The sequence below is a fragment of the Argiope bruennichi genome, chromosome 2 (assembly GCF_947563725.1).
Source record: "Argiope bruennichi chromosome 2, qqArgBrue1.1, whole genome shotgun sequence".
Classification (NCBI taxonomy): Eukaryota; Metazoa; Arthropoda; class Arachnida; order Araneae; family Araneidae; genus Argiope; species Argiope bruennichi.
In genome coordinates, this window is record NC_079152.1 from 96078549 (window position 1) to 96222727 (window position 144179).

At 28.2% G+C, this 144179-nt stretch overlaps 1 protein-coding gene across 1 annotated transcript; it reads right to left on the reverse strand.

Annotated features, from left to right (window-relative positions):
- Positions 1-38793: 38793 nt before the first annotated feature.
- On the reverse strand, positions 38794-103262 carry LOC129962096 (BMP and activin membrane-bound inhibitor homolog). Its single transcript, XM_056075818.1, has 3 exons — positions 103105-103262; positions 48048-48359; positions 38794-40622 (listed from the first exon to the last, which is right to left on the reverse strand). Exons 1-3 carry the CDS (start codon positions 103160-103162, stop codon positions 40186-40188), a joined length of 807 nt encoding a protein of 268 aa, XP_055931793.1. The 5' UTR covers positions 103163-103262; the 3' UTR covers positions 38794-40185.
- Positions 103263-144179: the final 40917 nt, after the last annotated feature.

Consider the following 144179-nt stretch of genomic DNA (forward strand, 5'->3'; position numbering starts at 1 on the left):
AAAAAACATATACTAAATATTGGGTTCTTTTTTTAAAAAAAATTACATCTTCGTCAATGTGTGTTAATATTACGAAACACCTTTTCTGATACATCATATTTTCATATATCTGCACCTTTTCTGATTCATCATATTTTAAGGGAGATACTTTCTGTTCGGTCCCTTCAATGTCTTCGTTACCGAATGTTCACCAAATGTTGAAACAAGAACATTTTCTTTTCAGGGTCAAAGTTGAACTTCAATTAACTCAATGTTTCTTCAGAAATGACAGAGAAAAAAAATGTATGAATCCAAAAGTGTTCATTTATTTTTGACAATGAGATATATATATTATCATTTATTGTTATTTTTTTAATGGTAACCTTCCTTCTTTATGCAAAAAAATATCATACGTAATAATAATTATTATTAATTAATTATTAAAATATTCAAAATTAGTGGAATAAACAAAAATCGTAGTGACGCAAATACAAATCACTATCAAGAATAGGATTAATATGTCTATGTTAATTTTCCTGGCGTTTACAAATATTTTATTTCTTTCGTTATATAGAAAAGTTTATTTCGATTATGAAAACTGCCATTTTCTGATTTAGAATTTGTAGTTTCGCTTCTTTGAACAAATAACTTTTGACACACTGTCAGCTTCTTAATGTCAGGCGAATACCGGAAAGATCACAGGCAGAGATAACCTGTCTTTTATGTCTGCTTTACTCTGCAATGGAGAAATGTTTTGATAAAACATAATACGTTTGTTCGTTTAAAAGGGATTATTTTGACAAAGATTTTGGAATTTTTTACTAATTCCCTTTAAAGAATTGTTTTGTAATATTATAAATGATTTTTTTTGTATCTATTATTTTTTAAATAAAACTAACATGTCATTTATGGTTAATGCCAGATATAAGAATACAATTTTGATGTTATTTTTCTGGCGATGGGTCTTAATTTTAAAATTCAAATATAGATATTATGAAATTTAATGTTTATATCTTTTATGCATTTCTAAATGCATTCTATATAAAGTGTATATATGAAGATCTATGTTATTTCTTTTCCAAGAATATTTTTTTAATACAAATTTATTCTTTTTTTTTCCATACTGTTGTTGTTTCTTATGGCACTTGCCATAGACAACCCCGCTATTATTTCTTCATATTGTGAAAAGTGTAAAAGGATTTAAATATAGTATAACTGTATAACTGTAAAGAAAAATGTAGTATAACTGTAAAGAAAAATGTAGTAATAGCAGAATTTTATAGATTCTACTTCTTTAGTTAGATTTTAAAATTTAAAAATTACTTGTTTTAAAAGGTTTAAATGTAATTGATTTATTGGAATGCTATTTTATTGGGAAATGGAAAAAAACTGAATGGAGGAAAACTCATTTTGATTCATATAGTAATTTCATCAAAATGTTAAGAACCTAAATTTCATATGCTATCAACATGAAATATGTGGGTGACAGATTGAAAGCATGCGTTTAAATTTATTTGTTTCAGAAGTTTAGATTTTGATTGTAACTATATTTTGATTTAAAATTATGCAATTTTTGGAGAACATTAAAATTAAATTCTAAATTGCTTAGTATTGATTTAAATAAATTAGAAATATTTTAAACAATAGAAAATTACTGAAACTTGCATCTATTTAAGCATTTTAATATCTTCAAAATAGTTAATCGGTATTAAAATAGTAAAATTTGCGATTTAAATTGATGTACTATCATACAACATGGCAATTAAATAATAATAACAATAAATAAAATAAGCACATAATAGGTATCTGAAATTCTTATAATACTGAATGTTTTGTAGTACTAGCTTACTTTTATAACGAAATTATTTGCTTGATTTTATATTACATTATTTTAATCGCTATCATTAGCAATTGTTGAAAATAAATAAATATAAGTAAATTTAAATCGAATCTTAGCAAATAAATTTGTTAGAAAATTATTGTACATCCATGTTTGTATTCATTTTTTAAATTTTTATTTTTATTTTCAATGGAATTTTAATAATAAATAAAATGCAATAAATAAGTATTGACCTTCACGATAAGAAAATACATCAGCAAGAGTGAATTGCTTCTGAATTAGCCTTATTTCTTTTGGAAAGGAAATAGATACGTTTGAGTGTAAATTAACGAAATGCCTCGAATTACTTCTCCGTCTTGATATTCGCTTTGAGTGTTTCAATTCGAGGGGGCCCGTGGGTCGTTTATGCTTGCCAGTCCGACCCTAAAACCTCCTCGAATGGCAAAGGCGAGGGTGTACCGGATCGCTTGATAGAGAAAAGTTGTTGGAAAAGAGGGGGACTCTCTCTCATGGCGAGGCTCCCCCAAGTCCAGACGATAAGTCTCGGACTGCGGACGCCAAGCCCTGGCACCAACGCCAGAGCAATATCGTGTGTGAGTGTATGTACATTCTTAGTTATCGTGGGTCAACTTTGTGACTTTATGCATTTTATTTAGATGGTAGTCGACCATAATAACAGAACGGGCGGTCAACGGGTGCTCCAGATTTTGGGGCGCCCGTTCGGATGCAAGGGCGGAGAAAAAATTTGGGGGGATGCGTAATGTTCAGATGAATTGCAAGTTAAATATTCCTGATTTGTCATCTATCTTGTAGAGTAGCCTTTCCTCTTCTTCTTCTTCTTCTTTTTTTTTTTTTTTTTTTTTTGACATTGAAATATTTTTGTTTGTGAATTTTTTCCCCTAACTTTCAGTGGGTCGTACTGTGTATTGTTTCAAGCTAGTGCTTATTTTTTATTATAATTCAGTTCGAGTGCATGTACAAATCGAAACAATATGAAATATACCAGGACGTAAATTATCTATTGAATCATTTATATTAATTTTAATGAAAGCTGATTGATTTGAAATTGTAAATATAGGCATACTTTTACTAATTAAAAATAATCTTTTTCATCTTGCAATATTGGATATTTATGTTTTAAAAAAATATAAGACTATCACTCATTAACCTGCATGTTTCACATACTAATTTGTAAAATGCTTATATACAATTTATATCCAAACTTAAATATAAATTTTTATTTTCATAACATTTTTAGTATTAAGAAAAAAAAAGAAAAAAAAAGACCCATTCTATAATATTTAGAGAAAGACATTCCACAGTTTTTTCACAGAGAATACAAGAAATTTTTTTATCGATTTAATCACTTTTAAAGTAATAGTTACATTATACTATAATAATAAACATGCATATTTTTTATGTTCTATGAATAATATAAGAGATGTTGATAATGTATATTACTCATAAAATATGATAAATAATGATAATGTATATTACTCATAAAATATGATAAATAATGATAATGTATATTACTCATAAAATATGATAAATAATGATAATGTATATTACTCATAAAATATGATAAATAATGATTATGATCAATAATATAATTTTCATATCTAATGGAACTTAGATTTTGTGAGAGTAGTTTCCTAATAATTTTCATGTTTCTCACAATTTCAAATGAAAAAATGCTGCAAACCAATATAAAGAAAAAGATATACAAACTTATTCTTTTTTGTAATGATATCTTAGATAAAATTTTTGAATGATAAAATAATCTTGGAAAATTTAAAAAAAACTGTGAAAACTGTAAAAAGTTTTAAAGGCTTTGTGAATTCTCAGAATTTAATTTTAAACAGTAGTCTAATATATACAACAGGTCATTGCCGAGACTTCCTGCTGTACCGCTCTAATTTTTTAAGGCACAAATATATCCATCGGAAGAAAATACATCGCCATACGTGAATGTAATAAGATAATGTGCAATGACATCGGTGTGTTAACCTCGAGAGTTGTTTTAGAGCGGATACTTTGTTTTATTAAAAGTAAGCTTGCCATTACAGCTGTACTTAAATGTCACTCTAATAGCAATATGTTTCTGATTGTAAAACAATACAGTGACGAGAGAGCGCAGATATCACTTGGTGGTAGGACTAAAAACGCTGGAAAGGCCGCGGTGACTTGGTGGTAAGGTCTCGGCTTGTGAACCGTGAGGTTTCAGGTTCGAGACCCGATTCCACGGAAGAACCGTCGTGTAAGGGTGTCTGGTCCGTCCTAAATCCGTCATGCCAAACTTCCTGCCACTGGTGTGGTGTGGAGAGGGGGGTGCCAGCTCAGGTGTCGTCTTCGTCATCTAACCGCGGTTTAAAATTACGAGGTCCGTCCCTAAATAGCCCTAGTGTTGCTTTCCAACAGGACGTTAATATAACTAAACTAAAAATGCTGGTGATGGAAAGTACAAATTCATGCTCCGATTTAGAAAAGATTTGAACCTTTAGTCCACAACATCGCTACATAATAATGCTTTATTCATCGATTTTCATATAATTTTTCTTTAAATTATCTCTTCAGTATCTTAAATATATTGCATAGATAAGCTGCACAAAAAAATTATGTTTAAAATTATCGGCACACGCATTGGTATATATTTAGCAACTAACAAAGTAAACGAACACTTTCGTCAAACTGCAATTGCCATACATATGATATCCTTTAATTTGTTGTGTTCGTGCATCAACAAAAATAAAATGCAGACAACGTACTATCAAACTAAATATTACATATAGATAATATTATCAAATTTACATCAACTTATTTACATTCAACATTCTAGCATCGTTTATAAACAGCAAGTTCCAAAAGTATCACTGTTGCCAATCTGAATTTTACAACTATTTACAAAATAAAATTTATAATTATTAAAATAATCGTTAGCTACTTTTAAATAAAATATTTATGATTTATGCCGCAACATATACTCCCCTACCAGTAACGAACGTTACGTTAGAAAGTAGGAAGTAAATATTTTAGTAGTAGCATAAAGGAGGAAAAAAAGTCAACATTTAAATTTTGAATCTCAATGGCGTCTTAATGATTCTACCAGTTCGAGATTGTCTTAAGGCTGGTTTAAGATCAGGTTGAGATACAGTTTCCTTGGTTTGAATCTTAGCTGGTTGGGACGCAGGTGTAATCTTCACACAAGTTGGAGTTGCAAGCTGCTCTTCAGGATTTTCTTGTGGTAGTAGATACGCTGGCTTTAATCTGTCTATAGTTACATTCACTTCTTTATTCTTTATCCTCAGAGTAAAATATTTTGGTGTACGGCTGATAACAAAATATGGACCTTCATAAGGGGGTTCGAGTGGCTTTCGTACTCTATCAATGCGAAGGAAAATGTGAGAAGTTGATTCTAAATCTTTGTGCACAAATATTTTTGGATGACTTTTTTGTTGAGTTTCTTTTGGTCTCATCAATTCCATAACATTTTGTAAATCATTTACAAATGTTCCTGGTGACATATGTGGTATATTTGCATCAAAGAATTCTCCAGGAAGTTTGATATTCTCTCCATACACCATTTCTGCTATTGTATAATTAGTATCGTCGTGGATCGCAGTTCGTAAACCCAAAAGTACTGTTGGTAACGTTTCATTCCAAGATACATTATTGTGGGCTTTTAAAGCAGCCTTTATCGATCTATGTAGTCTTTCTACCTTTCCGTTACACTGCGGGTGATAGGCTGTAGTATGTGAAAGCTTAATGCCGCAGATTCTTGACAGATTTTGAAATATCTCGGATGAAAATTGGGTTCCACGATCAGTAATAAGCTTCCAAGGTACTCCAAATCTTGCTATCCAGTTGTTATAAAAAGCTTTTGATATTGTTTCCGCAGAGATGTTTTCCAGCGGAATAGCTTCCATCCAATTCGTGTATCTATCTATACATGTTAGACAGTAGGTGTTACCATTTGAAGGTGGTAGTGGACCTACAATATCGATATGTATTTCTCGAAATCTTCCTGATGGTTTTTGAAATTCACCCAATACTGATTTTGTATGGCGGGTTATTTTAGACTTTTGGCATGGAATACACGACTTCACCCACTGCTGGACATCTTTCTTAATATTTGGCCATATAAATTTTGAAGAAATTAATTTTACTGTTGATTTAATTCCCGGATGGGACAATCCGTGAAATTGATGAAATATCTTCATGCGAAAATGTTTTGGTATATAAGGTCTAATATGCTGTGTTGAAGTATCACACCATAAATATTTTCCAGATGGAAGGGGATATTTTTTTAAATGACAAACTTGTAGATTTTTTACAGGTTCGAAATTCATCATCTTGTACTTGTTCCTTGGCAATTAGTTCATAATCTATTAAGGCGATTTCCTCAATTCTTGATAAAGTATCCGCTACCACGTTACTTTCTCCTGTAATGTATTTAATTTCTGTTGTGAATTCTGAAATATATTGAAGTTGTCTAATTTGGCGTGGAGATGCTTTATCGGATTTTTGCAAAAATGCGTAGATTAATGGCTTGTGGTCAGTATACACTGTGAATTTTCTTCCTTCTAGAATATGTTTGAAATATTTAATGGATAAATAAATTCCGAGAAGTTCCCGATCGTATGCAGTGTAATTTTGTTGTGCGTGGTTAAGCTTCTTGGAAAAAAATCCAATTGGTTTCCAACTACCATTTTCAAGTTGTTGTAGAACTGCACCCACTGCTGTATTGGAAGCATCTGTGCACAATGAAAGAGGTAATTCAGGATTTGGGTGAGATAGCACAGCAACATTTGCCAAATCTTTTTTACATTTTTCAAACTGCTCAATGGCTTCTTTGTTCCAAGTTATTTTCCGATTATCTTTTTTCTTTGCTCCTTTTAAGTATTCGTGTAAAATGGCTTGAGTACTAGCGGCGTTCTTCAAAAAACGACGGTAGAAATTAACCATTCCAAGGAAAGTCCGTAGTTGATGAATAGTTTCTGGCAGTTTAATATTGAGAATTGCTTTAACTTTTTCAGGAAGAGGTTTTAATCCTTCACTTGTAATTAAAAATCCTAAAAATTCCAGTTCTTTAACTCCAAAAATAGATTTAGAAATATTAAGTCTCAATCCATATTTTTGCAATCTATCAAAAACTAATTTTAAGTGTTTTACGTGTTCTTCTTCTGTAGTCGACGCAATTAAAACATCGTCTAAATATGGGAAAACAAAATTTAGTCCTCTAAATACCTCATTGATAAATCTTTGAAAGGTGGAAGGAGCATTATGCAAACCAAAACTCATTACATTAAATTCATACAAGCCGAAGGGTGTTATAATAGCAGTTTTTTTCTTATCAGCTTCATTAATCGGAATTTGGAAAAATGCTTTATGCAAATCAATTTTAGAAAATATTCGAGTATTCTTTAAAATGTGGTTGAAATCTTCTAATCGAGGTATAGGGTAACGATCTGGTATGGTTTGAGCGTTCAAACGTCGATAATCCCCACATGGTCGGAAGGAACCATCTTTCTTAGGCACCATGTGAAGAGGGCTGGACCATTGTGATTTAGATGGTCGAATAATATCATTTTCTAACATGTATTGAAATTCCTGTTTTGCTATATGTAATCGCTTGGAATCCAGTTGTCTAGCTTTGGAATAAGTAGGTTGTCCTTTTGTTGTGATAAAATGCTCAACATCATGTTCAAATTTAGATACTGTTAAATTAGGTTTAGTTAAATTTGGATATTGTTGTAACAAATTAGCATATTTAGAAGTTTTATCCAAAGTACTAATAACATCATCAACAGATATTGTTGTTACGTGGTGTCGAACGGACAGATTAGTTATTCCATCAATAAGTTGTTTGTTATGAATATCTATTAAAAGCTTAAATTTATTCAAAAAGTCAGCTCCTATTATTGCTTTATCAACTTTAGCTAATATAAAAGGAAATTTAAATTCTCTTCTAAGTCCTAAATTTAAGCTCAAAATTTTAATTCCATAAGTAGGAATTTCTGTTCCATTCGCCGCATATAGTTTAAAATCATCTGTTGTTTTATTTCGATGAGTTGCAGGAATAAGACTAACATCAGCTCCTGAATCCACTAAGAACCGCAGTCCTGTGTTTTTGTCCTTTACAAATAAACGAAACTTGCGGCTTTCATTAATATCAGCAACAGCGGTAGCCGCTAATCCTGTTGCATCTTGGAGTTTCCCGCCTTTTCGCTCCAAGCACATGGCGAGTAACATTTTTCAGGTCGGCAACGATCGCCAAATTTAAAATGATAAAAACAATATTTACCTTTCTGGTTAAATCGCTTAGTTGAACGACTGCGGCTTCGAGATATATTCCGGCGATGATTTATAAATTTGGATCTAGAACGGTCATTTATTTGCAGTGAATCAATTTTTTGTTCTAAAGCAGCTATTCTTGCAAATAAAGCATCAGTATAGTTAACATTTGGCGAAACAGCACAAACTTCCTTTTCCGATTTCATCTCATGAATTTTATCAGCCATCGTAGCCAGTTTGTCTAAACCTTCTTCACTTACAAGAAGAATATTTCGAATAAAATCAGGCATTTTATCCAGCCATAAAGATTTCAACACTTTTTCTGAAAAATCGTCCGCTCCTAAATTTTTCATCTTCTGCAAAAGCTGACTTGGCTTGTTATCGCCAAGGTCTATTCCAGTAACTATGCGCTGAATTCTCTTGTTTTCACTTTCTTTGAACATATTTAAAAGTCTTTCTTTCGCCAGGGCATATTTATTAGGCTTAGTGTCCTTAATAATATCCCATATATGCTCAACATATTTCGTTTCAAGCTGGGAAACCAAATAGTTGAATTTAGTTTCTTCAGTAGAAATTTTATTTATTCCAAACTGAGCTTCAACTTGATAAAACCAAATGTCTGGTTTTTCACACCAAAATGGTGGAATTTTTATGCTTACTTTATTTGCTTCGGCATCCATAACAGTAGTTGTTTCAGTCGTAGAATGTTCGCTATCCGTTGTCATCGTAAAACCAGGGTCACCAATTGTTGTGTTCGTGCATCAACAAAAATAAAATGCAGACAACGTACTATCAAACTAAATATTACATATAGATAATATTATCAAATTTACATCAACTTATTTACATTCAACATTCTAGCATCGTTTATAAACAGCAAGTTCCAAAAGTATCACTGTTGCCAATCTGAATTTTACAACTATTTACAAAATAAAATTTATAATTATTAAAATAATCGTTAGCTACTTTTAAATAAAATATTTATGATTTATGCCGCAACAAATTATTGAAAATTTGACATACTTTTATTTGATGATTGAATAGCTGCCCTTCCCCATTTGTAATTTCTCTGAAGGGCTTGCTTCCATTCTGTTTTCATCAAGGAATAATCTTCCTGAGTTTTGAGATACTGGTGTTTTTAGACTGGCCGGGCTCATATAATTAGTTGCAAGGCTAGTTCAAAACTTATAGGCAAATCATTATATCATTCTTTGGGAGCACCTATACTGAGTTCTATTCTCAAATATGATCTTAGAAAATAAAAGAAATGATAAAAAAAAAAAATATATCAAAAAGTTTTAATTGCGTCATAACTTTGTGAGGTTCATAATAAACAAGCATCATACAGATTGCAATAGATACTATATAATGTCTGAAAATAAAATTCATGAAAATGTTCTCTCCCTTAATTCTTTGCTTATTGTTACAGAAGTTTTCCCATATTCATCCGTTACGATGAAAAATCCAAAAGTTCCATTAAAAGATAACGGCATTTTATTAGACACGATTGCACGAACTCACAATAGCAAAACGCAGAGAAAGTGTATAAAAAATAGAACTTGCAATACACAGCAGCATACAACCAGCAAATCTGTAATAAACTACAGTAACAGCATTAAGCCTCCGGGATGGCCTATGAAGAGTGTGACTTCACATTACCATCAATTGATTCACTTGTCAGTTTCTTATAGCTGCCATAAGAGGGCAAAGAAGCTTCTAGAAAGATATCGTAACTTCGCTCCTAATCGATTTATTTACAAAATTCCAGCAATTTCGGAAAACACTCGTGTTTTGTCGCCAAATAGTCCCCAAGGTTGGAAATCACTGACTCGTTATCCATTCAATATCCATCAGAGCTATTAGTAAAACTATCCGCCTTAGGAGAAACTTCATTGCTCCGAAAAGCAATATAAAATATTTCTACTTATATTAACATATAATATCATTTTTATTATAGCTTGGTCGCATATAGGGATTGCAATACCGGTATACTGGGATACCGAATACCGGTATTTTGAACCATTTCTACAATTTTGTAATACCGGTATTCACAAGTTTAAATACCGGTTTTTCGGTATTTACTAGAATTTTTTAAATTGTCTCCACTATATGTTTAGGTATCGCGAACATAACAATATAGTATACGTTTTTGTTTTTATGTCTCCCTAACGGGCGAAATTAATTAGCTAATTAATGGCTTAATTAATTGCTTAAATTTAAATTAGCGAAACATGGATTATCCCTGAAAGAAAATATTGTATCCATAACGACTGATGGAGCAACAATTATGAAAAAAGTTGGAAAGTAGATTGGTGCAAATCAGCAGTTGTGCTATTGACATGGAATTCAATGAGGAGTAATAGATATATTATACCAAAAATATAAAGAACAGAAGAATCCAAATACTGTGGATATAGACACTTCGGATTCCAACTTTGAAAAGAGTAAGAGTGAGAGTGATATTGACAAAGAAGATAATGACAATGTAATTGTTGAAGAAGATATTGCTAATGAGGATGAAATATTAATCCATCAAGAATTGCTTCCTATAATTTATAAAGTTCGAAAAATTGTTAAGATATTTAAACGTTCCCCTATAAAAAGGAAGTATTACTAAAATATATACTAACTGAAAATAAAACAGAATATATGTTAATATTAGATTCTAAAACACGTTGGAACAGTTTACTTCTAATGATGGAACGATTTCTGAAACTGAGAAATCCAAACCAAAAAGCAATACTCGACTTAAACCTGTAAATTAATTTTTCAGATGGTGAAATCGACTTTAGATCTAGAACTAATTAGTTCTAATTCCAATAAAACTGACTATTGAGGCATTATGTCGGAGAGATTCTAATTTATTAACAGCTAATGCAACAATAAATTTCATGTTGCAGTCAATGAAAGAACAGCACACATTAGTATCTGAAGAATTATATATTAGAATTATATGTCTTATGATATTTACATAATTCTAATGATTTTAAAAATGAAAATGAAAAGAAGAAAAGAAAAGAACCAATATTCAAATCTTATTAAATTAGTTAAGTTAAAGTTTCTTAAAATTTTTTCCCCACAAACCTATCCACATACAAAATTCGGTTCAATTATCGAAGATTATGATGTCACTACTGTCGATAGTGAGAAGGAATTGTCTCTTGAACAAAAATTAGAATGAGCGACAAATAAAAAAAATTCAACGAACCAAAATACAATACATACAGAAATTAGCTATATCCAAAAAAATCCGACTAGAAATCGATTTATTTGAAGATGAGGGATTTAGAGGTAAATACTTGGAAAAAGTATATCGCGTATTGCTAACAGTACTACCAACTAGCGTAGATGCGAAAGAGCGTTTTCGACAGCTGGTAATTTTTACACAAAATTACTTTTCAGGCGTAATGACAGTACAATTGATGCATTATGTTTTTTTAGATCACATTTCAAAAATTTGTAATAGTACCACAAACTGAATAGTTATATTTACACTTTTTTTTGTGATTTAAATAAATAAGTTGTAATTTTACTTTTTTGTGATTCTTTATATACTGTTATAATTTATAAGTTACAAATTATTTTTTGTGATATTTACCCTTTTAATAAAACTGGCAAATAAAACTAAGAAAACACCTGTGTCTCCTTTCTTTTCCTAAAATTTCTAATACCGGTATTAAAACCGGTATCCCGGTATTAAGATTTAAAAAATACCGAATACCGGTATTGAAATTTTGGTCCGGTATTGCAATCCCTAGTCGCATAGTACAAATAAATGGAATTGCATCGTATAGCAATTTACCTCTGATCTAGCATTTGGCGTTTTAATTTTATCGTTTTCTTAGACATATTAAATATACTGATACACAGTAAAGAGAAAGGCATATTTAATCTAAAATTAAACGCACATATTCATTTTGCTGATAACTCAACATTTAAAATTACATCCAACCATCTTATTACCTTTCTGATACATCTATACAGACGAAAAAAACAGAAATTTCATTCAAGTTTTGATAGAAATTTTCAATATGGATGTTAAAACATCATACAGAATTTAATTCTTTGAACTCCTTGTGTTTTTAACTGATCAAATTCACAAAGGAACAAATGGATAATATTCCAAAAATGCTTTTTTTTTTCAGGTTTAGAAAGACCTAAATATCTAGCGATTCATCTTTTGTGGAAATATTATTTGTTGACAAAAATACATACTGTTTCAGAATTCACAGCGATTCTCGAGGACAGAAATATTACAAATTTGTACTGTTTTCATTTTGCGGTTTATATTTTTGATAAATTCTAATTTATTTTCTATGATAAAACGGATGCCAAATAGATATTATTACATAAATGCATTTTTTTTTTCGGACTCAGAAAGGTCTGAAAAATCTAATGATTCCTCTGTGAGGAAATACTATTTGTTGACAATAATACATTCTATTTCAGAATTCACGAGTATTCAAGAGGGCAAAAATATCTCAAATTTGTACTATTTTCATTGTACAATTTATCTTTCTGGTAAAACAGAATTTATTTTCTTTGAGATAGCATGGAATTTGTGTTGATTTTGAAAAGAAAAACACATAGAATAAAATCATGAGAGTTAAGCAAAATCATAAGATTCTGCCACAAACAACATATAAATTATGTTTTATTAATGTGCTGAACAGCACATATTTTACATGATAATATTTATAGACTGGCATGCTTTCACTAAATTTCGAGATATAATATTGCACACTGCACATAGAATGTCGTGCTGTGCAGAGCAGAATGCTGGATCTATAACTAACAAATCCGGCACATAATTACTTCTTGGATAATAGACATATAAAAAAATGTTTCATAAAATTTTAGTGAGATTTTTAATTAATATAAAATTTATCGAGATTTTAAAATTTTGCTTAAATAATTTCGAGCACATAGTTATACAAATCCATACTTGCACTAATTTAAAAATTTAAAAAGCAGCTATTGTGTAATATTATTTTACTATCCATTTCTTTTATAAATTTTCAATATTAATTTTAAATATAATTCGTAACAATTTGTTTTACGGTTATACAGAGATTTAAAAAAATTTAATGCTTTAAGAAAGGTTTCACTTACTTTTGCCAAAATTAATGCTGTGGTAAAAAAAAAAAAAAAAAAAAAAAAGTTAGTCAATAATTTTAAAGCAGAATATTCTATTTTGCTTTTGTTAACATGTTAATGGTTTGAGATTAGCATTTCTTCTATAAACTCTTTGTTTATAGAACTTGTTTCAACCATATTGCAACAGTTGATGCAATTAAATCAAATGAAAATAATATGCATTACTTAAATCTTAAATACAATGAAACCATAATATAAGGGATAAGTAGTTCGAAATTTGAAAGAAGGATTTTTTAAAATCAAAATTGTTCCTTGCTTTTATTTATTTTTTAATAGGAACTCTAGATGATAAATTAGATTTACTTCATAATACACGAAGTGTAGAAAAAAAGCATTATAATGATCAAAAAATTCGATCTCGATATTCTGACGAACTTTTAAATCTCGGATGAAGTTTACGTTTACCTGAATCCAGAAAAGGCAATTTTGGAATTTTGTCTGTCTGTGAACTCAAAAACACTTCGTGTTAAATTGATGGAAATCAGGACATGGTTATTGCATTAAATTTGCAGATTTCTATAAAATTTTGAAAGAAATTCATTCACAGGAAATTTATGTGTCTGTCTGATCAACATGATAAGTACATGATAAATCAACATGATAAGTACAAAATAAAAAAAAAACTAGAAAGATTAAAATTTAATGCACAGTTTCCTCATCTAATTTGTACATAGATGAACATCAAATGTTAAACCAAATCCGTCAAAATGTTGCCTGCCTGTCAGTATAAACATTTTATGCATTTAAGCGCGGTAAGTAAAACAACGTGAGACTTGGAGAATTTTGCTCCAAATTTTGATTTTAATCCGTGTGCAAAAGTGCTTACAAAATGCCTACTCCGTTTTCCTTCATCCTTCTTCGAAGTACAAAACGCTCATATGCGAGACTTTAAAAATAAAAATTTAAACTCTCATGACTTCCGCGCTCTTGCTCAAGCTCTACTTTCTTATAAGCAGGAACAAGAGATAACGCTTTCTTTTTAGGAAATGCGAGAGAAAATTTCAAGGAGGGGCATTCCTGCAATCTTCAATCAAAATTCTGAGAGTTCAAACCAAAAAGTGGAAGTGTTGATCAGTATTTGAGACCTTTATAACATGATGTGGCGATTATGTTACAAAATTTTGCAGTGTTTTCCAGATCTAAATTAAGCATTTGTTCAAAATTGATAATATGTCCCAAGTGCATAGTGGGCCGATGTCTGATTTCTAAATGCCTGGAGGTGCATGCACCCAGAGTTCAAATCGAAAAAATTGTTCAAATGATTGGAAAAATTATATTTTATGTAGCTTGTATGAATAAATGAATTTCTGGAAAAGTTACAAATTCGAACTTTTATAAGATCCTACGATGTTATCAGTTATATTTAGTTTTAAAAAATGATGACTATTTTATGATTAAAAATTGAGCGACTAAATATTGTGACAAATTTATTTTAAGAAATTATTTGAAAATGAATTCAAATAATTTATTATAATTCCAGTTTGTAAACCTATTAATTGTAAGCAATAAATTTATAATTCAAATTTGTCAACGATCCCTTAAGGACTAAAATTGAGCGACTAAATAAAGGTCATATACAAATTTACTTTAAGGATCTATTTGAAAATTAATACGTGGTGTATAGTTTCAATTTGTAAACGATCCCTTAAAGGATCTTTATGACTAAAATTGGGCTACTAAATAAAGGTCATAAATAAATTTATGTGAAGGAACTATTTGAACAGTGTATAACAGTGCATAATTTAAATTTGTAAATGATCTCTTAAAGGAATCGTTTACGTTTCTCGAGCCACAAAAGTTTTCCTACAACATTCATCTAACATTTTTCAAAACTTTATAAGTAAACCAGTTTTAATAGCAGAAGAAAGGATTTTTTTTTTGTTTAAAATGTAACAATGTTAAAATAGATTTTACTAAAGATGACTGAAAATAAAACAGATTTCATAACTTTTGAGAAATACATTTATTGATTCATTCAATATAAAATATAATTCTTCTCTTCATTCAATGCCTTTTACCAATTGGAATTATACAAAAATATATAACTGTTTAGAAATTAGCTATTAGGCTGAAATAAGAGTGGACATTCTGTACTTATAAATTTCAACAAACATTGTAGTGGTATAACACGTTGTAAAATCTATAAAATATGTATTTCATTTCTTTCAAAAAGGTATATTAAATATGAAGTATTTTGTCATAATTACGTTGTTAAAGTCTTGAGAAACATGTAAAGTGGATTATCAATAATTAAGTAAATTGGAATTGCTATGATCTACATGATATATTTTAAATTTTATTGTATATTTAATATTTCCTTGGATATGATAATGATTATGTCTGAATTTCTTGATTTTATCGTTTTCAATGCCTTATGTTTATAAATTTTATTTTTGTATAGTTTTTAAGTTTTGATCACAAAATACTGATGAAAACACTTTTTTCCTTTTTAAAACGTAAAAAAGTGCATATTTCTTTCAAAAAATTTTGCATTTTTATAAATTGTCATTCCTTAATTTTTTACTCCTTAACTTACAATTCATTAGCACAAATATTTTTAATCTTATAACCGAATTTTTGCTAAATTCCTGATTAATCGTACAGAATCACAATGAATTTAATTAATTAAAAGTTACAAGTAAACAATTAATTAAATTCTTGGTATGTCAAGATTGGCGATTTTCATCAAGAATACTCATAGATACTTTAAATTTTAAAACAATAACATAAAAGCAAGATTGTGCAAAATCACTCACAAAATTTCGTCTGTATAAACACGAAATCGGTTAGGGTAAGTAAAGCCCTATAAAAAAAGTTATTTAAAGTGCAATAAATGCATTAAATTATTTTCAAAATCAAACGATAAATTTTTATAATGATGTCACCACTTAGAATTCATTTAGGTTCATCTAATTTGAATTCAATTACATACTAATTTCGAAATCAAAATTAAAAATAGTTTCTTGTTCTGAAAATTTTTTAATTAATTTTTCATGCAATTTTATAACCAATTAAACAATTTAAATATAGACAGTTCGCATTTTACACAGACTTTATAGTTACACATTTTGATCATTGTATGCTATTTATAATAAATGAGATAGAATAACTTGTCGAAAATTAATACTTATTTTTTGAATGCAGCAAAAGCGTGTTTCACCAAAGAACTTTTTTATAATATTTAATGGGACTCATAAGATTGTTTGTTGACCTAACACTAAAACGCCTTTCATCACAGGCCAATCACCTCTTTTATTCAGATTTTATGAAAGTTTTTCGAGAAGAAAATTTGAAAGAATTTCTTTGAAACGCAGCACATCACTTGAAGCTAATTTCCAAAGTAAATATTAGCTTTTTACATAATGGGAATTGTAGAGATCATAAAAATAAAGTTTAAACTATTCCAATGAATTTCTATTTTTCTTTCATTTTTATGAAGCTTTATAAAGCAAGGTTTAAAAGTTTCCTAGCAGACGATATTTCACTAAGAAGGAATTGAAGATGAGAAAATGTCTAAAAGGGATAAATTATTTCTTTCTCATTGGGTTGTATAAACCAATGGTTTTTTTGAAAAAAATTGGGAACAAGATATATATATATATCATAAACTTTTCAACTTTCAAATCCATAATATTCCGTTTAGCCCCTTAAGCGAAATTTCATTTGAGGCTTTCAACATGAAATGTTTTTGTTTGAAGTGAGTAAAACTAGCATAAAAATGTAGGTCAACAGAAAACATGTAAAAAAGAATGCGGATAAGTAGGCCGTGGAATATTTAAATTCATGAGAGAAAGGACCTATTTTATTTTCTAAACGTAGTGTAAATCTTTAATCCAAATTTTTAATAAAAACAAAAAAATATATCTGAAAATTGTTCGTTCTTTACTTTTTAATTACTTCAGGAATTTAAAATCTCTTGTGCATTCGGAAACAATTTCCATGACTTTTTTCGTCAGAACAACTTTAAGAACCCAAAAGTTGTGAAATATATAAAAATATGAACAATTTTTGTATATAATTTCGATACAAAGCTTCAATTTAAAATGATAATTTAGCAAATATTTTAACAAAAAACCACATGATTTTGGTTTATTTTAAAATATCAAATAAAAACACAACAAAAAAAGGTTCACATTCCACCTTTAAAGATAAATATATAAAAAAGCATTTAAAAGAACAAAAACCCTCAAAATTTTGGAACTTTTTAAAGCTAATCCTTTTTGCATAATGTTGCCAGTAAGTCTTTCCGCTTCCTCATTTTGTATTTAATTAATATGTTACTAATCATTGAATTTTGGTCCAAATACATTCAATAAATTTCAAAGCAAGGAGATGAAAATGAAGAATAGATTGAATTTGTATCCCTGGCAATAATTATAAAATAATTAATATGAAGATGGAATTACACGTCATATGTGTAGTCTACATGTATAACTGAAGTGAATTCATTTGCTATAGCCATCTCATTGAAATAATTTTATTTATTAAATTCAGAATTGAGAATTTAAAAAGTTTTCTCAAAGGTGCTGCATCATAGAGCACTTTTTTTTCAATTCTTCAGCAAATAAATTTTGCGTTTCTTGTTTCGGTAACCATGTCTATCTCTTTTTCCTTAAAAGAAATTTTGCTTTTTTTTTAAGCAAAAAAATATTTAGATAATTTTGCTGTTTTGTTTTTACAATGCTTAAAGTATTAGGCGAGAAATTAAATTAGTAATATAGGTATTGTGAAAGATCATAGAAAACGTTTCCTTGCATTTATTTTTCAAAAAATATCATGTTTCATATTTATTTAATTTTATACAAACACATGAAGAAAATTAAATTTGTATATATTTAATTTGTAATAATAGTAAACTTATTTTTTAATTTGAGCTTATGTCATTATGATGGTAACTCGTTGATAAAAGCTCATTTTTTTTTTCCATTAACGTGTAACGTGCTCGTGTGGCTTAAATTTTATTTTTATTTTGCGCGAATTAAATTGTTGAAAAATATAATTAAATTATTCTTTAAAATTCATTAAAATAGAAATTTAATCTGTTCGTTAAAACATTAGCATCATTGAAAAGATAATTTTTTAAACATCAATAAGATGTAAAAATCAATTTTATGCTGTAATATTTTTGAAAGTTATAACGGAAAAACGCCGAAATTTAACTCAATTTTTAATTAATTAAAATTCCAATTAAAAATTGTAAAAAATCGCTCCAAGATGCAAGATTTTCGTCCTCTAAGGTATAGGTATGCCAAATTTGATAGCTGTATGTTAAACGGTCTGGCCTGTAGAGCGCCAACACACACACACACACACTCATTTAGCTTTATTAAAAGTAGAGATTACGGAATGGCAACAATGAAATGTAAACATATCGATGTACTAAAATTTCAGTAGACCGCTTTATTCAGTGTTTTTACTGCTGCGCTTAATTCACTAATTAAATAAAATTATTATATTATAAATGCTGCTAGTCGTATCAAAAACTTCATTCAGTCAGAAGATGTAAAAGAAATTAAGAATTAAATTTTAATCGGAAATTTTAACTATCGAGAGTTAAAATAGATTTAACCATCACTATGAATAACTCGCTATGACTTACCAAGTGGAAATAGATGACTTCCAAAACTATTAATTTCCCAAAAAGGTTTTTGCTTTATCTTAAAACTAAATAAAATATCTCTTGAAAAATGAATCATATTGATTCCATTTTTATACAGTTTTTCTTCTCTGCTTTTAATAAATTCTTGAAGTTTAATTTACAATGTTAGGATGTTTTTAATGTTAGATTCGGTTGGTTTAGTTTTGCTTGGAGAAAGCTTTTTAAGAGCAGTGCTAACTTCAGTTACTTTTTTAATGTTTTGAAATTCAAACTTATTAAAATATTCAATCGCATGCCTTTTCTAATGTTAAAATTAAGATAATAAAATTACTTAATCATTAATTCCGAAATAGGATTTTAATTTCAGCTTATATTACGCAATATATACACTTTTAATATGTGCCCATAATAATTTGTTGCAGAATTATTAAATTAAAGTCCTATTTTCAAAGTCCTATTATTATACCAATCAAATAAACTTGAAATTTTAAAAATGCATTCGATATAATATACGTTTAATAACCTAAAAAATCAACGATCTCTGCGAGCCAGGTGGTCACCAAAGGCGGCGCCCAGTTGTAGTTAAATACCTCCAATTAATGGATGGTCGTTTAAATGCTTATGAACAATTTCCCAAATGGATTGAAATTTATGAATTTAATTCATTCATTTCAAAGGCGCGAATAGATTACCTTCAATAACATTAATAAATTTCGATTTCGTTAAGACCAAAACAAATTCTGAGATCTAACACAAATGTGAATAATCATCACAAAAACGCCCGAAGCCAAAATGAGAAATTCTTTTATAGCTGACTTAATCTGATTTCGTTCGAAACTTTCTTTTTAAGGATTAGAACGCCAGGCTCCTTAAGTGTTTGTCAGCTGTGACAAACTTTCAAGACAAACTCCTAAATGATCTAGCCGAATGCAATAAGAAGAATGAGTAAAGAGCAATACAGGAATGGAGAGTAGGATTCGCTGTAGCAATCGCTAGAGCAAACGACTGTAACAGCCCGTACCAGATCACTGAATGTAAACAGCAAGTATAAGTTACGCTCTGAGAACATGTTTCTTTTGCCATTGGATTAGGTTTTACTTTCAGAAAGAACGGGGATATTTGAAAACTTGTTCCGTCGGTGAATGTGCGAGAGGCAGTATCTTGAGAAACATACATTTTATTTGGCTCTGCATAATTTTCCTTTTAGTGGATTTTTGAGTTTTTGAGTGCCGTGAAAGGAAACGTGTAGTATATAATAAAATTCTATATTTTTTATGTGTATTTTTCAGTGGCCCCTTTGAATAGAGTGTCAGGGGCTGATATTTATTTGTGGAATTAGGATCTGTGAAAGATGTTTAAATATGTTTTGTGTTAAGTTTTGTTGATAATAATGATAATGTGCTAGAAATTAAGAATGTTAACTTTTTTTTCTAATAATCAAACCGTGATACATTTCTTTACTACAAATAACTTTTTACTTTTTCATATACGAAGTGTACAAAGAAAAAATATTGTTATAATCAAAATCCATTTCGACTTACCTCCGTTTTTCAGAACTTGACATATTTTTGTAATTAAGTCTTTCAGTCTGTGAATATATTTGACTCAAAAATAATATGGCAGACAAAATGTGGAAAATGGTCAATACACCAAATTTGAGAATTACTACTGAAAGTTTTGTTTTTTTATATATAAAAAACCCAGGAAGTATTTCTACCTGACTGTCTTACAGCTGAACAAGATAACTATAAAACGTAAGAACCGATACAGTTAAAATTTGATGAACACATTAAAAATCTAAAAGGCAGATCCGCACAAAATTTCAAACCAAATATATTAAAGAGAAGACCGTTGGTCATCATCCACAATTTGCCATATATGCAATTCCCACATCTCAAAAATTTAAAACCAAAAAAAATAATAATAATATTTGATATGTAATCATGTAATTAAAATTGCAGTTCTTTTTCAAATTTCAATTTCAATCAGTGAAAAAAAATATCTAAAATGGTTATCCGATTTTTAGTATTCTGCAAAGCACACGATTCTCATGCCCGGTATTATAAAAACAAAAATTTAATAATGAAGGAAATATTATGATGTAATATATACAACATATGCTGAAATTCTTCCTTCTTTTAGACACTAATATCTACTATATCTGATAGATTAAAAGATGTGATGAAATTTGAATTAGTTAATGGAATTGTTATTATTTGTATTCTATCATTAGTAAATAATCATGACATAGTTATAATAAATAAACATAAATTTCTTAGATACACATAAATAATAATAGATAAACAAATGATTTTCCGAATCAAGAGAGTAATGATGAATAGTAGAACTAAATCACTTATAAATTACTGTTTCATATTTTCTCATCATCGTTAATTTATCTGTTTATAAAAATCATTTATTCTAAGAAAAATATCTCATTTTCAAGGAAATCCTAGATCTTGCGCGAGCAATTTTATTAAGGTTTCCGAAAAGGTACGGTGGAGAATTTTCAAAAAAAAAAAAAAAATCAATGTTCATACGATATTTTTTATTAATATAAGGATAAAATGATGAATAAAGGTACATATATTATACATACATAACATAAAGGTACATATTATATTATTTAAATATATATATATATATATATATAGCTTTTGGAGAAAAAAAATATTTTGATGTATATTTTAGCATTTATTTGCAAACTAGGATTGTTCTAGGAAATAAAATTAAATTTTTCATTTTTCTACGAAACATCACGTGTATAACATATCTTATAGTATATCTATGATCTAAGAATTATATTCAAAAATAAAAATTTTACGTGTAATATATGAAATTTTGGAATTTCTTCCAACAATATTTACAATATTAAACAATCATAAAACCGTTTTTAGAGCTTTCAACATCAAATCCATAGTTCATTACAATTTTCATAACATAACGAGGCATTAATTATAAATTTCATTAAGATAGCTTGATTATTTTTGAGATATGACGATGCTCGTGCATGAGAATTATGAAAAAACTCATTCTTCAGAAAATTCATTTGAAGTTTTTAAATGGTTATAAATGAGCCTCACTTACATGTTGTATAATTTGGAAAGTACAAATAACTTGGCATGTACAAATTTGCTATAACTTAGTTTCTCATTGAAGTAGAGACAAAATGAAGACATCACTAAAAACAGAAAATTACCCCCCCCCTTTTTTTTGAAACTACAAAAATAAAGAAATAAATAAATAAAAATAGGAATTTTTCATCCAATTTCACGTTTTTAACCTAGTCGGATACCTTAAGCTTTCGTAACCTTAGCACTCCAATTTTCGTTTGGAGTCTTTGAGGCTAGAAGGCACTATAATTCATATGATATCTAATAAAAGAGCTTTCAAAGATATACATTCAGAATTTGTAGTGAGCAATTCATTCATTTACAAAATGATCTTTTCTTATTTCAATTTATATACTTTTTGCAGAATTTTTGATTATAAATATTTGAAAGATAAATTAAAATCAGTTATAACCAGAAATATACAGCATGTATTTACATATAAGAATAATAATTGTTCAAAAAGAGATAAACTCGGTAATAAAATAAATTACTTAAGATTATGCTCAACACATACATTCAAAGTTATGTTTATTAGATTATTAGATTATAACAAATTCTTTGGAAAACAATTTCTTATTATTACTCTAAATGTCCTGAATTTCGTTCTAATATTTATTATTATTTCAATTCATATAATAACACGACGACGGTTTTGTCTTTAAGTGAGTACATATATTGACTTACATATAGATTTAAATATCAAACATTTATAGTTCAGTGTGCTAGCTGGATATGCCATTGTACACAAAAAAGGAGTTCTTTTTAAGCGGTCTCATTTGTATAGAATATATTATTTTTAAGCGGTCTCATTTGTATAATATATTATTTTTAAGCGGTCTCATTTGTATAGAATATATTATTTTTAAGCGGTCTCATTTGTATAGAATATATTATTTTTAAGCGGTCTCATTTGTATAGAATATATTATTTTTAAGCGGTCTCATTTGTATAATATATTATTTTTAAGCGGTCTCATTTGTATAGAATATATTATTTTTAAGCGGTCTCATTTGTATAGAATATATTATTTTTAAGCGGTCTCATTTGTATAGAATATATTATTTTTAAGCGGTCTCATTTGTATAATATATTATTTTTAAGCGGTCTCATTTGTATAGAATATATTATTTTTAAGCGGTCTCATTTGTATAGAATATATTATTTTTAAGCGGTCTCATTTGTATAGAATATATTATTTTTAAGCGGTCTCATTTGTATAATATATTATTTTTAAGCGGTCTCATTTGTATAGAATATATTATTTTTAAGCTAGATACAGCAATTATGTTTCTTCTTTAATTCTTTCATATCGAATGCTTATTTTTTCTGCAAAAAATAATTTCGTTCTTCTTTCTGAATTAAAAATTAAATTTAAAAAAATTACTCTCGATAAACTGGAATGCAGACATAGATTCTTTATCATCTAAGTTTATATTTTCAAATTCCTTTCAATCTTAGCCAAAACACAAACAGAATGAAACGTAGTATATTGAAGCGACCATCAATAATGACTGTATTGATTTCCCATAGTTCAACTTTCATTGGGAAATAAATATCTAACATGATCCATATTTCAGCATTTAAGTAAATAAATATAATCAAATACATTCAAAAGAGCTGAAACACTCGAAGCCGATCATCTAAACTTGGTCATTTTTACTTACTACCGTTTTTTTTAATTATTATTTAATGAGTTTAATTTAAATTATTAAACTTTAATCCAGTCGCATTTAAATACTTTCAAAATAAGAGCAGGAAGTAGGCGTAGAATTATTTATTTGTTTGAATTAGGAAATGCAAATCATTTTAAAAATAGCCGGAGCTAAGGATTAAAAATTACTTTTCAACCTCTAACTTTTAAGCAATTGCAGCTGTCGAAAAACATTTATTACTAAAATGATTCGTCTTATGAGACGTTAATTCGCCTAGTTTGGTTTATTTTTCCAATTTCAGTCTAAAAAGAGTTATGTGGAAATGAAAATTTCCACCCCCCCCCCTTGAGTTAGATGGCTGATCTATGAACTTGCACAACATATCCGAACAACATATATTAAGAAGGTTAAAATAGAATAAAAATACCTCAAATAATCTTGTTAACAAGATAACACGGACTTTTGTGTCGTTTAATGACGATCTTAATCGATAAAGGCTTTGAGATGGTTTTCATCAGCCTGAAGTGGACAGCTAGATCATTACTCCTTCTTGAGTGAAAAATCGCTAGATCGAAATTTTGCAAACCGACTTCGGCATAACCTTTCTTTCAAGATTTCATTTCCATATATGGCACATAAGTTCTTGTATACTTGCATACGTTCCTGCCTTTTCGGATATAATACGTTTGGTTTGTTTGGTTTGGTTATATTAAGTTGGAAAGCACCACTATTGCTATTTTGGTACGGACCTCGTAATTTTGAACCGCAGTCAGATGACGAGGACGACACCTGAGCTGGCACCCCCCTCTCCACACCACACCACATCAGCGGAAGGACGTTTGGTCATGACGGATTTAACGTGCAACAGACCCCCGTACACGACGGTTCATCGGTGGAATCGGGTCACGAACCTGAAACCTAGCGGTTCCGAAGCCGAGATCTTACCACCAGGCCACCGCGGCCCAATATAATACGATAAAATATATCTGAAATGCATATTTTGTTCTCTAATTTTTAAATTGGTGTGAAAATGAAACTAAATAACTAATCTATGTAGTTTTCTTGCTAATTAAAGATGGAAGTCCAAGCAACAAATTACCAGTATAGATAGGAGCTTTGAACATATTGACAAAACGAAAGAACATTGTTTACCAAATCTGTAATCATTTTTTTTCCAGATCAGTATTTAAAACCATCATCAATCTAACACATTATTTCTTTTAAAGTTTTGCAAATTTTAATATTTATGAGAAACATAGGGAAACTGATATGCTTCTCTTCGCACAGGAAGGAAAACTTACTTCTTTTTAGCTACTTACTGCTTAATATTATCTGCTGTTTAACGCAGTACTGATATTCTGCTGCTGTAAACGTGCAGTAACAGAACGCATTCCCTCCTGCTCTATTGCCTGCTAAAATAAAAAATGAGCAGGGATTACTGGAGCTAGTTGGCACCAGAAGTAAATTGTCACTCGGCTAAAAGCGCTGTTAAAAACCACTAAATGGCCGCAGAAGTGGAAATAGAGTGAACAGGAAGTATGACTACAGAAGTTTTAGTGAGTTTTATATGAATCTGCAAATACTAGAGGTCAAATTGTTATTTTTTGCTTGAAAAGTAATTATTTACCACTCACTTGGTTTTCTTCTAGAGTATACAATATTAGTATTGAAGTTTATTGCGCGATGCATTTCGTATTTAGAAGTTCATGAGAATATGTCTTTTAATTACTTTAATATTTCTAAAAAAAAGTGGAATCAAATTAAAAATGGCATGACGAAGCATGTTGGCACCAGGCCGGGCAGAACAGGTTGGCCTTGTGTTTTGAATGATGTCGATGACTAATATTTTTTTTTTCAGAGTCATAGTTAGAAACAGGAAAAGTACGACAATTCGAGCTTCGACTCTCGGGGCCATTTTTGAAGCAGTTAAGGGATATTTCATAAAGAATTGTCGCATTCAAAGGCTGTTTAAAGTATGGGATACCTCTGCTTTCCGTAAAAAGCTACTGCCTAAAAGCTTCAAAAGCCGGGAGTGCCTATCAGCTACCATCCAACACAAAACGTTTTCAGCTGTCAGGAGGAAGCATATCTCGCAGAATATGTAAAACGAAATTCTGATGTTTATTTTGGTCTCAGTTCGAAAGAAGTACGCAAATTTAGTTACCAGTTTGTTCTTTCATTAAAACGGAAGGTGCCTGATTCATGGAAGGGAAATCAATAAGTAAGCACTGACTGGTTCAGCTTATTTTTAAAAAGGAACTCTTCCTTTTCCATTAGATTGGTTTGGTTTGGTTTAGTTATATTAACGTTTGGTTTAGTTAACTTTGAACCACGGTCAGATGACGAGGATGACACCTGAGCTGGCACCCCCCTCTCCACTCCACACCACACCACATCAGCGGGAGGACGTTTGATCATGACGGATTTAACGTGCAGCAGACCCCCTTACACGACGGTTCGGTGGAATCGGGTCTCGAACCTGACACCCTCCGGTTCCGAAGCCGAGACCTTACCACCAGGTCACCGCGGCCCCCTTTTCCATTAGAAAGTCTGAAGCAACTAATCTCAGTAGGGTTACCTCATTTAATAAAATAAACTTTTCTGTATTTTTCTAACACAGTGTTACAACAAATGCAGTTTCGGACTTGCTGACTTAGGGAATATGGATAAGACATATTCCATATTTTATGGCCACTACTCTTCTCCTGGCTACCACCAAGATCAATATAACAACCGACTTTGCAGCTGCTGGGATAAGTCCACTGAACGCAAACATATTTCTCAATTCAGAATTTCTTCAAAATTACGCAAAAAACCATCCTTAACCCTTTCTAGGGCAGTGGGAAGTATGCTTCCCACCAAATTTATCAATCTTTGTATGGAATTATATAGGTTGGCATAAGTTCTGACAAATTTTTTTAGTAAGTCAGAAACTTAGATGCTTCAGTTCTTTATCTCAGACAAAATGATGTGCCTTGATTTGTTACTTAATTATTAATTAACCAAATTAATTAATGAATCAAATTAAATTTATCTAATAAGCGAAATGAATCCCTTTTCTTATTCTAATTCCAAGCCTAAAAATATTTTAACATAATATGACTAGAAAAAAATGGCCCTTTAAAGGGTTAAGACACATCTAATGTATCTCAGCGAATCTTCGTTTTTGAATTACATTTGATGTAATCTGATGTCTACTGACCCCGACAAAACTTCCGCAGCAGAGTATGAAAGAAATAGCACTCAACTGCTACAGGTGTTATCATCTCCAGATCCTAAAGTTTTGATCCCACACTCAGTTTCACCATTGGAAGAACTTATCAAAGGCTGGCACAAGACGAGGAATAAGAAAAGGACAAAGGAAGAGGCAGGTTGCTATTCTGACATATATTAGTGAAACTGTTAATTGACGATAAAAAAATTTCAAAATTTTCGTGGCAAAAATTTGGAACTAAAAGAGCCCCCAAGAATGGAAGGTGAGTTTCCCCAAGAAAAGTTCTAAAATAAAGAATGCATTTATTTTTCCCAATAATGCTGAAATAGCAATTGTCTCAAGGGCCCGATTTAAAAATGTTTCTACCACTGACTTTAAACATTGGGACAACAAATATATAAAAATACTTTTGCAATTAGAAGACGATCTCAGTTCGTTGTATCTTGATTAAATGTTCCTAAATTCGCAAATGAAAGTGCAATTTTTAGTTAAATTCTATTATTTAAACTTTAGCTCATTAAAAAATACTAGTTAAAACATTTTTTTAAATTTTCTTTTTAGATAAATACCTACAACATAATTAAGAAAAATGCAAATATATAATGCCAACCTGCCCCGAGTTTAGTGCCAACGTATCCCGGCTCCGGGGCATGTTGACACAAATGGAGTTAGCTCATTCAACTCGACATTGCTCGCTTACTTTTTAACCAAATTGTTATTAATTCCATTTTATTCTTGCCAAAGGATGTTGGAATAAATATCAGCTATTTAATCATTAGCAAAAAAAATAATAAAAATTCGTAATCAAAATGGGTGTCAACCTGGCCCGGCCTATTGAATAGGATTTATCTGACCGAAGGACTGCATAAAATTTAGTCTTTATAATCAGTTTCAAAAGTACATTTATAGATTGAAATAAAATAAAATATTAACTGTCACGTTTAAATAATCTCGAATGTGAAACTGAAAACGGAATTTTATGATGAATCAGCGAATCTTTTTAGTGAATAATTCTTTGAGAATATTCTATTGAATTTTAAAAAGATATTATGTGAGACATATAAGACTTCATTGCTAAGGTATTAAATTTTCAGTAGTCATATTTTTTAAACATATATTTGATTTCATTATGCAGAGTGTTTTAAAACTCATAGGCAAAAATTTAAGGGTTGATAGAAAACATCTAAACAAGCAATTTTCACCATACAATGCATGGGCGAAGAGCAAGCGGTGAACCGCTAAATGGCGCTGTGATAGAAAGCATAAACCATTTGAAAAGTCTCGTCTACGAAAGCCCTATCGTCTCCGAAAGGGACCTAGTTGCCAGGATTTCTGTTGCTGCCTGTGCCGTCCGAGAAATGCCGGATGTGTGTGAAAAAGTGCGCCCCTCACTGCGTCGCAGGTGTAACGCCTGCATTACAGCAGGTAGTTTCTGTAATTTTGACATACTTGTCAATGAAATTATTCAGTACCTTCTCTATCCGTTTGGTGCTTCTTTCTTTCATGTGACAGTAACGGATACATCATAGTGGTCCGCTGCTTGCTCTCCGCCCAGGCATTGTATGGTGAAAATTGTTTGTTTAGATGTTTCCTATCACTCCTTAAATTTTTGCCTGTGAGTTTTGAAACACCCTGTATACCTTTATATTTACTGTTTTATCACTTTTGCTTAAATTTCATGAGAGATAATAGATAATTAGGGATATGCATAGAACAATGAACATAATTTCTCGAAGTTTCTATAATAGTATGATTTATATGACTGTCAAAATTTGAAGCTTTAAAATATGTTGCCGAAGAAACTATTAAGAGGTAACATTGCATAAGATATTTAACTGAAAATTGTGGCAAACACTAATCTTGATGAATTAGTTGATCGCCAAAGGGGGATAAAAATAATAAAATGCCAACTCCATATATATTTATGCATTTTAAATTATATTTTCACGATATTTTTTACTGGACAACTGCAGTTCTGTAAAATTTAGGATACTAGAAAGTGTTATTCAGAAAATTTAATATTAAATTTCATTAAAATTAAAAAAAACAATAGCAACTATTTAGTTAAAATGTTTTTGTTTACACCAAGTCATAAAATTAATTATTCCTTTGTTAATTAATAATTAAGTTAATCAAAATTTTAGGTATATCAAATTGTGCAGTGTGATATTAAAGTGAATAATTGTCATTACACCATCCTCTCCAAAGCTACAATGCACAAGCTGCTAATACCTGCTAGCTTACTTTCGTATAACTATAGAACTGTTTCTTGCTTAAATCAATTGGAAAGTCAATACATTTGCGTTAAATTAGAAAAATAGTAATAGAAAAATTTTTTTAGAAGAATAGTATCTTGAAAAAATAATGAAGTTAGAATAACATTACTACATTTTATTTTAAAATACCTTAATCTGTTTTAATCGCTGTTATTAACCAGATCATTTCGAAAATACTATAAAATAATTTATTTAACATAAAAGTCAATAAAAAAAGAGTTCAATTGAAAAATAAAATGAAATATGTTACATCCAAATAGTTTTCATAATTATTTTTACTGAACAATAGAGCAAAAATTCTGAAAAAAAAAATGACTTTGATTTCGATTAACATTCTTCTCAAACCAAAAGTTATTAACATTTCATTGTGGAATTCTTATAATTCAAAAAGAAAATTTAACTTAATTAAAATTTATGATATTACATACTAAAATTTACACTAAAACAGATTTGAGTCAAACATATGAAAACATTTGAATTCTGAATAATTTATTGATTCCACGTTATTAATTGGGAGTTATCGGAAACCGAAGTTCCTAGAATAAGTTTTTATCCATGACAACGAGCTTAATGAAATAGAATTGTTAGAAGTTTTACTAAATGGAAACCGGCATCACTGAAATTCACCATTTCCCTAATATTATTTTGCCATAGTTTAAATTTGGTAAGATCTGAGGCATAGTTTTGAACTCTGAATGCAAAGTTTGACTGCATAGACACACAAATAGGGATTGTAATACCAATATACCGGGATACCAAATACCGGTATTTTGAGCCATTTGTACAATTTTGTAATACTGGTATTCAGAAGTTTAAATACCGTTTTTTCGGTATTTTCTAGAAATTTTTAAAATTGTCTCCACTATATGTTCAGGGATCGCCAAAAGAGCAAAATAATATACGGTTTTGTTTTTATGCCTCCCTAACGGGTGGAATTAATTAGCTAATTAATGGCTTAATTCATTGCTTAAATCTGAATTAACTAAACATGGATTATCCCTGAAAGAAGACATTGTATCCATAACGACTAATGGAGCAACAGTTATGAAACAAGTTGGCAACAGTCATGAAACAAGTTGGCAACAGTTATGAAACAAGTTAGCAACAGTTATGAGACAAGTTGGCGCAAATCAGCATGCTCATGGAATTCATTACGAGTAATAGATGTATTATACCAAAAAAAATAAAGAACAGAAGAATCCAAATACTATGGTTATAGAAACTTCGGATTCCAACTTTGAAGAGAGTAAGAGTGAGAGTGATATTGACAATGAAGAAAATGACAATGTAATCGTTGAAGAAGATATTGCTAATGAGGATGAAATATTTACCTATCAAGAATTGCTTCCTATAATTTATAAAGTTCGGAAAATTGTTAAGATATTTAAACGTTCCCCTATAAAAATGACATATTAATAAAATATATACTAACTGAAAATAAAACAGAATATATGTTAATATTAGATTCTAAAATACGTAGGAACAGTTTATTCCTAATGATGGAACGATTTTTGAAACTGAGAAATCCAATCCAAAATGTAATAATCGACTTAAACCTGTAAATTAATTTTTCAGATAATGAATTCGACGACTTAATATCCAGAACTGTATCAGCTCTACTTCCAATAAAACTGACTATTGAGGCATTATGTCAGATCGATTTTAATTTATTAACAGCTATGGCAACAATAAATTTCATGTTGCAGTCACTGAAAGAACAGCACACATCACTATCTGAAGAATTATGTATTACATTGAAAAATCGCACAGAAGAACGGCATACCGAAATAGAAAATGTCTTATGGTATTTTCATAATTTTAATGATTTTAAAAATGAAAATGAAAAAGAAGAAAAGAAAATAAACAATTCAAATCTGATTAAGTTTATAGTATATTTTCTTAAAATTTTTTACCCGCACACCTATCTACATTCAGAAAAATTCGGCACAGTTTTCGAAGATTATAATGACACTAATGTCGACAGTGAAAAGGAATTGCCCCTTGAACAAAAATTAGAATTAGCGATAAATAAGAAATTTTCAACAAACCAGAATACAATACAGAAATCAGCTTTATCCAAAACCATCTGACGAGAAATCGATTTATTTGAGGATGAGGGATTTAGAGGTAAATTGCTAACAGTACCACCAACTAGCGTAGATGCCGAAAGAGCGTTTTCGACAGCTGGTCATTTTCGCACAAAATTACTTTTCAGGCTTATTGACAGTACAATTGATGCATTATTTTTTTTAAGATCACATTTTAAAAAATTGTAATTGTACCACAGACTGAATAGTGATGTTTACCCTTTTTTGTGATTTAAATAAATAAGATTTCCTTTACTCTTTTGTGATTCTTTATATACTACTATAATTTATAAGTCACAAATAATTTTTTTGTGATATTTATACTCTCTAATAAAACTGGCAAATAAAAGCAAAGAAACACCTGTGTTTCCTTTCTTTTTCTAAAATTTCTAATACCGGTATTAAAACCGGTATCCCGGTATTCAGATCTAAAAGATACCGAATACCGGTATTGAAATTTTAGTCCGATATTGCAATTCCTACTCATAAAGATGTATCGATTCGCATAGTAGTAAATCCTCATTAATGTATTATGTTGATTAAATGCACACATGTAAATTCTACATTGACTTAACCAAATGTTTGATTTTATCAGAATAATTTCCAGACTTATCTATACCGTGCATTTTATCTAGAAAATTTAAATATGATATGACAAGCATTTATTTTTCTCCTTATTTTGTTACCAATAAAGTTGAAATGAACGCAATCAATGGAAATTAATGCAAGTGGAATGAAATAAAAATACAATTTGTTTTTAAAAATAAACTTTTATTTTTATAATACGTTTATAAATATAGAAATATATAGATGAATACGTTTATAAATATAGAAATATATAGATGAATACGTTTATAAATATAGTTATAAATATATCATCTTATATAAAACATCTGTGGTACGGAGCAATATTATGAATTTTTGAAATGATCAGATAATACACTTTACAATAATATTTAATATTTAATAAATGTAAGAGATTTTATTTCTTGTGGTATTTAGCATAGCATACTTTCTGCAAGGTATTGGTCCCCCCCCCCCCAACACACACATTTTTACATTATTACTTTTAACCCCATATGTTTCTACAGAATATTACATTACATTTAAATATAAAAATAAATGCTTTTTTAATTTTTTTAAATATAAATTATTTTTAATTTATAATTCATTATTATAAGCAATATGGAATCTCATAGAGGCGCCATCTTTATAAAATAAAAATTGGATTAAAATAGTCCGTTAATTAACAATTTAAGTTTTGAAAAATACAACGATCCGAAAAAAAATAAAAATAGTGAATTCATATTCATATCTCTAGGAGTTTTATACATTTTGCTAAAATACTCGTGAAATTTGTTAGACTCATACAAATATATTTAAAATACATATGATAATTTTTAATAGTTTTGAAATGAAAGTTTCAATATATTTTAAAGACAAAATTTCAGTCAGAAAGGGAATGCATTGCCTACAATGTTCCCTTGACATAGGACCCTGAGATTATATCACAAAAACAAATAAAGTGAATGAACAGAAATTCTGACAGTCATTCTGAATATCACTATCCTGTCGACTTTCAGAATTGTAAAAATTAATATTGACGTTTTTTTTTTTTTTAATCTTTTTTCGGGCATGAGAATATCGATATATCGATGTCTTTTGATATAACGACAGAAGTAAAACAGAAAGAAAAACATCTTTACCAACGACAACCTGCTCATTATTCTTTTCCTGTGTCTGTATTGTAATAATGACAATACGTACCTCAACTTTTTTATTATTGTATGCACGTTATAACAGGCAGCTAGCTGGTTGCAAAATGAAACGCTAATAACATGAATGGACTTGAAGCTTCATCATCGTTGGGCTTCGTTCATCAAAAAGAATAAATTTCATTTCTATAATGATTCTAATGCTTAAGATCTATGCGAGTGTTGTTTACACCACCGGAGGTTTCTTGTCTCCTAGATATATTACTGCATAAATGAATGCACTAACAATAACAGCAAAATACAGATTGCTTATGCTATCAACTAAGAGTACTGGAGTTGTGCTCAAAATATCATAAAACGCTTCTTTATTTCTATTTTCTCATAATGCTGCTACTCTTGAAAAAATGGATTCTGTTGCGAGCGTGAATGAGTTCTAACTGGCAAACTCCTGTAAATTGTTAGGTGAATAGCAATGCACATTATTATTCTCTAAAAAAACAACATTGTGCTAAAATAGCCGTGACATCTCTTTTACGCTTGAAAAATAAATATTTTATAGTATTAGTTATGATTTTTTTAAAAGACTTTTACGCATTCTTATTAGCAGATGTCGATATCATCTTCGGCAAATAAGTACAATATCAGTAAAAGTAGATCTTGTATATCATTAAAAGCGACCATGCACATGCGTCGGATGCTGCTTTACTGTTGCAAGCGTGAATAAGTTCTAACTGGCAAACTCCTGTAAATTGTTAGGTGAATAGCAATGCACATTATTATTCTCTAAAAAAACAACATTGTGCTAAAATAGCCGTGACATCTCTTTTACGCTTGAAAAATAAATATTTTATAGTATTAGTTATGATTTTTTTAAAAGACTTTTACGCATTCTTATTAGCAGATGTCGATATCATCTTCGGCAAATAAGTACAATATCAGTAAAAGTAGATCTTGTATATCATTAAAAGCGACCATGCACATGCGTCGGATGCTGCTTTACTGTTGCAAGCGTGAATAAGTTCTAACTGGCAAACTCCTGTAAATTGTTAGGTGAATAGCAATGCACATTATTATTCTCTAGAAAAACAACATTGTGCTAAAATAGCCGTGACATCTCTTTTACGCTTGAAAAATAAATATTTTATAGTATTAGTTATGATTTTTTTAAAAGACTTTTACGCATTCTTATTAGCAGATGTCGATATCATCTTCGGCAAATAAGTACAATATCAGTAAAAGTAGATCTTGTATATCATTAAAAGCGACCATGCACATGCGCCGGATGCTAGACATTTACGTCACACGTATTCTTCATGATGGAGAATCCTTTCGATGTTGTTCCTAATCTATCTTTATGTTCTTAGTTAACCGTTTATTGTAATGTCACAACGCATGTGTGTGTGTTACTGTATAAATAAATGATCTCGATATATTGTAATATTCGCTGCGTAAATCTCCAATAAATGTCCACATTTTTTTTTTTTTAATTTAAGATCATAATTTTTGAAGTATCGCTGATAATATAAAACATAAATTAGTCTGGTATCACAAATATTTAAATAAATAGAATTTATTTAAATATCCGAGTTTGTAATTTATTCATTTATTCAAGTTTCATAATTCAATTAAATTTTTATTTGAGGAATTTAATTTTTTTTTTCTAAAATTGTAGAAACAACATAATATTTTATCCGCAGTTTTTTTGTATATATTATTGCAGATGAACTATGCAATATATAGCTTATAATTTAATGCATTAAAGTGGTAAATAATTCAACCCATTTTATGATCAATATTTTCAAAAAAATCATAAGAATATTTGACAAAAGTTTTAAAAATATATAAATATTTTCTTCTATTTACCTAATTGCAATGGACTATTAACTTGAAAGACAAAAATCACTTAACATGTATAAATATCTCAAGTGCTCTTCTCATTCTTGGATGGTTTAAAGTAAAATTAAAGTTCTCGATTATGGTGTGTGCTTTAGTAAGAAGGTTTAGTAAATTCATTGACCGAAAGATCAAACGATTGAATAATTAAAGGAAGGTATTTTACATCGTTCACTGTTAGTGCTAATTTTTTTTTAATCAGGAATATAAGTATAAGTTGTTTAATAAAATTTCAAAATCATTATTTTAACAACTATTTAAATACAACTTTTGACATCTGTTTTCATGGTTGTTATTTTATTTTACTCCGTATTTTAAAATATAGATTATTAATAAAATTAATATTCTTTTTAAAAAATGAACATTTGTTTTTATACAAAAAAAAAAAAAATCGTTATTTCAAATTTTTTTTTTCCTTGCTCGTCTTAAATCTTTAATTCATTATCATAAATATCATGAAATTTAAAACTCAATTTTATCTCAAATTCGCCATCAATTGACAACGCTAATACAGAATCAAAATTTTTAAATGAAACGATTATCTGGTAATTAATTTTCTGAAAATACTATTAAAATCATTAAGGCCTCGGTGGCCTGCTGGTAAGGTCTCAAGGAAGAAACCGGAAGCATTCCTGTTCGAAACCTGATTCCACCCAAGAACCCTCATGTAAGCGAGCCGGGGGCACGCTACATCCAATGGGGCCAAACATCCTCCCGTTGGTGTGGTGTTAGAAGTTTGGAGAGAGGTGCCAGCTCAGTTGTCATCCTCTTCACCTGACTGTGGTTCAAGATTACAGCCCAAAAAAACTCTAATTTTGTTTTGAAACGAGGTGTTAATATATTAAACTTTGAACTTGTCGAGATCGTACAATTGAGAAAACTTTCGTCACATCAGTTAGTTATGAAATATTGATAGCAAAAACTTATTTTTATTACATATGATATTAAATCATAGTGTTAAAAAACCATTTTTAATATTTTAATTGAGGTCGCAATTGTTAATACCTCCTTCATATGAATTAAAAGCTCAAATTACCCAATAAAACTATTAATAATTATTTTAGCATCAATTGCGCTATGTAACCATCCCAACAATTTTTCTAAACACAACAGTTGTGTATTTATTCGAAATTTCACAAAATAAATCAAAGCTTTTCAACCTCTTTACTACATACTTCATTACCGTGTTCAAGAAATCCAATTTTCCTTTGCTTCAAGCAGTTTTTACATACTGAAGAACTTCCACAGCTTACCGTCTTCCAAAAACCTTATTATTTTTGAGTGCTTGTATGCGATTGGGAGGATTAAAACAGCCCAAAATTAATTTTTTTCTTGACCAAAAGAAGTGCTTCTTGTGAAGAGTGCAGAGGTTTTTAAGATACATAATTACATTAATTAACTTTTTCCCCTCCCAAAATCCTCTTAAAGCCAAACGTGCGATTCAAGAAGTACTAAAGCCTATACTTCAAAAGATGCTGAGATAATAATTTTTCGCTTTTATCTTGGAGCAGCTGTTCATGTTATAAAGTAATTTCCTTGTTAGGGAACCATGCTGCATGTGTTTTTCAGCTCGTGCTTTGCAAAGTTTTGAATAGGTTATGAAACATGCATTGTCTTCCTTATCATTGTTAAGGATTACGGTTTTTGATGCTGCAGTTCGATTTTTTTTTTAAATTTTTAAGCGGTAAATCAGTAAAAGTATGAAACCTGAGTAGAAAGACATAATTTTTAAATTCCATTTCTATATTAACAATTCTAAATTAGCATTATTGAAATTTCGCAATTATTTAATTTTGCAGTTAACACTCATCAAATTATCCGCGATTAATATATAAGCAGAAAATGTAACTGGCAGAATGTATGGTTAGTTTTTGGAATTCATCACATTTCTAAGTGATTGATTAAGATTCCAAATTAGGAATTTTGACCAGTTAACTGTTTTGACCTCTTCGGAAAATGTGTATCTAAGTTAACAGAAACACACAAACACACACACACACACGCACGCACACACACACACACACACACACGTGTGTGTGTGTGTGTATATAATTAAACAATTAATATATAAATATAATTGCTGTCATTGAATAAACTCATCATAACGCAAAATGCTGCACTTTTTCCCATGATGAGTATACTCGTCAAAAGCAACCTTATGTATATGTGTTAATATAACCTTATGTAATGTGTTAATATAACCTTATGTATATATGTTAATATCAATAAGTGTGAGATATGTAGAAAGTAATAAAAAATGCAGTTTTCAGACTTTTGAAAATTGATTTTTTTAGCTAAAATTCTATATTTGTTTTATCAAAAAGTTTTTCTAAAGAAAGCAAAAAACAACATGTGTAAATTATTTATATTGCACAATAAACTATACACTATTATGAATTACTCGTTATTATTTCTGGTTAATCTGGTTCTCCTTATTACTTAATGTTAATCATGCCATAAACTTTCATCAACAAACGAAATGTTCATCATCAGAGGCGTTAATGTTAATCATACAAAAATATTAAAAAATGCATATATATTCTTAAAAAAATCAGTTGTTATGTTACAATAAATGATTAATCTCATATGGGATTTGAGGTTATGGCATCCTAGTATCGCAACTGAATTTTAATAAGTGAATCGTGTGACAGGCTACCTGTTTGAGTATCGAAATATCGTGGGGAATTTTCTTGAGTATCTAAAGATCGTGGCTTTCAATTTCTTTTCTTGCGATATATCACTTTTGTCAATTTTTCAGAGAGTTTAGTTGATAGCTTTTTGTGAAATTCCAGCAAGGTTGCAAGACTCAAATCTTTTTGGATGTCTTTGTTCCTAAAAAATCACGACATGTTACTGACTTGCCTAATCGTATGAAGGGAATGGTATCTTTAATGTTTTCTGAAGATATGCAGTAATCTGTAAATTATTTGTCTATAAAACTGCTGAAATTTATAAATAGATTCAATTTTTTAAACAATTTTTCTTTCACTTCCTTATATACTCGAATTTTGAAATTATGTATAATTGTTGGTTTCCGATGACATTAGAATATTTTATTAATCTTTGCAAGACCTTAGTAATCAATTACTATATAAATTTAGTTGAAAATCGATGTCATGTGGTATCATCTAGAAATTAATTTTAAAAATCCTGAATTTTAGATTACATAATATTTCTAACTATGAATTGGGAAACTTATTAATGTAGTAAGTAGTAAATAAAAAAGTAGAAAATTAGAAAATTGTAAAAATCAAAAGGTGAACATAATTTTATTGAAGTTATAAAGAATAGTTAGCACTAGTGTAAAAAATGTTTTAAATCGAAAATCAAGTAATATTTTAACTAAATAAAAACTTAATTTTATCAAAAAAAGGAATGCATTTTTATTAAAAGTTAAAAATATTATAAATGTGACCAAAACTTTAAATTTATTAGAGTATTTCTATCAGAATCTTTGACTTTAATTTTTTTTTGTCATTTGAATTAAAATTAGATGAATTAAAGTAAGAAATTAAGAAATATTACAAAAATGATACAATTTATTCTAAGAATAGGAATAATATTGATACGATCTAAAAAGTTTACAAGCCTATTTAATGTTATGTGTATAGATTATATTCAAATCTTCGCATATTGAATATATCTCACATGAAAATATCGTTGCAAATTTAAGATAAACAAATATGTGTTTATATGGTATCAATCTTTGTTGGCCAGTTGAATCTAATATTAAGGAATCTTAAAACACTTTTGAACTTAGGAAATTCTAAAACTATAAAATCTCGGAATTGAATTTTTTGACGAATGCAATACATTTTGTCTGCTTCGTGTATCGAAAAGTTAAAAAAAAAAAAAAAAAAAAAAAAAAAAAAAAAAGAAGAGTCCACTCATTCCAATCAGAAAGATTTAATAAATTAAAAATTATATATATACATCATATACTATTTACATGTGCTCTTATCTTTAAAATTTATATAATACAGTTTATATACAATAAAAGTGTTTCATTTTTAGACAATTCACATTCAATAGAATAACATATTTGGAAACTGAGTTTTTAAAAGAAATCGAAAAATATATAATGATGTTAGTTAATTAGATAATTAGTTCTTTGATTATAGATATAAAATTAATAAACTGACACTTCATAGATTACTCATGTAAGTAAAATCATAGAATAAATCAATAATCAAAGTTTGAAACTGGTCTTGGACTAAAACTCAGTGATTTCTTTCTATTAGTAAACAAATCAACTTTTTTGTAGAATAATTGAGAAATTTTCTTTTCTTCGAATAATAATATGGAATACACAAATCGATTTAAAAAAAAAATCTATAACTATGCACTAAACAATATGAATTGAATATGAATTGTGCTTACTCATTTAATGAAATAAACTCACTGATCACCTAACTATGTAATTAATGGCACTTAAACTGTGGTTATGAAATGTGCGTTGGGGATAGTTATGAAATGAAACACTGCTATGAAATTTTGTTTTTGGATATGCTTAAGAAGCATTTTAAACAAAGAAGCTAAAAAAATCTTTAAGCAGGGGAAAAAACCACATTAAATAAACACGAGAAAGCATGAAACATAGCAAACGATAATCATGCTTCATCTTAGGAGAAAAATTATTTTGCAAATTTTTTAGATGCATCAATTTTTATATCTAAAATAAAACAATATTTCCCATTAGCTCGAACACAAGAAAACATGAAGCACAGCAAACGATAATCATGCTTCATCTTGATAGAAAAATTATTTTGTAAATTTTTTTAGATACATCAATATTTGTATCGAAAATAAAACAATATTTCCCATGAGCTGTTGCTGTTTAATGGGTAGCGCTCACAACAGGTTATTAAAGTATTTAAGTTTAAGCGAAAAATTACTGAAAATATAATTATCAATTAAATAATTCAGGTTTAACAAACTGTATTTTTCTTAAATAACGAAGAGATTAATTTTGATTATACTGTTTATTTAAAAAGTTTTAATAGAATTTGGTTGTATTAAAAGGCAAAAGAAAAAGAAATGTATAAAAATTTACTAAATGAAATCCGATTTATTTATTCTTATATAAGAACCCTATGAATTTTATGAATTGTACCGACTTTAAAATTATAGATTTCAATTGTTACTTGCTTACAAAACATTTTTATCAGAAATTGAATTTGAAAGTTCGAGAATGGCTGTTATCCAAAACAGTTAAACCATTTTTGGAACACAAGTTTAGTGCAACTTTGCGAGACAGGCCGTTTGTGATAATAGTACCAAAAGCAGTCATTGTTATCTTCATGAAAATAAGAAATTCTCAAATAACAATCATATGCTTAAAATAATTTGTTTCTACTGATACTGTCAAGTCATGTGTCATTTGAGCTTCGAGTTGGATAAACAACTTGAATATAAGGCTGCGAACACTGACTTAAAGATTCAACTTCAGAATCACAATCACAATGAGCATGTGCAGAATGTGCGTAAGGCACCATATGGTGCTTCAGACAGTTTTGCTCGTGCTGATGTTCCAAGGCGCCATACTGTTCTACATAGAACCGGTTGCTCCTCTTCAACACTATGGCAGCGATGATTCCAATGATAATCAAACTAATAATACCCAAAACCAGAACTGAAATATATATAGGACTGATGATGTGTGGTAAAGATGATCTGGTTTTAGTTTTAATTAGGGTTCCTGATAGAGAGGGTGAATTTTCAAGTGAAAGCATTTGATTCGAAGATGAAGTAACGGCATTGGTTGATTGATCTCGTTGTCTGTAGTTGCTGGCTTCGATTTGTTTCCCTGTAAGAAAAAAGAAAGCTAACTGTTACAATAATGGTCTAGCAAATATAAGAAATCACGTCAACATAAAAAATAGAGATTTGAGCCAGAAACATTGTTCAAATTGGCTAGTTCAAAATACTTCACAATGTTCAAATTGGTTAGTTCGAAATGCTGTACATTTTAAAAATTACCTAGTTTGAAGTAGTATAGCATCATAATGTCTCTATGCTAATTTCTCAATCTTTAATTAATTTTCAAAATTTTCTTTTACTTATATAGAAGCGATAAATTGCAAAGAAAGCTAATTGTTACAATAATGATCTAGCAAATATAAGAAATTACATGAACATATAAAACAGAGATTTCAACTAGAAACATTGTTCAAATTAGTTAGTTCGAAATATTCCACTTTGTTCAAATTAGCTAGTCTGAAACAATACAGCATCATAATGTCTCTATGCTGACTTCTCAATTTTTAATTAATTTTCAAAATTTGCTCTTAATTATATAGAAGCGATAAATTGCAAAGAAAGTTAACTGTTACAGTAATGGTCAAACAAATACAAGAAATTACATTACCATAAAAAATAGAGATTTGAACCAGAAACATTGCTCAAATTGGTATGTGGGAAATATTGCACATTGTACAAATTAGCTAGTTCGAAATAGTGTAGCATCATAAAGTTTCTATGTTTATATCTTTAATTAATTTACAAAATTTCTATAGAAGTGATAAAATGCAACCACACAAATATAATTTTAGTATCGTTACAATGAAGGATACAAATCCAGCAGTCATAAATAAAAAAAAGAAAAAAGAAAAGTTGTAAAATTTATTTAAAATATTTTGAAAAATATCAAAGTTACGAAAAAAAACCTATATTTAAATAAACTTGGTGTCTGCCTTTGTTTATAGCTTTGAATTTTAAAGAGGAGCAAAATTTCAGTTTTGTACAGTTTTTGATATGTTCTGAATTTATTGAGAAAAAGGGTTAAAATTACAATAAATTTGTAAAAACTTTTCATTATTGAGCACTTATTGCTCCTTAAGTAACTACGTATCAAATTTGGAAGCTCAAAGTCTATTTGTCTGCTAATTACAGACATTATGCCAGCTTAATCATGTCAATATGTAGTGGTTCTAATCTCATTTGATATGCCATATTTATCAAATACATGCGGCAATATTTTATTTTAAATAGCAAATGTAGCATCATCTGTTGGTCAAAGCGACCTGAAGCACCAAAGTTGCAATTGAAATAGAATGACTAAGTTGACTACTTGGAGGTCAGAGAGGACTCATGTTTGTGTTTTGTTCAAAGAAAATCTATCATAATTAGAAATGCACAAGGTTAACTAATTTTTACATTGTGTTAGTTAGGTGAACATCCAGATAACCATAACTTAGTTCTTTCGATTCTTATTCTTTAGTCGAACCCGAATTAGGCCACGTTTAAGAAAAATGGGAACACAAAAATTCACAAGCTTATTTTAGTTTAAATAAATTTTTTATGTGGCAATTAAAAAAAAAACACCGTATTTTTTATTTTACACCACATTTTTTCTTACATTGCATAAAATTGGTAATGATAAATCTCCCTTAATTAATATAACTGCCAAATTAGGTTTAAAGAGTGTAAAAAACTGTGTTAGCCAGTTAATAAATATTTTTAACATTTTGAATTAATATTATGATCTAATCATTATATTATCATGAGGTTTGAACATTTCATCATACCATCATCGAATATTTCTTTCGTACCTGAAGAAGAAAAAAACTGCATTTATGAAACTGCAAATGGTAATTTGAAAAGAAGATATTATTTCATTTTTAAAAAATGTCATTTTTTTTCGCCATGTTGATTTAACGAGTTCGTGTATCACAGACATTACATTAGAAAAACGAAAAGTCATTAACTATTCAAATTTTACTCAACACTTAAGGCCTTTTACGAATAAGCAAAATATTAGCATTCAATATGAATAGTTTCAAATGTTATTCAATTTCAAATACAAATTTAACTTCATATTTAATTAAAATTCATATTTAACGGAAGCAGAATTTAAATATTTACTTTACATCACTGGATGGAAATTTTATTCTTTTCAGTGGTAGTACGCCTAGCTCTTAACATTTTTATATTCAGTTTTGTATTTTCTTGTTTAAGCATTCACTTTTATCAATGAATGATACATATCTCTTCTTTTAATATAGATTTAAGTAAAATGAATATTTCATCAAACTGAATTCTATTTGAATCGACTCAGAATAGGAAAGAAGTGTTTACTTACATAGCTAAATATCCATCCACTTGGCAAAGATACTTATAACTTCTGAATTAGCTTTACTTTAATTTAAATCAAATTTTACAGGTAAAATATGTAATATTTAGAGAATTATAATCCATGTTCTTGTTTTAAAAGTATCATTAATCTCCTATGTATATGTACTAAAATATTATTATTTTTATATAGTATTTTATATATTATTTTTATAATAGTAAATATAAAATATACAGGGTGTTTATAAAGTACCGGGCCCATTTTGATGTTTAATAACTCATAAAATAATAAAGATAGATTAAAATTAATAACATAAATGGTTAAATAGACTCAAAAAGTTTCATGACCCTTGTCAATGAACTTCCACGTGTGCCCTCTTCGTCACACGGAGAATATCAAGTCGATAGTCAATTTCACGCCAGGTAGCGACAAGCATGTCGGCATCCACAGGGCCATTTGCGCACATTATGGCGATTAACAATGCCAGAAACATGAAAGGATGCTTCATCGGAGAACATTATGCTCTTCAGAAAATCAGCAGCATCTTCTATCCTCCTTAGCATATCTGTTGCAAAGGCCATCCTCCTAGGCCTATCGTTCGGTTCCAAAACTTGAACAATTTGAACTTTGTATGCATGTAGTCTTAATTTTTTCTTAATAACCTTGTACACCGTCGAGATTGGCATATCCAATTCTGTTGCCGCTGATCTCACAGATATTCTAGGATTGTGTAAAAATGTCTCTCTGACACGCTCAACATCAAAATCACTTGTGCAAGGACGTCTGGAACGTTTCTTATCTTCGATACTTCCAATTTCTAGAAAATTCTTTTTCCACCGTAAGATGCTGTTTTTGGATGGAGGATCTTTTTGGTAAATTCTTCTGAAATTTCTCTGTGCTTGCACTATCGATTTCATTTCTATGAACCACCATAAAATCTGTGCTTTCTCTTGTGGTGTACGCATTCTCCTTAATATCCACTCGAATAAAACATCACATACAAAAGTACTACATAGAACAAACACATCAAAAGTAAACATAACATTGCAATAGTTACCAAAAACAAAAGAGAGAAAAATGCAATTAATAAGCATACAATATTTAGAAAAGTACAGATATTTAGACTGGAAAATGAAATTATCTGAAAATAACCACACGTGCAGACGATATTTACAAAAGTAAAAATATTCAAACCTGAAAAAGAAAATATATGAGTTATTCCATCAATAAATGTCATAAGTTTGTTTATATCTTTATTATTTTACGAGTTATTAAACATCAACATGGGTCCGGGACTTTATAAACACCCTGTATATTTACTATTATTGTAAACCCATTTCTGTGTGTGCAGTTTAATCGTTCTACTTATTTTAATAGATCACTCTCATTTTAGTCACCATCGTATTCATATTTAAATCTTTCAGAGTTGCAAATTATCATATTATATACATTTCCCTTATTTTCATCTTTTTACTTTCTAAAATTGAACTAGATTTTATTGTTTAATCAGACAGTGCTGGAAATTTTTTAATGACTCATTTTTAGTGGGAAAATAAAATTTGCTGACTTTGTACAGTTTTAATGATTTCATTAATTTATTATTATTAATGAATGAATTTATTAATTATTAAAATGTCTGTATTAGTTTAATGCATATACATTTGTCTTAGGCATTGTAGAATCAAATATAACCCATAAGTCATAAAATTTTTACACTTATTCTCTTTACTTATGATTATTTTTTTCAAAAGTACTTTGTAAAAAATAATTTCAATCTTTTGAATTAGAGAAGTGGATATATCTCTCTCGAAAATATTTATCTTTTAATTTTATATTTAAAAAATCAGCTAGTTTTAAGAAATGATAAATAACGAAAATGATTCTTTTTTTTTATTGTGGGAAATTACGATGGTTTTTCTCTCAAATTGCTTCACTACAGAAACAGAAAAATTATGTACGGAATAAAACTAATTGTCTTTATGATCGAAAAAAAATAATAACTACTACATACACAACTATTACAGTCCCTATGTCTCTTCTCAATTTTCAAGGCTGGCTTTAAGCGGTAAACAGGTATGTGGATTCTTCAGGTGCCAAATTTATCGGATTAGAGAATAAATTTTTACCAAATGCCTTAAAAAAACGTTCAACAACAGTCAACGAACCGAAAGCTGAAATAGACGGGATTTGAAATTTAAGTGTTAAGCAAGTATGTGGCCTCTTCATGCGTCAGAGTTATTGGATTAAAAAATTATAAACGTTTACTAAATGCATTAAAAAATGTTTAACGACAGTCGGCGAAACGAAATGACAACTGAAATAGACGAAATTTGAGAATAATGTAAATGAAAGATTTTTTCCTCTATAAATATTATACCTGGTTTAAATTATTACTTGTAGAAGAAATTATCGCTTTTCATTACAGAAAAAAAATATTTTGTTTTATAAAGTATGTATTATTTTAAGCCCATTTTGCATTATAAGTGCATATATTTGCGAAATTTTCCTAGTCATAATAGCCAAAGCGCAGATTGCAAGCTAGTTTTTTTACGCACACGAACAAAACATTAGAGCATATAGCCACAGCTCATATTCACGTTGTTAACAATAATTATTGCAAAGTAAGATCAAATTCTTAGTTAATTCCATGTTATGTAATGATATCAGAAGGTTTACAAAAAAAAAAATATTTTTTTTTTATTGTCTAGACATTTTTTTGCACAGTTAAGTTACTTTCAAAACTATTTATAACAATAAAACATTCCATCGTTCAAGTAAAAATTAGCCGACGAAATAATTGAACTAAATAAACCAAAAACAAAAATATCAGAACAAGGGAATTATACCATTATCCATCATCAGCCAGAATTATACCATCATTATCAACAAGATTTATTGGCCATCATTTTCTAATACTCATTGAAACAAGTTCATCACGGAATGCTGGTAAACGTAAAATAAAGTGTTTGTTTCAATCATTTTCATTATATTCAATGTATAGCTTCACTGAATTAAATAAAATTATAAGCTCTTTGTGTTTGCCATTTTATTTTTTATCATTTTAAAATATTTCGATCTTTACGCACTAATTTTTTCATATGACGCAATTTTCCACTTCTCTGAATTATGAATTATGTTATCAAATTGAAAATGTTTTATGATATAATAATACGCAGCCTTATAACTTCAAACTAGTAAGTTAAATTAAAGGAGTTCTGTATTAAATCACATTCAAATTACCAATACATGTGAATAAAGGGTCAAAAGTACAGTGAACGTAATTTTCTTCCAATATCATAAACACAAAAATTAAATAAATAATGAATATCATATAACTTAAAAATCTTTAAAAAAAAAAAACCTATATTTTTTAATATAAATGGACTCTAAAATTATTACTGCTCAAAATTATATAAAAATATATTCAGCAATGGTTTAATGGTCATAAGTGTCACAGTATAAAATTTTACACGAAGTCAACGACGAAAGTTTTATATATGCTCCCCAAAAATGTAGTAGAAAAATGTAGAAAAAAGCCGTTATCCTTTTATCATCCGGATTCTTGTTACAAGCTGATGTCTGAGTTTTTGGATTTTCAATTCTATATATATCACGCATTCCCATAATCGTTAAAATATACCTTCTACTTTATCAGGATAAATTAAAAAAAAAAAAAACTTTTTTTTTCTGGATATAAACCTTGTTAAGAAGAATTCTAAGAAAAGGAATTCTAAAATTCCAAATTCTTAAAACATTCCAAAATTTTAAGAAAGGGAAGAAAATACAAAGCAATGGTGGTTGTTTTGGTTTCCTAGAAGGAAAAAACAAGACCCCCCCCTCCTCCCAATTATTTATCAAAATATAAATAATTCCAGACTTATACAATTTCTGTCTGATTCAGTCTCTTTAGAAGAGATAGCTCGTCGATATTACGATAATAATCTACTGCAAATTTTTGGAAGCATTATTTGATTCTTTAGTTGAACTTTTAGTAATTTAAAACATACATTGTTGATATTTATGATTTTTTTTTTTTTGCTATTTTACTTTATTAACTCAATGTCATTTTGCCAATTAAAACCCATGCTCACAATATTAGTTATTCTTTGTTACAATAAGATTTGATTTTGATGAATTTATTTTTGTGACAATAATATTTTATATAACTGACAACCTAAATAAAGATAACAATAATTTATGTTATTTTTTTATTTTAAACATTTAATAAATGACTTTTTAATTATATTCCAGGAATTTTATTAATTTTATTGCTATTTTCCGAGAAACTTCTTTTTTTGGTAAGAAGCGGCTAACTGAAACAAAAATTTGTTTCAAGAGTGAAAACCGACCCTAGCAATCATGTAAGAACAGTTTCGGATTTTCTGCAATGAAAATAGACTAATAAATCAATAAAATGTTTAAAGGAATAAAAATGGACTAAAGAAAAATAATCATTGGGATCGTTTTAACACACAAATTTATGTATGGTGCATAAATTATTTACAAAATTTTTTCACTATAACTTGATGTCACTGAAGAAGTTCTTTATCCATTACGGTAAACACAGTTAAAGATATCTTACAAATTATTAAAAATATTCACTTGAATATCCTTTTTAATTCTTTATAGAGTGGTTTTTCTCTGTCAAGTTGCATTTATCGAGAAATGTAAGAATATCTTACTCAAATCTATGTATCAGTTAGATTAAAATGTGGCTTTGGTTGTCAATACTGAAAAGCTCCAAACTGCCGTTCAATAAAACTACGGCGGGGACTCGAGACGCCTAGTTGTCATTGCGAAGCACCCTTTCATTAGTATGATTCGTTGATACTCTCAGATGTGTTTGTGGGAAATAGGGGTTTACTGAGAGCTCTCAAAGAATATCTTAGAATACTTTTACTTCATGGTCATGAATTAAGCGAGGAATTCTTTTGTATATAATGCCTTAAAAATGCTGCTGTCTTTAAGGTTTCCGAGGAGTTAGGAATTTTTTTCATCTTTGAAAGAAAAATTTGAACTTTCCAGAATTCCGAAATATTCTAAAGTACTTAAACCCGAATGATCAAAGGAATGAGATATCTATCCAACAATCGATTAAAGATACCCTCATTACCCATGATTCAAACCAAATTCGAAGGAAAAACATAATTTCTAACATACCTTCTTCTGCAAGTACAGAAGTTTCATTATCTTTTACACTTTCTGTAAACCAAGGAGGGGCTGTTGGTATAACATCTCGGTTGCAAAGATGACTGTTGCAGCAAAGGAGGAGAGGCCAAGGTCCCTTCGCTACAGCCGGCCTTCGGTTTTCACAAAGTAGAGGGGTTTTACTTTTGATGCACCCTCTGACGACCGGATGACTACCATCGTGTCGGTCCAAATATTGACTGAAACACATGCTAGTCGTGTTGCAGTGCTTCATGTTGTGCTCGATGCAGTGCGTGGTGGTACACTCACACATGATACTATTTCCTGCAAATATAAAAAAAAAAATAGTAAAAATTAAATATACATCTTCTTGAAATTTGTATCCAATTTATCACTAAACTTTAATTTTTAATTAATTGACGAATATTGTTTATGATATTCATCGTATTTCAGTTTTTTTTATTGTATTGTTTCAGAATTTAAATCTTTATAATTTTTCACTTTGACTTCCATATTTCTGATAAAAGAAATGTTTCTTTTAAATATAGTGATAGCAGCATGCTTTATAAAGTTCTAATATTTTTATTTTTCTACCTTCTAATTTTTAATATATTTTATAGTTTGTCATCATAATTATGATGGAATGTTTTAATTTGCTTTTATTAAATTCACTACTAAATGGTACCACTAGCATGAAATCAAAATTAAATTAAAATTAAGCAATTAATTGGTGATCAAGCTTTAAAAATAATAATATTTTAATACTTAGAGATCGTATAATCGTATTGAATTTTGAAATTCTGGCTCATCAGAAAGATAACGAAAAATATTATAAAATAACGTGTTTGAAAACATGAAAAAAAATGACAAATAAATGATGTCAAAAAAAAGTATTTTCATATGTAAATATTAAGCTGTATTTCAATATTGGTTCGGAATTTTTGTAAATTTAGATTATATTAAAAATTTGTACGAGATACAAAGAAAGTTTAAAATGACAAACCCTCCAAGTGAAATGCCAATTCAGGTATAAAAATATCATTATTTCGAGAAATCCGCCATCAGATAACAAATAATTAAACAATCGAATATGATAAATTCTAGAGATTGAATAATGATACGAAAACAAAAATGTTTCGTTAGTACATTCATAATTTTTGTTCTCAAAAATTTCATGGTGATTTGAAATTTCAAATAAAATATGGCAGCAATCATTACATTTGATGGATTTCTACAGGCAAATATGTTTATTTTTCATTATTTCTTCCCAATTTATAATACAATTTCCTGGATAAGAGAAAATTCTGCACAAAATTATATTAGATTCATAAATATGATATTATTTAGAAAAATGTGAAGTTTTTTTTTCATTTAGTAATTTTTTATATTTTTAAGAGAGATGCTAAGGAATTCGGTAATAATTTATTGGTAATAAAATTTCTTGTATTGTATCGGATATTTTATTGATACAAATTAAGAATTCTGAGCAGAAATTAATTTTCTTTCTCTTTTTCTTTTGAATTCTTTGAATATAGGATATGAAAATTTCTCTTTTTAAAAAATAAGCCCAGTCTTTTTATCTAAACAGTTACTGATTTGCTATTCTTATTTAATATTAGGGAAAAAAAAGAAAAATTGTATTCGTCGAAATATTTAATTATATTATTTTACTCTAATCCTAAAAAAATCATTAGAAAGTAAGTCGATTTCGACGCTATTTAGATAAATAAATGAAAAGGAAATTATGTATATAAAAAAGTTCATTAGCATGTGCTTGTATATAGCGCAGACTTATTCATTTCATATATGACAGCGAACATAACCCGCAGAAAAAAACCATAAAAAAGGAAAAAAGAGAAAAAAATACTCGCTTTGAAGACATTTCTTTTGGGAAAAAAAATTCTTATTGGGAACACTTCAGGCGTTAGAAAAAATTCAAGAGAAAAAAAAAACCGTTACAAATTCTAGTAATTGTACTCTTAGTCGACATTTGCCTCAGCTTTAATTATGTTCCAAATTTTTTTCACCCTTATTTTCTTTTTTATATGCACCTTATTATTAAATAAATTGATTTAAAAAAACAAGAGAATAAAAGAATAGAGAACAAAAGAGGGGAAAAAGAAAGAAAGAGGAAAGAAATTGTGCACAGATTCTGACCTCTTCAAAAATTTGTATTCATTCCCTTTGTCTCCCATTTCTCCATTAGAACGATAACGAATGTTCGTTTCCATCTCAATAAGAGCACTACTTTAAGCACATATGCAGACACAGAAAAAAAAAAGAAACTTTCAAATATTATATGCAAGCGTAAGCAAAAAATAGTTCTGAAACTTCAAAACCAGAATTCGTTTTCGCATATCGCTACACATAATTAGGCAAAATCATTTAGTTTTGCTGGAAAGTAAACAAGAAGTCGAAGTATGTTTTTTTTAAGTTTGCTTATCAACTGTCATTGTAAAGAAAACGCAGCTGCAGAAACTTAATTGAACAAACAAACACGAAAACTCACTCATCTTCGATTACCACCTTGAATTTTTCAATCTCTCCCTTTTCCCTCGCCACGCTAACCACAGCTGCAGTTAGTTCTCTTGCTAATGAACTTAATAAATGTTCTGAATAACTTGATTTTGCTGTTGCTCTTTTATTATTTTTTTTTCTCTTCTCCCAACATTTTTCGAAGACGCGCTAGAGGGCGCTCATTAGTGAGTTCATTTGCGGTCGCGGATAGTTAGAACGGTTGCTCTGAATGACGGGAGAAGTTCTGGAAGTAAAATATTTAAGTTATTCCTCAGACGATTTTTATAAATGCTTCAGGATTATTAAATTTCTCTAAAAGGTGTAGATAAATGCCGTATTTTACGCAAGGCTGTAATTAATAACTTAAACAATGTAGACAAATTTAAAAAATGAATGAAATAAATAAAAAATAAATTCTTTATAAATTGATTAAGTTTTTATTCTAGCATAAACAAATTAGCTTCAACAAACTAAAATATTTTAAAGTTGATCAAATACTTTGTTAAAAAGATTGAACTGCAGTAGAATCTTATTAGATTAGAAAAAAAATGGATTTTTTTTTCAACATTGGAAAATTAAAATATTTGATTAAGGAAATCATTCCAAGTTTATAATTAAAGAATTTGACGTTACACTGTTTTACTTTGAAATGTTTTGCTTATACTAATTTTTACTTACTTTGAAATACGAAGAAAAATCAAAGAGATTTAATAAAAAAAAATACCAAGTAAAAAAAAAAAGAAAAATTTAAAACAAGGGACAGAAAAAGTGACATTATTTGTGGAAAAATTTAGAAGTTTGTGTTCCTCAAATGTTAAAAAAACTCTGTTAACAATATGCTTTGTGCTAACAACACATCTTGACCCATAAGCTGTAGGTCATTTTTATTTCCATACATATTTTTAAAACATGAATTATATTTTATGCATGAAAATTTATTGAAATAATAAAAAAAAGATTTTACTATATAATACAATTTTTACAACAATACGACAAAGCAGAGCTGAAATTTACAGATATCTGTTAGCAGTCTTTCTCTTCTATTCCTCCAATCGTATTCTTATTTGAACATCTTCTGGATGTATTTAATTTTTTAATTGAACGCATCAAACTCATTTTAAGAAAGAATGTGATAACAAAAGATCACATAAATTAAAATGAGAAGTATTCGTAAAAAAAGAAAAAAAAAGACTGGAGTGAGATAGACTAAGATAATATAGACTAGATAAGATAGACTAGATAAAGATAAAACTGGAGAGAGATAGACTATAACAAATCAAACACACTTTTCGGTGGATTGCGTGTTCTAATAAAAGCAGAGGAAACAATAAATATATTTTACACTTATTCTATGCACCATTCTCAATCGTAGGTTTTAAAGAAAGTAATACAGCTACTGATTGACCATCAATATTCGTTCAAGACAACTTATTTGACATAAAATCATATAAAAATGATTTTTTTTATAGCTTCATGGAATTTTGAAACAATCAATCTCAAATTCACTTTTCCAATCTGAAACGCCAAGAGAAACGAAAGTAAAAAGATTCAAAACTGAAGAGTCCAAATCGCTTGGAATCATACTTAAAAGTAATATATTGCAAAGAGAATTGTCTTTTCTCTGTCCTCAGTTGCATCATCTAATCGGCCCGTTATCGCTCATTTTCCCTTTTTTCCGTGTCTTATTATTTCCTTTAATCATATCTCAAGCCTTTTCTTTACAAAAAAAATTCAATTAGTGTTCATGTGAAATCAAATGATTTACTTTACATCCATTGCACTGCAAAATACCATTAAATTTGAGATTTTTCATAGAAATATAATTAATAAAACGTTTTTTTTTAAAGCATACAATTATTCATCGACTTAAAAAACAGAATTTCTTTTAATTATTTTCTATTATTAGATTTCAATTTATAATTCTTTTTTCCTAAATATCATGGAATCTTGAAATAATTAATCTGAAATTCACTATTAAGGAATGGCACTTATACAGGATTAAAATACAGTAAATTAATGGATTGACTAGTTATGAATTTCTGAAAATATTAATATAATATGTTGTCATCAACAACATATAAGTAAAACGAATTTTTTAATGCGTTTTTTTCTTATAAAGGGACATATTTAAAAGTAAATTTATTTAAATTACGCTTATAAAGTTGGAAATCAGCAACATGGGTAATAAAATATTCCTTTATGAGCATTCGTCCTCTTTCTTCTTTTCTTTTCTTTCATTAAAATGAATGAAAGTTTACTTTGTTTAAAAAAACTGGGATAAAATGCACTAAAATTTCGTTACTTCATATCATTGTTACAATATCATCATTATAATTACAAAATATAATTATAACATCTTTACGTATACTATTTCTTTCATTAGATAATATATTGTTATTTCAAATATTTTTATAACTTATCAAGCAATACATCTGTCTCAATTCAACAAATTTTTCAAGAGGTAGAACCAAAGGTTCTCCCTCACGCTTCTTCTTTTTTCCAACCACCAAGGTACATAATGAGACAAAATGATGAAGTTATATCTAAGCGATATAACGGAAATTAAATGCAGCCTGTATTTCTGGCGAACCAATTGATATCCAAAGGTGACTACTGTTAAATATATCAAATTATAATCACCGATAATACTTCAACATAGGAAAATGTAACATTACGAGTTTCTTTGAAACTTAACAACTTAATTTTTGTCAAAAGCAACTGCATATTTGAGTGTGTAAAAATGTGAGCTCATATCCTAATAAATAAAATTTCCGTAACGAATCATGATTATTGATGTCAACGTGTTCAATATTTTCTGGTTTAAGTTCTATAGCAGTTTTAAAAATAAAATAGTTTTTAAAAAGTTAATCGAAAAGAAAAATGTTTTATTTCTTCAATACAAGCAATAATCATGTTATCTTTTTCTTCTGGAAAATTAAATTTATTATATAAAAGATTAAAACTTGGGCTATTGACTTTGTTAAAGAGTTTCTCAACAGTTACATTAAAAATAAGTACAATATGTATAACGCCTTTAAAATCATAAAATTCATCATAGACGATTGTAAATCCTGTTACTGAATTTAAATCCGTAACCTTTGCTTAGCTACAACTTCAGCAATGCAAATGCAGTCGGATCCCGATTTAACGAATTCATAGGGACAGAAAATTATATTCGTTAAATCGGGGGTTACTCGTAATATCGGGGTCCGAGACAAAAAGTAAAAACTTTGTGCATTTACTTTATAGAATATTTCTAACTATCAGCTACGAAAAAAACACCCATAGTTGGGCATTGTACTCTTTTTGTTTAACAACTAAAATTACAGTGAATACTGAACGTAATTTTTAATTTGAAATTTAAAGTACGTATTGAACAATGTTTGACAATTTCCTTGATTCCTGACTCCAAAAAATTATTTCTCCCTTTTATGGTGAGAAGAAAATATTGCATCTTTTACGTCTTGCTGCATTAGGCATGTTTTCACAGTCTCCAAACTATGTTTAACAATTGTAGATAAATCTCAACGTGAAGATTTCATAGCGTTTTGTGGTCCAATGTTCTTGTGAAACTCACGTAAAATGATAAGCTCTTCTTTTAATGAAAAATGTTTTCGTTTCGAACAATCTGCCATACTTCGCAATTATTCAAAAATCAAATATTCTGCCAAATCGAACGTCCAATATATCTCACCTCTCTGTGTTCAACGATAAAAAAGGAAATTAAATTCATGTCCAACCCACATAAAACTAAAGATGACGTTACTCATAACGAAGAACTTGCACATCCGCTCCAAATAAGATGGATATAGTAATCATTTGAAAAGCAATCCAATATTTTTCTAATTCAATTTAATATTTTAAAAAATATCGGTTGAAATAATTCATTAATTCGGTATTTATTATTCGTTAAATAGAAATTTTTATCAGCATTTTAATCAGGGAAGAAGAAAAATCCGTTCAATCGCCAAACTTGGTCTGAGTTAGTTATATAGGTTATCTGACTGCAGTTCTGTTTCGTAAAACCTGACCGAACAATGATATTTATTAAAAAAAATTAACAATTACTTTTGTTTTAAATTTGAAATCTCTAAAAAGAACTACACTTTGCTGAATGCTATTCTAGTACATAAGAAAATGAATGGGAAATGGATTATAGAATTCAATTTTTACAAACATGCAACAAGTGGCGTTGAAATACGTATAAATTTTTGGAATATTTTTAAGACTTCGAGAAATATATTTTACAAGATAACCGGTTCTTGAACAAATAAGCGGCTCTTAGAGCAAATTAAAAAATCCATTAATTTTTATTTATTCCAATTGATTTTTAATTTCTTTCTACGGTATTCGATAGATTCAGAAAGGGGAAAGAAACACGCACAAAAAAAATAATCTAATAGAAAGAATAATTTTTTAATTCAATCAATAAAATAATATGCCAATGAATATTTTACAGACAGTATATGCGACAACACGCATTGCAAGTAATTTAATATTACAATGTATGCAAAAATAACCATTAACGAACAACCATTTTTAAAAGATCCAGTTTAGCAAAACTACATCTAACAAGATTATTAAGATTAAGAATAAAGCGCCAAATTAAATTAGACTGAATAACAGCTCACATCTAATTTTCACTTCTCTTCGCAACGTTCATTATTGCATCTCGTTTCAGACAAAAGCGATTAGTAAGTTTCTTCTCTGGTTCTATGCACTTAAAATACGCGTCATTTTTAACACTGATAATTATGTCAGTGAAAATGAAGAATGAAAAAAAAATGCTTAATGATCGTAATTATCCCTTTCTGACCTCAGATTAACAAGAGACAATTACAAATTGAGTCTATTTTTAAAAAGTTAACGACTCCACGTGAAAATTGTAGGCAGTTGTGGCGCCATCTAGGAGACATCAAGTGTACAAATCACCTTAAGTATAATTCACTGTTCGGATTGCAGACTGTCAGTATAATTATACAGAAGTATTTTTGTCTTTAATAGTTCAACTCCTTTCATATATAATCATTTTCAATTGAATATTTCAGAAATTGGCATTCCTTTGAAGAATTCAGCTTCATAATAAACTTAGCTAAGTCTTCTGTTTTTGAAATTTATTCAGCAAAGCTTTCAAAAGCCATCTATTAACGTTTTTTAAACGGAATATTTTTCGTAACTTTTGATAATAATGCTTATTGTTTAAATGTTAATTCAGTTGACTATTTTTATTTCCATTTAATTTATTTTAATACATAATCGATATTCTGTCTAGGGTATACTAAACCCTAAGTTTCGCTTAATTCTTTTTTTTTTTTTTCATTTAAAATGAATCGCCAACAACGTCACAAATAATTTACAATGTATTACAGTAATCTATCATAATAAAGTCTCCAAAATAGTTATTTGAAATTCAGAATTTTATTTTCCAAAGTTAAAGGTAAAAACTGATTATCCATAAAAGAAAACAAAGATTTACAATAGAGAAATTTTAGATTTGAATTAAGTCATGGATTTTTAACCAATAACAATAGCATAACATTTTTATGCTAAAACATTAGTTTCAGTTTTGTATTGTAGATGGCAGCACAGTTGTCTTTGATCAGGAAAAAAAGTTGAAATTCAAAGAGTAAGGAGGAAAAGGAGGATAATACAAAGGAGTAAGAGATTTTCTTAGTAAAATAAATCAAATTAATGGCACATAAAAGTGGTTCTTTATTCAAGATAAACGATGAAAATATGAAACATTACTCAACGTTTATATGTAATTATATTTGAATTGAGAATTTTCTATTCAAATGAAAGATTAAATTCTTAATCTTTCATTAATTTTCTTTAATTTAAGAAACTAATCTTGCACTTTTAAACTAATGATATTAAACCAATTAATAACTTCCTTACAAATTCGGATAGGTAACTAAAATAACTAATAATTATCATTTGCAACCAAGTTAAAAAGAACATTTGGAAACTTTGCAGTTTTATAAATGCTTGATAAAGCAATAAAATGTTTTATCTTTTCTGAAACACAGAATTTGAGAAATGACGTACGCCTCTTGTCTGCATTAATAATAAATAGAGATAATAATTTAAAAATTTGTCTTTTTGATGATCCTAATAGTCGTATGAATTTTCGCAGAATTTTGGTAATTCTTTAAAAATACTTTTAGTCTCATTTTGGAAACTAAATTACATTGTTGCCATGAAATTCAAACACGGTTCATTGTTTCATCAAATATTTAATCAGGTGGGGGGTTTTGTCAATGCGAAAAGCTAAAGAAGATGAGCTCTATTTAATGCCTGTACAATTTAAAAAACAAATAAAAAAGTGAAGTTACAATATTGAGAATTTTGGAAGATATTTACGTTTTTAATAGTGTTAAAATATTACCAGAAAGGTTCATGAACACAATCAGCAGTATTTAATTATGATGATTAACTCGGCTCTAATGCTAGAGAATTTTCCGAATTCATGAAGACCAATTGATAAAAAAAAAAAACCAATAAAACTGAAACAAAATATAATTAATATTTTCATCAAATCAGTTGATTGCCTGAGGCGACTAGTTAGAGATAAGAATAATAAAAATGATTCATAACAAAATTTTAATAATCAAGTTAAATATGACTTTTACTTTCTTAATAGATCATCATTTTTGTTAAATGATTCTAATCTACAGTATCGTCATTTTCTTAAATTAGTGAGTTATTTGTTAGTACGATATTAATAATGCGATTTGTTTCAATTTTATTACAATTAATGACAAATTAATTTCTCCATTAAATAAATAATCGTATAAAATATTACTTTTACTATTATTTATATGCACCCTCATTAATAGTTCTTAATAGAAATATTTTATTAATGTTCCTTATATAGAAATATTTTTAGTTTGAAGTTATAATTCAAGGATGTAACTACTAACAACATATCATATTATTGAATAATTGCCAGATCGGATGTAACGAATGTATGAGAGTATTTGACATCGATAAAATGTTTTGTAATACCAAATTATGCCTTAAAACATTTCGATAAAATAATGACGATAGAATACACATTTCTATTCATTTGTTCTTCTATCATTTTTGTGCTAATATTTATCGCTTGTACTTAAATGTGCAAAAATAAATTTATCTAATTGATTCCAACGTAATTGAACGTAACTCCAAATTTGACATTTGGAGTTACGTTCATTTCTTTGTCGGTCTATCTTTGAGCCCTATAAATAAGAAGGAAAAATTAGGGGAATGAAATTTATTATCAATCTTTAAACCAAAATTGTGTATATTGAAACATATCATGAAACAAGTGACTTCTCTAAGATTTAGAATGTGACTAAATAAATATCTGTTCGTGTGTATGTGAACGCGCTAGCTCTAAAATGCAACACGCAATATAAATGAAATTTGGAATGGGGTCTTGACACCGAAATTGCCGGCATGTATCAAATGCTGAACAAACTCTTTTAACAGTTTGACAGTCTGTCAACATAATGACTAGCAATATAAATGAAATTTGGATGTGAATTTTACACAAGCATTATAGATCTTAGGATACCTAGGCGTTTGAAGGAAGAAGGTTCAAAATAAATACTCAATTTCCCTCACTATATAGAGTTATCATAATTGATTGACCAGATAGATATTAAGCATTTATATTTCCAAAACTGTTTCACATATTCTAATCAGTAATATTTGAAATTAAAGAAAAATATTCCAATTTTTCTTTCGGTTGCAAATATTTGATATATTAACTTTATGAAACAAGACATATATTTGATTTGAAGTCGTGTTCATTGGATGCATTTTGAAGTTTTACTCAGCCAATGATGTTTGATACAGCAATGGCGCATTCTTTAAGTTCATTGGTAATTTTCGGCACAGGGACTATAAAAATGATCTTTGAAGTAACACCATAAAAAAATCGCATTAGAGTAAGACCGTGAGACCTAGGAAGCCATGAGACGAAGGGTAAATCAGTGTTGTATACACGCGTAAAATCCAGCATCATGGTAGCTCCTCAGTTAGATACGCTCTAACATCCAAACCCCACTGGAATACGCCCACATCTTGCTGAAGGGTAAGATTCATAATAACCTCTCGTAGTTGTAGAAATAACCATATTGCCTACATGCCAGAAGAGTTATCCTCAATTCATCAATTCTTTCATTCATTTATGTTAAACCTATATTTTGAATTTTAACACAAATCGTACTATAATGCGCAAAAAACACGCTTTTCCATATGTTAATATAATAAAAAGTAATAAATAAAATATGGCAAATAAAATAAATATTCGAACGAATGCTTCAGAAATATAGAATGAAAATCTAAAAATGTAAAGCGTGTGATCGAAACCATTTGAATTTCACCAAGAATTCCGATTCATATAGATTTGAAAAAATGCATCCTATTAAGATATTTTGAATTCCATTGAACAAAACAGATAATTGCCTTGACATTGAAATGAAAGTTGTAACCTTGGGAGACTATTGCAGTAATCGTCTACAAAAAAAAAAAAAAAAAAAAAAAAAAAATCTTTTAACAAATGTGTCCACTCAAGCGAAAACATTTTTTTTTTTTTCCCTCACCGTAAAAACAAGTCCAACAACAAAAGTGAAACAAAACGTAATTGAAAGCAGGTGTTTCCTAATCAGGATCTTTTTATGCATTTTGAAATATTTTTTCTTTTTTGAATAGATGCGAGTTAACGTTTGTTTGCTTTTAAACATGTTAATGCACGCCACTGTTCATTTTCATGTAAAAAATTTTATGAGATAATTATTTCTTATTATTATGATAAAAAAAAGAGCAATTAATATTTTACGATCGCAATTCGAAATTAGTATAGTCGATGAAGGGTTCCATAAAAAAATGAATCAAAATTATCTGAACAACATTTGAATGAAAAATGTAGTTATAAATACAGCTTACATTGATACTTTAAAAATAAGATGTTTTTATTTAGGTGACATACATTAATCAGGGCAAATCTAATTTTTTTGCTTTTATCAAAAATACATGTAAAATTTATATATTTATATTCGAATTTTTTAATGAATTTTGTAATCAATTTCCAATATTTTAGCTTTCTGGAATTTTGTGGACTTGTCTCTACTCGATGCCGATATGTTATTTTAATAGTTCCAGTTTTAGCTTTATCTGTGAATTTTACTCATAGTAATAATTTATTAAAATCATATAAAAAATATATTTTCGTCTGGAAATCTGACATTTTTAGAGAATGTATAAATTGCCGAGATTAATTTGAATTACATGGTTTTGATAACTATATACATATCAGAATAATATAATATGTAACTTTTTTCAAATATACGATATATGGTAATCAATTTCCTAACCTAAGTATGCATACAGCGAAATTTATCGTGCATATGGTAATGAGAAATTTAAAACAATTGAAATATTTTTTTATTTTAATATAAAAGCTAGTACCCTCTATGTAAACTGCGAGACGTGTTTTAGAGAATGTAATTTTCAATAAGGCAGACTGCTTAAACTAGAATTACTAAATTTGGCACCTTTTTTGTATATTATATGCTAATTAAGTTAAGAATTTTGAAATTTTATTTAATTTTTATAAAGCTAAAAACTAATCGAAATTTTAACATTTTTTTTCAATAACTTCGGGGCATGTCAATGCACATAATGAAAATTTACCTCAATTTAAACTTTAAAACCTCAGCTTTTGAAGAATATTTTATTACAGTGTGATTTTTTCTAAAATTTGCTAAATTAATACTAAACGCAATTTTTAGCAATCATTATTTCATCAAAATATTTTTGTTCCTCTAAATATCAAAATAAAAAAGAAAATTGTTTTTTCTTTGTCCGTAGCAGAATATTCACTTTCGCTTTTATTAACATGATATTATTTTTAGTTGGGCATTCATTTTGTCAAATGTGACAGATGTAAAAATCATTACACACAGAATGCTACGGCTGACGCAATCAAGCTAAACGAAAACAGGATAAACGAATTAAACCTATTATCACACTATGGTTTTCTTTTCCCTTTTCTATTTATGCATTATAATTTTTGGATATATTAATCAAGTGCGTATATTGAATTATTCAAATAAATTAGAATTTCCAAATAATACCGAATACTTTATGTAAAACTGATATCATGATCTCTAAAATCAACTAATTTAACGAGACATAGAAACACTTCAAGGTTCTCCTCTAATCTTATTCTGTAATATCAGTTTTTTTTTTCACTTATTAACAAGAAATTTTATAAATACATCAATATCAGTTTGAATACATATAAAACAACTAATTTACGTATTAAATTCAATTTTGGGATATATAAATCAAATAAACTTGTCTACTGATTGAATATTTAAATAAAATAATATAATTTATGTGAAAAATTAATAAATAAACAGGTTTTAATTTTCTTTCTAATTGTATTCCAGAATGTCAGTGTTGAGCATGTTCATTTACATAGGAAAAATCGAGAAAATATTTCAATATTTATCGGAGTTTCAGATAAAAACGTAGATAACTTTTATTTTGATGGGCTGATGGTTATTTAGCAAACAGTGTTTGTAGTAGACCATTCAAACTGATAAAAAGTCAAGAGCAATTGATATTTGTGTGGATTGCCTCTTCAATTGTGATTAATATAAACAGATAAAAGCGATAAAATTTCGATAAGATCTTGTGTTTGGCTTTGTGTTTGTAACAGGCTGCTGTTACAGCCTTTATGTAGTGATATTTCGGTTTCATTACATAGTTGTAAGATACGTTTTGAGCTCATATATTTTCCCCATCCCGCTTTGTAGAATTCCCGTATATCTTTTATAACAAAAGTTTAATTTACGAGAAGTTTTCTCGCATGACTTTTACAATATTATATATATATATATATATATATATATATATATATATATATATTATGATATCTTTTAATCTTAAATCTTAATCAATTTCCTAATATTTTGCTTAATTTAATCCATATTAACTTCCTTTTAACATGTTTTCCTGATTCAATTCCCACTTTTTTATTTAATTAATTCAGCACGCGCTCTGTAAAACTGCTGAATTTAGCAGGTTCCCATGCTCTGAGCGAAGGAATAAAAATCCTTAAGGCTTATAAAATTATTTTAAATATACCTAAATTCCCCTTTCCTAAATCGACACGTGTCAAAAAACCCTATCAAAATGTCATAGTAAAACCACCGAAGGGGAAAATGTTGGCCTCTTCTGCTCTTGTGTAGTGATCTAAACTAACTATAGTGACACAATGTTTACCGCTTTTTATTCGTACAAATTATGACTTTTAGCATGGAATAAATAGAAGTCTAAAAATTCCAAGAATTTCTTCCTTCTTCTCGGCCTCGCATCTGTTATAATATATTTACATATTTGTATAAATTAATAATTTTTATTGAAAGAAAGTATAAATCATTTGAACACATAAATTTTGAATGCTAAGAGTTAGGAACTCTTTTAAAGTAAAAATATTTGATAATGTGCTAAAAAAAGGACAGTATTTTAAGAAAAATATTTTTAATATTTTTAAAATACTATAAACTACGAATTATCCATGAGATTGGATCAATCGACAATCACGGAGAAGCGAATTTTGCGGTTAATTCGCAAAATGATTGAAAAAAAAAAAAAACACAGATCAACTAGTAGAAAATACGCTGGAAGAACTTTTTTATTACAGCATGCGTCCAAAACAGACAGTTATGTCTATGAAAATAGAAGATTTCTGCACTCAGAAACTTGAAGATTTAATTTTTTTTATCACTTCTACCGTCCCTAAGAATGTTTCCCCAAACCTTTCTCCCATTCTCTCTAATAAAGGTGTTATACCAGAGAATACCTTTAACAAAAAATTGGAATAATAAACCATTTAATTGCTAGTAATTTTCAAGGGAGTCTTCAGAATCTTGCTTATAAAGAATTTAGAATTAAAACTTAAAATTAATTTTAAACAAAATTACTAAAATTTTGATTGCATTTTAAATATTCAAATTGAAAGTTAACAAAGACTATTGACTTATGGGTTTTGAAATTGCAATGAAAAATGTTCTTGATTCTAAATGGTATGTCATTTTAATTTGAATATGTTCAAGTATACGGTTAATTGTAAATCTATTCATGGGGAAAAATTGCAAGAAAACATTGAAAAAAAAAATCTTCAGACCCTTAAAAACAATATTTTATCTACGTTTGCCTATTTGATAGACCGGCCCTGAAAATGATTTAATTCTCGGTCACATCAAAGCACAAATTTAAGTCTAAATCAACCTAAAGATGCAGCAACAAAACTGTAGCCCAATACGAATTCACTGTTTCCTTCAATCAGCCTGTCCCTGAAGGCTTTTAGAACAAAACTACACAGACCGGACGTGAAATCTCGTCAACACGTGTAATCATAACAAACACAGTTGCTAAAATAATTTCCTTTTTCGTAGAACTAAATAAGTATTCAGAAAAACAGGTTTCAAATCCAGAATGCTCTGAGGTAGGGTACTAGGGACGGGAAGTGTATTTGTGTGCGAATAACAAAAGTCTAAACTATAATTTTCTACTCCCTGAATGACATAGTAGGAGAAAGAAAAGTTGGCATTGTAGAAGAAAAGGGAAACAGTCTAACCGCTGCAAAATTGCCGGGTTGCTAATAACACAGTTGACCGCAAAAAGCCAAATCGAAGAACAAATCGCCAATGTTTCGATGATATTTCTTACTAGAAGATTTCATTGTTGTTATTCTGCATTTTTTCTTTATAATTTAATGTAATTTATTCTTTTAAAATTGTGTTAAAATTGTAGATTTAGTTGTTTCTAATTTTTCCCTTACTATATGTAAATTTTGTATTACATTTTTAATTGATAATGTTTGAAGTTATAAAATACGATGAGTATGAAAGTGCCTGATGTACCTATCTGATTTGTGCTGTAGCAACAGTCGGCTTTCTCCCGACTGTTTGTAATCTACCCGAAAATCCGTTTGGGATTGGTTGGGTTTCTCTACCTTGGATTTCATTGTTGTACGCATTTAATTATTCGTATTCTTTGAGATATTTTATTAAGGAACGCAACTGTCCGTAAAAAATTTCAATCCTTTAATGAAAGAAATAAAAAATAGTAATTTCCTGTTTCAACATTAACTTACTCAATTCATTTTTACTTCTTTATATTTGTTTCTACAAGGAATCAGGACTTAATTCTTCGTTAAGATAGTTATCATAATCAAGATAAGCAATGTTATTTTTAATTTATTTTTGTAACATTATTTTACAGTACCAAACTTCACTCAGCAGTTTTTTTTTTTTTGGTAAAATCGTATTTTTCGAAGAAAATATTTGGCTACGAATCACCTACTGATTGCATAGGAATATTTTTCAATCTTACCTGCATATAAACTGGTCATTTGAATTTTAAAAAAAAATCATGAAAACATTTAGTTTAATATGCTATTCGAATTGGTTAACACAATAATTACATTGTTGCAACTGGATGTGAGTCGAACGTCTTCGTATTCAGATAATGTCATGTTGCGCCATCTCACAAAGACAGCAATGTAAAGATCACAAAAATTTACGAGATGACGCTATATGACGTTGTCAACATGAGAGCAGGTGGAAGAAGGCTCTAATAATTAGTTATAAAAAAATGTTTTTTTTTTTTTGTTTGTGTGTAAAATCGCGTTTTATCAGGAAAAACACTTATATTAACTTAAACAGCAAAACCTTATTTAAATATACAATTTGATCCAAATCGTTACAGCCGTGTCCAAGATACACAAAATAAATTGATATATATATATACAAGAATTGTTCGTTTAAGGTTACAAGAAAACTCTTAAATATATTTGACCTTGATAATACGTATTTCTTGAAAATCTTAGAACTAATTTTTTTTTTTCAAAATAAGTGAGATTTTTATTTAAATCTTCAAAGACAACTTGGGAGGAATCCTTGTGTACCCTGCTTATCGAGAATAAATTGGTACTATCGTAATAAACTCAGCCGTTATATAAATGAATACAGAAGTTGACAGAGTAGATAAATGTTAAAAATAAATTACATAACTAATAATGCATAAAAAATGGAAAAAAGCTTCAACGATTAATGGAATGCTTAATGATATGCAATTAAGGTATGAAATAATAGTAATGAAGTAGTTGACATAGTGAAGTAGTGACAGAAATATCACATTTATGGTATACAAAAAATACATAAAGATGATAAAAAATTATCTAAAGATTCGACCACGATATTTAAATGAATCTAGGGGATTTTCTCGGCATTTAAATAAATCTAGTGGATGATCTAGTATCATCTTGTAACCGAAAAAAAAATTTTGGAGTTGTGTTAGCTCATCGATCTGGAGACAAAAAAAATGATATTAAAGTTGCAGATCCGTAAAGATTAATATTAAAATTTTTTCAACAAAATCTGTATACTTGAATGGGAAACCTATCGAGACCAAAAAAAATTGATATTAAAGTTGCAGATCCGTAAAGATTAATATTAAAATTTTTTCAACAAAATCTATATACTTGAATGGGAAACCTATCGGGACAAAAAAAATTGATATTAAAGTTGCAGATCCGTAAAGATTTTTTTCAATAAAATCTGTATACTTGAATGGGACATTATCCGACAGCAAGTGAACAAGATGACTGATAACAATCAAAGAACCAGATTGATGAATTTAGTTTACGAATTTTATGTTCAAATTGTTGATCTATATCAAATTTCACCCCAATTATAATACTTTTAGCTATTTCTTATTCACACACGCGTTATGATTCATTTTAATGAAAATATGAAATACTACATTCAATTTTACGAACGCTATCATATAATGAAATGAAATAAGTTTCAAAATGAACCGAGTATTAATATAGTAAAATTAAAGCGGCAGGGTGTGTAACATTTTATTGGTAAGTAATTGATACATAATAATTTATTTGATACTGCTCTAAAATTATAGAAATTGATAAAAAAATTTAACAAATGGGGTAAATGTCAAAATGGGCCATTTGTATCACATATTTCATTGTCCGAATCTTTGTTTTTATCTTTGACGAACAGTAAACAGTGATATATTTTTATGCTACCTCAATTAATTAAAAATTTGGTGGCTTACATACAATCCACAATTTCAAGTCTTTGATAGCATCATTAATTGATGCCTTATTTGTTTTAATGTTACAATATAAAATTTTACTGAAGTCACAGCAATTATAGAATTAGAATTTATTTACCTTATATTTAAAAAGGGCAAATATATAAATTGAGTTTTTCTAGTACCTTTTGTATTCTTGAGAAGAGTAATTTTACGGGAAGTAAGGTTTTATACTTGTTAGTAAATATTTATTTATTTTTCATCATGAAGTACACAGTAGAACTTGGCTAATTTGAACAATTCAATTCGAATTCGTAAATAAATCTCAGTTGTTTTCATAAATTAATCGTGGATTTTTTTTCTCGAGCTCCTGGAATTTCTTATTTATACAGTGTTAAAATGTTGCATGTAATTCAAATTTAATATGGTTAATATGATTTCAAAACTCAAAGTGATAAAAAAAAATTCACTTCATTTCTTTTATTTTTTTAAAGCTCCAATTTTTTGAAATGCTTCTCCTAATTAAATCCAGCGCCTTTTATTTTACGAGGCAATCTCTTTAATAATAAATAAATAAATATAACCTCTTCAATTTTTTTTTAATAAGTTTGATTGGTATGAATTGTGCTGCTTATTATGAAGTTTTACGATACAAATATTGGATTCAAAGAATGCATGCTTTTTATTTCTTACTACTTTTTACTCATTTCTTTAAACTTTTATTTATTAAATTGTTCAATTTTTATAAAAAAAAATATTTATTATTACTCTATTTATCACAGTCTGCTGTCTTTTTATTTATTTATTATGAATTATTCATAAAATTTCACAAATATTAAAAATAAATCCTTGCTTTAAAAATGTTTATTTTTATTCCGAATTGTAGGTAAGTTTTTTTTAATAGTTTGTTTAAGTTAGTCCTAATTTATTTTTTACAAATGAATTGGACTGAGTAATTGGACCAGTTTCACTGAATTTATTTATTTATAAACTAAAATCGGTACAATTCTAGGGCATTTTTTCTAGCAGAAACAAACAGGAATGCTCTATCTTATCCAAGTCGATTAATAAATCGATCAATAAAAAAATACTTTGGAAAAAAACATTCGATTCTTGCCAAATGTGGCGGCCGGGCTCTGAGCTGAGAAAGCTACAATTATAGACAAGGTCACGTGATGAGTTGTCGATGCGGAGAATCGGCACGAATCATTATCTGTGGTAAAAGTACGAATTAGAAGCCATTCCGATACTCATGCGGGTCTCTGCACCTTTGACCTTCGCCGATCAGGCCTCCATTTCTCTCAGACAATTGCTCTAAACCAATTTCGAATTTTTTTTAATGCTACGATCAGCAGTTGTAAAACTAAGGTAGCCAGCTGCAAAATTTAACAAACAATGTTTCATGCAGATTATTTGAAATACACTTTGGTTTGTATTCTTATAAACAGTTAAAAATGAAATTATATGTGATTGATGAAAAATATTTTTCTTACAACCATAAAAGGAATAAACAATAATTGGAAATAATGCTTAATAAGAACGATGCAACAACTAGTTAAAAGAAATCATTTTACGTTTAGAGCATTGTGCAAAGTGACGAATATGAGCTAATCTGTTATGAATGAATGTGAAAGTGAATATAAAGTCATGAAATCATACATTTTGTATTTTCTTCTGATAGTGACAACAGGAGAAAGTTTTCTACAGAGAGTAACAACAGGAAATACTATAAACATATGTATACCAGAATTTGACGAATTGCTTTTTTATAGACCTACTTGAGAGCAATTTTTTTAAAATTAGTCCTGTTTGAGAATTTAATAATTCAACTACGGGGATGGTTTTTCAACATTTTTTCGAACTCTCTAATAAATATATCTGCGTATTATTAATCGAATGCAACTGACAAATAATAGTTAAGAAAGAGCCTATTAGTGTTCAATCCTTGGAGATATTTTTTCAACTATTAATAGTTGGAATGTGGTTTATCTCAACTTACAATAAAGATGAATATGTATGTATGTATGTATGTGTGCTTGTGTATTGGCGCTCTACAAGCCAGTTCATTTGAACTAGAACTCTAGTTGAAAATGAAATAAATATTTTTGATTTAATTATGCTTAAAGACGCTCATAGTCCAATATGTACAACCAATTCCAAAATGGACAGTTGAAGCATTTTCCCCCAACTTTATAGATTACTTGAAATATTTTAAAAGAAGCATCGCATCGTCAAATGTGGACCTGACAAACAATAAATCACAAAAATAAACACCACACAACAGACAAGCATGTTTTAAAGATAGATCATTTACAAAGATATAGCTTTTAATTAAGATCATTTATCAAATTCATTAAAAATGTCCATGCGACCCACATTCGTTTACCTACTCTTATATTTATACATATAACAGAATATTCTTCAACAAATATATTTTGACACAAATCTAAAATGTTGATAAACAAAATTTAAAATACTCCATACATTTTAAGAGCGTTACAAAGACAATAGATTTTGTATTGTTAAATAACTGTGGTATTAAAAATAACGCTTATGACTGAAGTATTTCCAGAGAGGAATTAAATCTGAAATAAAAATGAGATTTAAAACAAAATTATCTTGCTTCAGAAAATCTATTTTCGATAGAACTTGCTGCACTTAGAATGAATATTGAACTATTGCGGGGGGAAAACATAGAGGGAATAAAATGTTTTCAATGCTTTTTTTATGTATACATTCCATATTTTTTAGCTGCAAAGAAACCGATCTATCAACGCTTTAATCCTTTTTATCAAAATTACATCTCGCTTTGCTCTTCCATCAACGCTATCACTATTTCTGAGAATGTTGTGATCACATTTCGGTGCATGGACATTGGAGAGTATATTAACCCTACCAGTGGATTTCGACACTTGTCAAATTATTACAAATTTTAGGATCCTTAATTGGTTATTTGATCACGAGAAAAATATCAATGCTTCTAACATCGGTGATAGATAAACATTTAATTAAAATGATTTACCTAAATTTTTACTTCAATGAAGCTACATATCACAGAAAATGCACTGAAAATACAATACGAGAGAGAAGTGGAAAAAATATGTCCACATGTTTATTCCTATTTTTTTGAAGGTTATTATTTAAATAACCTTCAAAATACAATAGACTCCCGTATATCTGGTTCGTGACTATCCGGCTTCTGTACTATCTGGTCTATTTTCTTTTTATCATAATTAAATAAGGAAGGCAAGGTGTTGCAGAAGCAGTCATCTATTAAATACTTTTTCAAAAACTAAAAACAATTTTTGACTCTTATCTTAAGGTTACCTTTTCATATCTGTGTAATCATTTATCAGTGAAGAATAAATTAAATTTGAGTAAATTTTCTTAAGAACTAGGCCCACGATTTACTTTGACGTTTTGTTTGTTTCAAGCGTTTAAGTTAGGCATTACAGAATTTGTGTTAAAATGTGAACAGTTTATAGCCTTTAACTTGTTTTTTCTCTAATAAATTCTTGGAACGTGCACTGAAGTATATAAACATATATAAACTACCAGTACAGTCTTCTGTTTTTTGATACGTTACTGGCAACTGCTTTTATGATTCACTGGGCCGCGTTTCTATTTTACAAGGCTTAAAGTAAATGCTTTAGTACCCAGTAAGAAGTAAAAAATACGTATTGCGTAACATCTTTGGTATAAAAACATTGTTTTCTGGTATTGGTAGGCAAAGAAGTGAATTCCTAGAACTCTGGCCTATCCAGCTTTTTTATTATCCGGTCTACTCTTCCGCCACATTAGGCTTGATACTAGGGAGTGTACTGTAGATATTTGTTAGTGTAAGCTAGATTGAATAGACAGAATAAGCATTGAAAATTTGGAATTGTGTATTGATGCTTAAATCTGGGATAGCTTCCTAATTTATGAAATTGAATTCATTTTGTGTCCATTTACGTTCATATATCCTCTTAATTTCTTCTAAGCCAAGATAATAAAATTTTAGGATACTTACAAGCAATTTAAATTGATGGAAATTCGATTGTTTGAAAACGAGAAAACAAACTCATATACGCAAAAGTTACGTAAATTAAATTAAGCAGGTAATTACAAAGCCAAAGTTGAAGGTCGGAAAAAATACAAATAAATAATTGATTTTCATTAATATAACTACAGAGTTAAAACGATCCTTATTATGTAAATCTATCAGAAAATACCCTGAATATCTAATTTTGCCTTTTTTCTAGAGAGTTAAAGCTGGTGTACAGTTTAACCCTTCTTTGCACGATGATGGAAATTTCCATCGTAACATTCAGTGAAAAAAAATTTGTACTCAAAACAGGTGTACTGTAAATTGATTGTTGCTGACAATTTTTTTCACTACTATTGCGTAGCTGTCAAAAAAATGTCAAATCTGACAATCTTTATAACGTGCTTGAACTTATCAATCCGCTGTTTGTTGTGGTTGAAAAAAACGTGCGATTTCTTGAATATTTTTTATGACTAATCTGAGATTTTTTTGTTAATAAAAGCGATAATGAGTGGAGAAATTTCGAAGAGAGGAACATTGAAGATTTTGTATTGATCTTAGCATGTAAATTTGCATGAGAATGGATATTTCCATTATAGTGTTTTTTTAATTATATTATATTATATATTTATACTAGGATTTTTTAAAACATTTTTCATTTAATCTAGAGTATGAATTATATTACCTTGATTTATTTCAGAAAAAAAAAAGAAAAAATCATGCAAAGAAGGGTTAAAAGCATTTAAATTCCTTTTCTAAGGTCAGTGCTAACTATATATATATATATATATATATATATATATATTTCGTTTTACCCACATCCAATTATTCTTAATTCAACTGGCATCTTAATTTTTTAAATTGAATTATGAAATTCCTTTTTCTACGGCTGCTTCATCGTAGATTTAAAAGTTTATTAACCTCCTAGGTTAAGCAGTTTTCAATCAAACTTCAAAGTTCAAAACATTCAAAAGTTTGCAAGCAGTTTTTTCATGAAAGATAATTGTAATTAGGAATTATCATATTTTCTACCATGTTTCAAACAAAATCCTTTGCATTGCAGTAGCTGTATAAAAGATTTCTAATTATACTTAACAGTCCAAGTTATTTGAAATCGTGATTAAAAGCTCCAATCTGGTCGTGACATTCCAAAAGCCCTTGGAGCCCGGAGGTAGCCTTGAGATGGTGGACTGGTTATTATTTTCCCAACCTGCATTCCACAGCACTGGACAGAAAAAGGACGATCGACGGATTAAAATAAAAGTCCGTAACGAGGCGGATGCTGCAGTAATTATGTTTCAAGTAATTTCAGTTTGAAAAAGGTAGCCGGCAGCTGACGCTTCTTTTGATAAACAATGTTTTAAGTTCATTTTAGTTCAATAAGCTTGACAGGATATCACGAATGTTGGGTTAATTATGATTAGGCCATGTTACCGTCAGTCATATTTTTGTTGTGTGGGAAACAACTTTGATGTATTCATTCGATAAATAACATTTGTTGGAACTTTTAATAGTTTTTTTAATTTCTTTTGAGTAAATTGTTGCTTTATATTATTATGCTTTATATTATGTATTAAAGAAACAGAAATTGCCAAATGGCTTTTAAATTTGAGGTTTCGAGAAATTATTATTCATGTAATTTTTAATTATAATAATAAAGGAATATATTTATTTAAAGTAATATAAAGTAATATTTAAAGTAAATTTGTTTAAAGGATATATTTATTTAAGGAACCAGTTTTTCAGCCTCAACCACTATATCGAGTTCGTTAATTTGTATTTAATATAAAAACACATGGTGGCTAGATAAGTCATCAATAACCACTTGTTCTCCAGTACATCACATTTTACAGAGAAATCTGAAAAACACTACAACAACAGTAGCTATAAATGTGACAAAACTTACACGAGAAGAAGGAACCGTATCACACACAATAAGATTAAAATTTTTCTAATACATCCCGAAATAGCATGATTACGTGTAAGATGGATCTTTGACCTCGAACTTTCTAGACCAAATATTACAGTTTGACATTAACTACTCAGTACAAGCCTGAAAAAAGCCTATACAATCAGGTATCAATAATCACTTGTTCTCCAGTACATCACTTTTTACAGAGAAATCTGAAAAAAAAAACTACTTCATTGTAATTCTGAATGGAAAAAAACACAACAGAGAACAACAGTGGCTAAAAATGTGACAAAACTTACACGAGACGAAGTACCCGTATCACACACAATAAGATTAAAGTTTTCCTAACACATCCCTTGATAACACGATTACGTACAAATGGATCTTTGGCCTCGAACTTCGAACAAGACCAAATATTACAGTTTGATATTAACTACTCAATACAAGCCTGACAAAAAAGCCAATATAACAACTTTCGTCTGAGTTTAAAAATGAATTATCGATTTATTGGAAAATTTAGAAATGATAAGACACTACCGAATGCTTTTGACTTAATAAATATATTATTTAACACATGAATGAATAGAATTGGATTTTACCAAGATAAAATGATGCACTGAACAGGTTTCACTTTAAATGCTTGATGATGTTTCATATAAATATGTTGAATTCCTTATTTTAAAAATGAACTAAAGAATAGGAATGAACAATGACAATTTACCAGGAACCAATCTAACCAGAAAATCAAGGCCTAGATACACTGAGATAGCAATCAAGCTATCAATTTCGGGAAAAAGCAAGCAAATCAAGATATGAAATTTAAATTACTAGCGAAGGAAGGTTGAAAAATCTGACAACATTTGAAATGGCAATTCTGAAATGAAAATAATATTTGTTATCGATACTTGTTTACTCCTGCGTTCTCATTTATTAAACCTACCTGACCAGTTCCACGGAATTAGACGCAAATAAGCGGAACTCGACAAATATCAATTTATCATCATGGTTTAATTTATGGAGACGTTTATACGAGTTGGAAGTTTTCAGCTCTGTTTTGCACACGACGAAAATTCTCGTTTGAAATACCAGGATGTTCTTGGTAATTAATGGTCAATCCGACCTCTTCTCATCGCAGCTATTTCAATCATTTACAGGAGGTTGCTCAAGTGCTTTAAAAGAATGATATCAAAGAAATGATGACCTGAAATAACCGCTTCAAGATGCCTTCGTTGTCGAAAAATTCTTTTGCAGAACCGGTAAAACATTAAGGATTGTAAATTGCTCTTTGAAAAATTTGTCATTTCCTGGAAGGCTTTAAAATCATGTTTACGAGAGTGAAATTAATGAAAATTAATCGTAATAAGAGTTTTAGTAAGACAATTAAGTACAGAAAATCTTCAGTTATTCCAAGTAACTTATATTCCATTACATTCCGAGAATACAACTTATAAACCTTACGATAAATCTGAAACTATGTAAAAAACCATGGATTACAATAACTTACATTATTAGAACTATTAATTTTTCGTATTCAAAGTATAAAGAGAGAAACACTTGAAGAGTACGATTCTTGTATTTTGATGAATTTCCCCATTTTAGTCGTCTCTGAATCGGAAAAAATATGTTCAGGATTATATCTGTTTGTTTATGAGCACAATTTTCCAAACCGGAATGAACTGGAAGAATGAAATTTGTCTTGAGTTCCTTACAGGAAAATTATAAATTTCTGTTAAATGTTGTATATTTCACTGAAATTATGTCTTATTTTTTTTCTGTATGCGTATAAGCACGATAAACCAAAAATGTAGATTTAAGATTAATGAAATATGGCATACAGCTTTTTCTCCAAAATATTTCATCTAATTAAATTTTGGACCAAATATTTCAATAGGTAAAGCATCTGTCGGGCCATTCGTGTTATGTAAAATAGATAATTCATAATCGCACGATGTTAAATAAATACATTTTAGTACGTCTTGAAATCAAGAACTGTAGAAATATTCTGAATTTTAGAACTGTTGTTTAAAGGAATTGATATAAAAGATATATTCTATTCATTACATTACAAAGCTAAAAAGTAAATGTTCTATCTTATGCAAATATACGAAAAATATGATGTTAGAACCTTTTATGATTTAAAAGTAAAGCCTGAGAAACAAAATAAATAAATAAATAAAGCCAAGTACCTACAATATATATTTATTAAAATTAGAAAACAAAATGTGGTCTAATATTAAACTATTTCGCTCGAATGCTACATGTATGTATAATCAGATAGTTAAAAAAATTAAACTAAATAAATTCAAGGACGAATATATAAAAAATTTAGTTTCCTTAAGTAATGTCATAAGTATTTAAGGAAAATATTCTTGATCATTTTTCACAATTGCTAAAAGATTTTTAGCCAAAAATTTTCTGCTTATTCAGTTATACGCAAGTAATTGGAATTCTCAATTTCGTGATTTTCCTAACTTTCTTAAATCTGAAATACTTTTCTGCTTATTGCTTACATTATTATTTTTTTTAAGCATTAACACATTTATCTTGAAGCAATCCCCTCCATTTATACGAAATAAAATACTAAATACTTATTAAAAATCATCATAAAATATTACAGTCAATGATTCCATTACATTTATATAAGGCCATTCGTTTCATATTAATAAATGGCATAAAATAAAGATAATTATTTTACTTATTTTCCAAATTGCGGATCTGCATTTTTTAAAATAACCGAAAATATTCAAATCAAATCTAATTGGCTAAATGAGCATTCTTAAGAACTTATAAATAATGACATCTAACTCTCTATCTAATTAAACGATTGGATATAAAATCTTGTACAGATAAAAAATTACGTATCAATACCACATATAAATTTCATTTATGTAAGTAAAGATTTGCGGATCGACAGGCAGTCAATTTGTTCACAGTTTTGATCCTAACTTTTAGTTAACAATTTTGATGATGAAACCCTATGCCAAATTTTGCAGCATATAAGTCATGGCTATCGTGTCCCTTTACAAGCAAACGAAAAATAGAATAACTTTTGGTCATATTTTCTCCAACATTGGGTAAAGGTCTACAATTTTTTATAAAGATGAATATCTAATTTTGTTCAATTTTCTTCTCTCTCTCATTTTTAACTATCGGGTTCGCAGTCAAACACAATTCAGTTTTTTTTTTTTTTCAAACGCATGATGGTCTGACATGTGAATTGATGTTCATCAAAATCTCGAGATACTATTTTTCAACAATCTCACGATAGATTTTTTAAGCATATAAGAAATATTCTCTCCCGATGAGATTTTGTCCTCGAAAAGAAGGTACCTTTGAAATATTTTGACATCATAAACAAAGTTCGAATGTTCGATCTCGCGCTTTAATCTATAGGCTCTGTCTTGTTAAAAAAACCATAGGGATTTAAATACAGAATCCAGGCATTCGAATATCTTGCGTTATTTGAATAAAGTATGAAAATCAACCTTGCTACGTTATTTCCAATTTTTCCCCGATTAGTATATTTACAAGATTTTATCGGTAACGAGATAAGTTTCCTCCCACATAAGCAACAACAAACGATAACATAATCAATTCCCATGTGATTATTTTGGATTCGGTGTCTATCTAGGCTTATGCTTGTTCAAAATACTTTCGATTCAAAATTTATATGTTTTATCATATCGTCTGAATTTCGTAACAGTATCCTGCTTCTGTTTACCCAGAAAGTGTGAATATTATTTTCAAACTCATACACTATCGCCTACATTTTTACATCCACTTTTGATATCAGTTCCACTATGGGTGCTTTTTTTAGTTCTAAATACCGGTAACATTTTTACGTCCGCATATACAATATCTAATGCCACAATTATTAAGTAAACTTTTAGTATCAGTTACACTATTCGTTTTTTTTAAATGTTAAAGATCCGTAATATTTTTACTTTTGCACAGATAGTACTTAAAGCCACAGTTATTAAATAAGATTCTATCTTTAGTTCCACCCTTCGTATTTTTTAAATTCTAAATACCAGTAACATTTTTACTTTTGCATATACAGTACCTAACGCCATAATTTTTAAATGAGGTTATTATTGTGTTAGTTACACGGCGCGTATTTTTTATTTTATTTAAGATGTGTATTCCCAAAATTTCACGCAAGTTTCACGATATGAGTTTTTTAATCATCCTCATATACAGTATCCAACATTGACAATTATTGAATAATGTTCCAAAACCAGTGCCAGTAGGCGTATTTCTTTTTGACTTTTAAATGCCAATAACGTTGGAAATTTTGAAATCGAAGCTTGATACCTTTTACACATGAATGCTTCTTTCAATTTTTAAATATTACTAGATTTCATTTAATTTTTTACATGTACAAATAAAAAGTACTGTAATCGTGATAAAATTTTTGCTTCACGAGCCTGATGAATTTCCACATGTCATATCTCAGAGTCAAAAAAGCTGAATGAATATTTATCGATTTCTGCCTGCCAATGTAAAACTTCGCAAATACAACAAAACCAAGTGATTAAAATTTTATATATGGTAATTACAATAAACTATTGGATTGAAATGAAATTACAATCTGTATTTCTATGAAATTGGGCATTTCTATTTGGGCACAATCTACAGATTGAAATTTATACACTTGCTCATTCTCGCGCATGTGAATACAGTAATTGAAAAACTTCATTATAAAAATTTTGCTACAGTATTTTGTTAGTAAAATTGTACATCTCTTCAAATTATTTTGAATTAAATCTAGCCAAAAAAAAAATTAATTGAATGTCGATCTGTCTACTCGAGCACACTTGTTCGCGATAACTGATAGAAATAAAATACATAAAGGATTTTAATTTATAATTTTTACTCCAAAATTACAAATTTATATCAAATTTTAAGCTTAGGTGGTTCTCGAGAAGAAGCTGAAATTGCATTGTTTTCTTTTCGCTATATTAAGTTAAGTACAAAACATGTATTGTTTAAATTTACTAGAAAGTTGACGAGTGAAACATTCCGCTGGCACTTTCTCATAAACCAAATATGCAGAAGAAAAATATTGTTAAAAATTTAGTCAAGAGAGTTGAATAAAGTCTGTTCTTTATGCCAAGTCCGATTAACACGCATATCGCGAGTAATAAAGATAATACCTTGATAGAAATCATTACTTTCGATTCCATTGAAGAATTGTAACCGATTCGTAATAAGGAACACACTAATTTAAAGAAAAAAGATAACTTAAATAAATGAAATGAGTTATGTGGACTTAACTGTAAAATAATGGATTTGCACGAATTTTGGAGCAGATCTATCAATGAAATTTTCTGAATATTACTTTATTCTGCAAAACTATAGGAAACGTTTTATATATAAACGTTTAGAACGTTTGTATATAAAACGTTTCTAGAATAGGCATTGATATTTACAGTGAAAGAAAATTTTGTATATATATTTTTTAATAAATCGTGTATTTCCTAGCACGCGATCGTTGAATTTCAAGAAAAATATCATTTATAATTTTAGTTATTGCTTTTTTTTTAACACTTTTTATGCAGTGGACATCAAAATAAATTGTTATGGATAAAATTGAAAGCATTTTTTAAAGATAATAGTAAACAAGTATTAAGTCAATTAACTTATAGTATTTCGATAATCAACTTAATATAAGTTTCATTGTAGTTTTAAATGCTATAACTAAAAATATCACAACTACTAAAGTCAGAAATTCACAAAAATAATTCGACCATAGAAAAAGATTTCTTTGCAAACTTTAGTACAATTTCAGATAATAGAAAGTATTTGATACCATAGTTCCTTAGCAAAATTAAATTTAGACTTTGCAAGGTAATATATAAAAAGTCAGATGATCGGATTTTTTGATTTTTTTTAAACTTATATCTTTAAAAATATATTTCCGAAATATGCTATTTCACGAAGAATCTGTTATAACTAACTATTATCTATATTTATAAAGATATCGAAATTAATGCAGACTTTTGAGAATTTTGATAATTGCGCACAATCGTAGGTAGGTAACAATTAAATACGATAGTAGATATATTGTAATTTTCTCTCTGAAAGAATTGACTAGCACAAACATAGAAAGTAAGAAAACAGTGTTTTCTTGCCTAAATAAATTTATTACTAAAATAAAAAGAGTTCGAAAACTATATATAATTAAATAAAATGCTTGTTCTCTGTTAAATATAATGCTCTCTTTAAATATAATGTTAAATATAATGCTCTAATGCTCTGTTAAACATAATAATTTCTGCAAAAGTTGTTAAACTTATTCAACATTTAAATCATATGTTATATAAGTATAATAAAGACGTGATTATTAGTAATCTTAAGCTAGAAATTATTGAAAGAAATATTATTAAATCATAATATTTCCTTCACATTATTATCATCTTATTGAAAGAGTTTTAAAATTGTATACTTCTTTGCAATAGTTATTCTTTTTATAATTTTGTAATTAATCTAATTTTTAAAACTACTTAATTTATAATTCTGATATTCAAAAAAAATATTTGCATTTTAGTTTTTAAAAAATGTAATGCATGAATAAGGTTTTATTTTGTTTTTTTACTTGTTATTATTATTTTGATGAAAATAAAAGACATACACTGAAATATTTCCACCATATATTCTAAAATTATACTTTATAATATACCAAAAACATAACAGAGTTTTTTGCAACTTTCTTTTAATGCAATCAGCGAAATTTATTCTATAAAAAATACCACACTATACTGAATTTATAACATAAAATTATAAAGCTAATATTAAAATTGAAAATTGTATAAGTGTACTTTAAGTTGTATTGAAAAAAAAAATCTCAAAAATTAATAGCTTGTTAAACATAATAATTTCTGCAAAAGTTGTTAAACTTATTCAACATTTAAATCATATGTTATATAAGTATAATAAAGACGTGATTATTAGTAATCTTAAGCTAGAAATTATTGAAAGAAATATTATTAAATCATAATATTTCCTTCACATTATTATCATCTTATAAAAGAGTAAGTCACACAATTGTGCAAAATTCCACTGAGATTTTATTCATATGTTCTAAGCCAAAACCTTAAGTTACATTCTTCAAGTAGGTCTCTCTCCAAATAGGTCTAAAAATAATAATTTCCTGAAAAATTGTTGAAACGTATTCTACATTAAAATTTTATGTTAAACTAGCCGCCTTTGGCGACCAGCCGGTTCGCCAATCTTAGTGTTCGTTAAAATTTTAATAATTAAATATTTTATGCAATTCCAACTTCTTCAGCAAAATATTTTAAAACTTCAAATTTTGATAGTCATATAATTCACTCATAATATTATAAAGGCCTTCAGTCATAACGTGATATGTATCTCTCTAATTTTCTGTTACCCCTCGTAGAATTTATGCTTTAAATTAAAGTGTAAAGGATTAATCTGCAATTAATATAACAATATTTTTTACTGAAACAAAGCATTTTTTTAATAATATGATTACTGATAATAGAGTCACTGAGCGTTTAAACTTTATGGGCACTAAAGAATATCTTTCTTAATTTATGTAATATCTCAAGCATTTGTCAACAAAATTTTCTCAGATTCATCATGAATGGATCGATTCATTAACAATGTTTCATTTTAAATGCATCAAACACTCAGAAAATAAAATGAATCGTTTAAAATAATCTATCGAAAACAGGTTTAAAAAAACTACTTAAAAAACGATGTACTTAAAACTATAAGCATATATAAAAATATATATATAACTAACATAAATACAATTTAATTACAAAAGCATGCAACTAACCTAAAAATAATTTAAATCATTGAAAACAGGTTAAAAAAAACTACTTAAAAAACGACGTACTTAAAACTATAAGCATATATAAAAAATATATATATAACTAACATAAATACAATTTAATTACAAAAGCATGCAACTAACCTAAAAATAATTTAAATCATTGTAAACAGGTTAAAAAAAACTACTTAAAAAACGACGTACTTAAAACTATAAGCATATACAAAAAATATATAACATAAATACAATTTACTTACAAAAGCATACAACTAACCTAAAAGTAATTTAAATCGTCCGTTGATAATGGTTGCCATGCCAACGATCAGAACACAGTGCGCATGCGTGAATTTTCTTCGCCTTTTACGTAACGCAAATGCGTGAATTTTTCTACGCCAGTTGGGGTAACGCTATGAAGATTAGACATTTTTAATTTCCTTTATTCTGTGCTATTTTAATTCAAAAGTACTTCAGAATGAATCTGAAACATGGATTAATTAACAATGTTTAATTTTAAATGCATAAAATATTAAGAAAATAAACAGAATCGTTTGAAATAATCCGCCGAAAAATCTTAACCCTGGCCTCATTACTGTTGGGAGAAAAAAAGAACTAAAGCCTAAATCATTTGGCGTTGGGGAAAATTGAAGATTTTTTGGCGGAAAAGTTGGCGGTGGGAAAATGGAAGATTTTTTTGGCGGGAAAGTTAGTTTTTAATTAATAATTGACTACCCCTAACATTTAGGGGGATGAAAAATAGATGTTGGCCGATTCTCATAGATACCGGATAAGCACAAAAAATTTCATCAAAATCGGTCAAGCCGTTTCGGAGGAGTATGGCAACGAAAACTGTGACACGAGAATTTTATATATTAGATATGCTAAAGATGTGATTATTGGTAATTTTTAGCTTGAAATTATTGAAGGAATATTATAAAAAATTTTCTTTCACATTGTTATTATCTTATTCAAAGATTAAGTCCCACAAATGGGTTAAATACCGCTGAGATTTTGTTCGTATGTTCCAAGCCAAAAACTTTTAAGTTGCATTCTTCAAATAGGTCTCTCTCTCTCTCTTTTTACCGTCAATTCATGGCTTACTTTGTTTTTCATTCGCAAGCATTTTACCCTGCTCAGGAATTTGAAATTATGACTAATTTTAAATCAACCCTTTGGCTCCAGAGACGGACAGTTGAAAATAATTATAAAAAAGAGCTATCTCATTCCGTTCCAGCGATGAAACAAACAAGAAATGACGTCACATTGTCATGACAACTCAGTGGGGACGCGTCGGACGGATGCCAAATATGCTATTTAAAAGTAGCTTTTCCAAGAAGACGAACTGGGTGGCGGCTACGGCTTCTTCGATGTGTTAATGCGTGTAAGACCCTTGTTTTTCCGGGGGGTATACTTCTAGAATTCTCGGCATAAGCGAATGGCTATGAGACTCATCCTCCAAATACGCTCGGCTCTCTTAATTCAAGACACGTTAATTTCAGCTGCGGATATATCTCAGCTGTTGTTTACAAGCGAGTGTTTACGGAAAAGGCGTTTGAAAGTAAAATTATGAAACTTGTTTCTAACAGGTTTGCTCTCAGCAAGATTCAAATTTGATTTCAATCTAGTAATGTGCTTAGTTTTAGAAATGAAACAAAGCCCCACCCTCAGTGATGGATTGAAATCCCAACAAAACTGATTTAAGAATTAATTATCTAAAGAAGAAGATATATATATCCTGAAAACAGAAATAATTAGTACAGTCGCAATATTCCAGTTTCAGTTATTTTTTTGTAATTCTGTCATTTTTTTTTTTTTTTTTTTCTAATTGCTAAAATTCTGCATTAAGTCTTTTTGCACCTACCTAAAATCAATGAATTTTGAAGTTGACCATTTCATGAAATAATTTTAAAAGTTTTGAGTATCTCGAAAAATATTTTTAAAATACCGATATATTACAAATACTACCATTATTCATTTTTTAAATTGCACTTGTTAAGATTTAAAAATACCAATAACAGTCTTTAAACAATTATGCATTGTTTCAGGTGAAATCATTTCTGAGTCTCTTAGCTTCCAAATACTGACAAGTGCATAAATGATATTTCTTATTTAAAAAGCCAAAAAATAATTAGTACCGTCTCAATATTTCAGTTTTTGATATTTATTATTATTATTTTTCTATCATTTTATTTTCTAATTGTTAAAAATCTGCGCTAAACCTTTTTGCGTCTACTTAAAATCGATGAATTTAAAACTTGATCATCTCATGAAATAATCTAAAAGATTTTGAATGTCGCGGAAAATATTTTTAAAATCTCAATATATTACGAATAAGACCATTATTTATTTATTAAATTTCACGCTAAGATTATAAACACCAATAATATCATGTTTAAACATTTACACGTTTTGTTCTTGTGAAATCTTTTCTTGGCCTCTTAGCTTCACAATACTGACAATTGTATAAATGGTTTGTATTATTTAAAACGCCTTCTATTAACAAAAAAAAAAAAAAAAAAAAATAGGATTTAATGTGCTGATCTTCCAAATTACAATTCTTGATAATAAAGAACATTAAATACTCAATACAAATTTAAATACAAGCATGTATTTTGTACAAATAGAGACTTCTGTATTTATAAATGCTTAGAATGCAGCACTGTAATGCTCCTTTGTTTTTTCGTGGATAACTATATTAAACCTATAGTTCACTACAAATATTGACTAAATTCCGTAATATATATAATTCCTTCACTGAGCGGAAACGTAAAAATTTCATTTACATGCATTATCATACAAAATTAAAATAACTAAACAAAATTTCTCGATATTGATTTAATGAGGGACTATTAATTAATAGCACTTAATTATAAAAATACTACACTTTTGAAATACTTATGATTTCGAAATCCTCTGATGATGATGATGATGATATGATTAAAGACTTAAATCAAGGGAAATAAAAGCTCTTTTACAGTAACTGGAAATTTTTTTGAAAATAAGCAGGGAAAAAAAAAAAAAAAAAAAAAACCCTAAAGGAAAGTTTGAGGTCAAAGCTGAAGGTCATTTATCACAAAAAATTATCGGATTAGTTTTTATCGCATTATCAAAGCCCAGTCACCCTGATACAATAGACTGGAGTCATGATGAGAAAAACACGATTAAAACTCATTAGCATGACGCCTCATTCATTTATTCAGACACTGTCTGTGCTCTTCATAATGAGTTTACAGCATTTAAATATGAACTGAAATTAAATTCTCAATGAAAAATGGAATTCTTTATATTCTTTAACATGCATCCTTTAAATACAGAATGGTTAGAATATAAAAAAAGGAAAAGGAAATGCATAAAAGTCGTTAAAAAACACAGCCTATACTTTGAAGAATGTTGATGCTTCAGACTTCTAAGAATAAGGAGACATTGTTGGAATTATATTTATTTGTGAGTGAACATGATAAAGAAAGACATATGAAGTTTGGAATGAGAACTTTTCCCAAAATTAGGGCTTCCTATAAAATTTTGGACAAAATTTGTTCAATTGGATGTCTGTCAGGGTGTTTTGTCCATGTGAAAACGGTAATTTATAGCTACAAATTGGATAGCTGAATTTAAGCACACGATCTTTTCATCTAAATCATAGCTTTCAATGAAATGTCGAAACCAACAGACCAACGGGGAGAGCGTCAAAATGCGTAAGAGTATTTTCTTTATTATACGATTAAATTCCGCAAAAAAAAAAAAAAAAAAAAAAAAAAACAAGGGAAGTGTAGTAAACTCATGCCGAATGTCGGAGTAATATCATGAACATACTGCCTACGTCATTAATATAAACTTTCAGTGGAAAAAAATAGATGATTATAATTATTAAAGTTTTAAAGTTAAACTAAGAGAGCTTGTAGAATTTGAACCAAATAAAACATTTTTGTAATTAGAAGACAAAGATGAAGAAAATGTAAATCGAAACGATTTTAATTACTAATTAATAGGTACATAATGCATTTATTTTTTTAAAATATAAAGTTGGTGAATTTTGTATGGGATAATAACTGACACAACACTTTAAAAGTTTCGAGTTAAGAATATTTCATTATCTGTGATAAAATATAATTTTTCTTCACTTGTATTGCATTCATTGGTGGAACTAATATTTCATCTTAGCTTTTTTATTTTTATTTATTTATTTTTTGCACTTTTGATGATTTAGATACTAAGATTCAGCTTATTTTTTCATCTTGAGTAGATTTTAGTATAAGATATGCTTTTAATAAAAAATTTGAAACTTTGTAGTACTTATAATTAATATTTTAGCTCAAAATCAAGGTTGGTAAAATTTGTTTAAAAATAAGACATTTTTAAATACTGCGGCAAAGAAAATTAGAGAAATACGCAGTGAAATGAACAAAGGATGTCAAACTTCTAAAATCGTTACATATATATTAAAATTTGAAGTTTGAAATTATTTTACAGAGAAAACCTTATGACACATTTACATAACACATGACTTTGAAATTTCTAGCAACCATTAATCGTAGTAAACCAAATGGTCACCAAAGTCGGCTATTTGTTACTACATGTTGCAACGTTTTAGCACTTGAAAGTTTTACTTTCTTATGCATTACGAGAACCACTGAATTATAAAACGAAAACTAAATTGTATTTTCATTAAAAATTGTTCATCTATATTCTAGATTTAGCATTAGAAATGATTTTGCAATGTTTCTCATTTCTTTGAGTTCTGCTATTTTGTCATACTTCACCACTCTTTCCCCTCCTCTCTTTCATTGTTATAAATAGAAATATTTTATTTCTATTCATAGTAATAAATATATGCAGGATGTCCGTTTAATCATGCCCCAAAATCTAAGCCGTCAGATGTAGGCATACAGTTCTATTTGTTAAAGCACTCCGAATGAAATATATAATCAAATTTATGTTATTTGAGTCTATAAAAGGATTGCTGACAAACAAATAGTTTTATACAGTACTTCTCCCCCTGGTACTCATGACTATTTTTTTTTTTTTTTAGTTCCACTCTTTAGCAAGTTAAATTATCAGTTTAAGTTGTTGAATTGCTTGAATTAAGTTTGCTTATAATTTTTTCAGCAATATACTAATGAATTCAAACAGTATAAAATAATATTCCATACATCATTTAGAGCGAAATCCACAAGGTAATACTTAAATTAATAGGAACAATTTTGTCTTAATAGAAGCCTGTTAAAAAAAATATAAAATAATCCAAGAAAGCTATACTTGTATTGAAATTGCTGCATTCAAATTTTGAATAGCAATGCATTTTCATTCATTTTTTTAAACAGAGATTTTTAAAATTCCATAAAACTAATTTTAAATTATTTTTTGAATTCTTTCTATTGACAGTGGAAATGTCTTTAGATAAAAGAACTGCACAAATTCCTACGAGGAATTTATTTGAAATATGAATAATATTGCGCGATTAACATATTATATCTAATTATTCGAAAGATGCTTGAATTGTTATTCCAGAAAAACTTCTCATAGCAGCTTATAACCTAGTAATCTGTGAAGTTAGACCAGATATCTCTTTCGCAAACGGAAAGAAAAAAAAAACACTTTTAAGTTTAACCAACAATAACTTAGCTGATAACTGTTCATATCAGTCGGTCCTTTTTCTGACTTTCCACTTCACTTAATATCAGTAGCGTAAAATTTAGCAGCAAACTTCTAAGATTTAGTTAAAAGCTTTATCATGTACTTACCACAGATAAAAATAATTGGTTCGACCATAACTTCCAAGAGCTCTATCTCACTATTTATGCATCTTTGTGTATGAATGCAAGAAAAGACGAAGATATTTGCCATACCTAATCAGCATAGCTGAATGATCCTATGATTTTCTATTCTGTATGAGTCAAAATAACTGAGATAGCGATGGGATAATCAATCGCCCGACCCGGGTCGTTCATATCCTTAGAAAGAAACAACTGCTGAACACTAAACTACTGGAGAAAGAAGAGGCCCGTAATCTTCGAATTTACCCAGCTAATACATCTCTTTCCTATCACCAACTTCAACCATCCGCACAGATAAGGTCGTGGCAGAATTTTTTTCAGCGGGGACCTCTTCCGGACTTAATACATCTCCCCAACCCACCCTCGGTGAGATACAGAGGAACCACAAGCAGAAGAGGAGATAGTTATCAGCAGTTTCCCTAAGCCTGCCATCATCCAAGCATATTCGCTGAAGTTTTCATATCTGAGATGCCCCGTCCTGACAAGTTCACGGTACCATGAGAGTGGGGGGTTGGACTAAGGGATATCTATATGAATTTAAGGGTCGTATGACGTGTTTTATATGGGAGGCGTGAAGTTGGCCGATAAAGGTTAAACATTTTAAGATCCCAGCCAAAGAGCGATGCATCTTGGCGGAAATTTTCGAAATTCTTACTGTTGACATTTGACAGAGCTTTTTCATGCAACTGAAACGTTGTTAGAAAATGCAAAGTTCTAACTGTTTGAAAAGAGTTTTCTTTTAAAGAAGAAAAAGAGTGCCGATTTTAAATGAGACAATGAAAAAAAAAATTTAATTGTCTTGGCGCATAGTAGTCCAGAATTCCAGATGAATTCGGAATTTTGCAAGATAATTAATTGAAAAATTGCTCTTATTATACAAAATTAAAAAATATATACCGATTTATAATTCAGTAATACATTCTGATTTGAGTTAAAAATATTCTTAATATATTTTAGAGGAGTATTCTATAATGAAAATAATTAAATATAGTATATTTATTGCTTAAAAGAAATAAAAAAATATATTTAATAACAAAACTGAATGAATAGATAAAACGTGTTATAATTAGAATATTTCTACAATAACTTTTTTCTTTTAATTTACATTATTTCTATAAAACATTTTCAAAACTTGGACATTTCTAAGAAACAAGTTCCAAATTTTAAGCTAATAACTTTGTTGTAATAAATATAACATCAAAACATTTCTTAAAGATTGTTATCTATTATTTTTAAAGAACATTTTCTTAATTTCAGCATTTAGATTTGACTTCAATTTTTCATTTTACTCAAAGTATAAAATGAAGTTTCTTTCTCTTGAACATTTATTAACACTTCGTTAAATTGCGTTATTTATCTATACATATATAAGATTGGAACGATGGCAAAAAATTTGATTGAAAACCGTAACGCGTTTTTCCTTCCGAAACTGATTAATGTTGAAAGGCACTGTCACGTGCATTAAACTCGCAAGAATTTGAACAGTCAACATAGATATTTTAATAGAATTCGTGCCATTCAATAAATAAAAATAATAATAAATTGCTATTTTAATTTTCATCTTATTGGAAACATTTTGCAATTCTGTCTTCCATTTTCCGAGCTAACTTAGCTATATACTATTTCCTCTTCTTAAGTTTTAGACGTGTTAACAGAATAATGTTTATAGCTGGCATATTATCAACAAATTGCCTCAAGTATGATACGATGTATTTGCTGGAATTGTTTGTTAACCAAAGACTTTTCAGAGCAGACTGTTAAAATTAGAGGTACCAAATTAAACACGTAATTATTTCTTGTGTAATAAGTGATTAGTAGTAAATGCGTAGAACGAGGGTTTTCAAAATTCCTATCAAAATGTTACTAAAATTAATCAACATTTTAATATTTTTCTACTACAAATTTGGAGTACATTACTGACCAAAATTCATTTTTACACTACTTTAAAATACTTTTTAAAAAAATATTTTCAACGTTCCAATTTTATTTTGTATATAGTATTTTAAATTTTAATAAATTTTCAAACATATTGTAAGAAAATTGCTTTTTTTTATTAATTTAGGTACTTTATTTATTTTCTCGCTTGTTGTCAAGATATTAAATATATATATATATTTTTGTACGCTCTTTCCCGCTTCTGTGAAATTAACAGGAAAATTTAAATATAAAATAAAGATAGACAAATGTAATTTAAACTAGCTATTGGCTTATATTCGCCCGGATTGATTAAGTTTATTATTCTGATCAAGCACAAAATATTATTATAAATTTAAGGAGATGAATTAATAAATTTAATATCCTTAATTTTTTTAAATTTTGGCCTCAGCTATGCTGATTAAACCAAGTTGTTTAGTAGAGTTTCATTTATTATTATTTCTACGAGATAGTATTGAAGATGGTTTATATAATCTTATTTTAAAAATGATTATTCCAATTTTTGTAATCAAAATTTCTGAATTGTTCCAACGATCGAAATTATATGAAGAGACGTCTTAAATTGTTTGTACTTTTGTAGTGATATTACCTAAAACATTCCAGTTTCGTCTTGCGCTAAGTGCGATTAAATCGACGCTCAGCAATGCCAGTTATTTTCCGGGATCCGGAGTTCATCGGCATGCATATTACAAATTTCGACTTTTACGACCCATTTCACGTTTTACTGTAGCAATAAATAAGATAATAATCGATAAAATTCTAGTGATAGCACATCATTAGTTCTCTTTTAAAATACAGGAACAGTCAGCGCATGCAAATGAGCAAAATAATCTTAACCCACATTGAAGCGAGTTTCGCAACGACCTTGGAATATCACGAAAGTGGTCCCGGCTGCCGAAAGAACATTGAGGCAGATGCGTGCCTGGTGGAACGGGTTTGCGCAGGGGACATTTTTGCAGCACAAAATGCCGCTCGACGATTACAGAGGGGGTAGAAAAACAAAAGAAAAACAGATGTTTATAAGCTATTGACCCGAAGTGAGCGCATCCACCGGGGCAGGTGACCAGTGCCTTGTGGCGGAATTTTAATCAGAACGTCAGCCTCTAACAGGAACCTTCTCGGTGCTTTCAAAAACGTGATCGTCTGTCTTGGGGAATGAGTTTTTTTAAAATTGTTTAATTATGTCATAGTCTTTTCAGCAGGTTTTTCTGCTTTAAAATTTTAAAGTTACGTTTAAATACTCCCAATAATAATTGATCTATTTTTATTTAGAAATGATTGCATATAAAGAAACGAATATTTGTAAAACGGCATAAAATCACTTGTATGAAGACGTTGCTAAAGGATTATATTAAAAGAGAATGGGTGATAATTTTTAATTATATTTATGTAAACAAAAGAATCTGATTCAGTTAGTCTATCAATTATTAAATTAGAATATACTTAAAATATTTAAAAATAGTCTTTTTTAAAACCTAATTAATATTAGATATACTTCTTTTTACAAGAAAATAATTCACAAAAGTGAAATATTGTTTTTACTACAAATAGCTTATGAATAATATATTCTAGCTCGTCATAAAATTCATAATGCTATATAATAATCAGATTTTTCATTCTGAAATTTGTAATGTGGAAAATTATACAATGTGAAGAATATTTACTAAAAACAAAAGTAAACTTCAGATAGCAAATTTAGGTTATCTTAAATTGTAAACCACCATTTCTTTAGTATCCTTAAAAGTTTAAGTTTAGTATCCTTAAAAGAAAAAAAGGAAAAGAAAACAATTGAATATTATTTAACACTGCAAGATTAAAAATTCTTTAAATATTCTCACGATATAAAATTCAAATTTTCTGGTAATAGAACAAAATAGATCTTATGAATGAAAAAATTAATGAGTCACAAAATAAATTAAATTATAAGCATTTAAAAAATTTTAGTGTACTCTTCCTGTATTACGTGAGTTTTTAAAAGCTAGGCAAGGTTCAAGAACAAATACAAAAGAAATTAAAGCGTTGAAATTCGACAATTTTTTTGTGGTTTAAAATTTCGAAAATTATATAATATCAGTTATTATGCGAAAGATACTTGGAAACTAGATTTACGGACAAAATTATATATATATATATATATATATATATATATATATATATATATATATATATATATATATATATATATATATATTATATATATATATATATATATATATATATATATATATATATATATATATATATATATATATATATATATATATATATATATATATATATATATATATATATATATATATATATATATATATATACCATAGCATTAAAAACTGTATATTTGACCTAGGAAAGAGATGATTTATACATCAACAAATGATTTAAAAGCATAAAAAAAAATGCAATTTTTTAAGAATGATTTTTGTAACATGATTAATTTATAATTCTTCGATACTTTTCAGCCCTATGGGTTTAATATTGGAGTACTTTCAGTAAAAAATAAATATTTTCGAACATCTTACAAATATTTTTAAAATGTTGGAAACATACTAAAAATAATTTATCGTGTTTTAATTTTAGAAAATTGTCACATTTTATGAAAACTACATTATTATTTAAAGTTGTGTATTATTTTTATAAGACTGGTATATGCCTGGTTCCTTTTGATATGAGGAATATTCACTAACCCTTCCAGGAATTAAGGATTTCTTCTATAGAAAAATAGTGTATGATCGAAATTAGGTAAGAGAATAATTAAAACGTTTTCATAGTAAAATGTAAATTCACAATCCTTCAACAGAAGGCTAAACTAAATCAGTGGAAGCATTTTAAGCCAGCGCGTAGCATTATGAGCTAAATCTAGTATGAATTTTGAACTTCTTTTCTTGAATCAATTTGATCTAAACACCAATTCCGAATTTCAGTAATTTATTTCGTTGCTTTTTTGAGTTATTGCTCTTAAACATACGAATAGATAGAGTAACAAACAGCAAACCTGCTCACAATTTCATCCAAAATTTAATACAAATTCAAAATTAAGTAATAAAACAACATACCAAATTTTATCGACTTAACTTGTTGCATGTTCGCACGGATGGAGGAACAAATTCTTTATAAAAAAATTTAGGTACACAATTTTAACGTTAAAACAAGATACGAAAAGACATTTATTTACCACTTTCACTTCAAGTTTTCGTGTTCACAGAAAGACATATTTATCTTCTCATCTGACTCAAAGGGGCTACAGAGTTTTATCGACATCTCGACGTCGATGTGTTTTGAAAAACTGGAGTACTTTCTCTTAAAGCAAATCTGAATTATTTATAAAATGTGTTGTTGTAATAGATTTTATCAAGATTTTTTACCTCAATTTTTTTTTTTAATCTTCCGTTTACAACATTTCTGTGTGGTGTTGTTCTTGCCACAATATTGCTTTACTTCACTCAACCAGATTTAACTATATTTAAAAACAGTCCTGAAATATCACTAACTTACAAATGCGAATGATTCCATGAAAAAATATCAAAGCGTACTACAAAAAACTGAAAAAAATGATAATGAAGTCTGCTAAAAAATTGAATAAATAAATCCAAGAATGAAAGACTACAGGAAGACTTATCAATGATTATGTCCTGCTATTCCATCATTCCAACTTAACTTCTTAGCGAACCCGATTTGCTGATAAATAAACACCAAGTCAAAAAGAGAAAATCTCATTCAAATTTCTCCATTTTTTTTTTTAAATTTTACCTCTTCCCTACTTTAAATAAAACATTATTATTAGTATTTTATTTTTAATTTTGTATTCAAGTACTTTGTTATACATAGCGTACTAGCCATATATTAAATAACCGATTCATTTCAAAAATATTTTTCTAAAATTTAATTATTAATTTTCTGTTGGTTCCCATAAACAATGAAAATTCCCAGTTCCCCACCACCACCCTTTATCACTTCTCAACTTCCAAATCTGATTTTAACGCTGATTCTAAACTGATTTCACTTCTCAACTTTCAAAACTTATTTTAATGCTGATTCTAAATTGATTAAACTGATGATGAAGAAAATTGCTTCCTGTGTTCCATTTGCAAAAAATCAAATTCAATAGTTTCAATCAAAATTCAAATGCTTTCAATCTAGCTTTAATCAAAATAACTAAAGTATAAGGGAGACGATTCTTTAAACAACATAATTTGAAGGACTTTTTGATGTAAATGAAAGAGTAGTGCAAATATTACCAGAACTGTTAAATTCTGAGTTATCAGGCCAACTTCAAAAAATATTAGACTACACTGGCCTGCAAGCGCACTTAAAAATATCTATAACTGATATATTAATATTACTAAATTTTAAACAATGATTGAGCCCATTACTTTTGTAAATCATACAAATGCACAAGCAGAAATTACCCCAAAACAGAGACAGATAAAGCCTTTTAGAGGTCCTTAGTCACTGCAACTTTAGCTTTCACCTTCCTCTCAACTCCCAAAATCAGAATTTCTAAAAATTATTTTTTGCTTAATTTCTATATAAACAGTTTTTAAGCCACAAATATTGTGATTTATTAAAATAAAAAAAGCAATTACCTTCAGGCGGACTACAACAATCAATAACCCGTGCATTAAAAAAATTAATCAGATTCAAACAAAATAGCAAAATGAACATAAAACGTTTTCAAAATAATACATGAAAAAAAATCCCAAGCATTATGTTCTGAAATTTAAAAAAACTCCTCATTTGAATTTAAAGTTCAAATAAATTTTATAAATCAAATGAAAACTCAAAATTAGATTAGCTAGAAAATGCAGCAAGAAAAAAAATATTAAAATATTAGGTCCCCCAAATTCTTGGGGCCCCTAAGCAATTGCATACTTTGCCATTTGATAATTCAACCCAGTCTCGAAAATAATACAAACGAAAAATGTATCAAATGGCCAATATTCTTAAGGTAGTTGCTAACTTTTCCTATCTGAAATTCAACCCTTTTTCTCATCCACATATTATTTAAATAAGCGAATTTGACTTCACTTTCAAAACGTAATCTTACAGGGGACCAGAGGACAGCACTGTAGGGAATGAAATAATCCTTTGTGTATTCTTTTTATCTACAGAACAAATCCAAGAAGCTCAAATACTGGCATTGCTTCCTTTTCTCCATTGGACGGAAAAGAAAGACAAAAGAGGAAGTGGAGCCACACGCTTGGTTAAGAAAGCTCGCTTCCGTTGCGGAAAATGCTATCAAGATTCGGAATGCTTCGCAGTCGGAAGTCAAAGACCCTTGATAAGCGAGTTAGAATGCCAGATTTAAGCTGTAATAAGCCTCTCTCAATTAGAAAACTGAATTAAAAAGAAAATACCGAGTGTGTAAAATATGTAATCATCTTTTATACATCGCTATTAATTGATTACATTTTCTTTTTTACTTATTTTCATTGAATGTTATTATATAACATTTATTACATCCGCATTCTAAAAGCAATGCATTATTAATACTGATTTAAACCAGCGAGAGTGGTTTCTCCAAAACTTTATTACATACTCTCTAATAAATTTGTCATGTCAGAGAACCCCTTACATTCATTGGTGTACAATATTTACGAAATATTTTTTGGCGTGAATTTAGCATTTTTATTAAATCGATCGAGTCATCCTTGGCGAGATTTTTGGCGATTAATCCCTGGAATGCTGTTTATAGCATCCGAAAATCGAATTTAGATTTCAGGACTGTTTTTTTCAACCGATTGAAATAAAGATTTGACACAAAACTACACAAGTAGTCCCAAAATCCCCATACCAAAATGATATATTTTAGTCTTTGCGTTTTTGAATTACTGCGTTCACATGTTTCTGAAAAGACAAATGGACAGACAATCAACCCGCACTTAGATTTGGCTCCAAGTTTGACAGGAGTCTACGCAATAGATGTTAAATATCTGTGCACCGAATCTTATCACTCCAGCTCTCTCCGTTCTGTAGTTATCGTTTTAATAATATTCGAATAACCGGATAGACGAACATCTGAATAAATTTTCCTCAAATTTGATAGAAATCTGCAAATTTGCTGTAAATACCGTATCCCAAATTTCAACCATCAATCTCAAAGCGAGCTAGAGTTATTTTTATCAAAGACAGATAGGCTGAAATTTTCCAAAAATGCGTTCTTCGAACTTAATGAATTCAAAAACTTGAGTTCGAATTTTCGGGCGTTTTCTTTACTTTCTCTATACTACTTGCAGGAGAAAGTAAAAAAAAAAAAAAAAAAAAAAAAGGAAATATAATCTCAATCGTTATTTTGTATTTAATCAATTTTTTTCATTTAATAATAAAATAACAAAATTTAGATATATTTTAATAATAATATTTAGATATTATTATTAAATCTTAAGAAAAGAAGCATTCGATCACACAACAAAAAATATAAAGATTACATATTCTTTATTTATTAATTTTGTGTTTTCACAAAAGAACTATCCAGTTGTTCGTTATATTCGGAGAGTTGAAATTTTTGTTCTCAAAAATCTATATATAATAACAAAATGCGTTAAAATGCAGAAAGAAATATTTGCCATTTTCTTGTAAATGTTGCTGAACATTTAACAATTATATGTAATTGGTTGATCAGAAATTTTTAATAAATAATGAATAGACAAATTCTTACTTTAATAGTAGAATTTCAAGTGATTAGATGTCATTTTTTAAATGGAATTATATGATAAACTTAAGCGCAATCTGCAGTATATTAGAACGACAATAAATTATTTGTGATGAATAAACAAATTTACGACTCTATTTCCAACAATTTTTGTTGGGAATATTTACTGAAAAGTTTAAGCTTATTAAGGAAAATAATTAATGAAAAGATTTGAAAATCTTTTCATTAATTATTTTTCATTCATAAAACATATCAGGGTATACGTATCTTTTCTTCAGTACTATAGGAAAAAAATTCAATTATTTCATAAATTTAAATGGCGACTGCTAATACAGTGATGCATATAAACAGCATTTTTTTTTTTTTTTTGCATCGCTGTGAATCAGCATATAAATCTCCAAGCATTCCCATAATTATAAAGTTTTTTGTATATAAAAACACATATTGGATGAAATATATATTAAATGTGATTAGTAAATAATAAATTCTGTTCTTAAAGAAGAACTATAACAAATACGATTACGATTGGTTAGAACAAATCGAAGGAAAACAATTATCGATTCTAACCATATTATTTCAAAATTCTTACCAAACAAACCAAACCAAATTCTTAATCAACATTTTTCAAAAACTGTTTATTTAATGTATGCCCTAATCATGCTCATTGTGGTCGAGTCTAACATTGGAGCTTACCAAGTCTCAAGAGAAGCATTTTTGTGGGCTTGAGAGCCCTAGAAAGTCTTCCAGGAACATGACTATTTAATATGTTGGAGCTAAGACTATTTTTATATGTTGGAGTTCGGTCAATACTTATTAATCGCACTGACCGAAAGAAAATACCACTCTTTCTTTTTAACATGAGTCCTTGACTCACAGAGTTGGAAACATACACTATTAAAATTGATAATGTTTAATTATACAACTATATATACTATTAAATTATGCAATTAAAAAGGAATTGGAAATTTAACATCACGAGCATTCTTTCTTAACTTAACATAAAAGTACCATTAATCATTTTTTGATTGTTTATAATTAAAAAAAAACATTATAACGTTATTTTCATACAACAAAAAGTTTCAAGTAAACTTGCACAAGCAAATTCTTATCAAGTAATATATATATATATATATATATATATATATATATATATATATATATATATATATATATATATATATATATATATATATATATATATATATATATATATATATATATATATATATATATATATAATATGTGTGTGAGAAATAGTCGATTTTGAAAGGAGTCAGTTTCATGCAGACGAATTATATACAAAGTTTGATTGATTTGAAAATCCTCAAAGAGTCATATGTAGGTCATATTATTTATCTTTCAGGTTGTATTTCTGGTATTTTAACCTTGAAACAGTTGGCAAAACATTGAAATTTGTCCTTTTATTATCACACTGTTTTACATATCAGAAAAAAAACAAATCCCGTTTACAGCCATCAAACAACATTTAAACAAAGCTTCGAATTATTTTTGCGGTATCAAAGTGAATTTTTAAACACTTGAATGAATAGAGTTTTTGCATGAGAACCTTGAGTTCCATCCATCATAAATTAAGGTTAATCAATTTTCTTTTATAAATTCCAAAGCCTGTTATTTCGCATCAGAGTCGAGACTCTAAAAGCTTTTTGACATTGAAATCAGTTTAAGACCACCTCTGAATTATAAATGATCTTATAAATCTGCGAATCACGTAGTGAGAAAGTGTTAAATAAGAAAAACAGATAACTCTTATATAAAAGCAAAAAAAAAAAAAAAAATCCCTGATTATAATTTCCGTATGGCATTTAACTTTTATCCGCTTAAATCAAAAGAATTGGCGATGTTAATGTTGCAGAATTGAAATGCCTGCCATTTTTTATCCGAACTTAAATTCTCGAATTTTTATCTAAAAGCCAACTGGCAGATTTAGTTACTAATTGTGACAGCCTACATTTATCCTTGTCAGGAATTAAAAAAAATAATTAAAAAAAACATGTATAAAATATTACATGTTTAAGATTTCTTTTTGATGGCATAGCGAAGTAGCTATAAAAAGAAGCATGTGCGTAGAATAGGCTTGATGAAACCATGTGCAGGGGCCCTTTGGCAATGAAACATTTGGGGTTCTTCCTATTCCCTTCTAAAACTATATATTTTTTATTGTGTCTAATACATGATATCTATAAACAGAATTTAAGTAATAGATATTTTGCTAAAAAATAACTAAATATCTAATTGCAGGTAACTTAAAGAGACCTGGTTTCAGTATCACGAGAATAAAAAAATTAAAATTTAAACTTAAAACTAATTTTAAACACAATAGAAAAAATTACAAAATTTATTCGAACATTTTAAATATTCAGATGCATATTTTGTAAAGAACAATGACACATAACTAGCCAAATACTAAAAAGAAAAAAAATGAAAAAAAAAATGGCTACACTAATATACAAGATAATTTATAAACACGATAAAAAATCATAATAATAAAGTAATTTTTTTCAGCAATATGTTTATACACTCAAACAACCGAAAATATAATTTTTAGGACGCTTAGAACATTTTTTCAACTAAAAGCACATGCTTATCATGCTTAAGATTGAGAAAATCGTGGTTGGGCGAGAATTAGAATGGACATCTTATATATATAAAATACTGAATAAGAGAAAAGAATATTGTATGAATAATTCTTAAAACGATGGACAGTTTAAGCAAGCGTTCATATTTTTTCTGAATAAGTACAAAAAATAGCGGCAAAACAATTTTTAAAAATATTTTTTAGTCAAATTACTTGAGTAAGGTTTTTTAAAAATATATTTTTTTTTATTTAGTTCGATGGTGCGGATTAATAAATCTCAAAAAATATTATTTTCAATTTTTGCAATCGTTCAAAACAAAATAAATATCCCATGAATGTTCTTTTAATTTTAAGACCCATGAATTTGTTCGAATAAGAAATAGTAAAAATACCGTTTGAATAATTCTTAAAACGATTAACATTTTAAGCACACATTAATATATATATATATATATATATATATATATTTCTTAGTCAAATGGTTTGAGTACGAATTTTTTAAAACATTCTTTTCTATTTACTTAGATCGCGCAGATTAATAAATCTCAAAAGATATTAAGTTATATACGGTTTTTAATTTTTAAAATCGTTTATAGCAAAATAAATAACCCATTAATGTTCTTTTAATTTAAGAAACATAAATTTATTTGAGAAAGAAATAATAAAAATATTGTTTGAATAATTCTTAAAACGATGATCATTTTAAGCATACATTAATATTTCTTCTGAATAAATACCAAAAATAGTGGCAAAACATTTTTTAAAAAAATATTTCTTAGTCAAACGATTTGAGTAGGACTTCTTAAAAAGATTTTTTCTATTTACTTAGATCGTGTAGATTAATAAATCTCAAAAGATATTAAGCTATATACAATTTTTAATTTTTGAAATCGTTCATAGCAAAATAAACAACCCATTAACGTTCTTTTAATTTTAAGGCGCATAAATTTGTCTGAATAAGAAAAACTACACATTTGAAATAATATTGCTTATCTTACAACTTGGCCCTTTTAAGTTCAAGTTGTGATCCATTAAGAAATAAACACAAAAATAATAAAATATTCTAAAACCGGCAATTATCTATTAAACTAAAATTAAACATTCTGGAACATGATAGCTTCACTAGAAAGAACTGCTTTCATAAACAACATAATTCAAAAAGACCTTATGTAAATTAATTACAGAAGTTGGACGTACACTGCGAAGTCCTTATGCAGCAAAAATTTTAAAAACCCGAAGAAGATTCACTGATACCACACTGATTCAGCGCCATCAACAACTAGAACATACATCACTGCCGACAGTTAAGGCAGTTTAAATGCCGCTCTAGTGAAAGAAGTCACGGTGATACCACTAAATTTAGTTTCCTCATCCAGGGACACTATTTTTCAATGTCACATTGAATTACAATCAAGCACTTTTAAGGACAAAAAGTATGTAATTGATTGCAGATCCTTACACAAAGAAAGAATTCTAATTCGTGTTTTAAAGGTTCGAACAATGTATTGATTTCAAGTTTCCGATTATAAATTTCAATCAATGTCAGATTTTTTTAAAGATAATTGCTTAGTTTTGCTTTCAGCCCCTTTTTTAAAGATTGAATGAATAAATAAATTGTTATCTTAAAGAAACAATGTATAAAGGTGAATGATAAAATTAATTGAAATTTTGGTGTGGAAGTTTTAAAAAGTAAACAAATAAATAAATTAAAGAAGGTTCTAACCATCAGCCTGAAAATAGTAGTATGATATTGTTTTCGGTTCCTTTTTTTAAAATCTTTACATTATTTTTCCAAATATTCTTTTAGTTGTAGCAAGGATGACGTGAACATGAAAAATGTATTTAATACCATCGCCTTACGTAAACATTAATGCGATATAAATATCATCAGACTTAAAGTTCATGCATTGGGAGATTAGATATCGACTGTAAAAATTATTTTACTTATATACAAGTAGATTTCACCGGCACATTTTTTCAGCCGCAGGATTAAAATTTATTTAAATCAAGTTCCAGTGTTCGTCACCAACTGCAATATGACGCCACATACGCAGTTGGCCAAATCATTTACACGAGAGAATAAAAGAAACTAAAATTTATGTTACAAATTTATTTTTCCTTTATTGAAACATGGGGTCAATGAATCCACACCACTTATATTAGGAATAACGAAATTTGCATGAACAATTGCAATTACATAAAATCGAAATTGAATATCATTATGCAAACTTTCCAGTTATTTTATTTGCTATTTAACGATGATACAAAAAAAATGATTTTTAGTTTCTACTATCCCACTATTGCAGTAGCGTAGGTGATGCAATCTAACGCATTTATATAAGGCAGAGCTCGCTTTCGTATTTAATTCAGTGTTCAGCAAATCTACGACAACATTTTACAAATGAATAGATAATTAACCATGCATTTCTCTATATGGCCACGGCATTCCCCTGATCTCATGCCCGATGATTTTTTATTCTGAAGTCGTCTGAAAAGTGGCTTTTATTAAGATAAAGTTTATTATCTAACCATTTTAATGCTACAAGTCCAGCAGTTCATTACTGCTTCTATAAAACTGAAAGTCAGATAAATGAACTTTGGAATTCTTTATTTTTATAGGACAATATAAAATTAATCCACGTAATATGTTTTAAAGAGAATTTGGTAGGTTCATTGAGTCACAGTCATCAACAGGGCCAAGATACAATTTCCAACAGAAATTAAATCTTTTGATTAATTGACAAGCACAAACACCATATCACGAACTAATTGCGCTTCCGTCCCATATTATAAATGATGACGGAAATTGAAATTCTTTCTTTCTTTTTTTTCCATACTTGGAAATTATGCTTTTTAATAGGCATATTTAATGAATCAAAAGAATAATATGGTTTGGTTTAGTTAATCTAATCAGATTACTCAGAAAATTTTATGAATAAAAAATATTAAGATAATGTGACTTAGTTTAGTTTATTTTCATTTGATTACTTTGCAATTTTTTAAAAACGTAATTAATATTAAATAGGTTAGTGTCCCTCTTTATTTAAATCTAAACGAAAGCTGTTATATATCTTAATCTTGAACCACTAATAGAGATGGAAATACACTGTACTAACATCTAGCACTCTAAGTTTTTGCGTCAAACCAATTTTTAACTGCCAAATAAATAAGACAGTAAAAAACATAAATTCTATAAATAATGAAATATTAAGATAATACTGATATTCTAAGTATAATTGGTCAGATTCCTGTCTATTTCAGTATATTCATTTAGTTATAAGAATATTTACAAAAACGAAAAATCTATATCTATTTCAAAAAACGAATATCTATTTCAACAATATTGTGTACAAACATGGATGCCAAATAGTCTGAAGTTATAATAAATAAACAAAAGCAAATTCATATTCAAAACAATTTAATAAAATAAAAAAATATTAACTTAAAGTAATTCATTATGTTAAAAATTTGCAAAAACTTCACTGCCTCATAATGTTAATACTCATTCTTAGGGCTGCAAAATGCCCAAATCCGCCACTACTTCCAATCACAAAATCTCTACTGCCACAAGCCACACAAGAAACAACGAGAAGAGCCAAATGACAGAAAAGTAGTCGGAACGGATATCGAAGATAATGTTATAAGTTATTCGGTTAAGGCCCATACTCGATCCATTAAAATAAAGAATCCTATTCCAATGTAAAATTAGCTTAAGGAGATCATAAAGAAAACAAATTCAAGGCTTTAAAACGAAATGTCTTTAAATTCTCTGGAAGCAGAAAAAGTACTTCCCCTCCATTTATTTGTATATGTATACAATTGGCACTTTTATCTTTGGCGATTGGGAAATTTGATACAAGTATATAATGTTTGGTGCCGAAACAGAACACAAAATTTTAATGAGTTTTTGAATTATTGCACTATCGCATTCTCGAATAGACAATTCAATCTTGTAATAGATTTCGTCTAATTTTTGATAGAAATCGCAATTTTGGTGCAAAACCAGCAAGTTAGCTTCCACTTTTCTAGCACTGGGATTTTCTTTTGTCTCCCTCTCTCCCTCACCATTTTTTTTTTTTAGCTATCATGCTCACATGCAAACAAATTCCAAAATGACAAATAATTTCAAAAATATGGTTTTTGGGGGTAAGAAGGTTTGCAGATTCATCAAAATCTTGAGGTCGAATATTTCAACAATCGTAACATTATTTTCTTAAAATACTTTGTACACGATAAAGTAAAAGAACAAAAAAATAAGGCAAATTCCAAAATTTAAATTATTTTTAATATTGCAATAAAGCACATTAACCCATTAGCACAGGCATGGGGTCTTTTTGACACCATCTTTTCTCTTTTGTTTAGAAACTCTTAAGAATTTATAAAAATTTACAGTTTCTACTTTCTATAGTTTTATGGGAGCAGGAAAATGAAAATCAGAGCAGCAGAAATCAATGAAACAATGTATCTCATTTTATATTGGAGGATTAGGTCAAATTGACCCCTGCAATTAACCCCTAGCGCTTTTTTTAATGTTACAGCTAATACAGCGTACGAACGGTGGCAGCAGAAATTCAGAAGATTCAGAGATATCTCTAGTGAAAATGACGATGGCTCAAATTCGTCAGATACTGATGAAATTTTGGAAAGTGATCTTGATACAGAATTGGGATAAAACGCAGATTCTGAATATTCTAAAAAAATCTGATCGAAATCTTTTCCCGCTCGTTATATAAAAAGAAGCAAATCATTTAAAAATGTACTATCTTATAATTTAATAAATTATCTTGAAATATATGTAAAAATTCATTTTATTCTTAATGAGAACTGATAAAAGCGTTTTGTTAGTGTGCATATAAAAATGAAATACAAAAATTATGAATTCTCAAAGTTGTATTTTTAAGCTTCTTCTTCTAAAAAATTTCAACTATAAATTATGTGTAAAAAAATTGATTTTCTTATTCTTTCAATATTTTATACAGAAAAAAACTATTTACTTTAAAAATAATGAGTTTTATATGAATGGAGTGTGAATGAAATACAGAAAAATTATGAAAAAAAGAGACTAAGTACAATTTTCATTTTTCTAAACAAAAATCGCATTTATGTATAAAATGCAAAGTATTTCCATGACAATATATTTATATATTCTAACCGTATTTAATTTTTTTTAAAGAAATAGCCAATAAGATAAATGAGTAATTGCCTGACAATTTGGGGTCAAAATGACCTCGCGCTAGAGCTTATATTCAGAAAAAAAGAAAAAAAAATGGGTGCCTGTGCTGAAGAGTTAAGGGCAGAAAAATGGTCTGCGGTATGTAGAATTTACCGTCCTTCTTATATAAAATAACAACCTCAAATTGAAATAAATACTTCTCTTTCAGTTAAATACTTCATTATTTTGACTAGAATTAGTTTTAATGCCACCAGTAAAGTACTCAAAAATATTTTTCACTTTATATGCTTTTATATATTTATATTTCACGATTTCATTTAAATAAAAACATGCAATTAATGATTATTTTACTTATTTCATGTAATTAAGTAAAACAATTTGTAGGAGTTATAATTTTCTAATTATTTTCTCACGATTTTATATTTTCTCAGGACTTGAAATTTATGTATCGCTTAAATCAGATGCGAAACGAAACAAAAAATAGCGCTAAGTATTAAAAAAGTTTCCCTTTAGACATACGAATCATTCCTCCAAAATCGGTGGAAAATGCATAAATTTTCTTAATTATTAAAAGTTTAACAATTTAAGATTTCGTAAAATCAGTAGTCATTTCATTCACAGATTTTGACATAAACCAGGTGAAATCGATTCTAATAAATTTTTCTTTTAAAAATAACGCTATTTTACAAAAACGTATTTCCAAGATTACGAACATAACAAAGACAATTTTATCATGTTTATGTTAGTTCATCAATTTTGTTTTCATCATTTGAAAGCTGAATTATATATTCAACTTGAAGTAAACATTTCGAAAAGAATTTAAAAAATAATTTTATTTCATTTGATTGTGAACTAAACTTGATGCATAAAAATGAGAATTTCTTTTTAAAATGTGTCAGTTTATCATACTTAAAATTACAGAGTAATTTAGGTTTTTTTTTTTTTCAAAAATATTGTTTCCATATAATACTAAATGCATAAAATATTTCGAACTATATAGAAATATAAATAAGTAGAAAGAATTAAGCAAGATTTTAAAATTTTTGGTTGAAAATAATAATAGATTTTCCAAATAGTATTCTGCATAAACAATGTAATTAATTCAAGCAAGCATTTTTAAAGCAGCTATAGTTTTCAATATTTTTTTTAAAGAGCGACAAAAATTGTCTATAATGTACACATTGATTTGAACGTTTATTATATTTCAAAATGTTTTTCTTTTATAAATTATGTACCTTTCTATATTATTTGGCATAGTTCAAAGTATGAAATATGTTAAATTTCTGGCACACATATCTGTTATTGCATTAAATTCAAAGCAAACAAATTGAATTTTGAATACGAACACTAATCCAAGAGCTAACATTTATAAAATAATTGAACAAAATAAGTTTTCATTTCAATTTATAGATTTTCAGACTCGCATTCATTTTCTTAACTTTGCACTCACTCTACATTAATACATTTAAGATTCTAAACAATATTTTAAAATATACGGAAAATAAAAAAAGGTTGATTTTTAACACTTATTTTCTAAACATGAGAAAAATATTTGGATAAAAACTTACCTTTATATCCTGCATGGATCCTGTGGAGATTCAAAATAAGTAATATAATCCAGAACATAGTGACAGGAATTCTCTTGTTCTATCCAACATCACGTGTTGGGGACTGAAACGGAGCGAAAACTTCTCCATCAGTGGTTGCCTCATCTGAAAGCTTTATCGCCAATCTAAAACTTTTTTCACGCCAAAGTTAAGTGAGCGCCAAATGTGTTATTTCAACACGTAAGAACTTGAATTCACGTGTTATTAACGAATAGCAACTGGCTTTCGAATTCGACGGGATCTGTCCACAAGTAGAAAAAACGCGATGTTTACAAATTTGAAGCTGTTTGTAAATAATATGTTTTCGGATTTTTATCTCCATTTTAACTTTCTTATTATGTGAGAAGTGATTTGTAAACTGGCCACTCCAGTATCAATGAAAGATTTTAAATCTACGGTAAAGTTTTTTTTTTTTTCAAACTATGCTAAGCAATAGAAACTTGGAAGTGAATAATTTGTTTTGCAGCTAACAAGATGATAAACTGATAATAACTATTATCAATGTTACTATCTTTTATTGTGGAACAGATTATCCATTAATTTTAACAAAATAAAAATAAATTGTTAAAAAATCGCTTTCATAATTTACAATTTTTTAAATTATTTTTTTTTAATGTCGACTCCGTTTTGCAATGTTTTTTTTTTAATATAAACTTTTTTTCATGAATAAAACACTTGAGAATCATTCTTCCCTTGATTTTCAAGGTAAGACTCGTTTTGGGTTTATCTTCATTGCGCAGAGAAAAAAAATCATAATACAATTTTAAGAAAAAAAATTTTTTTCGTTTAAACGTTTTCTATTAAAATTTGAGACAGATGCTGAATTTCAGTGTGCAGATAATTTTTAGAGCTCATTTATTTAGTTCATTCCATTTATGAATTATCATGTCCCTGTGCACTTAGATAAGCATGCACTCTATCTTTTGCGAGTTTCCCGAAATTTAGAACGATTTTACAACTTTAGACACAAAATCCCGAGCTAATATAATATATCAAGCGTTTGTATTATTATGTTTATATACAAACACGAATCCTACAAACTTGAGGTACATGAATCTTATTCAAAATTTGGTACAGATCTCCAATTTTGGTGTACAAATTGCATATCTAGCTTTAATTCTTAACACACTCCATTCGTATTATACTATTCAAATGTACAAGAATTGACTGGTATTACTTTTTTTAGAGGAGAGAGGGTTCCACAAAAGCTCGAAATTGCATATTGGGGCGATTGTAATGCTTAGTCTTTCTGTGTATTGTAAATGTGAAATCAAAAAGAAAAAAAATTCGTATCACGAAATGTAGATTTTAATAAATTACTTTTTATAAAATTTTTCTTTGAAATAGTTTCCGTTGGCAATACTTAAAAAAATATCTTTTTTTTTTTGCTTAAAAAATTATTTATTAAAAAAATGGAATAATATTTCGTCTTAATAGTTATACTCTTCGTTTCTATAGGTTTTATACTAAAAGCAGATCAATAACCCACATTCCCTCCCCCCCCCTAAGAATCATAATAACAATAACAAAAGTTTGGAAATATAATAAAAATCTGATTTTATTTTAAAGGGATGGATGACCTTTGACATTAGCAAAACCTTTTTCCTTATATTTTAAACCCAAAATATATGCTCAAAATGCAGTTGAAATAGAAATCAAAATGTGCGTAGTTAAATAAAATTAATGATTAATTAGTTAAAATTTTATTTAGTTAAAAATTCTTTGAGGACTATTAAATACATTTTATTTTTTTCAGCATAGCGAATTTTTTTTAAATATATATATATATATATATATATATATATATATATATATATATATATATATATATTCGATTTTTGCAGACACATGATAATAAAATATTAGTTTAGAAGAACGCGAGCTTATATAACAATTCGACATATATGCGTAATAAGGCTTCCAAAAAATTAATTTTCTTATTGAAATAAGATTTAAATTTGTGCAGAAAGTAATTATTGATCATAATAGTGTTAAATGAAACTAAAAATTTTTAATTCATTTAATATTTAAAAATTTTATTTTAATTTATACTTATTTTGCATTTAAAAATTTCTTAATTAAAAGACTTTGTAAAATTTTGGCTTACATTCCAATGTTTTCTTCAAAAAAAAAAAAAAAAATTGCATATTTTAAAAATCATTAATTTTTAAAATAATGGAGAGAGAAATTTGCAAAATTTACCGTTTCTCTTATGTTACAAGAATTGGAAGGGAAATGAAGCCGTAACAAATCACTTCCATTTTTATGTTATGACAGAAAAAAAGCTTGAACATTAGTAGTTCTAGGAGACATTCGGCAAGCACAAAACTATGGATCACAAAAGCACTAAAGGAGCTTCTCTACAGAGTTCGCAGCTATATGTTTCTAATAAACGAGTTTTTTTTCCTTTTGAAGATCGAAATGCTGAGATAATGTTAAGCAATTTGTTACTAATGCAGTTTAATGCATGAAAGACATAAGGACTTCACTACTATAGGAACTGTTAAAGTTAAAGCCTGTCACAAGCCAGGGATTATTAAGAAATTGGAAAACAACATTCATTTAGCTGAAAGTTAAGTTAACACCTCGTGAGTTGAAAGATTATCTCTGAATGTGTTGACCATAGGCTAGAAGATAACTTAAATAGTATAAAAAGGAACTCACACTAGAATGTGTAAAAAAAAAAAAGAAGTTAAATTTTAGGTTATTAAATTCTAAATGGACTCACAAGTTACCTCTTTTCATTCTAATTAATGATAGGTATTGAAGAAAACATTCCTTGAATCGACAGTTTTCTCATAGGCTGTAGAAAATATGCCAGAAATTACAATATTTACTTTTATTCTAAAGTCATAGACTGCTTTTTCTGATTTCTAATAATACTTAATTTTAAATGTTGATAAAAGAAAATTATACTTAAAATTCATTCGCAACATTTTGAATTCCCAAATTAGAGTTTATATTTCCAAACTATCGTCAAGAATCAATATTTTGTCCATATACAAATATACAACTTATTTTATCAAATGACAAAATATAGAACAGAAAGGGAATATGTTTTTAGAAAAGAAAAGGTGATATTATTTTTCCAAGAAATAAAAGAGCTCAAATATAACAAAAAATTAGGACAGAACACATTACCTTGCTTCGAGAGTTTGGTTTGGACATTAGTACTTTAGAGGTCACACAAAAGCGAATGGAACCAGTTAAGTGCGAATGAAGAACCTAGAATATAATGTGATAATGATATTAGTGATTTGTGCGTTTGCGTGTGTATGAGGAAACGACCAATTAAGGTGGTCCAATAACAAACACAAAATGAAACAATAGTGTAACCAGCAACTCAAAAGCTAATATGCAGCACACTTCACAATGTTTCATTTACTTACAAGTTGCCATAAATAAAAATATTTTGATTAAGAGATGATGGAACTAACATCCTTTCCAAGGAAATTCGGCAAGGAATTACCGAAGTGTAAAAGTTATATATTGCCCATAATATATTTCGAAGCAATGGAATCAAATAAAATCAGTGCGAATAAAACTGATTTTACTAAAGATAAATAATACCAACTGGATTTATCACAGCAATCCAGACAGAAAAATGCATTCCAAATCCTATGTAACTGATATTAGGCCTCTCAATCATCCACCGATAGCCGACATGTACAAACCATGTCTTACGGTTGTTCATTTTCCGGAAAAAATATTTCTAACGAGCTTTGGTTAGTTTCGAACTACATACACTTCTATTTGTTTCAGTAGTAAGGATAGCCCTTAGTGAAGTAATTTCTTAATCATATTTTAAAGGTTGTTCATGAGCAAAATTTTGTCAACGACATTAAAAGAATCATTGATTATATGATGGGTTGACCACCACGATTGTAAGTCGCTGACTATGAAAATGGATCAGAGATAATATATAAGTGAATTCAGTTTCAGAAGTGTACTAAAAGTAAGAATCTTAATTCCGACAACTGCAAGAACTTTTAAAACTCCTACAAAAATATTCAAGCCATCGACTACTTTAAACAGATATACTAGACAAAATATAAGATATCGCTCACTCATATGGTGGAAAAATTGACAAGAGACTTGTTTCGTCAGTTATGCAAGATAAAATCCTATCTGAATTTGATTGTATTTTTGAATTACCCATGCCATATCTTAAATGTTGAAATATGAAACATATATCAATCGTATCCTCAACATGCGCAGTAATAATTTAATACTACATTAGAATTTAATACTACATTCTTGAATGTATTAAAATAATTTAACATACCTTACTAATTTCATGGTGAAATAAGTTATAGTGGGTATTCGAATTGCAACACCATTTTAATTCTGAATTATTTCATAAAAAATAGTGAAGCCACCAAAGACTTGTAAAATGATGCATTCTTATCAAAACAGAAAATATAAAATAACACCTTAATGAATTACTCTGAAAATGATCTTTTATAATTGAAAATACCACATTGCATCTACTTACAGAACCTCGGTTTTTCATATAAATTCTAAAATTCGTGTCCTTTGCCAGGACTAAAATTTTGCTGCCTTTTAAAATTTTTCAACTAAAATTTGCTGCCATCAGACAACTAAATGAAAGCAATTAAAATTGGAAGCTATTAGAAACTAAACACCGTTGTTTGCATAATTTTAATTTTAATTTTAATGAGTATTCTTTTCACTTTTTCATTTTAGGTCTTTTGTGTGAAATTAATTCTCAAGATATGTAGGTTCATTGTAATATTTTTTCATTGATTAGCTTGCAAAGATACAATTTCTAAACATTATTAAACTTTGCTAGTCAAAAAATTGGATTTATTTTCTCCGTTTTAACTTATTGTTAGATTATTTCTAACAGTTGAAATATGGAAATAATGAAATGAAATTTGGAGCCAATAAAATTTAATGTTCGAGTATCATAATCACCATGGATTCAATGGAAAATGAAGGTTATGTGGAGAGAACATGGAAAAGGGAAGATTATTCTGCAAACTGTATTGTTGAATTGTCATAAAAGAGGAGAGCAATTCTTCGAGAATATTTAACACATTTGAGAGAGAGTTCAAACAGTAATTTTGATTTTATGAATCATGTATTAATGCATCATCTAAATAGCATGGAGAGACACCTGCAAATCATGAAGTAATTATAAATTGCCACATTCTTCTAAATATTCTTCAAACGCTAAAACAATGCAATCTGTAACTGTTATGTAAATCATTCTAGTAATTGCGTAACTTTTTCTTGAAGTTATATCATGATATAAATATCAATTAACCTTATGTAAAAATAGTGGCTATGTCGAAAATGAAAGTGGAATATTTCCTTCGAATATTTCCTTCCCGGGATTATCAAAAGACTAGTCTTTCAGTTGAGCCAACTCTTCTAGATAATGAAATGAAATGGAATTGTTTTTGGACAGTTTTATTAATACTGAAATGCATTAAAATATGACAAAGAATCGTTTGGAAGAATTTTATTCATACATATTCATTATCTCTGCTATTAATAAAGGATAATTAATGTATACGTGGGTGTATTTGTATATATCTGAATATGTGTGCTGAATCTAGAAACAACACTATTTAACTTAGATCCATCAAATATGATACAAAGGTATTTTAGAGATTGGAAAAGTGTGTTTCTGTGAAATTATTTTTTGAAATTTTAATTAATTTTTTTATTTATTTTTATTTTTTATTAAAATTTTTAATTTAAATTATTTTAAATGATGTTTTGATGTATTTTTGCAAAATTTCTACAATTGTAATTCACAAAAAGGGCGTTCACATCGTTAACAATTTTTTAATTCTTTTTTTTTTTTTTTTTTTTACTGATATCAATGAATTTTGGTGTAATTCTTTAGAAATTTTGGAAATTTTTTTATAAAATATATCTTTTCTTTGGTTCCAACAACAGATTGCATTGTTGCCCTGAAATTCGAACTGTTTTCATTGTTTCGTCAAATATTTAAACACGTGTGTTCCTTCTATTGTTGAAAGCTAAAACAAGTTTTTGTCTATAATCTATGCATTTGATATGAGGAATGAGAAAATGAAATGATAATAGTTAAATAATAATCTGATATTCAACTAAATTGTGTTCTTTTTAATTTATCGATAGATCTTCTTAAGTAAAATGACGCAACAAGCATATAAAGGCTACAATGGATTTATAATGCCGATAATGTTTCTAAAGCTTTAGAAAATTATTATGCTTGGAATTTTAATGATGGGCTTTTTTTTGTTGTTTTATTCTTCCTCTAATAAATAATTTGATAATAAATAAATCTATATGTATTTAAAGAATATTAAAATAATTGAAATCTGCTATCGTAAATTTCGAGTTACCATGTAAGAACATTTTTTTTTAAGTTCGTGGTATCAATGCAACAAAAAAACATCATATTCTCACATGATTCACATTTCGCAATCACCTACATTTAGAAAAATAATGCTTTTTCACCATCTCAAAATTAATCCAATTCTAAAATTTTTTTCTGGTGGCCAGAATTATTTTTGCGTGAAAAAACAATTGGAAACCGTTTTTAAACAATCACGTGACTATCAGACCACGCTGTGTCGATATTTATAAAACGTTTTTTTTTTTTTTTTTTCATCTCAAAATTGTTCGAGTTCCAAAACTTTTTTTGCCAGATAGAAAAATCAAAAATTTATATATATATATATATATATATATATATATATATATATATATATATATATATATATATATATATATATATATATATATATATATATATATATATATATATATATATATATATATACCTATGCTTCAAAAATCTCAAACCAAAACAACATCATGTTCTCACATGATAATAATTTAAAACAAAAGTTTGGCTTTGTTGAATTCGAAAATCACATTTTTGGAATTGTCTGATACAATAATAACTAGAAAAACGCTCTGAATTAATGAAATTTGGTATATGATCTGTACTCGAAATTCTTAGATTTCTATTAAATTTTGAACGAAGTTGCATTTAGAGGAAGCCTATCTATCCGAATTTCCGAATATAAGTTTACATGATAAATACAAAACAAAGAGATCTAGATTGATAAAATTTGATACTCAGATTTAACAGCTAAAGTGCAAATACCTATCAAATATGGAACAATATACGTCAAAGAGTTGTCCCTATGTCGCTCTGTATTTTTCCGAACAAGTAAACGCTGTAACTCAAATACGCAATGATTTAAATATTTGAATTTGGTAAGCGACTTTGTGACTACAACCATACTAAATTTTCGTTTCGATCGATTGAAAACAACGTCTATGAAATACAAATTCGGCTCTAGGCTATCTGTTACTATATGCAACAATAGATTCAGTAAAAATGTTAAATTTATCCCAAAGATCACTATTTTGTAACTGCTATTCGCCGATCCCATGCAAGGTATTTGCGGCCTTATTTGAGGTCCACAATTTTATGCGGATGGGGGGGGGGATAATATCTATGTTAGAGATGATTCGAAAAAATTTTGGAAAGACAACTACCGCTGGTTTAAACTTAAACAATTCATAAATTTCCCATTCTTAAATCTTTATGATAGGAAAAGAAAATAGTACAAATTACTAATAACATTTTTACTATAGTTTTTTGCAGCATTCCAAATATTGAACAATATTGTGGAATAATATGAGAAAAACATACTAATATGGAAGAGTGGTTTTGAATAAAAATTAAAACAAAGTGAAATATATAAAAAGAACTTTTGTAGTATTGTGATTCACAAGTTATAAATTTATCAGCTAATTCACTCCTTAAATCAAATGCTAATCAAAAAGCAATACAAACTTAGTTATTTCATTTATTTGACATATTTTTCCCTGAAAACATTAATTGCTACAAATAAGCAACAAAAAACCTGGAAAGAAGAAAGAACAGCACGCTTAAAAGTAGATGAAGTAAATTTTGATATAAATGGAACTACTTTATTGAATTAAATTTTGATTTAATTATAAATAAGAATTTGTGATATAAACCTTTAAACCTAACTGCCAAAAAAGAATTAGACAGAACAACTTTCTAAAAAAATATAAGATCTAATTATGATTATTTACAATTTTGGTGAAGCATGAATTTAGCGTATATCAAGATGCTTGAAAATTAATTAATTAATTTAAAAGCATAACGCATTTATATTAAATATTATACACAAATGAATCACAGATTTATTTTGTAGATGCAATTACAATGAAACTATATAAAACTGCCATTTTATGAAATTCTTAATTAACAATCAAGTTACCATCTAAATCATTTATCGAAATATGTCGTAAGCCAAATATAAATATGAATTATAAATTTTCATGTGATCGTGATGAAATGTACTGAAAAAAAACGATTGCATCTATAAATTAAGAAATATCTAAAAAAATAAATTTCATGCGGAAGAAAACACATATAACATACATGTAATGATCTTTAAGCCATTAAAATCTCTTACAATTATACTGATTTTTAAAATTTCATATGTAACATATTTATATCACATAAATGAATAATATGTATTATTTACTAGAGGTACTTTAATTCTAAAATAAGTAAATTTGTCATTTTCTTATGAATTGTCAGATAAAAATATCTCTAACTTTAGAAATTAAGAAAGCACTACAAATAATTCATAAAATAAATTTATTTCGCCTCGAAAAAATTTTTTGGACTTTTTCATACAAGAAGAACACAGAAAATCTTAAAATTATCTATTGTTTGCCCACAGCTTAAGATTTAAGTTCAATACTTGATTAAAAATACGATGTTAGCTGAAAAGAAAACTTTTCAAAGTAAGAGAAACAAACGATTTAGATATTTGATGAAACTATGAAATAAGTTTAAATTAATACAAGAGAAGCACACATATAATTTCATATGCAAAAATAATCTTTAAAATTTGTAAAAATTAAGGAAAAATTTCAAACCAAAAATTCAATTCAGATTCAAAATTCAATTTAAATTTTTAAACATTCAAACAAATACGTTGTTCTCTCATGTTGATATAAATAAGAAATAGAAAAGAATTTGAATTCAAATATAAATGTTGAAGTTGTACGATAAAATATCTTAAAATTCTAAAACCGCAAATTGAATTTCAATTAAAGTAACTGAATATTATTGCATAAAAAAACATAAAACTTATTAGAAAATCTTTTTTGGTGGATATTATTCGAATTAAAAGACAAAATTCTAATTAAGAAAAGAAAAACATTTATTCAGTGTTAAAAAATTAAAAATATATTTTCAAGAATGCAAATTTAAATGATAAGATTACTGGATTCGAAAAATGATGGTTAATTTTCGTTTTTCATGAAATTAGAATATTACCATTCAGATTAATGATATTTTGTAGGGTTTATACAAAAACCGACTTTTTGAAAAACAGGTTTTCAAATTCAATATTTCCAAAAAACTGGTTTCAGCCGGTTTTGAAATTTTTGTCAAAAAAAAAAAATAGAATAGGAAAAAATATTTTATTTAATTTATATAAAATAACAGAAACGAAATCAATATCAAAATCAAAATGTATAACAAAATTAAGGATTACATCTACATATTACTTACACAAAATAACGAAAACTCAAACAAAATTTCAAATAATATTTATATTATTTTCAATAATTTTAATTTCTCCTAAGAAAATAAGATTTAAAAAATATATATATCCACTGAACGGTGGCTAAGTCTTTTTCTTATTTTGGACACAAAATTGCCGAAGATCGAAAATACTCGTTCACTAGTTATTGAAATTGGTTTTAAAATTTTCATGGCATCAAAAAACAAATGTAAGTTCTTTGATCTTTTATTCGTTGCCTCAAATAATGAAAATTCAGCTTTTAGTGTCTTTGGATTTATAAGTTTTTCATCAGGGTCTACAAGAAACTTACAAACTGATTTTTCCATGGCTTTTTTTAAAAAAGCATTACTCTGATGAGTAGTTTCTTCCATTTACTCTTCATCAGAATCGGTTTCCACTTAAGAATTTGGAAATATTCAAGACAATATCTTTCCAGATAACTTAATAATTTCGTTTTTTGAAGCTAAAGAAAGTACACTAGATTTCTTCGCTGAACTAGAAATGTTTTGTGGATTTTGCAAATACAGCAAAATTGCTGCTAATTCTACTTGCCTTCTTTTTTGAATTCGTTCTTCTAAAGCATATAACAATTTCTAACTTATTTCAGTGTTTAATTTTTTTAGTTCATTTAACAGAAATTCAAATATACCTTCACTTGTTAATAAATTGGCATCTCGTCGCCCTAAGCCTTCAGCTGCTAGACGAATCGGTCTCAAACGATAAAATTCAAAATATTTGTTTGTTTGTTTTTTGAAGAAGAGGAATATCGAAGCGTTCTGGAAAACCGGTTTTCAAATATGACAAATTTACTTTAAAAAACCGGTTTTGAAAAACCGCCAAACCCTAATATTTTGTAATGAAGCATTCGATGTAAAGAGTTCCATTTAATTAATTAATCCTTGGATTTAAAAAAAAAAATTATAAATTTATTAAATTATAAATTTTTCATGAAATATATAATGAAACAAAATCCATTAACTTTCATAATTCTTTGAAATACCAAATTTATATTTTTTCTATTTCTTCTAATGAATTAGTTGCGTTCATGTTTGCAAATAATCATTTTTGCATATTATATTATCATATTTTATAAGTACAAATTATTATATTCATTAAAAGAAACAAAATGTAAATGTAATCCAAAAACATTCTATTTTATATTTCTAAACTTAGGCTAAATATTAATTTTGTAGTTAAAAAGCAGCTTCCAGTTTAAGCAATTCATTCTACTATTTATGACAGTCAAATATTGATTATGTTTTCCAATAGATGGCACCATGATGGATGCTTCGTTCTAAATCGTCTTGAGTTGGAACTACAGATATTGTGAGAAAAAGACTTAATAAATTTTGTTGCGTGAAAATAAAATAAAGCAGCAATATATTTTTTTATTTATAGTTTTTTTTTTTCAAGCCAAAGAATTGTCTTTTGACTTTAAATGTCCTGGCTTAAAAAAGTTTTAATGATTATAAAGACTAATAACTAATTAACCCATTATGTTTGTATTACTGATAAGAAAGTCAATAAAGCTCATTTGAAAATAATTAAAAAATCATAAATAAACTGCAAAAAATTATTTATTCAACTTTCAGGAAACAATATAACAATATTATAAAAACAGAAATAAATGAATGGATTGATTACATCCATTGAATAACGGTTTATAAACTGTACATTAATAAACGCTTTCAATAGAGTAATGAAAATTTTTTGGAACACAATCCCATTTATGGATTCAAGGATTATTATTTAATTAAAAATAAATTAAAACTTGTATGTAGTTATTTAACAAGCACTTTTGGAACTCAAACGTGATTTGTGGCAACCAGATTATTTGTAACACTATTATATGCGAAAAAGGAATACAAAATATCGTTCAACAGTGACAAATAAATTAAAAATTTATAAAGAAAATACGTGAAGCTTCTGCAGATATCGCTTAATTTTCAAAAATTTTCTCATTTAGACACATAAATATATGAATTATAAAAATAAATATGTTTATATATATAAATAAATATCTTATTATGCGTGTTGTGGTCATAGGAAATTGCCTTATGTAGCGGTACGAGACTAATCTAATTAAAGGATGAATATTCAAATCATTATGGATCTGAGATGGATCTTTGCAAAGTGCATTTCTTTTGATAATATCAATGTAGTATCCAGGAAATTCCTTCATCTAAAATTTAACTGTTTATGAATTAAAAATTAAATTTATTCCTAACTGAATTAGAGGCTTAGAGATCCAGGGTCAAGGGAGGGTATACATAGCCCGAAAGCCAGCTTAGGAGGCGGCATGGAGACAAAAAAATGCATATGTGTTAGATTAAAAAAAATGAAATGATGAAAAAAAATGAATGATGGAATGATGAAAAGGAGAAAAATTATACCGCGCCCCGTGCGCAGTTTTAATTTGAAAAGCCACCGATTGTGATAAGGAACAAAAAGTTTGTATTGTGTCCCAGGCTACAGAAGTGAATGCACTTGATTAAAAAAGATTTCAAAAAGCAATATTTATGTTACCAATTTTTTAAATTTTTATCAAATATTTTATAAATTATCAATATGGTACAAATAGAATGCAAATAAACCACAATTAAAGCATTTGAATGAAACAAAATATTTAATTGCTAAATTTGGAAAAAATTTTAAAGGGTTTAACTTTATATTTTAGCTTATTATAAATGTAACTATAATATTTCAAATTAAATTAAACAATGTTTGCACCTTCTCCAAACTGCAGTCTGCATTGGAATGTGAAAATGCCAGCTTTAATTTGAAATTGCTGTATAAGTTTCATTTTTACCTATTCATTTTCCAGATACTCTCAAGGCTTCCTATCTATGCCAAACTTGTGTTAATTAATATACAAATATATATATTTATACAATGATGAAACATTTCATAAATTTGGTTATATATCTTGCATCTTGCTGGATAATGGATATTAATAAATGAAAACAATATAGGAGTTTAAGGATTTTTATTATCTAAATCTTTCTGAATTCTTGTTCAAGTCAGGAATCAGTCAAAACAGGAATTATTGGACTGTTCCAAGTCAAAACAGGAATTATTTACTGGATATCGACCACATAACTGTAACTTTAGAGTGTTTATTGGTGCTTCAAACATTTTTACAATATTTTCTGCTGCTTTCGGAAGAAAAAAAAAAACTATCTTTTTTGCTTTATTTTTTTAGTGGATATTGTATTGTGATCTAGGCATTTCGAATATATTTTGTAGATGTTATAAGGATAAGGATTCGTTGAGATTTTGTAGTTATTAATATTATTGCATCATTAGAGCTATCCTTTGATTTTTAATGTTTTAAGATTTTATCATAAATTACTTTCTCAAGACTTTGCTGCTTTATTTTGCCGGGTACCATCTCTGGATCATATGACGGTGTATTCCGCATCCAACATATCCATCCTCATACACAATCTTAAAAAGTGCTTAAAAGTTTTTTTTTTCTTTGCAAACACAATTTACTCATTTCTTTTGAGGAATAAAAATGTCCAAAAATGATAAGCGTGGTTTTCTAACACAAATAATTCTGTGATTATCCCTAGCTGTTTTCTGCGTCTTGGTAGAGAGCACATTTTTTTAATTCTTAATATTCACTCATGTTTAAAAAAAAAAAAAAAAAAAAAAAAAAAAAAACTTACTTTTTTTTGAATATGAGAAATATTGTCAAGAGCACAATTGTACCCTTGGCATTGGTTAATATTATCCAGTAGTTCAAAGATGATTAATTAAGCTTAATCTTGCACCATTGTAACTTTTTAAAAATTTTGCTGAAAATGTAAATAGGTAATGATGATAATGAATAGATTAGACGGTTATTTTTCGATTAAAGAAATTGAAGATTATTTTTTCGATCAAACTTTATCACTTGTAATAAACTAACGAATGTATTACATTGCTCAAACATATAAAACTGATATTCAAACGGTTACAAAAAGATGTAGAACCAAAGCAGATTCATTTTTTTTGTGACCATTTTATTTTGAATGGGTACGATATAGAAAAGTCGAAAACTCCTGCATTAATAAACCACAAAATAATCAACCAAGGTACTGGAATAGAAGTGTTATTGTTCTCTGAGAGCTGAAGCCTCGGTAGCGCAGAAGGCAGCGCGTCAGTCTCATAATCTCTACTGAGTAATCTGAAGGTCGTGAGTTCGACCCTCACCCGGGGCAGTATTTTTGCTCGGGTCGATTCTGTTAATACTTCCCTTGTATGTTACCCCTCGGATCATTATTGTAATCGAATAAAATCTGTCCAATCAAAATATACTAAATTTCTTACTTTTACTGTTTCACGCAAATAATATCAGCAACATCTATCGACGATCAGAAAATAATTACTCTAATTAGAAATAACCAACAAAGATAAACACATTATAATTACTCAATGATTGTCGTCTGACTGCTGCTCAATCATATGAACTATACATTTTCTGAAGAGCTGGAAGCATTAATTTTAGTTATCTTGGACAATAAATATAGAACATTTTTATTGGCTTACTATGAACTCAAGAAGACGAAATTGATTCAGTTTTGGGGACTGGGAGCTATGGAAAGGTATTGCTTTGAGATATCTCTCGACAATAGAAAATGCAAGGGTCTGTTGAAGGCAAATTTAAACTGCATGAGCTCATAGCCGGCCTTCTCTATGAAAGGGCCCGGATGCAAGAAACAATATGGGACCCTAAATTTTTTGCAAAGTAAAGAAAAATATAAAAATATGAACACGTATTACTATTGCATGTTTATTTAATGCGTGATTTTGATTTTCTATTTATTATTTCTGGAAAATTACAATTTTTTTGCGCCGGCGTCCTGGCATAGGGGTAGCGCGTATTCCCCGTGATCTGGGCGTCCCGGGTTCGAGTCCCGGTTTGGGCATGGTTGTTCTTCTGTTGTTGTATCTGTGAGATGTGTGAATGTGCCCTCCTTTAAAAAGGGGTTGTGCAAGCGAATGAGTGATGCGTGAGTGGCAAAGTCGTACTCTTGGCCCTAGTTGGCGCTTCTATAAAAAAATAAGAGACGTTCCCCCTCAGGCTTAAATCGCTGTCTTCGTAACAGTGGGCTTGTCAGTGGCAAGTGCCATAAGAAACAAACAAACAAACAATTTTTTGCAATTTCTTTTTCGATGCTTAATATATCAAGTGCATTTAGGCGTTATGTAAACATGCTTAACAGAAGACAATTCTTTATTATTTTAATTTGCTGAAAGAGCACTCAGAATTTATTATAGTAACGAGCAATGTAAAGAAAAGTTTTAACACAGTTAATACATTTAGAAATAAATTATTGTAATTATTAATTAGTATATATTTCAATATGTATTGAGCTTTATTTACATCACTTCTATTCAAAATCAAATCCAGTAAAAAAACAATGATTTCGATTAGGTTTTGATCCACATATAAAAATTTACAAAGTTTTTGGAACAATTCATGTTTTTCTAAAGTTTTTATATCAGTGATTAATTTGAAATACTTTTAAATCTATCTTATATCTGCACAATAACAGTATCAGTTACAGAGTTAAAAATAACTAAATTCCTCAACCGAGTTTCTTCATAATTTCATCTTCTTCTGTTTTGAAATATAATTTTTCTCATTTTTCGAATTCGTTTTTCAGGAAAATGTTCTGAACGATTCAAATTACGCTATCGCTTTTGCCTCGACTAAAAATGAGTTAAATTTTGGATTTAAATTTAAATTTAATTGACTAAATTAAAAGCCCGGTCGAGAACAAATGTTTTTACTTGAAATAGTTTATGGATAGTGCTAATTTTGGCCAATATTGTAAACCATACTATTAAACATAAAATAAATATCATTTTGTTGCATTGAATTAGATAGACTTTTAGCTTCGGATACCGCTCTATTATTGTTATTTGCATTAATAAATTCTTCTAGGGCATTACAAGTTTGTTCAAACTGTATGTACACTGCTTTAACTGTATCTATTTTGGCTTCCCAATGAGTATCGCATAAAGGTTTAAGAGTAATGTTTAAATGCTTTTGTAGAATTTCCCATCTTTTTGTAGATGCAGAAAATAATCAAAATAAACATTTGTTATGATACTTTGTGTGGGACTTTCTTCGCAAATTAAAGTTTGAATTGTAAATTCTGAAGTCGAAGCAACTTCATTGCCAGAATAACTTCGTTGACAAGAAAACAGATCTACTCATAACTTTTTAAAATTTAGCTTTTTTTTTTTTTTTGAAACCGAATCTTTACATACAAAGAGACACTTCCTTGGCATGTACATGATTATATCTAACAATATTAAACATTTTAAGGTATGAATTATCAAAGTAATATATGCAATTTAACCTAGTATATGAGGTAAATGACCATACCTTATGTTTATAATATGCTGCACACTTGCACTAAATTGTAATATATCTGTAAATTTCGTATATTTCAAAACCCATTTGTTGTTTCAGTTAAATTTCTACCTTTTTTTCTTTCCGTCCCATTATCACTGTTCAGAACATTATTTTAGTTCTTCATCATTTTAGCACATCCCATTATAAATCAGGCCCCGTAGCATAGATCCGCCGCACCCACCAGATGGCCGACCCTGCATGAGCTTTGAAATGAAATAAAGAATGAAGAATTCAGAGCAATGCTTGTAGCTTGAGAAATCTGACGACATATCTCCAAAGAATATATGATAAATCAATGCATTTGGGATTCATCCCAAAACTGAAGATTAGTGTGTGGCCATGGTTGACATCTAAAATTAATAAAATTTGAATGAAATAAAAATTGTTGAAATATCGGAATGAATGGTTGGGGTTAGGAGAGGGGGTGAGGGAGGGCTCGTGGGTTTATTTATTTTTTATTTTTATTTATATATAGGATTAGGAAACATTTTAAATTTCAATGGTCCTAATTTTTTTAATATAATTATACATTGCAAATCATTTACTTAAAATTATTCTAAAATATTTTATGTTTTCAGTAAAAAAAAGTCCAGACTTCAAATTTAAATTTATGATGTGGAAATGCAAGAGATCTATTTCAACACTATATTCTATAACAGCAAACGGTGTTACTGTTGTTTTTGGCCGGGAAAAAAGAAACAACACTTTTAGAAGCATTGTATTAGTGATGTTAATTGTTTGAGTTCAGAGCAATTTTCTTTAAATTGTTTTTCCTGGTGCCGTTTAATATCAATATTTCCTTAGAGTATATCAATAGTTCACATTTTTCTAAAATAGTTGAAATACCAAGTTTCAACGTATTTTTCTCAAATAAAAATACGTTGAAACTTGGTAATATGAAGATGGCGGGACTGCAATAAAAGTATGGTTTATCCAAATGTTATAATAAAGAAAAAAAAATGTGTCTAAAAATCAGAATAAGGAGAAATTAACAATTTTTAGAAGTGACAATGATAAGAGAAGCTCAATTTAAAAATTTAGCAGTAATTAATTTTGATAATTAAAGTGATAATAATTAAAATTTTAAAATAATTAATTTTTTAAAATGTTTGTTTAAAAAATTAATAATTTTAATAAGCAAAATGTGCGCAGTATTTAAAATGTGACAACTATATAAAAAACTTGAAAATAAACAGCGTACTATACATATATCGTGTTAAACATCCTTTTAAAAAGTTAGAAATTTGTGTTGCCTTTTTTTTTATTCTCAGAGTGAATGAAGAGACTATCAGGAGAACGCAAGTTACAAAATATTTTATTGAAGAAAGATATTCAGAAGAAAAAAGGAACAGTTTTCGAATTGCAGTCGGTGCTTCAAACTCTTCTTAATAGGAATTTTTAGACAACAGAGAAAAAATGCGAATTGTCATTGAATTCAACTTTAAAGTACACTATATCTCAAATGTACTAAATCTTAAAGTACACTATATCTCAATGCTTCCATGTCTGCTGTTAAAAACAAGGTATTTTTAAGTTATTTTGCTAACAAAAGACGGTAATACAGAACAGAGGGATGATAAAAACTGAAATTATTTTCAATTTAACTTAGGGCGTATTCTACGATGAATGTAAGAAAATTGTAAATCTTGATATTCATGTTGAACTTTCAATATTGAAAAGAAAGGAAATTAAGTGAATACAAATTTAGAAGCCCCACTGTTACTTTGTCCAAAATAAAGTGTCTTTAGTCAATGATAATTGAAATAATAATTCGGTGAGAACTGCACAGAAAATAGGACATCATAGTGAATAATCTGAATTTGGTCTTATTAAATAAGTTATGACCAAATGCAAAAAAGCAACAGCTAATTTATATATATATATATATATATATATATATATATATATATATATATATATATATATATATACACAGTAGTCTGCGAATCAGAAGCTAGTGCCTTAAAGTTGATAACCTAGTTATTATCACTTTTTTTTATAATTTGTAAAACATTTTGTGTAAGAAACACATTGTCTGTCACTGTGTGACAGAAATAACATTAAAAGTTGAAACTTGCAGATGTGCTGAATATATAAAGATATTTTTTTCAGTCTTAAAGGGGAATGCGATTCTATGTTTTATAGTAATTGCTAGCTATTGATATCTATTTTTTTTATCAGCACAGGATTACTAAGAGTTCCGAAGAGCCTCCTAGAGTATATTCGAAGAATACAAGTTCGATATTCGAAGTAGTATAAAATGTATACTAGTTCTATTTTTGAAGTAGTGTAGAATATATACTAGTTCTATATTCGTGCATCTCTTATTTACGTAAAAACTAGGAAATGTTGCATCGAAAAATGACCAAAATTAGACTGTGCACCAGAATAACTATACGATTCAGCCTAAATCACAATACCCATCCCCCAATTAAAGTCACATTATCTATCATCAGAACTTTAATAATCAGTTTCATATCTTCCCTTGCTGAGTTGTTTTTCAAAAGTGTTTCTAAAAAGGTGTTGTTCATTCTTTTGGAGTAAGCATTTAAATAATTTTTGGTGGGGAGATGTGTATTGTCAGATACATATCTTTCCAAAACAAATTAAGAACGCATTACTTACTAGACATATATGAAGACCGTTAAATATGGTACACGAAAGAGTAAATATTTTTGGAAAAAATTACAAAATTCCGTTTGTACAAAAACTGAATTTTGAATTTATAGATAAAAATGCGCCCACGAATGACTAAAAAAAATCAAAGCAACCTGTGGGATAGTCTTCCTTAAACATTCTTGTAAATTTTCTAATGAAGGCTCGTAACATATTGTGGGTCTTAGGCCAATAACAATTATAACCTTTTTGGAAACCAGGACTCAGTTTTTTTTATGTTCAGAGACTCGCATATTAGAGTTTTGCCCTTCATAGTAAAGAAAACTGAATATACGCCTATTTTTTTTTTTCTGCGCCTATTTTTTCCAACTCATTGAAATCTATGTACGATTAAAACTACAATCTAAGAAATAAAATCACGTATTAAATATTTTGTCAATTTGTTTTAAGTTTTTGTATTTACGTGCATGCAAAAGTACAAACAAAAAGATGATTAGCCGTTTGACTGATTTCATGTAAAATTTTATGGAAATCTGCACTATAAATTTTAAAAAATGCGTAGCAAATTTCATTTAGCAAAGTTTTTGGATTTTTGAGATATCGCGTTTGTATGCATGTTAAAGTACAAACCGGTAGATTCTAGTCTTAAAGACGCGATTCAATGTTTCACAGGAGACTATAATTCAAATGCTAAATGTTTGTAACAAATCTCATCTATCCAGTTTTTTGCGTTTTGAAACTAACATTTTTAGCTCTCATCGGACAGCCAATCCATGAGTAGATTTCATTCAAAATTTGATGGAATTCCGTGAGTGTGGTGTAAAAACCACAAACAAAATTTCATCGATGTAGCTCAAAGCGTTTCTAAATTACCGAGTTCACGGAAGTACAGGTAGACACACTTTCAAAAATGTGTTTGAATCTAGGAAAATCTGAAACGGAAATATTCATCAATATCTTGAGTTCGGTTCCTTTGATTATTGCAATACTTTTTCTTCTTATACAAGAAAGTAAAAAAAATACTATAAAACCATTTTTCTAAGAAAATTACAGATATTAACTTTTTGTATAATTAATACAATACTAATGTTCCATAATGCGTATGAAATTTCTGTTTTGTTTAAATACAATTTTTATATTCTTTCCATTCATCGAATTATGGGTCAAATATAAAAAAATAAGCTCAAACAATAAACAATTTATTAATTCATAGATAACCTATTTAGAGAGCGAAATAATAAAAAAATGCGGGAAAAGAAGCTTAATGAAATAAACTTAAACATATGATAGAATATTTCTGTTTAAAATGTTTAATTAATAAAACAAATTCTCTGGTAAACACGATGATTAAATTAAAGATGAATTGAATAGATATTTTTCCTGCTCAACGAATTATGTATAAGATATTCCAATCGAATTTTAATTTAAATCAAGTCCTTTTATTGAATTAATGAATAAAAGTTGTTAATTCCCTGTTCCTATATAATTAACAAGTGCTGAAAAGTAAAGCTATTATTTGTTTGAGCAGAATATTACAGCTGACAGAATTCTGTAAATTAATTTGCATCGCTAATTTGCGTAGTTATCATGGAATTTCGCTAATGTTTTAATTTATGTTCGGCATTATCAGTGAGCTTTGAAAATGAGATTGGAATTTTGAAACAGTCCTTTCATTGTCCTACTCAAGTGCGTGATTTCTTGTTTCAATAAGCTAAAATTTTGATTAAGGTAGGAGACTACATCAAAAAGTCGACTTTTCACGAAATTAAGAATTTCTTTTAAATATAATATTCCTAATGCTTGAACAAGTTACACTTTCATTCCCTGGGAAATGCATGTGTGGTTCCTTATCTGGACTCTCACTAATTGACCAGATGCCCGTACTTAAAAGGAGGGTCCCCCATTTGGCAATCTAGAGACACTTAACACTGGGGCAGTTCCGTTGATGAAGAATGGCCGGGAATGCCAATTATCGAGAAACACACAATTTTCAGAAACACAATTTTAGAATTTTTTCAAATAGTATAAATTTGTGTTTCATGATGAATATTTTTTAGTTAGTTACATATCGCAGAATTCATTCTAACTGTGTATTCCGAAGTCGCTTTATTCTTGTAATAGTTAGGAATTTGTACTTTCTCATATATGAGATATACATAAAACTAAATTGTAATCGTTAAAAATTTGGCATCGAGATGTTGACACATCTACAAGTTTCATACTTTCCCGAGTCCAAAAAAAAAAAAAAAAAAAAAAAAAAAAAAAAAATACATTTTTGGAATTAACTTTATGTATGTGAGTAATTCGGAAATGCTTTTGAGCTAGATGGATGAAATTTGATGCTTACTCAAAATTTGTGGTTTTCTGTCAAATTTTCTATGAAATTTACTATAGAAAGTTATTCATCTGTATGCCAAAGACCTTCAAGGAGGTTTATTTCATATTTGGATCTCAAAAAAGGGGGACAATGTGCTAACAATATTCTGTTTTTAAAACCCCTCCTAAGTTTAGTCTGGATCACATATTCCCCTAATTCTTGTTCATGATTCGTCATAATATTGTAACAAATAATAGAAATCAAAGCAGATTTCTAGAAAAATTGCCATCCCTACCATTTTTAAATGCAATTTAATTTTATTTTGAAAAGAATCTAAATTATGTGCTATAAATACTAAAATTTATTTATTTCACATTTCTTTCTGTAATCTTGAATAAAAAATATGATGATACATACACGAATACCAAAAAGTATATTGTAATGAGTCAGTGTAATGACATATAACAGCATTAAAAGCCATTTGTGCCAGTTCTAGAAGTATATAAATTTTTCTTTTACGAAAACAGAGCAAGATACAACTTATAATAATTAATTTTTTTGAAAGAAGAACAAGATAAAACTTTCAATAACTATTTCTATTGAAAGAAGAGCAAGATACAACTTTCAATAATTATTTATTGTTTTGATATTTTATCTGCTTTTCTTAGAAATTTATGTATTTCTTTCTTAGGTTTCAATAAATTTTTGATTGATTATGTTTTAACGTTCAGAGCACAAATTGAAAATTTTAACAATTTTTTTAGAAAAATTTAACTTTCAGATTACAAATTCATCAAATTTTTAACGAGGGAAATTATTACGTATTCTACATTACAGCAAATAAATTCAGATACAAGCGAATATTTTCCGTTTCTGCAAGAATCTCTGTATGGAATTCGCGCAATTGAATTCTTCTGCAAACTTTAACATCAGATGAATTCAGTTTCATAGTTGGCGTACAAACATTCAAATACATTCAATATTCGACTTTTCTAACGTGCCTTAACTTCAAAAGCTCTAAGAAAAAGAATAGTTTTATTTTACTACATACATTCAAAGAAAGTGGTCCATCATTGAATTTTAAACAAAATATTTCGCATTACTTTTTATCCAAAAGACTACTGCCTATGATTTTAAATCAAATGCTTAGGTACGCAATTTCCAACAAAACATCTTTAAGAATTATTCGTTACAAAATGTATGGCATGGAGTGAAAATATTATTTACATTTTTAAATCGAGCATTTATTCACCAGAAACATATTATTCATGCATTGTAATAATATTATACAATTTTCAGATATTGTAATATTTTACTTGAGAGTTATATACTGTTCAGTTAAAATATTATGTGCAATTTTTGTGATTACATTTAAAATTATTTTTTAAAATAAAATTCTCATCAAAGAAAGAATTCGATTTATATATGTAATGATATTTTAAAATTTTATTTAAACTTAATTAATTTTCTAATTTTCATCTAAAATTTGTCCATATTAACTTCACTCTAAAATGTTCTCTTATTTTCTGATCTAATTCCTTCTCTTTTATTTAATTAATCCGACACGCGTTCTAGAAAACTGTAAATTCAGCAAGTTTTCACAATCATTCTTTTGCAACATTCTTTTAAAGATACCTAAATTTCTCTATCAAGTGTCAAAGAAATCCATAATCTCATTATAAAACCACTGAAGGGAAAATTTTTGTCTCGTTTGTTCTTCTGCAGAACAAACGTATTCGGTCGCCTCTTGCTTGTGCATAATATGCCTCCCGGGATGGAATAAACTGAAGTTAAAAATTCAAAAGAGTCTTCTATTCGGCCAAGAAACTGTTTAAACTGCTGCGTGAATTTTTCAAAATCTCAGAGACGTACATTTGATTCAGAGACATTTAATTCAGCTGATTATTACAGTATTCATGTGGTAATCTCCGTCACCGAAGTGATATTGATCCCAGGAAATTATATTTCTTTGGGTAATATGAAGACTACCAAGAATCTTCTTTTATCAATATAAAGAATGATTAAGAATCTTCTTTTATCAATATAGTCATAAATGATTTCTTTATCAGTATAATTTATCATTCAGTATTTTTTCTAATATCATAATAATTGCGGTTCCAGACCAATAAGTATATAATAACACTGTTGGCTCTCGCAGATTTGTTAAAAGTAAAACATACGTAATACATTTCTTTATTAATGCTACGTTAAACATGACCGTTAAGATAAACCAGGACCAGAATTAATAGAATCTACATAATTTGTATTTCTAAGTTTTTAAAAGAATAATTTGTTTGTTTTTATATACATTTTTGCATATTAATAAAGGTGGAATAAAATTTCAGATTAGTCAGAGATAATAATAGAGGTTTAATACCTTACTACTCAAATATCTACTTGACACTTACTCTTACGCTATCTTTAAAGTTGGTTGTCTATAAAATTTTGTAAATGTCACTGACCTTTGGTTTAGTTTGATCATAATTATTATTAATATTATTTTGGTACGTTATAATTATTATACTGCTAGAGACAGAATTATGAAAAGGGATAAAGATAAGTATATTCTTAATTTTAAATTGTGTATTATCCTTTCAGCATCCCCACTTGTTAGAAAGTAATAATACATTTCCACTCAATTATATGCATCTGTTGTACTCTTGAAAGAGGAATATTTTCATATTTAACCCCATGCAATTAAAATAATTAATAACATGCTAATTACCTACATAGATGTGAAAGCATTAATCAAGATAAAAATCGGTAGTCTCAACACAGTTTCATCAAACGAGTAAAATTACCTTCTCGCTGCGAATTCCGCAACTCGTTTTAATCATTTCGTTTTATGTCCATAGTAGTAATAGTTAGTTAAAGCGTGATACGACTACAAAAGCTGTTTATAAAGTGAAAATACGGTTGAATTAACTGAAGGTATTTTGTATTATTAAATGACATGTTGAAGGTAAACATACTGGCTTAATTTCTGGGTTAATTAATTGATATGTATTTGATTTGTTAGAAAATTGTTAGCAGCAAAATAATTCCCCCTGCCCTTATAAAGTTTCAATTCAGATGTCTCTTATACGAAGAATATGTAAATAGAGAAAGAATTGTAATCTTCAAAAAAAACAAAAAAACATTTTGTAGTTTTTGATACGCATCAATATTTAACCTCTAGCGTCTGAGATGATCTAAAACTTGACCTTTGCATTTATAAAAGCTGTAGTCCGAAAAAAGAAAATTTGGAATTATATTTGTCATTTTATTTATTTGTCTGTGAATATAACGTCAAAAACGGAATGAGCTAGATAAATGAAACTACGTGTGTAGTTTTAAAACGAAACTAAAGATCTTTAATGAATTTTAGAGGAAATTCACTAAAAGAAGTTTGTCTGTTCTTCCGCATGTAAATATGATAGTTAGAAAACATAGCTATCAAGACGAATAAATTTTGGTATGCTATAAATATACCGAAATTTATTACAAATATTGGAGAACATCCATCATGTTTAACTAATGTATGTGCTGGAGCCCGATTGCTAAAATCACAGAGGGATAGATATATGAAATTTATTTTATACCGGATGCGGCATAAATTCGTGCAAACTTCAAAAAATCATAATTAAAAAAAATAATGCTCGAAAAAATTTGCGGTTTACCGGAATATATTCAGAGAGCCTTTGGATTTCGTTATTTCCATTAAAAAAAATCTATATAATAATGACCGATAGATGGCGCTCACACGGTCATACCGAGATGGTTTATGCAAATAAGGAAAACAGAGTACAATAACATTATAGTACATTTTATTTTAAAGCAAAAGATGCTCAACATGACTGCCACCACAAGGTATTAAGCAAGTGAGGCGCGAAACTACGCCTATTACAGCTGCGTGTAACACGTCGGCATCGATGCCACTAACGGCCAATTGAATGGCATCTTTCAGTTCCATCAAAGTGGCAAGAGAGCCCCGGTAGACACGAAACTTCAGGTATCCCCACAACCAAAAATCCGCTGGAGAAAGATCTGGTGATCGTGAGGGCCATTCATTCTTACATCCTCTGCTTATCACTCTGTCCTCAGTGAATGTGTCTAGGAGGAACGTCTTAACGGAACTAGCAACGTGGGGCGGGGCACCATCATGAAGGTGACGGAAGATAACGCACGTCTTTGCTGCAAAGCAGGCATAACGTGGTTTCGCAAAAGCCTAAGATAGCGTTCTGCAGTGACGTAACATGTTTTCCAACCGGATACAGGACAATGCTCTACAAAAAAGAAAGGGCCTAGAATGAAGGACGAAGTGAAACCGCACCAAACATTCACATGTGGAGAATGTAAGGGTTTGGTCGTGTACGCACGAGGGTTTGATGCTGCCCAGGTACGACTGTTTTGCGTATTGACGTCACCATGCAATGAAAAGTGGGCTTCATCTGTCCACATGATGTTCAGTAACCATTGTGGGTCACGTTCCATTTGTGCGAGCATCCATGTTGCAATGGCTTGTCTTTTCTCGCAATCTGCTGGCAACAACTGGTGAAATGCCTCTATCATGTACGGATACAGCTTCAAGATTTCGTGCAGAATGCGTCGTATCGACCTTTCCGGAATTCCTGTTATTTTACTTGTTTCACGTGCACTGGAACTCCCCGTTGAAGTCTCGGCTGCTACATTTCTCATGACCCTTTGGGCAACAAGGACGCGGTCACCGCTGACGGTTTGTCTGCCATAGATATAAAATTTTGACCAAATTAGTATTAAGTATGGTTTTATGCAGCAACTTGAATATTAAGTAGGGTTTACATAGTTTGGATGGACCACGCATGGTTCATCTAGTAAGACGAAGCATGCGCAGAGACTGTACAGTAGCAAGCAATTGTCCCGTACTTGCTACTGTAACAATATTTTTACTCACAGTAGTAATATAACTTACAAGTAGTATAACTTTCTAAAGTAGCATTTTTTCTCACAAACTTTTTATACAGTCTCTAGTCTTCCTAATTCATTATTATAAATATTTAGGAAGCTTGCAATCATTTTTTTTCAATTTCTCTATCAAATAGCACCTTTCATATAGCCTTTAATAAATTTCATCCATCATTATTAAAAATATTTTTCAATTTTTTTAAATCAGTTTTTTTATAATTATAACTTTTTTATATGCACTATTAATGAATATGAAATCACACGAAATTTCATATGTTTTGCAGAAAATTCAAAATAGGAATCAGTTATGATAGTTAATTATAATAGATAATTTATATTATTATTAGTATTAGATTATAATCTATCTGATTCGAGAACAGACAAAGTAGGCAACTTCAGGCCAAAAAAAAAAAAAGAAAGAAAGAAAGGATGAACAGAATTAGCTAATAATTCTTAAATATTTTTTTATTAATTTTGATCTTTAGCTATATAGCATTCAACAAGTACTGAAATAAAACTTTATACCTTGAAAGTTTTTTTCTTTTAATATTTCGTTTGTGGAGCCGAAACTAATAAAAAGCTACAACTGCCTTTTTTTCCCAAAAGAACTTGAAAAACAGATAGAAGACAACAGTGAAAGAACCTGAAGAATCTGAAAAAAACCATCTTATTCAATAAAGAAGTCTATTTACACAGTAGTTTTGTTACTTATTAATCTAAAAATTCTTTCGAATTCTTTGGATTCCATTTGAAATAAGAATTTATTTCCAATACAGAAAATTTGTATTTAATAACTGTGTATAAACGATTCACCTAGACAATATATTGTTATATCTCGGAAGAACCAAATAATCTTGTCAGAATATGTGAGCAGAAGTCAGAATTTCTGAAATTGTGTACTTTCTAGAATCCAATCGTGTGTCTTTTAGCAAAACAACAATTATAATTGCTCACGTATATTCAGATTACATGTAGGCTTAAGACTCTGTTAATTGAGGAAGTAAATCGATGATTAATTTCGTTTCTATTTATTTAAAATCCCACTAAAAAGGAAGCCTCTCAGAATTTTTAAAAACTGCGATTTATATTTCAAAGGTAGATCAGGATCATATTAATTTTGAAAGATAGAACTCGTCTTGTACTTTTGTTTCTATCCAGCAAATCAATCCATTTCATCAAAATTTTATTAATAATTTCATCTATTCATTCTACAGTGTTGGTTATTAAAAATTACATTTGCAGTTTCTTCTCTTGCAAATTTTGCTATTTATTAATATCTGTACCTTATATAATCACTATTACTCAAAAATATAACAAGCAAGATAAATAAAAATTAGGAATATTTATTTATCAACAAAATTTAAAATTTCTGTCATATCTCTAACAAAACAGATTAAGAAAAAGTCTGTCTGTCTAACGTCAAGTTGCATGTGAATATAATAATACAAAATTCTGCGATCTAGATAAATGAAATTTGACACGTGATCTGCATATAAAAACTGCAAATATGAAACACATTTTGGACAAAATTTGTCAAAGAGCATATTACCTTTCTGTCTGTGTGTTTCTATATGATAATTGAGTCGCAAAAGATTGATAAATGAAATAACGATATAAGGTTTCGACTATAAATTATATCACATTTCAGTACTTAATTATTCCAGGTTTTTCTGATAATTTTCAGTTTATGCCAAGATTACTAAGATAATGGATTTACTAGGCGATTTTGAAATTACATCATGATCATCAAGATAATAGTTTTAGTTCATTATTTTGAGATTAAATCAAAATCGCAGTAGCAGTTATGCATTTGGGTTATAATCGGACTATATTATCAAGTAATTCTTTTTAATATTTCATATTTCAACAATTTTTACCTCAAATTCTAAAAACGTTTGGCTGATATTTCTGTATCTTTTTATCCTTGGTTATAAAGAGGTGCTAATAATTGATAAATATTATCTTAATTCCATTTGTTTCTAAAACTGAACAGACATTTTGCCAGAAATTTTTCTTTTGATAAATTGAAAATTTGATAATAAAGATAAAAAAATTTGGCTTATATCTCAGTAGAATATCTTACTCATTGAAACCTTATCAACATAGTCAGAGTATGTTTATGTTTTCACAAACCTGGATTGCAAGAGGTGAAAGTAGAGGTAGCAATCTTATCAGTACTGATAAATTTACATGACATAATTCTTGAGCGTTTCTAATTTTAAATAAACCGCATTTACGTGAAAATATTTGCACAGAACATCTGCAATTTTTTTTTTCAATTATCTTATTCAATTCTATTTTTTTAATCTTTCTCTCTAATAATAAAAATGAATGGGGGTTTGTATGCTGTCATTCTAAAGGTCAGGAATTAAAGGGATTTAGAGTAATTAAATCTGGCATAAGTTTTTGTTTATAGAAGATGGTAATATGTATTTATCGACAACATTTTCAAAATTTCAAATAGACTTCTTCAAATAGGAAATTAAAACGTGACTAATATTCTTGTATTATTTAACATAATCTATGAAAATGTTATTGTAGCTGCTCTTGTAATATGCTCTTGTAATATATAATTCTTGTATGTAGATTGTGAGAGTGTAAGGTAACCTGTAAATAAATAACTGTTACAATAATTCGGATTTTTTACTATGGTGCTTTGACTCAGTTCAGATCAGACGATGGCATATGCTACGTGCTTTGATCCATGTTCTTATATATATATATATATATATATATCTTAAAACTATTCTAAATTCTTGTATGTAGATTGTGAGAGTGTAAGGTAACCTGTAAATAAATAACTGTTACAATAATTCGGATTTTTTACTATGGTGCTTTGACTCAGTTCAGATCAGACGATGGCATATGCTACGTGCTTTGATCCATGTTCTTATATATATATATATATATATATATATATATATATATATATCTTAAAACTATTCTAAATTCTTGTATGTAGATTGTGAGAGTGTAAGGTAACCTGTAAATAAATAACTGTTACAATAATTCGGATTTTTTACTATGGTGCTTTGACTCAGTTCAGATCAGACGATGGCATATGCTACGTGCTTTGATCCATGTTCTTATATATATATATATATATATATCTTAAAACTATTCTAAATTCTTGTATGTAGATTGTGAGAGTGTAAGGTAACCTGTAAATAAATAACTGTTACAATAATTCGGATTTTTTACTATGGTGCTTTGACTCAGTTCAGATCAGACGATGGCATATGCTACGTGCTTTGATCCATGTTCTTATATATATATATATATATATATATATATATCTTAAAACTATTCTAAATTCTTGTATGTAGATTGTGAGAGTGTAAGGTAACCTGTAAATAAATAACTGTTACAATAATTCGGATTTTTTACTATGGTGCTTTGACTCAGTTCAGATCAGACGATGGCATATGCTACGTGCTTTGATCCATGTTCTTATATATATATATATATATATATATATATATATATCTTAAAACTATTCTAAATTCTTGTATGTAGATTGTGAGAGTGTAAGGTAACCTGTAAATAAATAACTGTTACAATAATTCGGATTTTTTACTATGGTGCTTTGACTCAGTTCAGATCAGACGATGGCATATGCTACGTGCTTTGATCCATGTTCTTATATATATATATATATATATATATATATATCTTAAAACTATTCTAAATTCTTGTATGTAGATTGTGAGAGTGTAAGGTAACCTGTAAATAAATAACTGTTACAATAATTCGGATTTTTTACTATGGTGCTTTGACTCAGTTCAGATCAGACGATGGCATATGCTACGTGCTTTGATCCATGTTCTTATATATATATATATATATATCTTAAAACTATTCTAAATTCTTGTATGTAGATTGTGAGAGTGTAAGGTAACCTGTAAATAAATAACTGTTACAATAATTCGGATTTTTTACTATGGTGCTTTGACTCAGTTCAGATCAGACGATGGCATATGCTACGTGCTTTGATCCATGTTCTTATATATATATATATATATATATATATATATATATATATATATATATATATATATATATATATCTTAAAACTATTCTAAATTCTTGTATGTAGATTGTGAGAGTGTAAGGTAACCTGTAAATAAATAACTGTTACAATAATTCGGATTTTTTACTATGGTGCTTTGACTCAGTTCAGATCAGACGATGGCATATGCTACGTGCTTTGATCCATGTTCTTATATATATATATATATATATATATATATATATATATATATATATATATATATATCTTAAAACTATTCTAAATTCTTGTATGTAGATTGTGAGAGTGTAAGGTAACCTGTAAATAAATAACTGTTACAATAATTCGGATTTTTTACTATGGTGCTTTGACTCAGTTCAGATCAGACGATGGCATATGCTACGTGCTTTGATCCATGTTCTTATATATATATATATATATATCTTAAAACTATTCTAAATTCTTGTATGTAGATTGTGAGAGTGTAAGGTAACCTGTAAATAAATAACTGTTACAATAATTCGGATTTTTTACTATGGTGCTTTGACTCAGTTCAGATCAGACGATGGCATATGCTACGTGCTTTGATCCATGTTCTTATATATATATATATATATATATATATATATATATATATATATATATATATATATATATATATATATATATATATATATATATATATATATATATATATATATATATATATATATATATATATATATATATATCTTAAAACTATTCTAAATTCTTGTATGTAGATTGTGAGAGTGTAAGGTAACCTGTAAATAAATAACTGTTACAATAATTCGGATTTTTTACTATGGTGCTTTGACTCAGTTCAGATCAGACGATGGCATATGCTACGTGCTTTGATCCATGTTCTTATATATATATATATATATATATCTTAAAACTATTCTAAATTCTTGTATGTAGATTGTGAGAGTGTAAGGTAACCTGTAAATAAATAACTGTTACAATAATTCGGATTTTTTACTATGGTGCTTTGACTCAGTTCAGATCAGACGATGGCATATGCTACGTGCTTTGATCCATGTTCTTATATATATATATATATATATATCTTAAAACTATTCTAAATTCTTGTATGTAGATTGTGAGAGTGTAAGGTAACCTGTAAATAAATAACTGTTACAATAATTCGGATTTTTTACTATGGTGCTTTGACTCAGTTCAGATCAGACGATGGCATATGCTACGTGCTTTGATCCATGTTCTTATATATATATATATATATATCTTAAAACTATTCTAAATTCTTGTATGTAGATTGTGAGAGTGTAAGGTAACCTGTAAATAAATAACTGTTACAATAATTCGGATTTTTTACTATGGTGCTTTGACTCAGTTCAGATCAGACGATGGCATATGCTACGTGCTTTGATCCATGTTCTTATATATATATATATATATATCTTAAAACTATTCTAAATTCTTGTATGTAGATTGTGAGAGTGTAAGGTAACCTGTAAATAAATAACTGTTACAATAATTCGGATTTTTTACTATGGTGCTTTGACTCAGTTCAGATCAGACGATGGCATATGCTACGTGCTTTGATCCATGTTCTTATATATATATATATATATATCTTAAAACTATTCTAAATTCTTGTATGTAGATTGTGAGAGTGTAAGGTAACCTGTAAATAAATAACTGTTACAATAATTCGGATTTTTTACTATGGTGCTTTGACTCAGTTCAGATCAGACGATGGCATATGCTACGTGCTTTGATCCATGTTCTTATATATATATATATATATATATATATATATCTTAAAACTATTCTAAATTCTTGTATGTAGATTGTGAGAGTGTAAGGTAACCTGTAAATAAATAACTGTTACAATAATTCGGATTTTTTACTATGGTGCTTTGACTCAGTTCAGATCAGACGATGGCATATGCTACGTGCTTTGATCCATTCTCTTATATATATATATATATATATATATATATCTTAAAACTATTCTAAATTCTTGTATGTAGATTGTGAGAGTGTAAGGTAACCTGTAAATAAATAACTGTTACAATAATTCGGATTTTTTACTATGGTGCTTTGACTCAGTTCAGATCAGACGATGGCATATGCTACGTGCTTTGATCCATGTTCTTATATATATATATATATATATATATATATATATATATATATATATATATATATATATATATATATATATATATATATATATATATATATCTTAAAACTATTCTAAATTCTTGTATGTAGATTGTGAGAGTGTAAGGTAACCTGTAAATAAATAACTGTTACAATAATTCGGATTTTTTACTATGGTGCTTTGACTCAGTTCAGATCAGACGATGGCATATGCTACGTGCTTTGATCCATGTTCTTATATATATATATATATATATATATATATCTTAAAACTATTCTAAATTCTTGTATGTAGATTGTGAGAGTGTAAGGTAACCTGTAAATAAATAACTGTTACAATAATTCGGATTTTTTACTATGGTGCTTTGACTCAGTTCAGATCAGACGATGGCATATGCTACGTGCTTTGATCCATGTTCTTATATATATATATATATATATATATATATATATATATATATATATCTTAAAACTATTCTAAATTCTTGTATGTAGATTGTGAGAGTGTAAGGTAACCTGTAAATAAATAACTGTTACAATAATTCGGATTTTTTACTATGGTGCTTTGACTCAGTTCAGATCAGACGATGGCATATGCTACGTGCTTTGATCCATGTTCTTATATATATATATATATATATATATATATATATATATATATATCTTAAAACTATTCTAAATTCTTGTATGTAGATTGTGAGAGTGTAAGGTAACCTGTAAATAAATAACTGTTACAATAATTCGGATTTTTTACTATGGTGCTTTGACTCAGTTCAGATCAGACGATGGCATATGCTACGTGCTTTGATCCATGTTCTTATATATATATATATATATATATATCTTAAAACTATTCTAAATTCTTGTATGTAGATTGTGAGAGTGTAAGGTAACCTGTAAATAAATAACTGTTACAATAATTCGGATTTTTTACTATGGTGCTTTGACTCAGTTCAGATCAGACGATGGCATATGCTACGTGCTTTGATCCATGTTCTTATATATATATATATATATATATCTTAAAACTATTCTAAATTCTTGTATGTAGATTGTGAGAGTGTAAGGTAACCTGTAAATAAATAACTGTTACAATAATTCGGATTTTTTACTATGGTGCTTTGACTCAGTTCAGATCAGACGATGGCATATGCTACGTGCTTTGATCCATGTTCTTATATATATATATATATATATCTTAAAACTATTCTAAATTCTTGTATGTAGATTGTGAGAGTGTAAGGTAACCTGTAAATAAATAACTGTTACAATAATTCGGATTTTTTACTATGGTGCTTTGACTCAGTTCAGATCAGACGATGGCATATGCTACGTGCTTTGATCCATGTTCTTATATATATATATATATATATCTTAAAACTATTCTAAATTCTTGTATGTAGATTGTGAGAGTGTAAGGTAACCTGTAAATAAATAACTGTTACAATAATTCGGATTTTTTACTATGGTGCTTTGACTCAGTTCAGATCAGACGATGGCATATGCTACGTGCTTTGATCCATGTTCTTATATATATATATATATATATCTTAAAACTATTCTAAATTCTTGTATGTAGATTGTGAGAGTGTAAGGTAACCTGTAAATAAATAACTGTTACAATAATTCGGATTTTTTACTATGGTGCTTTGACTCAGTTCAGATCAGACGATGGCATATGCTACGTGCTTTGATCCATGTTCTTATATATATATATATATATATCTTAAAACTATTCTAAATTCTTGTATGTAGATTGTGAGAGTGTAAGGTAACCTGTAAATAAATAACTGTTACAATAATTCGGATTTTTTACTATGGTGCTTTGACTCAGTTCAGATCAGACGATGGCATATGCTACGTGCTTTGATCCATGTTCTTATATATATATATATATATATCTTAAAACTATTCTAAATTCTTGTATGTAGATTGTGAGAGTGTAAGGTAACCTGTAAATAAATAACTGTTACAATAATTCGGATTTTTTACTATGGTGCTTTGACTCAGTTCAGATCAGACGATGGCATATGCTACGTGCTTTGATCCATGTTCTTATATATATATATATATATATCTTAAAACTATTCTAAATTCTTGTATGTAGATTGTGAGAGTGTAAGGTAACCTGTAAATAAATAACTGTTACAATAATTCGGATTTTTTACTATGGTGCTTTGACTCAGTTCAGATCAGACGATGGCATATGCTACGTGCTTTGATCCATGTTCTTATATATATATATATATATATCTTAAAACTATTCTAAATTCTTGTATGTAGATTGTGAGAGTGTAAGGTAACCTGTAAATAAATAACTGTTACAATAATTCGGATTTTTTACTATGGTGCTTTGACTCAGTTCAGATCAGACGATGGCATATGCTACGTGCTTTGATCCATGTTCTTATATATATATATATATATATATATATATCTTAAAACTATTCTAAATTCTTGTATGTAGATTGTGAGAGTGTAAGGTAACCTGTAAATAAATAACTGTTACAATAATTCGGATTTTTTACTATGGTGCTTTGACTCAGTTCAGATCAGACGATGGCATATGCTACGTGCTTTGATCCATGTTCTTATATATATATATATATATATATATATATATATCTTAAAACTATTCTAAATTCTTGTATGTAGATTGTGAGAGTGTAAGATAACCTGTAAATAAATAACTGCTACAATAATTGGGACTTTTTACTAAACCCTTAATAACCCCACATTATTTCTTAAATATAATTCTTACTTCGTCCTTAAAATTTAAAAAAAAATATTCAATTTATCAATCTTTGTCTTTCAGCTTTTCCCCTGATGTTTAACTGTTTAAAAATATTTTTGACATAATTTATAACAATTATTCCTATTGCTGCAGTGTATTGAAACCATTTTAATTTGCTGTACAAATATTTGTTTGCGAATTTGTTCTTCTGCTTTTGAATGCCATTGAATGATGTTTTTGCTTTTTTAAAAAGATTCTTTGGTGATACCCTAAGGAATTTAACTTCTCTTTGTAATTACAAATTGCAATTGATAATTTTAATTGCTTTTATGTACAGTTTCATCCAATTAATATACAAATAAAAGTAAAATGATATATCAGTGAAACATGTTATCTTAATGTAAGAAGGAAATGTACATATTTTACATGAATAACACGAAAGTTGATGCTGTTTATATTATTTAACGTTTACTTGATTTCATTAAGAAGATTCGTATAGACAATGAATGAAATAAGTGTAAGGTTGATAAAAATAAGATTGAATCTCTATCATAATTTAAAATTTGAAATTGCTAAATTAAGTGAAACAAGATTATAGAATTATGCATAAACATTCAATTGAAATTGAACATTATCATTACTTCTGGCGAACAGCCGGACACTGAAGAAGATTAGTTCTTTCTATTTTAAGATAAAATTATATTATTACAACAATGGTCCTTAGAATCATACAGTACTCAACGCTTTTTTAAATAAAAAAAACCAAAGATTATATATAAAAATCAAAAGAAGAAAAAGTGCACCTTCTAGAAACTTTCAATCAATTTGTACATAATATTTGCAAAAAAATGTCATTGTTTCTTTATTTCCATCGATCCAATCATCTTATTAAATTCTAGGTATTGAACCCCAGTCCATGTGAGTTTAATCATTTTTAAAATGAAAAGTATTTTTTATTTAGTAGAAGTTCTTTTTTTTTCATTGTAGAAATATAATATATCGTCAGAGTTTCTATACGGATCTCTTGAAGGTAAACAAAATCAGTATTGTTTTTTCAAAAGCTCTATGTGATCTCAACATCTTCTTCCTCGTCCTTTTCTCATTTTGTTTACCTTTTAGATTTTTCATAAAACCTTTCTCTTTCCTTTATCCTTTCTTTTCTCGTCTTGTTTTTTTAAATTTTTTTTTTCTTTTTCCATTGCTTCTTTTTCCAGTATATCAGTTAGTATGGGAGATTTTTCTTTAAATCGAACATCTGTTTTTCACTTTCAGAAGGTTAATCTTTAAGGAAAGATTTCATCTTTGAGATTGCATGTTAATAGTTACAGCAGAGTCCGATAACACGAATCAAGCGCAATTATCATCGCGGGATGTAATATGGTATAAATTGTCTCGAGATTTTTCTGCAGTGTAATCCGTTGCATAGTTTCGGACATTTTTGAAGACTTCTAAAAAACTGGGATTAAAAAAATTATAACTTTTTTTTAAATACTAAGCAAAATAAATAAATAAGAATATTAACATTTTTTAAAAGGATTAGTTAATTTATCTTAAATTAAAATTTATAATATATTTTATTCTCTATTAATTAATTGAAACGAGCACGTGTTCACAATTTCTCACTCCTGGTTCTGGATAAGTGCTGACTATGATGACAGGAAAGTGCATTATTTAAAGAATTAGATTAGCGAAGATCATAATTCAAAACTCTGAAAAATGCATGTTACAGTTTATCTCTATTTCAACTAATGCCTGATCCCCCTAACAATTATAATTATCACAGAGCTCTTTAATCAAATTTTCTCAATTTCATTACCACATGAAATTTCTTATAATGAAGTTTCTTATAATTTCTTTCTTAAATGAAACGATTATTTGATAATGCATTTCTAAAATTTTTGTTTTTCATAAACAACACACAAACGCGGAGGAATTCCAAACTCTAAAACATCAAGCGAGTGGAATTAAGATTGAAAATTATAAATGTTCGTAAGTGAATTCATATTTAAAAAAATGAAAGCTAGTAACTTAACGATTTGGCGAACTTAAAAATTTGGCGAATATCAATCATGTCTAACAAGCTACCAGGTTGCAATTCGCCAAATTCAAATCGATTCGAGAGGGAAAAAATATGAATTAGAATTGATTAATATTTTCATTCTAGGGACTTTTATAACCACATATTATTTGTTTATAATGTTTCTAGATAAAAGATAATATATTGTACTTATAAGTAGCTTTCTTTTAAATTTTATTGTGTTAATGAAAAAGGATAAAACTTAAAAATAACATTTTTCAAGCTTCTAAATTTTGGTAAAATAGAAAAACAATGAAGAAAAGCAGACTTTTCTGAGCAAAAATGAAAAAGAAAGCATGATCCAACAAGTCAAGGTATTAAACTTGAGAATCTAGAATAAAAATATGATTCGCCATTCATAATAATTAAAATTTCGGTATTTGTATCTTATTCTTCAATAATTTTCTGTGTTGTTAACGAAGAATTATTATACGAAGCGCATAAAAAGAGTACCGAGAAGTTTTTATTTCTTCATTCATGAAGTTGTTCGTCATCTTTGATGTTGTTATTTTGCCGGGAATAATGGTTGAATTTCATCTCATTATTGATCTTATATGTATCTTATCCAATCTTATATGCATGACTAACTGTTCACTATTCTCCCAACAATGTATTTTTAATAATTAAGTTGTGATATGCGTTAAAGATGGATGAGTTTAATAACTTTTCACTTTTCCCTTTTATTCTCTACATATGAACTTTCCAAAAAGAGTCATGTCCCATTACGTCACAGCATAATGGGATTTGACTCCGTTACTTAATTACAAACTTAAGTGTTCGCTTATATGTCATCAATCTTCACGTTTTCTTTTAAGGTTCTGTAACTGCACTTTCCTTTCATATATCAGGTACATGGATAACAAACAGAATCTTCTTTTCCTTAACTTTCAACAGTGGCAGAAAATCCAGTATCTAAGAGTTTGATGAAGCTCTGAAAACGATGTTAATTGCATGGCATGAAAACTATTATTAAAGTTAAGCAAAAAAAAATATTTTATAACTTTTTCATAATTTAGACACATTTTTCACTTCAAGTAAATAATTGTCGTTAAATTGACAGTTTTTGAATTTTAAAATAATGTATGAATCAATTTTTTTGTAGTATATGGTTTGCAAAATATAAGCGGGAAAAGATTCAAATTGCTTAATTTTTAATAAGTAATCATAAATAAGCAATAAAATTTAAAATAATAAATAATAATGAGTAAGACAATAAATTAAATAATCAGAGAGTCATTAATAAATAAATGTGTAAGTTTTTCTTAAATAATAAATTTTTAAGTAATAAAATCTTTAAAAAAATCATACCGAAACATACATTATTTTCCTCTAAAGTATATATCAATAATGTTATTTTTTTATTTTAAGAGCTGATTTTAAAAAGTATCAAGATGAGAATAGTTTCAATAAGTATCAATATGGTAATTTTCTTGCATTAGAATCAATACAAAAGAGGAAGAAAAAAGCCTATTTAATCTCACCAATAGAGTAGAGATTAAATAGGCAATCTATAAAAATTGCACGAACAATTTCACGAATTTTGATTCTATGAATAACATATCCCAAAACAGTTTTTAAGACTATTTTGTGACAGATAGTGACGCCTGTATTGAAGCTGACATATTCAAATTGCACTTCCTCCGAAGTTTCAGATAATCCTATTCTCTCCAATTGAAAATCACTTTGGATTCATAAAAAACAAAATATTTTTACCTCTTCTTCGACCTCTCGTATAATAGCGATAAAATTGAGCTTGACAGGCAAATTTTTTCTCTTTCTGTGTTTAAAGAGGAATAGAGCATTTTGAAAGTGAAAAGAATTTCGAAATTTTCTTCTTAAATAGCATTTACGTTTAAATATTTTTTATTTATTTCAATGCTATTATTAGTTTAGAAGGAATACTTCTATGCTTGTTAGTCAGATTTAAAGTATGACTCAAATAAATTGTATCAGAAAGAGAATAAAAATCTGTAAATGGCATTTTTATTAAATGTAGTTTCTCGTAATAAAAAACAAATTTGGATTGTGGATATGAAATATAATGCATTATTAATGCATGAGATATAATGATTAATTGAATTATTTTTCATATTTTTGATATTTAGGTTAAAATATTTAAACATTTAATTTGCATTTCACATTAGACTTTTATATCGAACTGTTTTGTCAAAAATTCTGAAATCCTGAAAGTTTTATTAATTTTTTTTATTTGAATAGTAAATAAATTAACCAAATGAATCTACCTAAATATAACCAGCATTTAAAAAAAGGATGTTTTTTTTAAAAAATAAAGATAAATATTATTTGTGCTATGGCCAAAAACAATTAAATAGCAGGTATCTGAAATAGTAAACTTTTTGACATCATTATTATACAACAAATGTAACTAAGAATACCTTTTAAATCTGTAGCTCAATGTTGTCTATAACTATTGGATACTGTCGCTCAACAATCATAAAATTTAAGTTATGATACTGTTATTTTTATTTTGATCAACCATCAAATTTGGAAACATTATGTATTTGACTTCTAACTTGCATATTAAGGCAAAAAAAAAAAAAATGTTGAACCAACAATTTTTCCAAACTCCCACCAAACTCTTGAGTTATTTGAATTAACGATTTTTTTCAAAAGAAGATAATTTTACAAAACCTCCATTGTATTAATGTTTATTGCATTGCTTTAGGAGAATTTAAAGTCTGTATGGTGATATATCATATGACAGAAAATCCACGAATTTGACGCTTGCACGTTTGACAAAGAAAGATTATAACAAACTCTAAGTTTTCCTATAAGAAGAAAGTTTTCATGGAATCGTCTTTGAACCGAAGATCCTTCTCTTGGACTACCAAAATTCTCCGACTAGAAAATTGCCAAAAAATCATCATTTGAAATTGTTCAGGATATTTTTTCGAAATTTTATATTTTGAATGAAATTTAAAATAGCAAAATATTTTAAAGTAAAACAATTAAATTATGTAATATTTTAGATATTTTGTATTATGTTTATGAAAATATATAATAAGGTGGGGAAAATGCAGTTTATTCTACTATTAATAAAATAAAAACTGGCTTTATTCGTACGAAATAAATCAAAATAGTGTTCGAAAAACGGGATAATTAAATTCATGCTTTCTTCATTAGTACAAATATCCTTGAGATAAATTTGGAGCTCAGATTTACATTGAATAAAGCAATTTTTATTAAATACATTTTCACATCGTTAAAATTTAAATATTTCTTCTGAGAAATATTTCGAAACCCTTGTTTGTGAGACAGATTAAAGTTAACATCAAGGACATAATTGTACACATGCTTCTCGAGTTCAAGCCAAGGAATTAAATTAAAGTGTAATGAAATTCATGAAACAAATTAAAAAATGAAGACATCTGGTTGCGCTTAAAATAGAAAACTAGACTTTGAAATTGTGTTTTCTACGATTGTAATTAAAAAAAAGGACATTTCTTTAAACTTTTTTCTCTTGCACATAGGATAATACCGTAAATGAGAATTTATTTCAAAGTAATTAAAAAACTTTAATCGAGGGACAATTGTTTCTTAGAAATAGAAGTTCTTTTCAAACTGGAGCAAAGCAGATATCTTTAATATGAAATCAATGCATATACCTTTCACCATTTGTGTTTCTTCTTTGTTCCACTCTTACTTTTTTACCAATTGTTAGTAATAGAATCAGGAAGATATGCAGAAATGATTATTTCTTATATAAAGGAAAGTTTTAATTTTTGCAATTAAAAGAAAATATATTTAAAACAATATAAGGAATAAAATAACTTAAAATATAGTTATTAAAATTATTAAGCAATATATAAGAGAAAAAAATTAGAAGATATTTTAGTTCTTTCCCGGGAAATTCTTTTTTCAACTTGGTTCTCGGGAACTTTTTGAGAAAAAAAGAATTAATATCCATCCTTAAAGAAAATATTAAACAAGATAATAGTTTCCCTTGTTGAAGCAAGAACTAGGATTATGATCATATACGATTTCATACATACACGTAATGAATCATGAAATTCATTTTGAATCAACAATTATTCGTATCAGAAATTTTCAATAAAATTCACCATTTCTAAGGCATACAAGTTTAGAGAATCTTAAAAAAATTGCTTGAAACTTATGAGATATTTTTCCTGTTTTTGATCGTAATTCCATTTCTTCTACTACTACATCAAGA

What these genes read in the sequence shown, in the direction of transcription:
- LOC129962096 (XM_056075818.1), bottom strand. Translation starts at nt 103,162, where the DNA reads ATGTTCTGGATTATATTACTTATTTTGAATCTCCACAGGATCCATGCA. An exon ending in GATCCATGCAGGATATAAAG is followed by an intron (nt 48,360 to 103,104) that starts GTAAGTTTTTAT and finishes TTATATTTGCAG; the next exon opens with GAAATAGTATCATGTGTGAG. An exon ending in TTCTGTACTTGCAGAAGAAG is followed by an intron (nt 40,623 to 48,047) that starts GTATGTTAGAAA and finishes TTTTTCTTACAG; the next exon opens with GGAAACAAATCGAAGCCAGC.